This window comes from Mugil cephalus, chromosome 7 (assembly GCF_022458985.1).
Source record: "Mugil cephalus isolate CIBA_MC_2020 chromosome 7, CIBA_Mcephalus_1.1, whole genome shotgun sequence".
NCBI lineage: Eukaryota > Metazoa > Chordata > Actinopteri > Mugiliformes > Mugilidae > Mugil > Mugil cephalus.
Genome location: NC_061776.1, coordinates 22277154 through 22416886, shown reverse-complemented (window position 1 = coordinate 22416886; position 139733 = coordinate 22277154). Strand labels below are relative to the sequence as shown.

Below are 139733 nucleotides of genomic sequence, written 5' to 3'. Positions count from 1 at the left end.
CTCATTACACATTAACATGCGTCGTACGTTTACAGAGCCCTCCGTTCGAATCCTCACAGATTTAGAACAACACCAGGTAATTACACCCAGCCCTCAGGCAGAGTCAGGTTAAATCTTTCCTGGTGAGCTTTTTATAGACATGTGTGTTATTGCCCTAGAATCCACCCGCAGTTCTTTAATTCACAAGAAATATCGCTGGAGGCTTTCGGATTTACATATGAGACAGAAAAAAAGAAAAGAAAAGAAAAGAAAGCCATATATTGTATATTGCGCTCCTCTTTGTGGTTTTCTTTTTCCTTTGATAAAGGCAGTGATGTATCATTTGCCTGCAATTCCATGCAAGTCAGAGCAACCACTCCTTATAAAACCTTCAGAAAGATGGAATCTGTGGAGTGGAGTACGGTGGCCCCAAAGGATCAAACACATAAAACAGAGAAAGTCCATGTATTAAAGGGAACAAATGCAGAATGAGCACTAAAACACATACAGCAGCATCACAGATGCCCGTCAGGCTTAGCATGTCATCACGTGCAGTATACCTGTTACATCTGATAACAACAGACAGATATTGTTCTCCTTCAGATTTCCTGTCACCGTCATTGATTGGTTAATTTTCTCTTTCCATATTACCAGAGCATCCGTACATCTGGTCTCATTCTGCTGGAAGCCATCTTGTTTGGGGCGTTGCTGCTCTACTTCCCAGTAAGTCTCCATTTTCGATCTTACGTAGCACCCACAAAACACTCACCACATCCACGTTTTGCTCTCTTCACACTGGAGTCCTTATTTCTAAGAGCTGACTGTGTCACTGGTGAATCCTGGGGGCAAATATGCAGCATGGACAGAGCAGCCTCTGGTGTATCTCTTTACAGCACAGCATTGTTTTAATAAAGCAGTCCATCGATTGCTGCACTCCAGTATTCCACTAATCATGGCTCCGTCAGAATAAAAATGTCTCGTGTAACCACTTGACTCATCACAGACTGGTCCAATTGGAAGGAATTTTCAATCATATTTACTGATTGAAAATAATCAGATAACGTAAAATAAGATCGTTACAACGTTTGCAGCCTCCTTGATCTGAAGAGCCACTGTGGAGCAACGCAGTCATAGCGTTGCAGTAGGTTTGGAACAAATCAAAAAGCAGAGCTGTGTCGACGGTCCTGTAAATGTTCATTGCAGGTCACAAACACTCTGACACAGATGGTGGGGATCAAGTCAGGATTCTTCCTTCGGTTCATTTAGTACATTACAATGTCAATAAGGTGGTGAACCTGCCTGCTTCTCCAGCTACATTACAGACAATAACGGGTGGTTAGTCAGCTGGCTTAAAGGTACAGCATGACTGTGTATTGTCACGCCAGCCTTTGTGTTGTCTGTCTGCACGTTTGACAGGGTCCACGTGGGTGTGCACCAGTGCGCGGCGTATATGCGTGTGTTAACGCTCGTGCCCACAGCCCACAATGCACCTGGAGTGCCACGTCAGAAGCCCGTCTTCAGAAGGGAAACAGATGGAGCGAACCTGTGCGCCAGTTAACGGAGAGATCTGGTGCAGCCGGGGAATATGCGCTCTTCAAATACTTACACAGACAGCCAACAGTGAGCCATGTCTCTCGTGAGACGTGAGGCTCGGTGGCTGGATGGCAGCCATTGTTATGCAGGGAGAAAAAACACGAAATCTGATGAGAAGAAAGAGCTTCAGATTCCTGATATTGGTTTTGTTGCGGCAGATGAAAGGCTGCAGGTGTTGTCGCCTTGAACACATTATGTTTGACCATCCATCCATCCATCCATCCATCCATCCATCCATCCTCTTCCCATTTTACCCCAGGGATGTCTCCAGTGCCACAAATAGCTCTCCAAATATATCCAGCCATACGCTGGTGCTCACACACACTTGGATGCCCTCGAGGTCTCCTCCTCCCTTTGCGCCGTTGTTTGTCAGTCTTTGAGTGAATTTCTTTGCACCTTTCCCGTCCCCCGTCCTCACGTCAATCATTCCATTACCTCCTCTGCATGTTCTCTGTCTGTCTCGCCTTTCTGCGTGCCTCATTTCCAGCGCCCTTAGCCTTTGTTGCTTGTGCTGTTTTTTTTTTTTTTTTTTTGCTGCCACCCTAAGCCTGCTCTGCTGCAACTGCTGCTGCTCTGGAGCTCAATGCATTTTTAAACAGTCCATCAAGTTCTAGCACAACTCGCTTTAAAAATACTTCTGCTGATTAATTGATGGCGGAGGCATAGGAGGTTGAACGCCGACCAGGAGTGCCACCTTCTCTTCTGGGCGATGTTTTCTGTTGCAGTCCCCTGTGACTATAGGGTAACGCTGCAGAAAAAGGTGTGACGCTGTTTGTGTCTGCCTGTTTTCTGCCTGTTTCTGCCTGTTTCTGTGTGTTTCTGTGTGTTTCTGTGTAAGCTGAACGGTGGATTGTGAGCGTGATTAGACGGGGTTTTTAGCTCCACAGTTTCCTTTGATCCACACACAAACCTGTGTGCATGGATTTGCATTCGTGCGCTTATGTACAGTATGTGGGTGTCTGAGGCAGTGTGGCCTACTTTTACCTCTTATTTGCTGTGTTGCGTTATTGTTCCAGTCTATCGTTTAGACGAGAGAGACGGAAGACTGGAATTTTTCCTCAGGAGGTGACGAGGATGAGTGTGGCAGGAAGGATGCTAATCCTGAACACAGATCTTTAGGATTGCGTTGCACCTTCCTCTGGAGGACATAGAACAATTATATTTAATACCTGCAACTAGTAACAAACTGCAGGGCAGGAAAACACAGTTGCATGCAGCAGCCGCTCTGCCGACTAAAAGGTGTTATATTTGTTTCCAAGCCTGACATTTTTTTTTTTATTTCTGCTGCAAGTCAGAACAGACTGGATGTTCTGGCAGCTCATTACTACGTCTGTAGGCTGTGGTATAAAGACACAGGCCAGTAAGAGGGATCGAGTTTAGCTCGCAGACTTCAAATTTGTAAGTTCTTCCTAATTCTGTGTATTATTTTAGTAATTCTTTTTATTTTAAACGGAAAACTGGACGACCCTTTAAGGGTTTGGTCTGTCTGTTGTTTTCTGGCTGTGTCTGTTCCGTACAGTTTGATTTCTTTGTGTTTTCCTCTGCTCTGCATTAGAGCGATAATACGCCACGGGGATCCAGGCTTTATGCAAAGCTAATCAAAGTTTGATAAAGGCACATATTTTTGAATTATGTATTATTCTCAGTGGTGGATGTACTTTAAGAAAATCAATATAGCGCAGTGTAGAAATACTCTTAGTATTGGCATAAAAGTAAACTCAGTGCCACAAGTATCATAAATTAAAGTTATAATTAAGCACAGAGGCCAAATCCAGATAAATATGTTTTCTATCATTCACCCATTATAAACACAGATCAGCAACAAACATTAAAACATCTGAGGGGAGATTTGACAACAGTGTGTTACCAAGCACCACATGAGACCCTCAGAAGACCCATGTTCTCTGATGAGAACTATTTTGAAGGGACAAGTGAGACATACACAACATTAGGAAGGCAGTCTTAATTTTATGTTTGATCAATGTATAATTATTGTTGCAGTGAATTTTAACCTTTCGATATACCATATCGTAAAGCATTATATCATAACCTCTTGATCTTGTACTCAAGAATAGCAAATTTGTTTTAGTAAGGTGTAAGTAATTTTAACTCTTTCTTTTAAAATGTTAATGTCCGTCTTCTGCTGAATAATCACACCCTGACCTGCAGCATTAGGGACAAACAGCGGTAGTTGTCTCTTCTGGGTATAAAATGGACTTGGTGCCATGCTATCTCATGACCAGCATACCAATAACAGACTTTGGCACTGCATGGTAGTGATGATGAGTGGGCATAGAAGAAAACTGATGCTGTTGATGGTGCTGTGCTCCGTGCTTGGACTCTGTGTGTCACGGGAGGTTGGAGAAACGTCCGTATGCCAGAAGGCTGAAATCATGCACAATGTGACACGTCAACCGCACCACATTTTGACAGGGTTAGGGTTGTCTCTCCAGTTTTAGGACTGTATTAGGTTGAGCAACAAACATGACAAAATCCTCACGACAAGCGGGGAGAAATAAACTGTAATTACTTCGCCACTCATGTTCCTGTGATATATGCTATGAGTCATCTCCAGACAGCGTTCTCCTTGTAATTTCCTGAATAGCTGCATAAGATGTCCTCAGATATATATTTGTTGTACCAAGGTCTTTACTTTGCATCTCAGTGGGTAACATATAGTGCACACTGTGATGCGTATTCCCTATTATATGTTAGTCTCCCTTCATTTTGAACACATCTCAAAGCTAGACTGTTAGAGCCTCAGGGTCAGCTGGTTGCTTAATTGAGTCTGACACAGATGTTCTGCTTCTTTTCCCCAGAAAAGAGACTATAGGTGCTGCTCTTGCTTAAGTTTAATTACTCTGGGCAGCCACTGTCTGTTGAATCTCAAGGCGTCGTAAGAACAGGGATAAATCACTCACCGCATTCCACTGAAATGCATTCATGCTGCATCTATTATGTGTAAGCCAGACTCAATTCTTATCAGAACATGAGTCTGGCAGCACACCATTGTGACTTCACCTTGTTTGAACCGATACAGAGAAAGAAAATACCTGCAATTGGGTAGTCTTACAACCAATTAGAGCAAATTTATTCCAAACAAATTCAGCTCCAGATAATGTGTACAACTGTGTGACTATCACTCATCTGCGCCCCATCGGCTGGGCAAGGCAGTTTGATTGGCAGGGCAGGTCTTTGCTGGTGCATAATCAGCTCCAAGTCTTTCTGCAGTCGAGTTGGCTTCTAGGCTTGTGGTAAATATAAAGAGAGGTCAGCAACTGCATTCAAATTTTTCATATAGAAGTATATTACCCAGAATGCCCTTTTCATAATAGGACACAAAATCATATTTTGGTTGTCCCAATCCTGTGAATGTAATATACAATGTGGACATGGCATTAATGTTGATCCCCTCAACCCATAGGACCCAAAGACCCCCACTAACAACATTGTGTTTACAGACACCACAGGACACCCTCAGAAGACCCATGGTCATTCTCTGATGAGTCACAACTATTTTGGAGGCACAAGACCTACACAATATTAGGCAGGTGGTCGTAATGTTATGGTTGATGTTGTAACAGAGATGTTGCAACATCTCAAGCAGGAAAGGAGGTCTGATGTTGAGCTTCAGATGATTATTGTTGGACTGTGTCTGTACACAAAAACAACATGATTCTCACTGAAAGAGATTCACCACAATACACATGATGCCCTTCATGGATTCTCTAAGTCCACATATTCATATTATATGAGTATATATTATTTAAATCTAGGCACGCATGGATGTAAGCGGCAACTTGACTGGTTGGGCAGTTGAGGCAAAGGAGGTGATTCAGCCTTTTTTATTACACTGCTACTTCCCTCTGATGCTCTATATTATGACTTGTCAAAGTCCTGTGCAGATGAATAGGGATTTCATTCAACCACAGGCACATAAAGTAATAAAGACCAGTCAGAGCAGTAACATGTGAGATGAGACCAAGCAGGTAAATTGCGAAACACCCCACAGAGTGTTCTTTTAGGCAGACCATCACCTTTTCTTGCCGTTGCAACAAAAGCCTTCGTGCGTTGATTTGCTTAGTGTGTGAATGAAATAAGGCTTCACAGTTTGTGCTGAACAGACAACAAAGCGGTCTTTGGAGGCACTTTGTGTTTATTCCCTCAGACCACATTAAAATGCCAGTTTAGGCAAAACTCAGGAAGAAGTCACGCTTAAGTGGTGTGGATGCTAGGTATCCACTAAGTGGGTGATATGCAGGTTCTTTCAGTGGAAATGAGGATCCACAGAGCGGAATGTAGGACTCGGGTCACAGGATATTTGCTTCAAACTAACGAAATGCAACTGTAATAGAAGTGCAAATGGAAGCTCTGTGTCTGAGACTCGTCTCTTCAGTCTCTATCACAACCTCATCTCAGCAGTAATAGGTGCGAATAAACTTCCCATCAAGCACCAAGTGAAAGGCTGCAGCTTTATGAGCCACTGGCAAACTCCTGCCTTTACTACAAGCTACACACACAGCATGACTTATGAGGCCGTGCCCGAGCATGTCTGCACATACACACAAATAAAACAACACGCTAACTCCCATATGGAAGACAAAACCACTTACACGGGAACTGAGCCATCAAACTGTCACTTCAGTTGTGCCCTGGCAGCCGACGTAGGAGCAACGTACAGCTAGGAGACGTTAGCGGAGGAGGCGTGAGCTATCTCCGAGGCCAAATCTACCTCCGGCTTCACACCACGGGGGGAAGATTTACCTCATTTTCATTTCTGATGTATTTCTGGTGAATATGAGAGGGATGTTGTGTGGGTGCTTGCAAGGAAATAAAAAAAAAAAGCATAACCTAACCAGTGTGACTTCTTCGCCTCCTCGTAGGTGATGATCTTGTACTTCAATCCCAGCGTGTTCCGATGCATCCTCCTGAGGTGGGTCCGCCTGCTGGGGTTTGCCATCATGTACGGCACCGTCGTCCTCAAGCTGTACAGGTAGTGTAAACTAAAAGCATGACAATGAAACAGAGTGCTGTCCCCCGTCTCTTTGCCTCCCCCTCCCCCCTCCTCATACTAACCTGCCCATGTGTTAGCCTTTCTCACTTTCAATAATTCAGCCCTCTCTCCGTCGCGCGGCCTCGCCAATAAACGCATTTGAATTTCACATCAGGCCCCATCTCTCAGCGTCTTCCTGCTCAAGTGTCTCTTCACGCACACACTTGCCGGCTTCCCGCTCTTCAGCTAGCGATGCCGAGATGATGGAGGGAGGAGGTCAAAGGCCGCGTGGAGTGTTTCCCTTAGCAAAATTACCAATTTGATTTTTTTTTTTTTTTTCGGAGCTTGCCGAGTGGGAAGTGTGCCCCGGAGGCAAGCTCTTAAGACCAGTCCCAGTGAATATATCAGAGATAGGTTTGTGTGGTCAAGAGAAACCATCTGAGCACAGTGAATTGAGGAAAATGGACTACTTTCCTGTATGTCTAGACGGTGATATCTATACAATTACGTGATATCTCTGTCCCTGTATACCATAGCTCTACTTCTTTCCTTTCCTTATACTTCCTTCTACTGCAGCTATTCTGGACAGATTCCCGATATTTGACTTTCCTTTCCAGATAAACTAAATATATCCTGTGAATTATACCAGCTCTGCACGCATTCTGTCTAATATGCATAACCCACCAAATTATTAAAATTGACAGCTGGATTAAACGTCCTAGTGGTTAATATGTTATTTTTGTTACTGAAGCGCAAACCAAATCGAAGCGGACATGCTTTGCAAACATGAATGAAATGAAACCGCAGTCCCACTTCTCCCTTCTCCTTTTAATTCAAGTGGGCATGTTAATAAGAGCAACAGCCGTGGGCGGGAGTTGTCGCAGGCATGGAGAGCAGCACTTACTCCCCTCTGTTCCTCATCCTGATTCCATCCAGCAGTCTCTGGTATTGAGGATGCTACCTGCTGTCTTCCACTCCCCAATGCCCCCCTCCCAGGGTACTAAAGGTGTTCCTATCCCGCACGGCCCAGAGGATGCCTTACATGACTAGCTGGCGGGTCCTGCGGCTGCTGGCGGTGATCCTTCTGGTGGTGCTGTGGTTCCTGGTGGCGTGGACTTCAGCCGTATGCCAAAACCCCGAGCTGAGTCACGCTCTCATCACCGCAGGCCTCACCCCAGAGGGAATGCAGTTCAGCATGTGTCTGCTGGATCGATGGGATTACATGATGGCAGTTGGTGAGTGTTTGTATATGTGTGTATTTTTTTGTATTTCAGTGCTTACTGCCTATACATCCCATGTGATATTGATCTTCATTAGACATCCAAACAAGATATTTTCCAGATAGTTTGAGCAAAGTGCATGATTCCACAAGGGGCTACACCAGAAAAGCCCTATTACTAACTGATGGCAACTTTCATTCTCCTGCAAAGCTGGTTTAAGGGAATCCTGGGATTGTAGTTTGGGTTTAGGGAATTAAGGGAATATCCTTAAAATTCAATGAATCTTTAATTTTTGAAAATTAAAATATGAGGAAGTATTGCCTCGTACCACGAGCGACTAGGGTCATATACGATCATATACACTGGTCTTACATGTAATAATAATAATAATAACACCATATTCATATTGATTTTTCATTGAAACTTGGTAGTAAACAAAAAATATATATGTATAAATAAAAATACTCTGAAATAAAAGTTAGATATCATTAAACAGAAGTCCAGAATGAGTACCAAAAATAATAAATAATAGATAATAAATAATAGGCTATACAAGTTCACATGTTGCATCATGAGGCCTTCTGGGCTGGTAAATCTCTTATTTTTGGTGCACGACATATTCACACAAGTGAGCATACTATGAATTAACAATGCCAACGGTCTGCAGTGGTGGCTACACAATTAAACACCCAGCGAACATTTCTCCCTTTGTAACTAATGAAACTACACTCTAACCACTCTGTTTGGTTTCTTTTGATGCCAGCATGTAATTGAACGCTTGAAGAGAAGACTGGATTACCCAAGACAAAATAAGCATTATCTCTTCTTCTGTCCCCTCCGACAGCCCCGACACACTGAGTGCACACTCACATGCGCACACACACACACACATAGAGACTGGAGGTGTGTTTGGGGTCACACATTGAAAAAGAGATGATGGTTCCACTAAGTAAGCTCTAAAACAGGGGTCATCAACATTTCTCAGGCCAAGGACCCCCGAACTGATGAGAGGTTAAGTAGGGAAGCAGAAAATAAGACAAGGCAACCCATTTTGTCCTCAGTAGTCGGCTGATGGAAGCGAACTGCACTGATAGCTTCTCTTCTGCTAATATTGCAGCGTGCTTCTGGATTTCACCTGGAGACTGAATAGGCTCTCAGGCAATCTAGCTTCCTGTACACGGTGCGCTGTTCAGGCAGCTGCTGTATTGCTGAATGAGTGTTGACTGAAAGATAGCGTCTTCTGCCTCCATTTATCCCTTTACTACAATATTTTGGATTCATATTAGTGTGTATTTAAAGAAATTCAAATTTGTGAAGGAAAAATAATAAAAATATACATAAAAAATGTCTAATCAACCAAAGATTTTGAGACCCCCCCTGCAGCACCACCACGGACCCTCTAGGGGCCGCAGCCCCCCTGTTGAAGACCTCTTGCTCTAAAACCTTTTGTGTTGTCCTCCTCCTGGCGCTGGCATTTGCCTACATTCTACAATCCCTCAGCGCCTTCTCGTCTTTCAGTTCTCTCCAGCAAGAAAAATCCACTCCAGTGAAATTTCATGTGTACCCTCTCACCATGGATAGCTTCTCTTTTAGACTGTTTCTCCGCACCTACTCTGTCTCTGTCACCACAGTAGCTCTGCTCTTTAGTTCTGGCAAACCAGCCATTGCTAGCTCACATTTGACGCCTCGGTACCAGTGCGCCAGCGTAGCAGTCTCCCCACAGAAATGATTTGAAGCTAGTGCACTGTGAAATATGGTGAGGTTTACCTGACCCTGGTTGTCTTTTCTTTGGGGTCTCATTTTCTGGAATAGATGTCACAATCGGTGGTTTAAAATTTGAGAAACCTGGCATTTGTGAAAACAAGTAGAGATCAACAGCTTTGCGTCGGCTCAGGCGTGACTCGTACTGAGACTTTTATGCCACAGCTCAGAAAAGTTGGACACTTGCTCTCGACCTCAACAGTTTCAGTTTCCAAAAGCTTAACTGCACTGTTTCTGACTCATCTATTGTGGACATCAAGACACTTAATAGGAGCAGGTGGTACTGACAGCAACTGCACTGCACATAAGCAGAGAGGACTGTTCAACTGCATCTTGAAATTTCCAGGGAGTCTAAAGCACGATATATTGTTGTATTTTGACAAATGCTGTCAGACAGGCTTGAACAGGTACAGACCAGGATCTTGATGTAGTACAAATGTGATAAACGCCCCTGCTTTGATGTGTTTTATGTTGGAGATAAATTGTGCTGCTACCCTTTTAAGCAACACATAAAATGTTCCAAAACACCCTGCCTGCTTGCCACAAGTCATTATCATCCAGTAATACATCTGCTCATTCAACTGCCCGCCTGCAACGCGGCGTTATGAAAAGCTCTGCTCCTCAAGGCTAAATTGATGCATTTGTGAATTCTGATTATATAGTGGCGTCCATTGTTTTATTCACCTTTCTCCATAAAAGCAGCTTAATGAATGGTACGGCACAGCGGGATGTTCTGATAAACAAGATGAAGTACCACCCTATTAAGTGAACCGCCACCAGCAGTAAAGCAGCACACGCCAAGAATGCAGGAGGTATCACTATTCATTTTTGGAGCCATTTACCACAAGCCTGGATCTGGAGAGTTTCCAGAAGGAGAGCAATTCTAGACTAAAAAAGTATGAATCACAGAATAAAATGTAGAGGTGTTGCTTACCAAATCGTTTAATGTCTTTTAGTTATTGTCGCTGCTCAGCCCAACTCTGATTTCAGGCTTAATAATGAATCGTTTCTGTGCTAATTGCTCATTATGGTGGAATCAGCAATTGCACGTTTTGTTTCGTGGAAAAGCAAAACAAATGGTGCATCCTGTTTACCAAATGTTCAATCTGCTCTCTGTTATTATAACAACTGGCTCTGAATGTGTGAATGGGCAGAGGCGAGCAGCTCTGTGGTCAATGAGTGGCTTCAGGGGCGTAATAAATCTTTGTGATTGCTCTGACGCACTTCTGCTAGCATGCACAATAAAGTGAAGCTGTTCTCTGCAAGGCAAAAGGCTTAGCAAATGCAACTTGAAGAAAAAGACCCTCCTCTGCTCCAGCAAAACACCCATGATATATACCTTTGTCACAATAACAAAGTGTTGAACGAGCTTTCGCACCAAAGCTGTTGGCACATACACTGTATGTAGATGTAGGTAGAAATAACACACCATCGTCACGCCAGCCTTGTCAGTCATGTTAACACACCAACTCAGAAACTTTCATCTGTCATTAAGTTTTCTGAGATCATTCAATCCTTTTTTTCTTTTCTACATCTCTGAATATCTTTTTTGACCACTCAGAGCCACTGTAGATGCAAGCAACGTCATCTACTGTCATTGATTCTGTGTGTTTCTAACAAGCAACCTCCTGTGTTCATAAATGAAGCAAACCATATGTCAAAGTGCAGTTCATCAAATGGCCACTTGAGGCTGAGTCCAGAAGTGAGTCAATGATTTTAATGTTTACGCAGGTTTTGCATAATGACTTAAACAATTGATGTCAGAAAAGGTTCACCCATAATGATATACACTGATCAGCCACAACATTAAAACCACAGACAGGAAAAGTAAATAACATTGATCATCTTCTGACAATTCAGCGTTCTGCTGGGAAACTTTTGGACCCGACATTCATGTGGATGTTACTTAGACATGTACCACCCACCTAGACCAGACCAGACACCCCCACCCCATAGCAATGACACTCCTTGATGACAGCAGTTATCCCCAGCAGGATGCAGCCTGACACAGACACACACACAGAAACGGTTTAGGAACAACTAAAAAAACATGAAGAACAGCACAAGGTCTTAACCTGACCGCCACTAGATTTCAAACTGATCAAGTATCTGTTCCAGGACACCACAGGACACCCTCAAAAGGTCCATGTCCATTCTCTGATGAGTAGCAACAGTTTTGGAGGCACAAAGGGAGACCTACACAATATTAGGGAGGTGGTGATAATTGGTGTCCTACCACTTGTCATCTTATTTATGTAAAGTTTCAGGATTGATGGCATCACATCAGACCCGACCACATCCTGAAATAGATCTGGAGCCTTATAACAAAATTACAATATAATCTGGAAGGACCCAATATTTTCTTTTTGTCAGAAGACCACAAAACCTTCCTCACTGCTTCACATAATTACAGACTCCATGTGTAAACTACACAAGAGAGATTAAATCTCTAAGGAGTTGCAGTTCCTGTTCCTCATTCATCCCAGGGGGGCCCAGATGGCCCTGTACCTGCATAACAGCCGCCTCTTAATGACAGATTCTTGAAGCAGGAGTCACTGATGTGCACCTCACTGACGCCAGCCTGACAGCGAGGGAGACCGATCCAGTTGGAAAAGAGGGAGAGGACGGCTCTCCTCCCAGAGAAGCTTACTCTGCATCTGAAAACTGATAGACTGGCAGTGAAAAACAAGAAAGAAGCCTGTGAAGTATAAAGCTTGTAGGGATGTGGATGATGGTGCAAGAAGGGGAGGGGGGGTAATGAAAGTAGGAATGCTTAAGGACCCTCTAGAGACAGGACAGAGGGACATGGGGCGTCACGGACTATGTGTGAAGCAGTGAAATCTTCCAACACATGTATCCCTCTAAATAGAATAGAAAACACAAGAATCCCTTTGTTTGTGTTTTTGCAGCAGTGTGCGTTTGTGTGTTCGTAAGTGATTGGAGATGAGGGATCCCCGTTGTTCACTCTGACAGCCAGAGAGAACACGCTGGTGTGCTGAGGCTACACCGAAGGACAGGAAGCACCCCGCAGAGCTGCAGTTAGGAGGATTTTAACAGCGATGCACGCCGTGGTCTCGACTCCTTTTCTGTGTTTGTTCTGTCATAATGTTGATAAACACGTTTCCGTCCAAAAATTAGTCAATCGTTCTATTTTATTCTTTCAAAGCGAGACACTCGGGATAATGCCAACAATGACCAATTAATGTGAATGAGCTATTAATCTGCATTAGTTGGAATTGTTATCCGTTCAAATTTACATGCAGCTCTGCATGCACCCCAATTCAGAGGCTAAGTACCATGTAATTAGTCATAATTTATAGGCATATTCATGAATATTCATGGTGTGTAATCACTGTAGACTTTATGAACTCACACACAATCTTCTGATTATTCCCTGTATTGATTGTGTCGGAGGAAAACCACTGTCTTTGTGTTGTTCTTTTTGCAGTTTTCAAATGCAATGCATAAAAACTAATTTCTCTTTGAAAACCTATTTTATTTTCTGGATACATGATGTTTTTGTTCTACTCTGCAGAGCAGAACATGCACACAGTATAGATCGCTTTAGGACATCATTTCATACTGCCAAAAACGCAGCAATCCATGACAAAGTGCTCTTCTTCACGTTCCAAAATAATTACTATTGATTGTTTTGGCTGATGTTATTTAAAATTTCATTAGAGTGACGCTTAAAGGATAATGAGTTATCTGTATATGTCCTGAAATGCGTTGTTAACTGAAACACACAGCGTTTTAAATACATCCTCCCTGTAAATTGCTGTCAGGATGCGTGACCTTGGTGAGATTAGATTAGAGAGCGGAAACGTGTCAACACACTGTCGAAGGAACATCTGCCTCACAGGAGGGGAACACTGCAAACATGGTGAAGCCTCGTAGAATTAGAAACTTCAAAATATGTCATCAGGAGCAACTCAAAAAACATGAGGAACAGCACAGCACAGGACGCCCTCACGTCCATTCTCTGATGAGTCTCATAAGGGAAACCTAGACAATATTAGGAAGGTGGTCTTAACTGGTGTCCTTACTGCCCCTACCATAGGTGTAGTTCAGGATCTATTGATTGCTGAATTTACTGAGGATATGCCTCCTAACGCTTTCTGTTTGCTTTTGTACAGAATGTAGTGAAAAACAGCGATGCTGCATATCAGTGAATAGATTTTAACCAGGAAACCAAAGGAGTATTTCATAATTTTGAGAAATATTTTTCTCTGTAAGACTAAGATGCACCGAAACTATAGATGTAGAACACCAGGTAGGAACTATGCTCTCGCATCAGATCTCAGACGGGTTAAAGAATATACAGTATTTCAGAGAAAACGCTCCTGGGAATGTCCTTTAGCTGCAATTACCCTGCACGATAAGGTTTTACAATAAAAAGGTCACTTGTAGAAAGGAATGTTGATAAACTAGTCGGTCTAAAAGCTTTAAACCTAGCAGAGTAGCCTATGTAGAGTTGATTCCAAAATAATCTGTTAACCTTTCTCCAAACTTTGAGAGAACTGGATGTTGTGATTTCGATGCTCCAAAATCCCTCTGCTGTTTGTTTGTCTGTCTGTGTAAAGCAGATGACCACTGTCTTTGCGTTAAGTACAGCTTTGCTCTCATTTATCGTAGTTTAGGATAAATGGGGGCATTAACTACCCTGGAGACAGTCTTTCTAATCTATGCGCGAACAGCAAAATGTAAACTGTTTGGATCTTGGGGGAAGTTTTCTTATCACTGTCTAGTTGAAAGTTGTGGTGGCCCCACACAGACCGGCAGCATACTGTTATCTCTGCTCACACTGGTTCTTCTTCATTCATACTCATCACTAACTTTTTAATTAATGAGCCAGAAGGCAAGCTGTTTCACCCTGTTTTTTTTCCCAGGCTAAGCTAATATCCTCCTGCTCTTGAAATGCTGGACAATTACTGTAAAGGTTGATGATGAGATGAAATTATAGCTGCACAGGAGGCATTTTCCTTCCACTGTATTGTCTCCGTGTGGAAAAGGGAAGACAGAGATGTGTGGAATAATAAAGAAGTCATTGTCCGTATTGCCTTTATATCAGGTGAAGTCTTACAACCCTGCCTGTGTCTTTTGTGTCTCAGCTGAGTTCCTGTTCCTGCTGTGGGGCGTGTACCTGTGCTACGCCGTCCGCACCGTACCCTCGGCTTTCCACGAGCCACGTTACATGGCCGTGGCCATCTACAATGAGCTCCTCATATCAGCCATCTTCCACATCATCAGGTGAGTGAATTAAATAGGATGGACACTAATTGGCATGCTGAGGGAAATGATATCTTCTTGCATGTGCAGAGAGAAAGAGTAAAATGAGAAGATGTGGAGGGGAGGATATAATAGAGACGTGAATGTAGAACAGAGAAGTATAATGAAGTATCTTAGTGTGAGCTGATGAGGATCTCTGTCACAATAATTAGGAAGTGGCATAGCAAAGATAATGGCCTTAATGACATACAGCCCAATCTGAAGTTGTTTAATCACAATCATAGAGACGTTTGCCTGTTAGAGCGGGCATTACAAGTGCAGAACATGTCAGATGAAAGTCTGAAAGATCACCCGCCCCATTCATCAGGGAAATGAACAGTGTCTGCAGAGTGCAGAGTGAGGCGGCTGAAAGGAGGTGAATAAAAAATGTCTTCCCTAGGCACAGACTCAGCATAGATGTACTGTGCCAGAGCCTAAAATAAACTCTCAGTTCACTGCCACTGCCTGTCTGTCTCTGCACGTCTGTCTGTCTTTCTGTGTCTCATGGTAGTAGAAAGTAACTCAGTTTGGTAATTTTCTATTATTTACAATGCCTTTTTTTTAAGGCCTCAACTGTCATATTTTCTTAAACCTAATGGCAGAGTGACTTATTTACAGGGTTCTACACATGCACGGCTGTCCTTAAAGCTGCACTGATTAATATTTTCCTAGAAATAAAAGAGGTTGAGTGGTAAAGGAGTGTTTCCCTCTGGCTCTGGAGCCTTTTAGTAGCCTTTTAGCTCACTGTTTTTGTTTTCCAGCTTTATGGGTTTGACTCTCAACCCTCTTTAGACTAGAGTCGCAGCCGTCTAGACCAAGTACACTCTGCTGCGTACTTCTATGTGTTAGAGATAGAGGGTATGCACGTGACGCCACAGCAAGCAAAGTCTCCGTGGTTGCAGCCACTGAGTGGCAAAAAGTGATAGTTGAGCATGGAGATTAGCAGTCTTAGTTTGAGTCATAGTCTTTAATAGCATCTAAATTGTAAAATTAATTTAAAAAATGGGGAAGAGCTGTCATGCAGTTGACTTTACCAGATTTGAAAAGCAGTCAGGCATTATATTTTTATATTTTTACAGATATTTGCCAAAGAAAAGAGAAATAAATGGATCGGTAAATGGAACCCAGACACAGAAACCTGGTGTTGTACCTTAAGTTACTTCGTAAGTTACGTTCTGGAGTCTGGAGGGCTGTCAAATCAGTTTGTGGATGTTGTTTTGGTGTAGTTACGGTCAACAGTAACTATTTCAATTCCAACAATAAATAACAATAAATGGAATATTTGCAATTGCTCCTCGTCATCCTTTTAACATTTGGTCGGATGTTACAGTATTGTGTGGCTAGCTTCACTTGTCAGTAAAACTCTTAGCGTTAGCTTCTTTTATTTAGCTACATTTATCATAACTGAAACTGAGGCTAATCCATTTTTACTACTTACATGCTTTTGCCACTCGGGGGGGGGCAGGGTGCCAGTGGCGTCAATACATACCCTCTATAGGCTAATAAGCTAAACAAGCTAGTGGACAATTGTTTTTATGTGCCTGTGTTTGAACACAGATGCTTTGAAGACCTGAGCTGAAACAACAGCAATGCTTTAAAGTAGAAGTAATACCAAAACTTTTACAAGACTGCTGAAGCTAATAGTGTTTTGTCGCTCCTACAGTGAGCCTAAACCTGGTAAGATGGTTTTCGTGGAGCGACTGCAGGTGCCTCAGGCAAAAAAATCCATTTGTCACACACTCTCTGATAAAACTGTTCCTGATAGAATATTCTTTCATTTAGCCAGCGGCCTATTGTGCGCAGTGCGACAGGAAGGAAAAGATCACATCCTTTTAATCTGTTGAGAAACTGAAAGGTCTTCCAGGTACACCTTCATCAGTGGTGTGATTATTATAAATCTAAGCTGTTGTGGGGAATAAAACACTGTGAGCTCTGAATCTGTTGAAGGAGCGTGAACCGACACACTGAGTGCGTTTCTGCTGCAGCCTGAAGATAAGGCTGCGCGCGTGCAGTGGGATACACTTGTACTATTCTCTCTTAGGCCAATTTGATGAATCTTCAAACAATGCACATGGCCTCAAAAATGCTGGAGTATTTGGTGATTGAAACAGAGAAATGTCCTCATGCAACTCACACACTACCCACCTTCATTCTCCTCCCTAAATAATTGCATTGATTTATCTGTCATGGTGTCTGGCTTTGAATGCTTGTGGAAAATTGGTACCAAATTTCTGCTACTTGTTAGAGGCCTTTGTTGGGCTATTGTGTACTTTTCACAGTCTCCAGCAATAATTGAGGCGATTACTCGCACTTGTGCTCATGAATTCAACACTGACTATGACTTAAAAGAGGCGCAATAATAGCAATGATGACATGACATTTTTAAAACGAACCCCAAGCCGCGAAAATTGCTGCTCCGTGCTCTGACATGGATTCCGCTCATATCTGGGGGCTGATACGGGGGACACATCTCCTTTTTGTACAATTACTTGGTTTGGTGTTTTTTTCCTGATGGCTGCAAAAAACAATACCTCTCCTCTACTCTGCTGACTTTTCATAGCAAGGTGATAAATTGCTATACAGAACAACATCAACAACTGTTTTTTTTTTAATTCTTCAAAAACACAAATTAACTTGATGTCATAAAATTTAGGAAAGAATTAAAAGTGGACTCAAATATTCTACTGAGAATCTCGACTCGGAATCAGAACAAAACAGTAATGACATAATACAAATGTGGTATAAGCTCGACTAGACCATGTATTTGTGTGTATGCGGATGTCAGTCCAGTCGCTGTATACTGTATATTACACCGATCAGCCACAAGGTTAAAACCCCTGACAGAAGAAGTAAATACCATTGACTATCATGTGAAAATACCATGTTCTGTTGGGAAACTTTCAGACCTGGCATTCATGCTGATGTTACTTAGACATGTAGCACCCAGCTGGACCAGACCAGGCACCCCCACCCCATAATAATGACACTCCTTGATGGCAGCAGTCATCCCCAGCAGGATGCAGCCTGACACTGACACACGCAAAAGTTTTAGGAAGCACTCAAAAAGGACAGCACGAAGAACAGCACAAGGTGTTGACCTGGCCTCCAAATTCACTAGATCCCAAACTGATCAAGTATCTGTGGGATGATCCACAGAGGCCCCTCCCCTCCACCCATAGGACCCAAATAGGACCCACTAATAACCTCCTGGTTTGCAGACACCAGAGGACACCCTCAGAAGACCAATGACTATTCTCTGATGAGTCACAACTGTTTTGGAGGCACAAGAAGGTGGTCATTATGTTATGGATGATAAGTGTATCTTATAATACATGGAGACCATATAATAATCCAAGCAGAGTACAGCATGCATGCAGATGTTATTATTCTCAGTCACTGGGAGGGTTGTCCACACATACTGTACAGATGATACCGTGCATTCATATTATTTCCTCTATTTTCCTGTGATAACGAGTTCATTTCCTCTGTTTTCTCGAGATCTCCAGAAACATAATCGTTATCTAGCAAACATTAAAGCACAAGACAAACGGCTTCTCCCGAATTAAATATATTTCGTTTTCCTGAGATTATAAAATAAATAGCCTTAGATCTCGAGAAATTAGAGGAAATAATATGTGAAATATAACAATAATAATCATAATAATAATAATGAATCGCCATTAATCTGGGATCAAATTCCTGGAATTTTAATCCCTCCCAGTGATCACTGTAAATGTCCCAAAAGTGGACATTCACGTACAGTTGCCGTCCAGAGAGCTCTGCTGTGAGCGAAAAAGCCTGTCAGTCAACACAAATAAAGGCTTCTCTAGCGTGAACAACCAGGCCACTGGCACAGTTGACATTTCACAGCTCACCCACCTCATGTCTGGACCTGATGTTAATCTACACTTTAAACATAAAACTGAAACCATATATAGTGTCAGTGTCGGTGATTGCCAGACTTGAATGTCACATATCTGCTTCATACCCAAAGTGTAGTTCACACTGTGTTTCCTGCAGGAAGCTAAGCAGATTCCCATCAAAACTCACGTGTCTTCACCAGCTGGGGCTGTACGCAGCCACAGCTAAATGCTAACAGAAGCATGATAACGTGTTGATATGTTTGACATTTTAGCATGCATGTCCACAAGTGATAATTAACAATTAACAACACAAAGATAACGGCTTAAAACATCTTAAAACACCACCACTTACGTGCTCAGGTGTAGCGAAGCCTTCCAAGCAAGTTTAGATGAAGAACTGAATGACTCTTTCCAGATTGCTTTTCAAAAAGAGGCCATTGGTTCAAGTAAACAGCTTCTTCTGTAACACAGTTTTGCTTTCAACCCTGTGTTTGCAGTTAGCTTTTAAGGCGTGCAGGGATTGCCTCGGAGTTGCAGTGCCTTTAATTCTGTTGTCCGTGTCCAGAGGATCACTAACGGCTGCTTTTAATGTTTGTGTTTGCTTGTGCGTTGGAGCACATTTCACACACACACACACGCACACACACACACACACACACACACACACACACACACACACACACACACACACACACATTTCTAAAGGAAATGTTGATGTTTTCCTGCAGGTTCTCTCTGGTGCCGGGGCTGCACCCAGACTGGATGCTCATGTTGTTCTTTGCTCACACTCATCTGACTGTGACTGTGACTCTGGGCCTGCTGCTCATTCCTAAGGTAAATACTTCCATCCTGTATATCACCAAACTCACTTTTTTTTTTTTTTTTGCTCTGGTGATTTATAATCCACAAAAGGATAAGAGAAAAAAACTGTAATGAGCCGGATTTATCACAAATGACACATTACTTTAAAATTAAATGTGCATCGGGAATTTTGATCAGAGAAAATATAGTAGGCGCGTTAGCTGAATGTTAATGAGCAGCGTGTGAATAACTACGTACTCTGTGCCGTCCGTTCGGACCATTTCAAGGTGCTTTTGCATTTTCAGCTGAACTCCTCTTCACTGCATTTCTCTGATACTGGATGGTATGTTTTGCTCCAGGCGCCTTAACAATCTTCTCTTTTCATTGTGCCGCGCACAGATTCAAGACATAACACATCTGAACCTCCTCCATGTTTCACAGTGGGGGTGCTGCTCCTTGCTTTGTAAAATCTTAATATCTGTCTTCTGTGAGCGTTCTGTAGAGCTTCGGAAGATGGGACTTACAAAGAAGCTCTAATTTTTATTTTTTTTCATCCGTCTCAAGGAACTTTTTTGTAAATAATTTTGAAATATATATTTGTCTTTCAAAAGCGGATTGTTCTTTTTCCACTGAACTCACTTTTATTTTGAGGTCTGGTGGGCCCAGATGCTGCTGGACTCTGATCCTGCAGCTTGTTGGTGTTCTTTGGTTCTTTTGCAGCCATTTGAACTATTGTTCTTTTATTCTGCTCTGACTAAATGTATTATTAACAGTAACGGGCTCTTTGGTGAGCTCTTCTTTTTCATGTGTGTACATAAGACTTATCACATTCATATACACACGCATTCATTTGTCCTCTGTGTTTAATCAGTACGCAAGACAGTAGTGAGCACGCATGGAGCAGTAGGAGTGCATCCAAAGCTCCTACAGTCCTAAATCACCTCCGATACTCTGGATGTGAGGGTTATTATCAGGAGTTTCTATTTTTAGGGGTTATTGATCAAGCTTCTTTGGAAGATCTTTGTAAAATAGGTACGAAGTAAGTATATTTTATTGTATTGCAAACTAAAAACATACAGAGATGTCTACATACAAAGACTTTTAAAGATAGTGATCTGTTGATTTGTTGATTTAATGAATAACCTGTTTATGAATATCCATTAACTTGAACTGCTTATCCTGTAGTCGAGTGTCATTGAGGCAGAGGATATCCCAGCAGGCACTGGGCCAGAGGCAATTCACACCTCGGACAGTTTGCGATCCTACGCTGTATAAAAAAGTAACTATGCTCACCTAGATTATTCAATTCAGAAACTCAACGTCTCTCTTTCATTTTCCCCTTGAGCACACCGGGAGTGAGCGTCCATGTGTTGGGGAGTGAAGAGAGAGAACTTAAACTGATAATAGACTCTAACAACTTCATTGAGCACAGGGTAGATTTTAAGGTTGGCCAATTTAATTTCCCTTTTGTGTGATTCTGCTGTGAATAATTTGTCTGGGCTGAAAGCCATTTGCTGTGCTCCAAATGTGTTGCCCAGAATTTAAGTACAGGCTCTAACTTTGCTCTTGAAGGACTGCTTTGTATACATTACGCTCCATTAATCATCTTAAATTCAGCTGGATATTAGCAATCTGAGACACGCACAGATGTAGCCAGGCACGGTAACGCTACCATTACCTTAAACTCAATCAAACCGCATTAGTGGTTACTGTAATTTAGCTAAGCACTCCCGCGTGTGTCTTTATGTGCGAACTCTCAAGTCTGGTGGAAAGCATTTAATTCTCCTGCTGTGTGAGAAGTGCAACACACCATCAACACTGTCTGTTCTTTCAGTCTTTCTTAATTAGGCACCTCGGCGCAAGTCAGTCGAGTACTGAGGGATAATTAAGCACAATGGGAGGAAATCAATCTCGTGCAGCGTCTGTTCCTGAAACCGGGCTAAATATTTGGTCCTTCTATGTCCACAGACTTCTTGTTTAAACAAAGTTATAAATAATTTGACTATGTAGTCCTTGTTGCAATGACGCAACCTTAACTCATCCCTTGTTCTGTACTTCTCTCTGTACTTAAAAATCCAAATGAGGAGGGGACCGGTGCCTGCAAACACTGAACACCAAACATCAAAATGTGTTATACATGTCGCATGGAATTAAAGTAATAATCAACTGGAGGAAAAGTTGAATCTTAATTAATATAAAGTAGTACTGCAGTGCTCGCAGCTGTCGTAGCATTCTTTGCAAGCAGAAGATGAATTTTCTTGTGTGTGAAAACATGAAGCTTGTAAAGATTTTTCTGTCTGTCTGGTAGAGGAAACTTGCTGGAAGTTGGGAAAGTTAGACTTGTTGACATCACTGGATTTGACCTGCAGCAGTCAACACATAACGATCGATTTCACTAAAGAGAACTTGGATTGCAAATTGGACTAAGACACAATTTGGTGGTAATCATTGACTGCAGCCATCGATAACACTGAATTAATAACATAAATCTGTGTACATTTTTCCATATGCTACAGTTTATTATATATTTTTGGGCAGAATAAATCGATCATGAAAACAAATATGATGTGAGGCAATCTATAGGTCAGAGGAAAAAGTCCATATGTGCATGTTTTCTTCCTCTTCTTATGTACTTAGTGATGCGATTCTTTAACATTGCTCTCCATCTGTTTTAGTTTCTGTCCAAAGGGACTCAGGCCAGGGATGACATTGCCACTGAGGCCTATGAGGAGGAGCTGGATATGGGAAGATCTGGCTCCTACCTCAACAACAGCATCACCTCAGCCTGGAGCGAGCACAGCTTGGACCCTGAGGATATCCGGGTGAAGTAGCATTCAGAATTATGGCCAGATATAAATACTGCGTATTCCTGTTATTTCCTTAAGATAGTACCAGTAACACGACACAAGGGAAAATAACGTTTGGTTTAAAAGCGACTGTTTTCATGGTACACTTGCTCTACTTAAATACACATTCTAGCTGTATAACATGTCAAGAGTTTTGTCTAAGCCAAACAAGAGCATTATAATGTATGTTGGTGCTTTCTACTTGCAAGACATCTCTTGTAATAAAACATAAATACATCCCTATTTAAGGATGAGTTGAAGAAGCTGTACGCCCAGCTTGAGGTCTACAAACGAAAGAAGATGCTGGCCAACAACCCTCACCTTCAAAAGAAGCGCAACTCCAAGAAAGGCCTGGGTCGCTCCCTGATGAGACGGATAACAGAGATCCCAGAGACCATGCACCTGCACCGCCAGTGCAGCCGCGATGACGGCAGCGAACACGGCAGCAACCGAAGCACTTTGAGGAAAAACAACTTTGAGCCGAGCCACCACGGTAGGAGCCCCAGGTTCCAGCTCTCTCTCTGACTGTAGTCAGCGCTCAATCAATCACTCTAATCTGGTCAGCGTGGGGATGAAGACAGACTATCACTGAATTTCACTTTCTGAAGTGAAGCCCATTAGTCAGTCTCAGAGGGGAATATTTGTAGAGCCGACAAGTCTGTCAGTATAAAATGGTTACATTCCTGACTCTACATTTAAACGACGGATTGGTTTGGACAAAATGGGAATATCAGCTGTATACTACTGTAATATGAGGACTATAGGACTGATACGTAGACCCTGTTCCCAGCAGACATTTAGACTTGTCATGGCAGGGACATCACACATGCTAATAACATTAATAAACTCAGTCCTACTCAAGTGCCAAGTACACTACGGCAGTGTGGCATGCATTATGAAAGAGAGGCAGATAAAATGAATCTGCCATCAATGATTTAGTTATTTCCACCACATTCACTGTTTCTTTCTAACTTGTCAGTGACTATGAGTTAGATGCTGGATGTGACTCAGAACACCTCCAAATGTGGTCAGAGATGTAAATGCAAAGTCTAAACAGGGCTTTAGTGTAGAGTGTTAGCATGCTAGCATATCTTAATTATCACTACAACACTAGTTTTGTAGGTGTTTGGGCAAATTAATCTCTTGACTTTGTTGACTGTAATGCAAAGTCCTAAGTTTTTATAAATGAGTGCATAACAAAAATGTTATTCAAATTGTCAAGACATTTCACCCAAAACTACAAAAGTCAACCTCATGGTGAGGCTAGAAAAGTTGGAACATTGTCAAAATCATTAGGATTCATCTTCCAACGACTAAAAATGTGTGTTTCCTCTGAGCCGGTAATCCGTTCAATAGTTGATGAGACATTTCTGTCTGGAAAAAAAGTGGCAGACTAACTAAATGACAAACACAGCACTTGACTTGTGTTTAATTATGTCTGTCTCTAGCAATATTTTTAAATTTGTTCTACTTTGACACTAATCTCTTGATAAATATTCTCTCAGGAAAACCTCGAGACGACTCCCTGAAGAACAAAGTCATGGGCTTGAAGAAGTCGCTCAGCTATGATCATGTTTGTGACCAGGAAGAAGAAGCTGGAAGTCAACCTGGCTCAGCTACAGGGGACAAAATGACTCCTGTAGGAGGCGGTGGGGAAGGTTCTCTACTGGGATCTCTCATCGGCCGGAGACATGCCAAGAAACAGCTAGAACCCACAGCAACTCCACCGAGACTGGAACCGGCTGAATCCACTGAATCTGTGCCACTGTTTTGGAAATCAGCCAGCGCTCATAACTTAATGCACGAGAAGAAGCCTGTGCACCTCCGGACCTCCATCATGCAGAAGTCTCTGAGCGTGATTGCAAGTGCCAAGGAGAAGATGCCAGGACTTGCCAACAAGACTCAAAGTGTGGAGGACGCCAGTAAGAAGGGCCTGAAGGGACAGGAGGGGAGAATGCTGTCAGAGGTGGATGAGACACCAGAGCATTACCCCAAGATGATCATCAGCCAGTCAGTAGAGTACTCCAAGACACCCATGAAGATGGGGATAATGAAACAACAGGTACTCCTGTACATAATGACATCAGTAACACAAAGTGCCTGACACATTATTGTGGAAGTCAATGCTGAAATAACCCATTATTATATTTCCTTAATATATGTCTTTTACTACTCAGTATATAACATGTATCCAAGTATCTGCCCATATAATCACAAAGATAATATCTTAGAGTTACATATCCAAACTCGTTTTAGTGTGTGAGTGTGAGTAGATGTGTCATTTGGTTTTGAGAACCAATGAGCAGAAAAGGTTGGATCACCTTGCTAAATGAATTTCTCAATTCAATTGAGATACAACAGAAGAGGTATCTGAAAGTGACCAATGGAAAAACGTACAGCAGACACACAACAATAATAGGATTCCTTCACTGTCCTGTCTGTGGCTTTCAGATAAACATAAGTCCAGCATTCCCTTTTAGTCTGAGGGAAACAGCTGATTATTCTACACTATTTTATCAGCTAGTCAATAACTCTGCATGCAGTGTTTTATTTAGGACCCTTTGTTAAAAAAAATAATGAGAGTGGTGAAAGTGAAATAGTAATGACTGGAAAAATAAAATGTAAAGCCCTCCAAGGCCATAAAGAGAAACAGTCCAAAGTCAGGTGGTAATTCTGGGGCCTTGTTACCATTGACTGTGTTCACATAATTCTCAGTTCTTGATCCATTGCTAATATAACATTGTTGCTCAATACACGATTAAGTTACATACTACAAGTCATCTCCACCAGTGTGGCCTGAACACAGGATTTTTAGGGAATCTTTTTTAGGATTTCTTAATAGCTACCCTTTGTAGCTTATATAGTGATTAAGTGGTTTAAATATGTGTTTTGTTTGATTATTATAGGTGAGTGGCAGCCAGCCATCTATTTGCTCTGAGACTGGGAGGAATCTTTATGATGTATCTGAGGTTTGTCCCTGGGAGCTGGAAGAACCTCAGACTCCCTCTGAGTCGAAGACCCAGAAGCATGTTTCCATCGCTCCTGGAGAAACCACGACAGGCCGGAGAGGCAGCAGCAGCTCTGGAATCAGCAAAGGAAGTCGGTCCCAACAGAGGCAAAAAACAGGACAGTCACCTTCAAACAGACGCCGCTCCAAAGATAAGTCAGGAGAAAGGGATGATGGGAGGGAATCACGGAAATCTCGGCCGCCCAGGTCGCCTCTCCCTCTCAAGCCAGATGTGTGCCCCTGGGAGTTCGAAGAGCAGCCCATGCTGGGAGGAGATTCGGATTCCATCTCTCCAGACAGAATCAGGCGTAAGAAAAGTGTCACACCCACTGATGGGAAACCCAAAGGGCTCCACTCAGACCACTCCAAGTCCACAGGGAGCCTTTTACAGCCTCCGTCTCTAATGGTTGAAATCTGCCCATGGGACTACAACAGTCCCCCTTCACCCAAGGAGAAGAGCTGCAGCAGTCCCACCACGCACAAGAAGAAACGGAAAGGCTCCTGCTCGTCCAACCACAGAGCCGAGAAGGAGAAAGGGAGGGAGAAAAGCAGAGAAAGGCGGAGCTCCTCCAGCAAGCCGCCATCAGAGAGGAGGCGGGTCAGCCAGTCATCAGAATGCAGCGGGACGCATTCTGAGCGGCGGAGGAGCTCAACAAGAGACCCAGAGTTGATGGAGATCAGGAGGGCGGAGGTTTTCTCCCGGGAGACTGAGCACTCACACACCAGCTCGGCTCAGACTAGAAAATCACCAGAGAAGAAGAAAGAGGGCTCTTTGAGTGGTGGTTACAAACCTGTGGTCACGAGTGGGGCAAAGATGGTTGATGTTTGCCCCTGGGACTTTCCGGAGAAAGACTCTGGAGAGAGGGCATGATGACTGGTTTGCATTGTTTTGTATTCACAGACTGACTGCGCAGAGAACACAGCAAAGGAATGATAAAGATTTTTCGTTGCATTCAAAAAGAGTTTTCTCTGGGTCACCTTAGTTAGAGAGATATTGTGAGGGAAGGAACATTTGTCCACAGATGCAATCTGGATGTGACAATTTGCTAAACAGCAAACATCTCATCGTTACATTGCAGTGAACGCAACCTCTAAGTCATTTTTGTCAGCACTTTTGCTTGCATATTTGGCAGAGTTACATAATTTGTATGTTAATCACGTTCGAGTATGTGAAATACATTTTAAAAAGAGTCATACCTGTGTTTACCAGCAGATCTGACAATCATTCACTCAAAAACACAGTGAATTTTTAGGCATGCGATTTTACGCTGATGATAGCCTACGTTACGCAGCAAGCCAGTGGAGACTGCATCAGATGCTAAAAGAAATAAAAGACCTAAGGAAAAAAAAAACAGTGAGCTCTGAGAAGCAGGACCAAAGCCCCAGACACAACTGCGATGCCTTATCTTTAGGCCAAATACATAATTCATGACACGGAGATGATCTGTTATATTAGAGAAACATGGGAATAGTGAAAACTAATAAGGGAAAACTGTATGTTTTAGTAAAAGGTCTCCATATTCAGTATCATGTGTTTTACTAAAAACTAAAAAAAAAAAAAAAAAACTAAAAAAAAAAAGCCATTGCATGTGGCCGTCAAGCATCCAACAACTAAATGTTTATTGGTCAACTTTTACTCAAATATGACAGTGGAACTTTTGATGTTGTTGCCTGTGGTATTTGTTTCTTTATGTACCACATGATGATTCTGAAATGAGGTGCATTGCTATCAATAATGTACACACATATGTCAAATGTCTTGCAGTGGCAGTTGAGACGTACTGAAATATCCATGACATCTACATTCATCAACTGTTTCCATATTCCTTTCCCCTGTGGTTAAAAAGGACAGTCTTGCATCATGGGCTGTGGTATCTGCACATACATTGAAATTGTGATGAAGTCTTTCAAGGACCAAAACCGAGCCCCGAGAAGGGTGGATGATGTGAATAATCCACTGTTTCCCTCTCATACTTAGCTGCATTATACATCTGTATGCGCCTTCCTTCAAATCTTTGCACATTTTCAATTGCTCTAACCACAAGTATGCATGACCAAAGCTTTTTTTTTTTTTGCCTTTTTCTTGCTGACAGAATATGAGTAATTTAACATCTCAGCTTTCATCTCCAACAACAACAGTCAGCCTTTCTGTCCTGTGACCACCACTGACACCTAATGCAATGCAGTCACACACAATAGTCACTTCAGTTTTATTATGGTTGGTTGTGTGTGCACAGGGACCACTAAAATTCACCTTCAAGCATTGAAAAATCATTGCATATGTTATTAAAAGAATACGAAAGGTGGGATGGGACCATGTGGAAGGTTCCTAGGACTTTTAGTACCAGGAACTTCTATAAAGGAAGTAAAAGTTTTCTTCAGACTTGTCTGTGTTTCCACCTTGGTCTAAGCACCCAAGTATTTTCAGAAAAAAAAAAATTACGGCGTGTGAAAAAGTTACTACACTCCAGTCCTGCAGGTGGCGGTAATCCAGAAGACAATACAACAACAGTAAAGTCATGTAAAGAGGCAGACAGACATTTTTGTAAGACTGCAACAACAGTAAGCATGGATGAAATTTACTGCTTTGTATATGGGGTCATTTAGTAAAACTGCAATTTGATACTGACAAATGAAATAAAATGCTGACTGTCAAATAAAATGCTGCAAGCTCTTAACCAATCACAAATGTTCGGCACTGGTAACCACCAAATCTCTTGTATTATTGAAAAGTACCAATAGTGGGACATTTTAAAATAATTCTCCAGGGACTTAAATTAGAGTTTCTCCAAAGGTTCCTAGTCCCTGGAGAAAGTTCCTGCTGTGGTAATGCAGCTATCGATATATTCATTGTGCGTTATAGGACGGAACTTCCTGTGGGTATCCCTGGAAAGAACATCAAGAAAATGAAAGGCTTCATAAATAAACATGATTGCTTATGTTCACGAGCTTCTTTTTCTATCAGATGACACTGTTTGAAGTGGAATGTCATGTATTTTATGCTTGTTATACTCTGTAGTGCTGCTTCCGAAATGTTGCAAATTGCTGTAGCATCCACATGGGATTATTTATATCGTTCATATTGTGTTGCATGTACATAAAGTAAATACTCTGTTCTCAGTTCTGGATTAAATATTTATATAAAACCCCAAGTTTAATGATTTTCAGTTCATTTCAGCCTTTCAAACCATAGACAGATTCTGGATCGCCTGCCACAGCCTGTCAAAAATGAAAACAGCTTTTCTCCAGCATTGCTTAGATTGTAATGGATAATAAAATACACAACTCCAGCTCTAATTAAGTGAGTTATCAGCATAATATTTTTTTATTATTATTTTTCAGTACAAACTAAAATTTCTGTTTTCTATCCCTTGTCTGCTAGACTTCTACAGCAAGTGGATTCGTTTCAACTTTCTCTAAATTCTTTCCGGTTCAATTGGCACAACACTGCCACCATGTGGAGAATGAAAGTTGTTGATCATAGGAGTCACAGAGGTACACAAGTGCAATCACACAAATATATATATATATAAAATACATATCTACTACCTGGTGGTATATCTTGGTGACATTAGAATGTTAAAGGCCACAACATTAAAATTATTCTTAAAAGTTTATGCATCAATAATGATACTCATATAATGTAAATAATGCACGAACCGACTCTGATCCATCCTGCTGCTACTTCTACTACTACAGGTTGTCCTTTTTAGTTTTTTGTCCGTTATTGTTGCTGCATATTAGTGCATTAGGGTATAGCTACTGATGAAGGGTGCTGATGAAGTTAATTGTAGTGACTTTGCATTGTTTTAGGTGGACTTTAACTGCGCGATGATGCGTCATATTTAGGACAGGCAGGATGTCCTGTGCCTATGTCAGTTTGATAATTGATGCTGCGTGGAGCTGCAGTGTTTGCACACATGGATTAACTTACACGTTTGCTCAGAAGTAGAGCTAACACTTGGATGAAAGCGGTCTAACCGGTGACTACACCAGCACCTCCTCCAGCACCCAGTGAAATCAATGGGCGGCTGTGACGTCACCCCTGCAGCACCAGACAGGGTAGCGTCCCCGCAGGAAGAGTTCCTCCTGTTTGACAGCGTCGCATCAACTACACAGCAGCACAGCATCCACACACGGCCGCAATTCGTCACTTCATAGCTGGGAACAGCGGTGTGAAGAATATGGGCAACGTGCAGGTAAGTTAGATTCTAAAACTCCTGCGGGTAGAATAACATTAACTCCAAGAAAGTGCAATAAAGTAACTGCGTTCAATTAATCCGAGGGCGCAGATAAGGCGACGGGAAGTTTGCAGTGATGTTAGATGGAAGATTATTAAAAAATAACAGCAATGATGATAAATCAAAAGAAAAAAGGCTCATAGTGTGGTGTCAGTGACACAGGCAGAGTCCAAAGGAGGACTACAGCTTTATTATGAGAGATGAAAACAAGACTTGTTGTTGTGAGAGATGACGTGTGTCATACCAGGCCGAGGAGGCAACAGCAGCGAGAGGAAAAAATGTAAGAAATGAAATCAATAAGGCCGCATTGTGTTAAAATGGGGGTGGGCGAGGAGAGGAGGCTCAGGCTGACTGCTGCTGCTGCTGCTGCTGCCCCATGACTCAGCATCACACACAGGCTGCACCCTTTTCCTGCAGGAGACTGTGGCCTATGCACATGACAAATCCTTCCCAGGGGCTCGCCCTGTAATCTGTTACCGTGGAAAGCATCCTAATTGTAGCTTTGAAAATACATCATATTTAGTGAGCACATTGTAAATCCTTGCACTAGTTGAATTTCACATTGTTTTTAGTTGCCTCGCATGTACAGCAGTGTCATGTTGCATTAAGTTACTCTGACTCTTGTTTATCCTCCAGCCCACCATCGTCCCATACGAGGACTTTGATGTTACAGCCGATATCAAAGCCATTCGGAAAGCGTGCAAGGGTTTGGGTAAGTGACTACGTGGGACTTTAGTTTTCATACTCCTTGTGTTAAACATTCTCGTGAAATGATAGTTTAGCTTGTCAAACATTTGAGGTGCTGATAGCAGTGTTTTATGACAGTCTACACGCCTGTCTATTGTTTAATGTTATAAATACACTGGTCCATTATATAGATAACATTGACCAGTGTTATCAGAGTCAGAAATACTTTATTTAACCTTGGAGAGAAACTGGGTTTGTCACAGCTGCCTCAGTAAATAGAAATACAAAAAGAGATTTACATATAAAAAGAAACAAGAATAAAAGACCTTTATACAGTAATATAAATAAGACAGTATATACAATAAAATCTAAGTAAATCACAAGATACATGTCGCTGTAAGATATTGTGTATCGGTATTTATTTTAGATTATCAAAAAGTAGTATCAAAATGTGCACAGACTGTATTTGATAGATGTTGCGTTTGTATTGCTGCGTGTTGTCCAGGCACAGACGAGGACGCCATCATCCAAATCCTGGCCAATCGTTCGGCAGCTCAGCGCGTGGAAATCAAACGGGCCTACTTTGAAAAGTACGATGATGTGAGTATCTCTGTTCACCCTGACACACAGAAAGACAAAGAGAGAGGCCGTAACCATAGATGATGAGGGTTGCCCTTGTGTGTTGGTTAAGGAGCTGGAGGAGGTGTTGAAGAAGGAGCTGACAGGTAGCTTTGAGAATGCCACCGTGGCCATGCTGGACCCTCCTCATGTTTACTTTGCCAAGGAGCTGAGAAAGGCCATGAAGGGGGCGGGCACAGACGAAGCCGTGCTGGTCGAGATCTTGTGCACGGCTACGAATGAGGTCTGTGCCGTTCAGATTAACAGCTTTGAGCTCCAGTGCTTTTCTCTTTTCATCCTCTTTCAGAAAAAGATACTTAATTCAGATAATACAGACATAAGATTTGTTTGCTTGATTTGTTAGAATAACTTGTAATTAACAAAGTCAATAAAGGCAGTATGACATATTTATTTTAATAAGCTCTGTTAATGCAGTTCTGTGAAGAAAATGTTATATATTTTGTACCTTGCAACAAAAAACAGCTTTGAGTCCTTCCTGTGACAATTTCAATTGGATTAATTGTTTTTAACGTTGATAATGAAACCTAATAAGTAAAAAATGTCTCAGCTTGTGATTTGGAGCTAAAAAAGCGTCTTTACAGATTGAGCAATGATCACCTTTGATTCCCGATGTCACTCTGTTCCTCTGTTGTCACATGTTCAGCTGAACCTCCTCTTTATTCTACCAACAGGACATCTTGAGCTACAAGGAGGCTTATGCCCAGGGTAAGTTTCCTCTAAAGCTGAGTCACACCAGTCTGATGTTCCTCCTAAAATGGAAAGTGTGGCCTCTGAAACCAGCTCATGGAACAGTGAAATTATTGTAGTTATAAGGGTGAAGTGACTTGTATTTTCCTGTCTGATCTGATTTGGTCCTTATACAGTATTGCCTTGCACGAATGTCAACAGAGATATTGTACGTTGGTTTGTGGGAAGATTTTACAGTTGCCAGATTAGTAACCAACTGTAACTGTTGCTTTACAGTGCATGAGCGTGACCTGGAGACAGATATTGAGGGTGATACCAGTGGAGATGTGAGGAACCTGCTCATATCACTGCTGCAGGTGACAAAAACAACTGAAGAGACCGAAGTACAAGTGCACTTTCTGTCAGAGAAAAAGGCTTGCGAAGTTTTCTCTCTATACTCTGAATCGCCTACTAGGACATTCATCAGATTGTTTGGCACGCTATATCCTCGGCTCTCTGAGTGCCTCCACCCTTTTCTCCTTCCCTTCTCTTTTCCTTCCTTGACCCCAAATAATAAAAGTAAGGACAAACACAGAGTGACTCATGTTTTACAGCAGTGCCACTCCACTTTAAATATTACACTCTAATGTGGAGCAGATGATTGTTGTTCTATGAAATGCTTGATATTATTTTTTGTAATCCACCCTCTTTAGCCTTTCTCTGCTCACAAAGTCTCTTCCCTCACGTTCTGTCCTCTCCACTGTGTCCCACCCATATCTCTGTCCTGTATCTTTCTCTGCAGGCGGGCAGGGACGAGGGCTACGAGGTGGATGAGGCCTTAGCCGAACAAGATGCTACTTCTTTGTTTGAGGTGCGCTGAGGTCTCAGATAAGGCCTGTGCTGTGTACGGCATTAAAACCAAAGGCCTTGTTCCAGTTTGCCCTTTAAATGATACTGATGCAGTGTTATCCGATCCTAGATTTAGATGCTTAAGCATGTGAGAACAGGATTACATAGAAATCTGCTGGTTAGTCGGTCCATTGCTCAACACATTTTTATTTGTGTAATTTGTGTAATTAGCAAATGTCAGAATGCCAAGTCACTAAATGCAGACGGTGAACATGGTAAACAGCACTCCTTCTAGGAGTTAGGGCCCCACCAGCTCCACTGTTGCTTCTACTTAATAACAATTCCCCTCTAGATGTGTCCTTGCTACAGAGGACATTTCAGGGGCTGCTGTCACTGCATCCAAATAAATACTGGATCTGAAGTGACTACCTCCACATTCCCTGTCCTGGCAGCAGTGAGCCAACTCTCTTGAGTTATTTTTCATGCGACGGGTCCGTAGCCAGACTGCATGGAGTAAGCCTTTCTAGGGATGAGAGACTGGTCATAGAAATGTGTTCATATTACTGTGTTCATATTACTGATATTACTGATATTACAGTATATGTAAGTGTGTAGTGTTTTATGTGTATTAATTAATTTAGTGTGTGGGTTTTGTTTCCTCTGTGCGCGCTCATCAGGCAGGGGAAGGCAGGTTTGGCACGGATGAGTCGACCTTCACATACATCCTGACTCACAGGAACTACCTGCAGCTTCAGGCCACTTTTAAGATCTATGAGTCGGTATGTGTTGAATTGCACAGTACTTCTATTTTTTCTCTCTCTCTCTCTCAATTAAAACCCTCTAATTATTGATGTTTGAACCTGTTTTGTTGCAGCTCTCAGGAACCGACATTTTGGACACTATTGATGCCGAGGCAACAGGGACTCTGAAGGACTGCTACATTACTCTGGGTACAAACATTAGGAGTTCAAGTCAGTTAAATATCATATCTGTTGTGTGTTCTTTTGCCTAATTATAGTAAATGTAATAATCCTTCATTTTCAGTAAGGTGTGCTAAGAACCCACAGCTTTATTTTGCCCGGCGCCTCAACGCTGCTATGAAGGGAGTGGGCACCGATGAGGACACACTCATTCGCATCATCGTGGGCCGCTCTGAGGCAAGTGTGTGCGTGTGTGTGTGCGTGTGTGTGTGTGTGTGTGTGTGTGTGTGTGTGTGTGTGTGTGTGTGTGTGTGTGTGTGTATGCAGAGCCCAGGGAATAATTGTTCTCTTAAAAAACACCAGATGGAAGCAGGGATTTCCAAAGGTATTTTGCAGCATGTCAGTTTTAACACAAAAAATAAACAGGATGTTGTGGTGACACACCGCAGATTGACCTGGAGACGGTGAAGGACATGTACCTGGAGAAGTACGACGTGACCCTGAAAGAGGCTCTGGATTCCGAGTGCGGCGGAGACTTCAAACGCCTCCTCATCGAGATCCTGCACTGAAACATTTTACACATTCCTGCTACTGGCCTTACTTAAGGGTGACATAATATGACACAGCCTGTCCTCCCTTCTCATTCTTCCTTTTACCAGTTTCCCTCATTCACCGTCGTTCTACTTACATCCATTTCCTTCTCTTTCTTACTCTTAGAGACAGTCAGTTCTCTCTGCAGCATGGACCAAAACTCAATATTATACTGTTGGCACATGTTAAACTTTATAGTCTTTGGATACACACATTTACCAACAACTGGAACTTCCTCACAGTAATTGTCCAGTATACAGTGGTGGCATTATGGCAGCATTATATTGATCTTATATGGAACTCATGCAGCTGAGCATCGTGCTCACATATTTATCCAAACCGATACGACTAGCTACTTTGTAATCTTTTCATAGTTCGCCATTTGTTCAGTCTTCTTCCAAAACCGTTGCTCAGTGTAATAAACTCAGCTTCTTGTGATGTGTCTCATTCATCATCTGTCAACTCCAACACTATTTGCCTGAAAGATGCCTTTCATAAAATTAGAGTGATGCAATTTACTTTCTGCTGCAACACACAAGTGCCGAATTGTCACGTTTGACCTCTCACATCTGAATACATTAGGAAACCAGTAGCGTTCTTACCCTGGTACCAACGGTTCAAATGGTTTAAGTACACACTGCTTGCTTTTTTGTAGTCACATCCCTAACTGTGGGATTTTTAATTGTTCATGATCTCTCAACCACAGCACACAAACTGCCTTGTTCTCACCTATATTATTAGACAATATTCATCCTTTTTATTGTCAGGTGATTAACATTATACTGAGCAAGACCGGATTTTGTGGCGTGACCCCTGAAGTGCAATCATTAACAATGGCTAATCGGTGTGATACTGTGTCCAGACCATATTTATTGTAAAATGACATAATATGACATTAATATAAAGTATTACCATATACTGTTTACAGAGTAAATTGATTAGTTAGTTAATTAATTAAACACTAGATTATTGTTAACCTGATGTTATGCCTTTTAAAATGTGGTGGCCATGTTTATGATGTAATAAATTACCTGCACCAAAATGTGTTGTTATTCTCTTTATTTCCTTTAGAGGTCAGTGTTGCACCACCTCTAGATGCTGGTTTGTTTTTTGGTAAATCACATTTTAAATTTCATTTTCTAATGTCTAGAATAAAACTCAGAATATTATAATGCTTTAACAAGAAAACTTATAATAACTTATCGATGAGCAAATGTTACATTTTAAGACTTTCTATTTCATAATGCTTGCGTTGGCGATCGATGGTCTGAACTTTCACATAAACTGGCTTCTGCGGCATCTGCCCAAAAACATTTTGACACACTCTGGAGCACGGAAAGTGTGGGACGCCTGTGGGTGAGGTAAAAGTGGAGAGTAAAGAAGAAAATTTGTGAGAACTGCTTCCAGATGCACTGACACAAGAGCAGCCGTTATCGCTCTGTCTTTCCTTCAGTTTGGTTTCTTTCTCAAAACATTTTTCTTCCAGCTTATTATTCTCCAGCGTCTCCCCGCTTACTATTTCTCTCATTGCTCGGCGTTGGTGCACTGTGGAGGGGAGAGTTTAGAGTACACCTGCTTTCTGTACATTCTGGCTACCTGTTTGGCTGCAGTCTGTGCACCATATGGAGTCCACCTTATCATTCACCTCATACTACACTCTGAATCTCAGCCCCTCTGCTCCTCTGGCTGAGAGGTATGTGTGCACCACACATGGCTGCTACGTCTTAAGATTAAGACGGAGGTTCAGGTTCTGTGCATATGTGGACACGGGTTCTATATCAATGTAAGGATCTGTAAGTCTGTAAGGATCTGTAGATTGTACTGTAGGTGGTGCAGCAGCTCCACTGCAAGATAAGTCAAATAATCTCTTACTTAAGGCAAATAAACAGCTGTCAGGAACCTGGTGGTGGAGTGAGGCTGAATCTAAAATATAAATAAAAGGAACTTTGGTGTTGGTGTTAGTGACCTAAATAACAGTGAACAGGCGCTTTCAACAGTGTAACCCCCTATGTTTTACCTACACCGTCAATGTGATGCCCGACTATAAATTAACTTAATTAACTACAAAATCACAAAAGAAACATTATTTAATTTGACTGAATTCCATTTCAGGATGAAAAACGTATTTAATAATCTCTCCATGCAAACACACGTACCAGGCCATGACGTATCCATATCCATACACACTGACACATACTTGTTTTTCCTACATCTGCTCTGTATTACCCACCACTGCTAACGTGCTTGGTCAAACAGTCGTGGCAGACAGAGCACTGCTGTCTATACTGTGGGGCGCTGACCTTTTTCCTTAAGCATTTATCTTCCTTAGAACGCCATAACTCATTCAGCCAGCCCCCCATCCACCTAGAGGTGGTTTTAATTTGTCTCAAGACATGCTCTCTCCTTCTTATGCTAGTCAACTCACGTCTGGTTATTGTCTTTGGTCTCCTGTCAAGGCTTCTAACAAAGGCTGTGCATGGTATTGAGTTTACGTTCATGAACTGTGCTCCATGTGCTTTATGCGTATTCAGCTCAAGACATGTTGAGCGAGAGACTTAGAGGAGCTTGAAACTCCTTCAAGACACAAACCTGCATATTAAGAGCACTAATCCCCTCAGAGAGTCCTGATATACTGAATAATCTACACACTAACCTGGGGGTCATGACTTCAAAGACTGAAATAATAACATCAAATGGTCCACCGGTTTTCATAGAACATATGCCCAGGATCGTAATGTGCTTTTTGATCTTGTGCCAAAGCAGTGCAGCTCTCCGGGACTGAGGAGCCGTGGTGGAAGAGAGTAGGAAGGCCATTAAGAGGTTAACTACCCGGCTAATATAATTTAACCTGTTTAAATTTATGATAAAGTACCTCTGCTCTTTGATGTGTAATAGCAAACACCTGGCAGCCTCTACCAAGAGCAAGCATGATTCAGTCTGTGACTGAGGCCTACAGATTAGTTTGTGTAAGATTATCCCTAATCAATTCATGTATTAACGCTGTGGGGGATTTGGAAAGAGGGATGCCATGACAGAAGTGAGAGTTTGGTTAATGTGTAGTGATTCTTTTTAATTGTAAACAAGTAAGCTACTAACAGCTGTGTCCCAATAACTTTGGGTGTAAATGATAACACACTGTAATAACTGCGGTTGTTAAATTGGAATAGTAATAACAATTAAGATAATCCTTTAATTCATCCCACAGTGGGGATATAGCAGATAATAGTCTTAAAGATAGTAAAAATGACTCATTAACAGAGCAAAATCTCTCTGAATTTGTTTCCTAACATTAGCGAAGCTACTGGTTAGCACCAGCTTATGATACCTTTAAATTGGCTTGTTTTTACAATGTTCATGAGGAATACCCATGTCCATACGAACGTCCCCCTTTAAGTTGTTGATATTCCCAAACTTAAACTTTCATTGTAGCTTTACATTACCTTCATTAGCTTACCCAGTCGTTGTTAGTCGTTGCTAACTGTTAGTTCCCTTGGCAGCACCAGTTGCTTAGCTGCTGTGTTTTCTCACTTTCCACAGGCAACCAAGCATTATGTGTACACAACTTCCTAGTTGAGTTTAAATGCAGTATTGGAACTGACCCTTCAGCAAAATTTGTGCTTGTTTGCTAACATTAGCTAACATACACAACTACAAGTTGTGTGTCATTTTAAGATTTTTATTTGGTTGTACAACATCAATGTTACGCTGAGTCCTTATTCAGCAATTACAGCAAAATGTCTGGTAAAACAAATATATTTTTATTGCATTTACTAGAAAACATCAAATATACACTTTATTACAGTTTAATTGTGGTTACTATGTAAGATGTTAAAATAGCAGTTTAATTTCTACCAGCCCTCAAAAATTCTACACAATAAGATGCACAAAGTGGTCATTAAACAAGGCATGCAGTGGATACTCACATTAGAAATGGTGCCTAACATGAAACACATGCTCTTAAAAAACACTCTCAGGAATGAAAACCAGCAGCAGAAAACGCCGTAGTCACAACCAGAATGCTCCAAAAGTCTTTTGGTGTCAACAGAGGAACAGATTTACATAAATAAAACACCGAAAGGGAAAAAACATGGAATTTTGGAACATAAAGAGAGCAGAAACCTGATGTAAATACACCCATTAAGAACTGTCATCACCAATACTTGAATTACATATAATGACTTTTTAAATATGATTGCTGCATAATGCTACATTTTAAAATACTCCACAGTCAATATTTTAGCACCTAATAAAAATGAAAGAAAGAAAGAAAGAAAGAAAGAAAGAAAGAAAGAAAGAAAGAAAGAAAGAAAGAAAGAAAGAAAGAAAGAAAGAAAGAAAGTTAAGCAGCTCGCGGAGATATGTATTAAGGAGAACATTACTCTTATCTGCCAGTCAAAAATTAACATCAGAAGACTGTTAGCTTAGCACAAAGACTGGCAGCAGTGGCAAACAGCTTGCAGAAAATCTCACATTGCACACTTTATCTATAGATTACACAGAAAGACATATGTGTTAGTTTCTGTCTTTTATAGTTTTTAGTAAGCATATTTGGTAAATATAATTAGCGACAAGGTTAGGTTAAAATGTAGTTTCCAAAAGTTCAAACTATTCCTCTTTTAATCTTTTAAATGGCGTCATGGTCTTTACTCTGAAACACAGAAAGGCTCAACAAAGCTGAGGTTTCTTTTATCACGCTGCCACCCAGAGCACTGACACCCCACTTCCTGTTTGGTGGCTGATCTGGTTGACCCGTCCTCGAACACAGTCCAAAGTGAAGAAAACTGCAGTGCTGTTGTGAACCTGGAAAGACGCCCTCAGACTCACACTGGCCCAGTGGCTGCCTTCAGGCATCTGGCCAGCCACCTGCTGGGCCACGACAACAGGCCGAGGTCCCTGTACCTCACGGCCTCTTTCTGACCCCTCTGACTCACTTCGCCTGAGCAGAGTCACCTTGACCAAGCTGCAGGAGTGAATGAGTTTAAGGTCCAGAGCCAAACTGGCTGTGCCACTCTCCCTGAAGACAAAATCTCGTCTCTGGTCGGCGGACCCTTTGACCAGCAGTCCTATCTGGGACACCTGGGGGCTGGTCTGGTGGAAGAACAGCGGCTTGTTTCGAACTGCTCCTGACGGAAGGCCGGTGTGAGCCACAGAGGCAGAAAGAGAGGAAGAAATGGCAGCGGGGACCCAAACCAAACTGAGAATGCTGATGCCTGTTTCATCACCAAAGAAGCGGACATTGCATTGAGCAGGAGAGAGGATCTCAAATCCCAGTGTGTCCCCAGGACCAACTTTAGTTGCTCCAGACAGAGATATGGATGTGTCCCGATAGTGGACGCCTGGTTTGAATGCACGGAACAGCTCTGCGCTGGTTCCGTTGTGGTTGAGATACGCCAAAATCTGGAATCCATCACTCACACATGCCTGGCCCATAGAGTAGAGGGCCTGCTGGAACACAAAACGCACTGTGCCACTCTCCGCAAAACGGATCCCTCGGCCATCATGAGTCAGCCCCACAACATAAGGGTCAGAGGAGGACGTGGTGCGGAAGACCGGGCGATAGTTTGTGTGGTAGTGTGCGGAGACCATCGCCTGCGCTGTCATGGCAACTGCCCCAGTGTCATGAGAGATCCAGAGGAGGCTGAGCATAGGTGCAGCGGAGTCGTACAGCTGCAGGCCTTCACTGGTTTGGTTACAGTGATGACTGGCGCTCCGGAGGAAGAGGGACATGATGTGACCCGGGGCGACCTCCGCCACCGCACTGATGCTGACACTTTGAAGAGACCTCTCCTCCCGCTGTTCCACCCGAACGCCACTGAGGTCACGACTTTCAGAGCCATCTGTGTTGTTCATGCGCAGACACACCTGGATGAAGCTGCGGCAGCCGTGGCTCACCGCCAGATTCTCATCCAGCCACACCAGACCGTGCTGCCTCAGCACCAGGTGTCCATCCTCAGCGGACACCAGACCGCCATCACCTCTTCCTTGGATGTGTAGCTGCACACTGGGGAAGGCATGAGCCAAGATGTGGCCTTTTGACACCTGCAGGCTCACATCTCCAGCCCAGGACAGAGAGAGGACGCTGTCAGCAGCAGCAGCGGGGCCAGTGCAGACGGTGTCTGAGGTGAAGGTACAAGGCGAAGCCACGGGTTCTCCATCACACTCGTTGCAGGCCTGACACTCATCCATAACCGAGTTGTAGAAGTAGCTGTGCCCGCACATCCCTGACTTGACATCTCGCTCTGTCATATCTTGGCACCTGAATCCACCTGGTGATATAGCGGCAGAGTGGTTTCAAAATATTTATTATGTCTGGAAATATTCAGTAAGTCAAGAAGGAAACTTGTGATAAAAGCGGCAAAGCTTTATCACACAACAACGGTAAAAGTCGACAATAAGTAACAGTACCTGGAGTGTTGAGACACTTCTGCTGATCTCCACACAGATCGGATATTTCGAGACATTCATCTCTGTCCTGTGATGGCAAACAGGAAATTTATTTTAACCTTCAAGTTTTCAACCCACTGATTCTGTAATGCAAAGTGTCATGATTTGTTGTTTGTGGTATAATGAGAAATGAATACTTCCTCTGACCTGGCAGATCCTGTCTGCGTGGACTGAGCACTGGGCGACCAGGAAGAAACCCGCGGGACAAATGGTGCACTTCTCACAGCGAGGATGGCCGCTAGTGAAGCTACAGTACTCCTCAGCACCGCAGGTGCCACAGGCCAGCAGAGATCGGCCAACCTGATGGGAGCAAACACAACATTAACTCAACATAAACTGATTAGATTTCATTTTATCATCTCTGATCGAACTGCAGTGTCTTAAATTCACGTGACTGGTGGTTCAACGTGTGGCTCACCTCCATCACACTGGCCTCCATGTCCACCTTGTGCAAAGAGAGAGCCTGCTGTGCCTGGTGGGTTCTAACCTGCCCACTCAGGGTTTCCATGTGACTGTCCAGCTCCCCCTGGAGGTTCTGGAAAGATGTTTGTTTGACGCTGTCCATCAACATGGTGTACTGAGCTTTCACCTGGAAGAAGAAAAACAAAATATGTCATGGTACCAACAATTCTAATGCCAGCATAGTAACTATCACCATGACTTGTGATCTAAATACATTATATAAACTATATTAGTCAGCTCTGAATAAGTGCTATGATTTCATTTGTGGTGCAGACCACTCTCTTCCTCTGATCCACATATGGAATTGATTTCAGACAAGGTCGGCGGTCAGCAAAATATAACTTCTGCAGATAAGGAGATTTCCGTGTCTTTCAGTGTTTCTTGAATCAGAGGCCGAAATGCAAAATCCACGACCACTAACGTGTGAATATTCCCAGTTATCTGGGCCATGATATATCCTTTCTTTTAGCTTTCTGTGTTAAAAAGCTGTTTAAGTCTTCTTCCTCATCATCACAGCAGGCTTACCTGCTCCATCTGCTCATACATCCTGCTCTGCTGCTCCAGTATTTCTCTCTGCTGGTTGACCAGCGTCCTCTGCTGCTCACTGAGTAGCCTCTGCAGCTCCTTAACCTCGTTCTGCTGGCCCCTGAGGGCCTCAACTAGCCTGTCTTGGCTCTTGGACAGCTGTAGCTGCAGCACAAGAGCGTCCTCTGAGGGAACCTCATTAGTACCTGGAAAAGAAAGAAAGAAAGAAACTATTGCCACTGTTGTGGGTTATACAGCATTTATTGCTTGTGAAGTTTAGTTCAGCTATCTTTAAATATTCTAATCAGTGGCAGGTGATACCGACCTGGTTTCATGTCACATGTCAGCTGTATCGATGCTCCGCGTTCCGACCCAAAGTCTGGGAGCTCATCCAGAAATTGTGCTGCTCTGTCCGTCACATGAACTGGTGAAGAGTCTCCTCTCCCGTCGTCTCCTCCGTGTGTACCGCAGCCTTCTCCTACACAAGGTTTGTGCCTCTGGCGCATCCGAAGGGGCAGTTTACATCCAATGCCTTTGCAGTCCCGCGTTGCACTGTCATCATTCGTGGGGTGATGAGAGACTGTCGTCGGACAGCTCCCACCGGCGCAGCCGGGGTGAAACACCTCTGCCGTGATGGTCCTCGGGTTCGTCCTCCTGATGCCATCCGTGCCCGTGGATGGCTGCGTAAAGCCTGCGTGCTGGGACTGGAAAACGGTGAACGGTGCTAATGGTGAGCTCTTGGCTTGCTGCTGATTGAAATGAGCATCCTGCTGGTGGCTGTTATAGACGTGTCCCTGCCTGGAGTGCGCAGTGTTGTGGAACGGCCGCCGGGACGCGGGTGTCTCCGTGCGCCCCTGGCAGTGTGCGCCGACGCACTGTCTGTTCCAATCCTGGCCGGAGAAGCAGCGCGTCCCCCGGCAGACCTCAGATGCGCTGCCGAGTACAGTTGTGACAAAAATTAAAAGTATCGCAAAGAGCCGTGCCATGTTGCAAACCTCAACAGTAAAAATGTAAACAGGCCACGTATGAATGGAGGCCCCTTCGCGCATCGATTCAGTCTTGCGGAATCCTTTTGATCATTCCTTTGAGACAAAAAAATAAAAAATCCGCTTAGAAACTGCGCATACCTGTAACTTCCAATTGGACTTAGACAAGTGGTTGTACAGTCGCTCGACTTGTCTCCATTGCGCACATTGCGGTTTCTGCCCCCTTTGCCCCTTCTGGAGATAGCTACGTCTAGCCCACATGTGGCGCTCACTGCTCCTAATTGGCAACAGGTTTTGCTTCTAGTCTTAAATTAACCCGTAGCTTTCCCGGACATACCACTGCGCAGAGTCACTCCATTCCTACGTAGGGCATGTGGTAGATATTTGGACTATTCGAATGTTATTTTTATTCTCACACTCACAGGTCGATCATAACCACCAGTAGTGGCCTGGACTTCCTCCAGTGGAATTACAGAGTTTATAGAGGTTTTCACGTGCAACTACAGTATTTTCCCGAGCAACGGACTATCCTCTTGCTTTCTAGCTTTCTTTCCTTTTGCGTTCTCGCTGATGACAGGATTAGCCCTGTGGGTTTTTAACAAGCCCTGCAGAATAAAAACTCTTCTTTAAGTGCCATTAAAAAGCCTTGATCTCCCCTGTAGTGCTGGGTTAGAGTGCTGTGGTAGGGCTTGTAAAAAGCTGCTCTGCGATATTGTAAAGTTGGAGCAAAGAGCGTCTCTTCTGTAATATGCAACCTTTATTTCACTTTAAAGCCACTCTCATTTCCCTGCCCTGACCCTTTGATTAAAGCTTTAACCCACATCAGAAACACTTAAACATTCCCCTCTTTACTTATTTTCAAGGCAAAATGACACTTCTCGCACTTACACCGAACATAAGTTTCAACCCTGTCTCTAGCGTTAGTTTGTTACAAATCATTCGCAATGACCGGAGTTGTCAAGAACAGATGAATGACAAGCAGACGCAACAGGTGACGCCAGTGCCCTCGGACACTGCGACAAGCACATGAATCTGACTGTGACAGTGGAGTGTGAAGCACAGAGACTGTCAAACACCCCGCGGCAGCTGAGTGTCAGAACTTGACGAGCGCATCTGACTTTTTTAACCGCTGTTCTTGCACTGTTTTACCACATGTTTCTTATTCTGCCTGCACTCTTCGTAGTGCTGGTGTTATTATCGTCGGCGTCTGTCTGCCATCAGCATATAGCACACCATTCCGAGACCCATGTCACACTTAGGTTGATTTTTTTTTTCATGCATTTTGTATGATTGCGCTTCCATCACAATACGTTTATGTATTTATTCATGTGCAACAGAGCCTGGCATGCCAAGACAGTATATCTACACAGTGTGTGTATTAATATATTTAGAAGGAAGCACAATACGCACAGTAAGAATGGGCAGTGGAGAATCATAATATTTAACATTTGACCAGATGTATCAGTATCAGCCTATCAAAACCAGCTCACGTCACGGCCAAAGCTGCAAGCACCCATAACCAGCACGCTGTGAGAGGACTTCTAGATATAATGTGGCGTCCGGGAAAGGCTGCGGAGTGTCCAAGTCGTGGAAACGAGCAAGTATGCACAACAATGTCAATATGAAACAGCTGCATAAGATAAAGCGCAAATGAGGACCTCTGTCGCATGCGATAATCTTTTGATCATCCGCGTCTCTCCTCTGCTGCGACTTTTTTAATTCCTCGCGTGGTCAGTCACATACATACATGTGCAAAAGGTAGATTTTCTTGACGATGTTTTTACCACCCATCCAAGTATCTTCTTCAGTTCCTCACCAGCCTTTTAGAAATGAGGAACCTTCCCCGTTTCCGTTTCTGCTTGGATGTGACCGAGGACCGTCACAGGTAAACTCATCTCAAGTTTCAAGCGCACCTCACTACCCGTCCCTCTCATTTATCTTCCCTCTTTTATTGCAGGAACCGCGGGGATGAGAAACCCGAAGCGTCCTGAGAAGACCTCCCCTCCCTCCCCCACATCACGACTCACTTCTCTATATTTGGCCCTGTAAACCTTTGATGTATGTGTTGCATCATGTGAAGTGACACGTGCGTTCCAAGGCTCTCTACTGTACATCCACACATGTGTCTTTAGTTGTGCTAATTGAATTAACCTTGTCGAAGCAAGGCAGCTACACAAGACGACCCCATGTAAGATGATTTCAGGGAAGTACTAACTAAATAAGTAAGCAGCATATCATCAGTCAGTCTGAGTCATACGGACACAGCACAGCAACATCCCGAAAGCAAAACTTTCTCAGCTTTGGCAGAGAGCTCTCATCTACTTCCTGATTTCACAGGAAATTCAACTGATAGTGCAGAGGCAGTCTGTGGTTATATAGACTGACCCTTGAGGGTTTGATCATTTACGGTACACACACTCCATGGTGCTCTCATGTGTCAAAGAGAAAGAAAAGGTAAGAGCATTCAAGTTCAAGTTCAAGTTATGTGAGTGTCTATTAATATAATACAAAGTTGTCAGTCAAACAGTCAAAGTTAGATCTATTTTGTAAATATATATTTAGGATATATATGTAGGCATTGAAAGTACAGTGGGGCTGCATTAAATAAAAAAAAAAGTTAATAGCTTGTGTTTGTTGATTAACCTCATATGACGAGCAACAGAAGAAGAAGAAACCACATCGAAACAATATGTGCTGTGTGCATCCTTTGCTGTTTAAAACAGATCCAGCTCTCCACTTGGCACGCGATTGTTCCAAACATCTTGCCAGAGTTGTGCTGTGCGTTCAGGTAGTTTCTGGCCCTTCCTGTCGCCCCACAGTTAGATGACTTAGTTGTTGTTGTTGTTGTTGTTGTTGCTGATGTGTTCGCTCATTGTGACTCTAGCTGTGCATTTGTCACTGCGCTGCCACATTGGGACCTGTGCATATTTGTGCCTTTAACAGTTAAATACTTGAGCGGGCGTATCAGATTTTAGACTAACACATGTCCTCTCACGGCATCCAATGGGAGGTTGTGCAACTAATTACAAAACAGTAAGAAGCTCTGGACCACAAGAAGAGAGAAAACATGTCTGTTTACTGTCAGCGGGGCAATTCATTGTGATTGCTTTCATGCATACGAGTCTCAATAAATATTTTTATTTATTTATTTTTTTTTGTGCTAAAGCTTTGGCTCGGGAGCATGTTTGCCCGCCTCTTCATGGCTTGGTGTTTTGCCGGTACGTGAGGCCACAGTGGGGCGGCGGCAGCAATACGCCAAAATGTCTGATGAGAAGACTGAGTTTATAAACTATTGTGGCTTTGTAATGCGCGCTCTGATGAGCTCACAGGCAGAACTTCAAATAGAGAGTCACTGTAATACTGAAAATAGCTGCATTCATATCCACAGTGTTACATGAGATAAATGGGTTAAGACTGGCTTTCACATGTGTGAGGCAGAAGTCCTGCAAGGCCACAAAGGTAGAGTTCGCTTTGGCGATCCAACAATTTCACTTTCACATGGAAACAATACTCAGTCCACTAACACGCTCGCTACACTCTTCCCCTTTCACCTCATTACTCTGTAATGGATGGTGTGTTTACTGTTCGGCGTAAACACAAAATGAGACTGGACAGCCTATGTCTTTCCTCTGTTTGTGTATATGTACATTAGGCCGCGTGGACGTTTGCATCTGCACACGAAGATGAACAACTAATACAAGCAGCAATAAAGACAGAATTTATAAATGTTTAAGATACGACATGTGAGTTAGTGTACACAAGAAAGAATCTGTGAGTTACATACCTTCAGCTGCAGCTTTAGAGTATAGAATCTATAGGTGGTAAAGTTAAACACAGGCGAACAGATGTCCGCTGCTCTCTGTGTATTCAGACTGGCATTCTCTTCGGTCATATCATTCACTGCACCTCAGATGAGATATTCAGCTGTGTCACAAGGAAATCCAAGAGAAAAACATGCGCAAGGAAAAGATGGAAGCAGCATTAGGTTAAAAGTTAGACTTTTTAGTGCACGATAATAAAAGAAAACAGGCAAAAATATTATTAATAAGTCAGTGTTGTCAGTAGATCAGCTAAGGGAGACCCTCTTCTTAATGGCAAACCCCTCCCCCCATCCCACATGAATAGCACATACTTTACAAGAAAACCGGAAGTTAGGGTTACTTTCACACTAAATACCAACAGACGGGTTGACCACAGATTTATTTGTGTTTTAGCGCCACATGGGGCTGTTCTCAGCATTCACAGCGCAGTGAATCATGTGAACACCAAAACCAGCTAAACCTAATGAGATAAAGGAATGAAAACATATACAAAAATTATAGAGGTACTTCTAGAAAAGTATAAGAGCATGTCTTTAATATAGAATTAGTGGTACCATATACACAGGTGAGGATTAAAAGTGTCTTATTATATCAAATGTACAGAAACCAGTTACCATGATGATGAAAAGTCTTAAATGAACGCAACAACAAGCAAGTATTTCTTCGGTGACAGAAAGGCTGTGCGTGCATCGCTATATTTGTGTTGATCTGTGTATATATAGTTTCTAGCTACGCTACTGTGGCTTTTCAGTCTTCAGTTTGCTTTTCTAGCCCGTCCACATGCGAGAAGCATTCTTGGTCCTAAAGCTGGCAAGAAGCCGCCTCTGTATGGGTAAAAACCCAGACGCCCAGAGTTTCACAAAATTCCCGCCTGATAAAAAATCTTTGATCTCTCTGGGGCCTCTTCACTGGAATGATCAATAAAGTGCATCAGATGGAACGAGCTGTCGCCCTTCATTCACAGATTAATCACTGAATACATCTGATATGAGGCACGGTAGCTGTCATACTGAAATATTCCAAACTTCATGCTGCTCTCAATCACCTTGAATGTCTGTTAGAGTTCTGTTTTTAAAGGGCGAATGTCTTCATACTTGATTGATTGGTTTTTAAAATGTGACGTGGACCTCTACACAAAGAGGTCTTAAATTAGGTCCACAAAGACACTGTTTCCACCTCTTTAATTCGTAGTTTATTGATGATAATTGCTTTGTCACTCTGCAGTCACTGATATGACACTGCAGAGCACGACTGGTGACCTTGCACCTTTATCACACTTCTGTTTCTTTCTGTAGTGATTAAGCACAGGTTTTGCACATTGTTTATCTGTTCCTGCAGCTGTGACAGTGATCCAAACTGTATATGTGCCTGGGCACACAGTGTTTATACGCCCGTACCACAAAAGTGTCCATGTTCATGAGGCCCTTTCCAACTGAGCATGTCTCCCAGTGTTTTCCACTTACTGCAGAACAAACACAAAATTCAACCTCAGATGAACTGAAATCCTCTGAAAGTTTTCAATTCCTGAAACATGCTGTATTGTTTCCACTTTCTGCCTCAGCGTTTTCTTTACTTCCACATTATTCCCTGTGCTGCTGCTGAAACCGAAATGTTTTGCCCTTGTCTTTGCAGATGGACGACATAGATGCCATGTTCAGTCACCTGCTCGGAGAGATGGACCATCTCTCTCAGGTAAGCGAAAAACAAGGCAAAGGGTCTTCTGTTGTTAACAATACGGAAAATTGTTGGGAATATTTTAGTATTTTCCTTGGACATATTCTAATAATAAAAAATAAAATGTTCCACCACCGACATTTAAAATATCAGAAAACACTTCACCATTAATGAAACAACCCCATTTTAAGGGAACATTGGTCCACCATGGTCTTCATTTAGCATGTTAGGATGCTAATTAGTAAAAAATCCACAGATGCACATGGGATAATCTGCAGTTTTGTAGATTTTTCTGGCATTTTAGCCTTTATTGAAAGTGAAGAGTGACAGAAAACGGGAGGCAGAGAGGGGGGAGAGACACGCAGGAAAGGGCACCCAGTGCGGGACTCAAAACGGGGCTAAATATAAACTGGGCAACATCCTGTTGTCACAAGGCAATGCATAAGCAGAACGCAGATTCAGAGGTCTTGTATTGAGAAACAATTTATTATCTAATCCCTGCAGGTAAAGATGAGGCTGAGGGTGGTTGTGCACGCAGGCAACTAAGGTGAAGGCTTAAAAAAAAGCCAAGCAAGAGTACAAGAACAAAAAAATTTAATTCTCGGATGGTTGGTATCAGCGAATTACCACACAGACAAAAACTACAATCTGGCAAGGAGTGGATGACAGACCAGGGTGGATATACAGCAGGGCTTGAATGACTGACCCATGTCCAGAGACCCACACAGGAAAAACAAGGACAACAGATATGAGGGAGGGAAAACCCCAGAAATACAACAAATAGGGATGAGAACACACTAGAACCATAACAACTGAACGTAATGTTAATCAAACTGGTCATATTCTTTCTCAAAACATGACCAGCTGAGACTCTCTCTGCTAAATATTTACTTTTGAAGTAGGAACAGGTTACAATAAGCGAATCAGACAAATCATCCCATGTTTTCCTCGCTAATCTGAACATTATCCGATTACACCTGACAGTCTTTGTTTTGAAACCGATCGTCCCACAGAAATGTAAGGCGACCCTGTGATGTGAAGTCGTCACATCTGGATCGGACCCTGGGCAATCTCTGCAGATTCCCCTTAAGCACATATAAGCCGCTCATCATAAGACCACAGCCCGCCAAGAAATACATTACACACTTCTGACCGATGCAGACTGAGCCCGAGGCGCGGTTCATTATCGTCTGCTTCCAAACTCTGCATGTAAGCTGTAAACGAGTGCAGGCCTCAGAACTGGAGCAATCTATGTTCAGCATTACATCAGACATACCAGAAAGACGCTCCATGTCACTGTCACTGTGATGACTTTCCAATGGAGGACGCATGCCAAACGCCACTCCACAGGCTAATACCAGACTTTATAAGAAAATCATTTGATTAAAGCAGGGGTCCTCTGAGAAACCACATGAATTAGATGGTTTCATTTATTATCTTGCTTGGGTCCATTATCTCTGCATTAATGCCTTGGAGCCATAAGACAAAAGCCTCTGCTTAAAGGGGCTCCGAGGTGTTGTTTAAGCAGCCGCTCCAGCAGGAACCAACCGCCTGCTGGCAGCCATGATGTTGTGCGCAGGCTTTGGTGACTCACAACATGTTAATTATTAAAACGGTGCACTTTGGTTCTCTTCTTGATGACTTAAATGATTAAACTGGAACAGATACAAACGCTGGAGTCATTTCCTTGGTTCGGAAGTTCAGTTTGTTACATTACAACGTGATAAATCCATTTTTGTTAATGAGCTGACTTGTGATTTATTGTCTCTGCATATGCCGAGTGCAATGTGTTTTCGGTTACTGGTACAGATTGAAAACAGCAAGATAAAGTACAGGGGGGAGAAATAACAGTTCAGATCCTTTCAAGGACACATATGGCCTACTTTGATTACAAAGGTTATTTTAAACTATGAGCTGCAGCTTCTACCAGAAAAAAAAACAATCAAAAAAAAAAACATCGCAGCGTAACTGTCATTTATGGGTGGTGTGTGGAAGTAATAAGTGCTCTGATATTAATTTTACATCACATTTCTCCCTTGCAGAGTCTAGTTTCTGCACCCAATGAGCCAGAAGGAGATCCTGATTCACGTAGAGAGCGCACCATCTCCATTGGGTTCACAGACCTGAACGGTGAGAAATCTTTCAAATGACACACACAACTATACTGTTTACTTAGTATCTATATATTATAGTCACATTAGACCTGAGTGCATACGTTCATTCCGTTTCATGCTTCTGTACGGTTGTAGATAACAAAAAAAAAATCTTCGAATCAAAAGCAAAAAAAAAGGAGCAAATTAGAGCAAACCAAAAGTCACACTGCCCTGAAACCAGCTGTGATGTAGAGGGAGATATGAGAGGGAATCTTTCAAGAGATAAGATTCTTATTGGGAGGGTGGTTGCTTCCTCATGTGTCAGAAAGTCAGTGTGACCTCTAGAAACTGTGCAGATCATCAGTCAGGGAAATGGAGAACAGGAAGATGAGGATGAATAAAAACTCAAAACTAAGAACTGTAGAAACTCTGTAAGAAAAAATACACTTCTCCTTTTGCTTCGAAACTTGACATATACGGTGATTGACACACTTTCATATTATCTCATTTAAATATGAAGTTAAAGCCAGGATACCGTTAGCTTACCTTAGCATAAATACTCAGAGCAGAGTCAAGCTAAACAAGCTAGTCTACACTAAGGTTTGAGGTCAGCCTTCTTATTTGACATGTTCGACACAATGTTTTTGTACATTAACCTCCTGAGACCTGAGCGTTAGTTTAGTCTGCATTCTTAATTTCTCGAAGGTATTTTGGATGAGTAGGACCTAAGAAGTATTAAAACTAAGCATCGTCTTTCTACAGGAAGTAGCAGTTTTTGAAAAAAACAATGTCCTCATATATGGACACTGGGAGTATTTCATTATTTATATTATAATAAAGTCACCAATGTGTGACAAAATATTAGTCCCAACGTCCTCAAACAGGTACTTGTTATTAAGCGGCGCTGTAGCTCGTTGCAACTGGTAAAATTTGTTAAATTTGTGCGACTGGTCAAACTAGAAACGTTAATAAGCAAAGGAGGTTGAATTTGATGGGGTTTTGTTCCTCGTCCACTTTTGTGGACCCTTGCGGACTAAAGTGTCAACTAACGAGGACAACTGGTTTAAATGATGCAGAATAAGCTGCAATAAAACCTAAAACTTAATGTCCCCATATGAGGTTGCGGAGGTTGAATTAGACACGGTTAACCGATTAGCACGCTTCACGTCCACATTTAGATTAAAGCCTCCCCTAATTAATTTGAAGAATCTAATTTTAGTTTTACTGGACATCAAAATAAAACATCTCAAGTGGGTTCATAGTAAAGTTGTTGGTTTTTCAGAAGAAATTGAACATGGATGCATAAGAATCTGGTCTTGATTTGATGTTTGGAGATTTTTATTTATTTATTTTCCTTTTTTAAAAAAAAAGTTAGATTTTTACAGTTCAAACTAAAGCTGTTTAAATAATTTATTGTCAGTTACACTGTGAACATCATTTGAATCTTGATTTTCTGGAGAAGCAGTTTGATCCGCCAGTCGCAGTTTTACTATGGTAGTTTAGTTAAAGGCTTAGAGGAAATAATTTTTTATTTAGCCCATATAGATGTTTATCCTGCCAGTTCAGGGATTGAACCAGTGACCTTACATGCTTGGTTTTCTAGCTCTAACTCTCAAGACCACAACTGCCCCCTGTCCTCATTACAGAGTCTCTTAATCAACTGGAGGATCATGAACTGGACGCTCTGGTGGCTGACCTGGGTTCAAAGGCGACCTCACAGGAGCTCCTGACTCCTGACGAGTGCAGCACCCTTACAGATAATACACCAGCACCACCTGCCATGCCTCGGGAGCCGGAGCCGGAGCCGGAGCCAGCAGCTCATCTTTGTCCACCGAAACACACTGCTGGATCGTCCACGGTGTTGCAAACAGTAATCCAAACTTTTCACTTACCAGCAGGATAAAGTTGGAATTTTGTGGACATGAAGAGAAATTCATGCTTTCTTGTATTATGTTCTCAGAGCAAACCCCAGACGAAGGAAGACAAAATCAAACTGGCTCTTGAGAAGCTGAAGGAAGCCAAAGTGAGGAAGGTAAAGTCAGGTGTTCTTTGAATATTTGACTTTCCATCGCAGAATCAAAGCTGAAGTGACTAATCACACTGCCCGCCATAGTTAATAATAAAGGTGCTGTTGAGCGACGGCAGCTCAAAGACGATGATGGTGGATGAGAGACAGACAGTGCGAGAGGTTTTGGACACGCTGTTTGAGAAGACGCACTGCGACTGCAGCATCGACTGGAGCCTAAGCGAGACCAACCCCGAACTGCAGATTGGTGAGATAACTGGGACTGAAAGTCCACAGAGATGGGAGACATTTTTGCACATGCTAAAATAATGAATAATAAAGACTGATGCGCGCTTTCAAAGGGTGCAGTTTGATTTTTCTTATCATTTCAGAAAGAGGCTTTGAGGATCATGAATATTTAGTGGAGCCTCTCTCCGCTTGGACACGCCAGAGTGAAAATCAAATCCATTTTATGGTCAGACCCCAGAAGTATGTGATGTTCAAAGACCCTCAGGTGACCAAGAGAGTTTCATTAAAGTTTAATCGGAGGGTGTAACACTCAGCCAGTGAATTAAACTGTGCTTTTCTCACCCTAAAGGTATTTTACATGTGGAAGAAGAAGAAAGCATCTTTGAGTGAGATAAACCAACAGGCCAGAGAGCTCCTAATCAAGGTCAGTGCCATCACTGTGTGGATAAAAAAATGATTTAAAGATTCATGTTAGTTTCATTCTTTCATGTCATTTTTCTGCTCTGGCTGCAGGAACATTTTGGGGGCTGTACTGTGATTGTTCCTGATCTTGAGGGCACACTGTACCTAAAAGAAGATGGGAAGAAGGTGTGGAAACCTCGCTTCTTTGTGCTCAGGGCCTCAGGCATCTACTATGTACCCAAAGGAAAAACAAAGGTATGGCAGAGTAAAGACAGTTGCTATGTTTCTACTGCACCGTTGACACCAATGTGTTGTTGCTCTACGTGCAGCAACCTGAGTGGGTTAAGGTAATTTCCTTCACACCCACAGTACCACCACATTTTTGTCATGGCCCGTTGCCATGACAGTGAGAGTGACAAACACTGAGCTATGGTTATGCTCCCTAGGATGATATTTGCTGCTAGATACAAAAGGGCAAACTAACCCACTTCATGTGTTTCTTTTCCATAGCTCTACTATTAGTTGACATTGACTTTTGGTTAAATGTGAACTATAACAGCCACTGAAGAAGTTAGAAATGTTAGCAAATAGGTGTTAGTGTACAGAACAGCTTATCTGATGCTAGGTTTCCCCAGTGTGGTAAGGGTGGTTTTGGGTTGGCTTCCAGGCTTGATCAGCAATGTGCAAAATGTACACAAACTTTACAAAGTTCATAAATACAGTTTATAAATTTAATAATAAACTGCACTTAATAGTCTATCTTATTTCAGCAAACTCTTTGCTTGGCATTTTTATTAATGTGCATATTCAATTTCTTGCTGAGAGTGAGATAAGATAGTACTCTCTAGACTGTATGCTAAGTAGGAAGCTGCAGCGGTCTGTCAGCATAGACTGTATAAGAAGGCTTGATGTAGCCACTGAGTCTGACATTTGGAGCCAATGCAGAAGTGGCTTAAGGTTCAGTACAGCCGATGGTCACCAAGTGGAAACAATTTCTGGCTCCAGTAGACTTATCAGTCAATAGGTCAGTATGGTGTCATTAGTTAAATTCATTTATTCTAGTCAGTGTGTTGATGAGCTGTTCCATAATTAAATACATACTAGCGGTTATATAACATTATGTGGTGGCTTTACTGTCGAGTCTTGTCTGGAGATTGATAAAAAATAACCCCTTGTTACATCACCCATTTCACCCATCGAACTTACTGACTGTAAGTGATGAGAAGACCACTGCTAGGCAAAGGTCTGGAGGCGAGCACTGAGGCGAGCAGTGAGCAAGTTAACGAAGGGAATATCAGTGTTTACTAAAACATTACTAAAGATCACAAAGATAAACAACTAAATTACATACATTTTTGTGTGAGGCCACCTCGGATCAAATTATTTTAAACATTTCGACTTGTGACAAGCCCATTTGAAGGCTAGGCGAGAATCATTTGCTATATCTGGTGTCACAAAGACATTATGACACCAGAAGGAAAGGCTGGTGACTATCTGCAGGCCCCAATGGGAGAAGTGAACAATTCCACAGATTCCAATTGATTATTTCGCTCCATAGCCACCAAAAAACTAAATGCTGGGCCTTATTTGACAAAGCCACACATCTTCTGACAGATATCTCTTCAAAAATCATAGCAATAGCAATACATTTCTTCTGTAGCTACTCTTGAATGGTAACAAAAAAGTTATAAATTACAGCAGCAGGCTGTAACTGGAACAACATCAGTAGTTTCTGCTCCGAAGGATGCAGACAGGTAATAAATTATTAGTCGCATTTCATACCAGATGATTAGCCCTCAATGAGCTGTGAGCTACCTCGTGCCATTTTGTAAATCTTCTGCTAAATCTACGGTGCTGTGTTCACACACAGGACAACTAGAAAACGAGAAATGCAAAGGTCTGCCAGTTCATAGCATGAGCGCAGCTTGCAATTGGTCATCTTTTGGTTTTAGACGAGCTTAACAAAATGTGGGAAAGGGCCAGCTACATCCAGACATAAAATAAAACAACCCCTAAATCTTATTATGTGGTGAGTTCACTCAACGGTTTAAGCTAGCTGTTTTCTGCTGCTCTCATTCTTTAAGCTAAGCTAAGATAAGCTAACCAATAAACAGTCTTACACATTGGAGACACAACAACTTGCTACACAATTATAACCTGTTGCTTTTCCACTTTGTGAATGTTTTAAACAAGAGACCATGGATAGTGGACATTTTTGTGTTTTTTTTTTTTCTTCTTTTTGTTTGTTTTTTTTGGCACAGCTAGCTATTCTTTGTGAGATGCTAAGCTAACCAGCTGTTGAATACAGTTGCATTCTGAAAACCTGGACAAGGCGACTTTGACGGCAGGCCGTAGACAAAGAGGCCAGAAAGAGTTTAATGACAATGTGAAGACCCTGACAGCTAACATCTGAGCAGCCGATCGCACAGCTATTCAGAGGGGGAGCCACACAAATGAAGATCGACAGTATAAATTGAGGCCTCAGCGCTGTTAAAGAGAAACATGTCGTCCTGTCACTGATACAGAGCAGAATAACCAGGCAGGCTGACTCCAAAAAATAAAAAAAACGAAAAAAGAAAAAAATCCAAGAGGCAGAGATAGATGGAGGGGAAACTGTGCGAGGCAGATGTGCGGATCGCAAACATAACAGAGCTGCAGGAATCCTGGGGCCAAGACACACGGGTGAAGCACACACAAGTTATTACCTGAGGTTTTACAGTGGTTAAAAATAGTCTTGCTTATAAACAACATGACTCCGAGACCCTAAAGCTGATGTCATGTGGAGAGGAGAGAATCATAAAGCAGACAGAGATAGAGAAAGGGCTATAGATGGACTAAATGGAAGAAAAAACTACTGAAGAAGAAACCATATAAAGATTAAAAAAAAAAAAAAGAAAGAAAAGACAGCAGTCAACTCTATTTTGTAGTCCCTATTGATATCATCTTTGTCAGTGAGTTTCAATATGTGAACACAATGTGTTGCAGCTCAAAATGGACAAAGGAATGCTTTGGAGATGGATAGGACATATTTTCTCTCAGATGGAACTTGAATGTGGAAATGATGTGAAAACAAATGGCCTTTTTTATTTTAAATTATTATTCTCAGTTGCATTCACTGGGAAAATATGAAATATTATCCTTTGCCATAAATAAAATTGTTCTGGATTGATTGCCTCAATCTGGATGTAAATGACATTTACAGACATGCATCTTCTGCTGATATGTGAATTTTAAAGTATTCCTGTTCACCAGACATCCCCAACAAATATTCAGCTACGGACACATTCCACATTTTTGTCTGTCTGTGCAATACCATCTTTCGTTTTCCTTTCTTCCAGTCTTCCAGTGATCTCGTCTGCTTTGTCCGTTTTGAAAATGTCAACGTCTACAACACGGACAACTACAAGCAGAGATACAAAGCTCCCACCAACTTCTGCTTCATACTTAAGGTCAGCTCAGTAACTTTAATCCTTTTCTTTGTCAAAATGTCAATAAAACATTTAATCATCATTATTTTGAAGATGTGGTCATATTAAAGAGCAAACATCTTTTTCTATTAATAGGCTGGTATGGTAGTCCGTATTACTACGGACTACAAACCCCACATAGGCCTAAAATTGGCATTGTGCTCATACAAATACTTTTTTGTTGCTTACTTTCTTTCTGCACATCTAGACTCAAACCATGTCCTCCTCAGACATTTGAGAAGCTTTATTCCAAATACATTCATGTCTAAAGTCTGCTAATACTTTCAACACCCCTCATTTAGAATTTTTGTTTCAGGCTGCGCCCATAACTTTTCTGTGATTTGCAACATCTGTGATTCTCGGAGGAGACTACACAGCAGCTATTCAGTGAAAACCGGTGCTGTACTATTTGGCCAGAAACAAAAACAGTTCTGCCATGCGAGGAATTGTGCAGTATCAGGAAACTTGATTTCTTTTGAGGTATCACCTGAATCACCATAAAAGGTTTAATTGCAGACCTGTGAAGTCAGAGACGCTTCCGTTCACAAATGTTTAGGTAAATGCATTCAAAGAAACCCCTTGAAAGTACATGATAAAAAAACTGAAAAAGAGAAGGAAATGATGGACCGAAAGGGGTGAAAGAAAAGAACTCAAGTCAGTAAACGGAGTATAAAAAGATGACCACCACTGAAGTGCAATGACATGTTTTAATTCAGACTCGGGGCAGGCCTGAACAGAGAGCGTATCAAAGGGCAGGCAGGTGGTGGAGCTATTTGGAGGCCACACAGGCTCAAGGTTGATAAATGTGTGCTGAAGATGTGACTCGTGTTCTGCAGCAGGATGCAACTGGTATTTTCTATATTTTAGGCAAAGAATAAAAAACGTTGACCGTGGACACTATAAAATGACTCTCCCTTTATGTGAGGATCTTGTTTCTGCCTCGGTAGAGTAGAGCAGGGGATTTAAAGTGGTTGATCAAGGCCATACATAAAGATCATATTTATCAGAAGTCAAATGTAATAAGAAGTCAAATGACACCTAAGTCGTGTTGAGAGGAAGTAAAACAAGTTTTATCTGGGTGTTCACCCTTTGGCTTGTGGCTGTAATGTGTGCGTGTTCTTTTCATTGACTTTTTTTTTTTAGTTTATAACATAACTAACCAACTTCTCCTCAGCTGTGACACTGTGAATGGAGAAACAAACCCACAAAATAAATAAATAGAAAATCTGTCACATGAAATATTTCCAATTCATGTCTGTTTTTAAGGAAGATGCAGTGACACGGTGGCTGTCAAATGCTCAGTTCTTGTCATATTTGATCAATTATACTTATGCATGGAGGGCCGTGCTGGAGTCACATGTTAGTATGGTCTGCCCTCTATTGGCTTTTGCCTGTACTACAAACGTGAAAAAAAAAAAGATCCAAGACCACACATTTGTACTTAAATGATGAGAACTTTTATCCAGCAAAAATAGATGCCTTCTTCTTTAAAAGGGACGAGCCTGTCTTAGAAATGACGGCATCGTGATGCCTTGCGGTTATCCTAGCTTGACCCTTGGGGTGGAGAATTTGGAAGTTGTGCCTTTAAAGGGGAGTCATCTGGGAAGCATTAGCGTAGGGTGCAATGTTATTAACACTTGACCTTTACTGGGAACTAAAACTCACATTATCTTCACACCAGCCACCTCTGTTTGGACCTCCCTTTCTCAACTCACCGAACTGTGACACTAAATTAGTTGCATGCTCCTTTTGACGGCACTTTTTTTTACGTTTTGTCTTGTCCCAGCATCCCTGCATCCAGAGGGAGTGTCACTACATCAAGTTCCTGTGCTGTGATGACAAACACACTCTGATGCTTTGGATCAACTCCATCAGAATAGCCAAGGTGAGACTCAACACTGTCTGTTACACACATATACAGTTAAAGGCGGTTAATCGGTGGGAGCTAGTTACACAGAGTGCGTCTTCTGTTGCTTGTGTTCAGTATGGGGCCACTCTCTATGAGAACTACCAGGCTGCACTGAAGAGAACGTCCACTCTGCAGACTCTCCACTGCGCCGCACAGAAAGGTAAGCAATGGTAGCGTGGCTAAAATAAGAACCACAGCAGACACAACACACTTCTAAACGTGTGATCGAGTTGTATATGCGTACTTCTGCCACAGTCGATATAAATAAACTCGAAGCACTTCAGCCGTAGGTGGTGAAACGGACGTGAACATCTGAAGGCCAAAACCAACGTTTCTTGATTGAATTCTCGTAGATAGAGCCAATGGCCACGCCCCTCAGACCAGCCAACAGCCGGCGGGCGCAGATGATGATGACTTCCCAGACGAGCCTCCTCCTGACTTCATCCCTCCTCCCCCTCCTGGACAGACACCCATTTGAGGCTGCCTCCTCCTGCACACATCAGCTGGCCTGGGTGTAGCCTAACAGGAGGCTAACAGTGCCACACAAACGCGTACTGTAGCAGCACAGTTACGCGATTCAAAATAGCTTTTTATTTGTAATTTATTTTCACAGCTATAATGGTATTTATTTTGTATTTTGGACAAACGTACAATTGGGAATGTCGCAGAAAAAAGGACACCGGTGTCATTTGTTTCAATGAGCTGTTTATTACAAAAAGACTGTACATAAATTTCAATGAACACATCCTTATGTACAAACTGAGAGGAGAAGACAAATATCAGGTTCTGTTCCCATGAACATTTAAGTTACAGGTGTCTTTTTTTTTTTTTTAACTTCCACATTTGATCATAAGAAAACACACATCAAAGAAAGGCGCCTTGACCTGTGATGCCCTGAAATGCTAGACGTTGAGTGGCAAACATTACAAAGTTCTGCACGTCAGTGGTTGTCTCATGATTTCTCTATGAAAAAAAAAAAAAAAGTATAAATAAATCCTTTACGAACAAACCGCTGGTCGGGCCTCCCTCAGCAGTCCTGGACATAAAAAGAATGCAAAGCTAGAAATAAGTTAGGTAGAAAAAGTTTCTCACAAAAACGATGGAAAAAATACAATCGAGAATGGGATGTAGTGGGAGATCATTCACTGTAAGAACATTTAGATACTTTTCATGCACAGACGCTGAATACTGTTCGTACGAATCTTTCCTAGCCTAGAAACCTAAAATATTTTACCTCCGGATCCCTTTCAAAATAAGAGTTCGACTTGAATGCCCATGATTTCTGAAATGCACATTTATGTGACTTGTTACAAACATATATTCCGAGATAGGCATTAGCTTCAATGACAGTTTTACTTGCACCAACAATCACTTTGTAAGAGCAGGCATCTTATTTTGTAGGATTTGTAGGATACATTTGCTTTTAAGACCTCAGGATTAGAAGTCGTTCCTTCACTGCAGTCAGCAGGTGTCATTCATGTGTAGCACAGACTATGGAAAAAAACAACAACAGGTAGCTAATCGGTTCTAGCTGTAGTACATTACTGTTGAGTCGCCTACATTCACTACAATGCAGAGATGATTGAAGAAGATTACAATCAAAATGATCAATGTCCACCTTCTGGAATGAAATAACCAACATTTGTGTGCAGAGCAGTCCTATACTTGAGGTTGTTTGGGTTGGTGATTATGGTAATTGAGCACCGATGTAAAGCACCACACCAGCAAACCACTGAAGGAATAAAGGTTAGTTGATATTTCTGAGACAGCAACTCTGGTGTTGCATTCAGAGCCACGCCGGAAACGATAAAATTCATCACAGTTGGTAACTAATCAGTGCAGCTACAACACAATGGAGTACGACGTGAAAACATACTGGTTAGTCCTTCCTCTGCTCCACACTTCGAAGCACACCTCGGAGCTCTGCTACAGTAGCTGGACAGCATCACTTGATATAGCGACAATGAAATGATACAGTTGTGCCTCAACCTAGAAAAATAAACGTTTATGCACTTTGCCTAGATAAAGTTAAAATGGCACGGTGAGTCATGAATAAAATTAATGTTCAAGCCAAAAAAAAACAAACAAACTAAAATGTAAAAACAGAACACATCCATTCTTGGCACCTCCTCCACTGACGCCGATGGAAACACTGGTGAATCACACAAATGTACAGTAACTGGCAGCGTCTCACGTTACGGTTTATATACAAGTTAGAGAACAGAAAAAAAAACTCCACCAGAAAGAATAAACTGTTTCTTTTTTTTGTTGTTGTTGTTGATGATGTTGTTGTAAATGCATTCTATACACTGGCTTCACCCTTTTTAACAGCGTCTCCACCGACACAGAGTGAACACACGGTTGACTTTTGAACACCCCGTGATTCTGACACAGACATCGTGGAACATTCAGTCGTGTCCTGATGCACTTTTCAGTTCTTTTAGATGTTTTGTGAAAGCGGGGAAGAGTTGGTCTGATGGTCTACAGTGCAAATAAATGGGTCGGAGCATCTGCCTCACGTCTTCTGTGACTATTCACCGTCTGAATGTACTGCATACTGGAAATAACTGTTTTGGTCCACATACACAAATTAACACTACATTTACTTACGTACTCTTTGAAACAAATCTGATTCATATAATTTCTCGAGAGGCAAAATGTGATTGCTGCGTTCCAAAGATGTGACAGTGCTAGAAAAAAAAGGCCTTTATCTCCTCCCTTTTGTCCCCAGTGTAAACTAACAGACCCTGGCTTTGTAAAAGCTTCAGCAACTCTCCGTTTTTTTTCTTTTTTTTTTTGCAAGCACAAGCCACACTCACCCCTAAATTAAAAAAAAAAAAACATTTAGTAATTCACCATGGCACTTCATTAAAAACGGGAGCTGTATGAACTGCTGTCTCCTCACCGCACACCCCTGTGTGACGTCTGTACGCTTCCATCTCTGCTCAAACTGCAGTGCCATCATCTGTTGTTTTCTAGTCAGCATAGTGCATGATTGACTCCACGTAGTTTCCGGGGAAGAGCCCGGTGACGCCGTTGCAGACGCCCTCGAACCAGCCGTCATCGTTCTTCTTGATTATGTAGATGATGGCGCCTTCCATGAAGGACAGCTCGTCCTCCTTGTCCTTGCTGTAGTCGTAGATGGCCACGACTGAGACAAACAGTAAAGAGAAAAGTGTCATCCCAGACAAGTGAAGACGAACTAATATCCTGCTTTGTGTTCCCAGTCACTAACCTTTCTCTAAATAAGCCTTGGGGGCCCAGTTGGGGTCTCCGTCAGCGTATGGGTCACTGTAGTGAACCACAGCAGCATCCTCTTCCTCGTAGTCCACAGGTGGAGGAGGGGGCGGGGGAGCGGGCTCTTCAAACACACCCATGTCTTCTGGGGGAGGTGGAGGAGGTGGGGCAGGGCTGTCTGTTACTGAGGAGAGAATCACGTGAGAAAAGGAAGGAGTGGGAAGATGTTGATGTTTCATATGACACCTTCTAATTCAACATACAAACCACTATACTTTAACTAATACAAATATCATCGGTTTAATTCAGCAGTGATTAAACTGCTCACTAGAGGGCAGCTTAGGCTCCTCTTAGTCTTTAGTCAGACGCCCTACAGTATCAGCCGGGCTGCTAGTGCCGCAACCCTCCACGTTCATTCAGTCATTAAGTTACTGGTTTGTTGGTATCTTCTACAAACATTTCACAGGATGACGCTCTGAATGCTGTTCCAACTATTTTAAAACGCTGACTTGTTTATTGTCCTGAATGTAGCGACTTGAATATACGGAAAACTCATATGGTCATACTTTCGTTATGCTACAAATCTCATTTTTAAAATGATAACAATAATGACATGTAGTCAAGCCTCAAAACCAGACTTTAGAGTAAATGACTAAACATGTCTGGGAGTAGTTTACAGACCTCAGAGCTGAGATCTCTGTTGTCTGGTTTCAGAGTGTTAGTTCAGTATTTGTTGTGGGAGTGAATGCTCAAGCTAAACCGAACGCCACTATTTTTTGCGATAAGAGCTGATATATATTTAGAAGTAGGGATTTTCTTGTGTTAGTGCACTGCAAGTTATTCACCTTTCAAGTTTACAGACCTAGATTGGATTTGTTAATACAGTTGCACACATGTTCTAGGAGAATACATGTAAGATAAGAAAAGCCCTTTTTTACCTTAAAACACATGAATATGAAAATAATAATTGTTTGATCTGCACTGGAATCAGTCAGCACTCTGTGTTAAATTCCTTCTGATCATGGACAAAAAACTTAGGAAAAAAACCTGACCTCACTGAACTCAATGACAATTAACCTTCAGTTTCATTTTCTTCATCCAACAGAGACTTAAAGGAAAAGCTTCAGGAATTTTTTAATAACATTTTTCAAAAGACATTTTTTTTTTCAAAAGCCAGCATTATTTATAGTTATCATTCATCATGTTTCATAATCACAAGCGTGAGGTGGTAAAATGGGTGGAGAAGTGTGATTTTCTTTTAAAGCCCGTCTTTGCCCTGACGCTCTTCTAACCAAACATGTTGTAACAAGTGTCCCTGCAGCCTTGTAGGCTTAGGTCCACTAATTAATGAAAAACTGCACGTCTTATCTAACTAATTCATAAGCCTGCTCTTGAATTAAAGAACGGGCGATAATGCACCAGGGAACTGAAATTAATGCAACTCTTCCATTTCAATGTGCTTACATGACTTTTTTTTTTTAACAACTCACTCTGGGGCTGTTTTAGCCCCAACAGCTGCAAACGCTTCACTAAAACAATAGCTGCCTCTGGTTTTATTAGACTTATTTAGAAGATTTAGTTAAAGTCAAATTTTACTTCCATTAAGAGGTATTTCTTCTGGTCCTGAGCATAGTGGTAAAGTATCCTCTGGTTTATTGTGGTGGTATTTTCTCATGGGAGAGAACATCTAGAGAAAAAGACTTAAGCTTAGAATAGAAGCAGTAGATCTGCTTTACATTTCTTCATGTAAAATAGTGCTGATGGTTTATTTAAGGCCTGCGTGAGTGGACACTACACACATTAACCTTATAATTTGGTGGAGTGACTGTGATAACGCTGCGTTTAACCAGACACATACATCAGGATGTCTACATCTTGGCAGACAGTGGGTGAATAAGAGCACGGTGTCAGGTCACATTTTGTCTCCTCTGCGGACGGAGAGTACAGGACGAGAGCTTTCAGCGATCCATCACCATGGCAACAGACAGACATCTGAGGGTGCTCCCCTCTCAACCACGCGCGCTGAGCAGGAAAAGGTATTCTGAGTGTAGCTGAGTGAAGCAAGCCACAGAGACGAGTGTGAGGCAGTGTGTGGATTAATGTTAGAGCGTTGTAAAGAGGTTCGAGAAGGGATGTGTTCATATTTGGAGCATATGCTTTATTTATAAATATATTGTAAGAATATCATTGTTAGGGCTTAATTTTTCAGAGATGAGTCTTTGGAACTGAGAAGCATGTGTGTGTGCATGAGTGAGTTCCTTATACATGTGCAGTGTAAAGAATTTAGGTATTATTTTAAGTAAGTGTCTGTGCACGGTTTAGTCTGCATTTCTACTTACTGCTCTCCTGCATTCTGGCCACAAAGCCGGTCAGAGGGATCTGTGGGGTCAGCTGGACCATGGGAGGAGGAGGCGGAGGAGCCACAGACACTGGAGCAGCAACACCCAGAAAAGCAGAGAGAGAGCGGCAGAAAGACGGAGAGCAATGGAGGTGGTGGACAGGGAGGATGGCGGGAAGGAGGGCGTCACAGTGAAAGAGAAAATTCAGCATGTGGAAAAGGAGAGGGGGAAAAAGAGACAACAAAGAAGCTTGTGAGCGAGCAAAAATAGTGCAGGAAGCATTGCTGAGCGACTGATTTACACATTTCCAATCAGCGTTCTTTTGTGCTCCTTTTTTCAAGCTGGGCCAAACAGGCGTTCATCTAATCTCAGCTCGAGAATCCACCTCATCAGCATCTGTTTTGATTCAAAAGCAAGGGCTCTGGCTAGCAATCAGTTCCTGATCAGCTGAAAGCACTACACAGGCTCACAAAAAACACCACAGTGGCAAGATGAAAGTTCAGTAGCAGAGAGGGGAAAAAAAATAATAGACGAAGCTGAAGCATCTCTATCTGATCCTGGTGATTTCATTAAATACCCTTCAGAGTGGCGCATTTAGATAAAATAAAACAGTTTACTTCAGTTACATCCTTTCCTGAGCCGAGCTGTATCAGTGAAATCTCCATCATCTCTTCCTAAAATGAGGCTATTTGTTGCATTACCTTAAAACGGGAAATAAATGGGCCGACACAGCGAAACGCAGCTGTCCTCACTCAAACACATGATGTCAGGTCTGACTCATTAGTCACATGTAATGGAAGGGCGTCTGTAGTCTCACTGGGCAGTAATGTCTGATTATTCCGCTCTGGCCTCACCGCTGAGCCACATCCATCCGCAGCTACACCCTGTGAGATCAATAAGCTCGACGCTATTCGTGCTGCAAAAGTTCCATTACAGACGCCGCAAACTCAAAGGGATCTTTAGCATTCGCCAAATTACAAGTACAGAGCAGACACAATAGACAATGTACGACGTCCTAGTTTGAGCCTGCGGTTGAAGAAACTCGTCATTGTCGTCTTGCTCTTCTCAGGCGAGACAGACGGCCTCCTCGTTGGTTTTGCGCCAAGGAGGATGTTTGTCTTTTGAGAAATGAGCCATTAGAGGAGAATGGATCAGAGTGACGACTGCCAAAATAAATTCTACTCTTTGAGCCGAACATATGCACACATCCCGGTTTCCACTTGTCTTGCAGCTGTTTGTGTTTTCCACCCTGCAGTGCCTCCTGCTGCTCCGTCTCTCCTGAACAAGAAGCTCCCCCCGGCTGACTGAAGTGATAATATCATAACTCAATTAGAAATGCTAATGAAACACTCTGTACAGCAGTGCCGAGGTGCGGAGGTTTCAATAAGGCTGACTTCAGTAATTACGGCTCATCATTCATTTTTATTAGCCTCTGAAAAGGCTAGCACATGCTCACATCGCAGACTCGGGGGACACTTTGTAGCGGTTCAGAAGCAGGAGGAGGAAGAGTGGCCAGCGTCTGAATGCATTTTTCATTTCGTGAGGTAAGGCTTCGCAGGAAATTTGAAATGTCAGCGAGGATAAAATTAAAGTACAGTAAATTCTCCGTATCACCAGTAGTCAGTACCCGCTTCCCAAAACCTGATATTTCAAATATGTAATAAACTGCCTGGCAAACTAAATTAAAGCCGGCTTACCTGAGTTCTGTTGGTATGTGGGGCCCCCGTTGATGTGGGGCTGCTGGGAGGAGACGGAGGGTGCACGGCGGTAGGTGCCGGTGGCCGAAACCATAGAGGCCGAGGAGGTGGTGGAGTTGTGGCGGGAGATCTGGCGGGAGATGGTGCCAAACTGGGACATGGGGATGGGGCCCAGGCCGGGGCCCTGGGGCACGGAGGCTGCAGAAGTCGCCACTGCAGGAGAAAAGAGAAGAAAAAACTTGCTTCATTTTGAGTAGAAAAATAACATATTAGTAATTCCATGGAGAATGTGAGAAATGAGAATTGGGACTTTGTCCTACTACAGGCAGAACAGGTGACAAAGTAACTGGTTACAAGTCATTTTCACCAGAAATGAAGCTACAAACTGATGCCTGCCTCTTATTTGCTGCTGCAAGATTCTGGAAAAAATGTGAATCACGATTTTTTTGCTTAGAACTGAGATCACGATTCTTTGGCACGATTTTTTTTTTTACAAAATGTTTATTGTGCTGATGAACTTTAGCAAAACAAAACAAAACAAAAAAAACATTTAAATGATCATTCAAGTTGCCTTGCGGTGCTGCAACGAGGGCAGAACACACTTTGCAATGCACCTCAGACTGTTTGTCATCGTCTGGCTTAAATCCACACCGTTGAACCTTTTTAAGGCACGGGTTCGGTTCGGGTCTGTGGGTGACTCTCACCACCACCACCTGGGGTTTCATCGCCATCCATTTAACTCTCTTTACCATTGACTTCTCTCTGCTTCTCTCCCTCACTGTTTCCACACACTCAGCTGCAGGCGAGCTTCCTCCACTGACGGAATCATGTGTTGTAAAGACGCTTCACCATACTAGGTTGAGGGAGGAGACAGCGGCAGTGCTGCCTTTAGGGGCGCTTGAAAAAATCCGGAAAGAAATGCGAGCATTTGTTTGTGATGCCGCTCGTGAAATAAAATGCTTGAGAATCGTTGTGTTTCAAAATGAGATTGCGTGTATGTGTAAATCGAGATCGCGATTTTTTAACGATTTATCGTTCAGCCCTAGTTTGCAGTGTATAAAACGTGACAAAAAAAAGAACTAAATATAAAGTTAAATATATGCAAACAAAGAATGAATCAGAATCAGCTTTCGTCTTTAATCTAAAACTGTATTACAACAGTAGCTTAGAGCATTTTATTAATCTCCTCTTTTCAGCCAGATGCAAAGCAACATTTTACTCTGTTTGAGTGGGAGAAGATGTGTGTGGGTTGAGTTGAGTGAAACACAGAAGAGGCCACAAAGCAGCAGAAAGGAGAGCTGCTGTAGTCTGACTGGGACTCACCTTGGCCCATACTGGGAGGAGAGGGGGTGGGAACTGCTAGAGGGACACCAACTCCACTGCCTCCGCTGTTCTCCCTGCCGCCGCTGCCACCACTGCTGCCACTGCAGAGACAGGACAAAACCTTTGGTGATAAAATGACAGCGCTTGACATCCCATCTTTATTCTCTCGTGCGTCGTTCTGTCATAACAATATTCCCGTTGCTGTGGCAACAGATTCACCGCTCGGCGAATGTGCTGTGTGAAGTGGCACATCTTCAGCCGTGATAACAAAAACACAAAGAGGCCCAAAGCTAGTTTGAAAACCAAAATCCTAATTGTTAACTTGAGCGTGAATAAATGATTTTTAGACATATTGTGTGCCAGAAGGAAAAGCACAGACGGAAATAAAATGAGATCTGGTTCTGTGGGACACTTCTCTACAATTAAAAGATAAAGTCTGAGCTAAGATAATGATCTGCTACAGCTAAAAATGTTAGACTTTCTTTATTACACGTTTAAGTGTTTAAGCTAGTTATGGATCTACCTGCTTATGTATATTTTACATTGCCCCCACCCCACCCCCACTGATGTGGTTAAAATGATCTGTATTATAGTCACACCTGAGCCTGCATGCGGCTGAGCTTTATCAGACAACACAACCGTCCAAACATAGTTTATATGTTAATTACGGACATAAGGAGAAAGGGTCCGTGTGTACCTGTGTGTCCTGGGCCTCTGGTTGAGGGAAGCTGTGCGTGCAGGGCTGTGCTGGCTGCCCAGTCGGGCCGGGCTAGTCATGTAGTCATTGGGCACCACTGGAGGCTTCACAGGCTCTAGTGTCTTGTAGGGAGTGTTGCGCCTGGAGTTTAATGAGCACAGGGAGAAAGAGAGAGCAGAAATTATTATCATGAGAAGGGAGAGGAAATACAAGCCAAAACTAACGTTGTGTGTGAATCCAACCAAAGTCAGTTAGTCCCGGGGGCGTTCATTATCAACAGTCTCAAATGCATTACGGATATTTAATCTTTGGCTTTGGCTTTGGCTCTGCGTCTAACAGGTCTGGCAAGAAGTTAAAGTGTGACTTCTTACCCCAGGGTGCCACGACCAGCCATGGGGGGGCTCGGAGGTTTTTGCGTGGGCGGGTTGGTTCTGGAAATGGTCCCTCCTCTTCCCGCTGCATTGTTTCCATGTTGCTGGAAGAGAAAAGTCAAGTTGAAGCGCTGTTTTTGTATAATCTATAAACTTTTGCCAATGATTAACCTAACAATGATAAAGCAAAACTCCAATCTTTTTTTGTGGAGAAACAGAAAAAAAGGCATAAATACAAAGAATAGGAGACAATAAGGGAACAGAAAGCACCATAAGGAGTCGACAGGTGCCTCATCTTCAGTCTGACATGTAAGGTTTCATTTCTCTAGACATCAGTTTTCTACATTTGCGGTTACATACACTACTTATTGGGCTGAACCTGTTACATATACAGTCCATGGTAGAATTTCACGCCAGGTTCATCCAGGCAAAAATTGGATTATAGTCAACTTCTAAATACATGTGAGGTAAAGATACAACAATGATCGGTTGTATTATCCTACCATGTTGGATTTGCCTGGAATCAAATGTTATACTCTTGTATGTACGTTTTACATGAGGCAGTTATAACATGTTTGTGGAAATGTTGATACTGTAGCCCTGAATCAGATAAACATACACACAAAAAGAAGAGAAAGACAACCATCTCTTACCTTGGCCTTAAGCCACTGAGTGCAAGCAGGCAAAAAGGGAAGATAGAACAAACATACGCCCATTGGTTAATGGTTACGAAAGTGAATCGCTTTTTTTACGAGTGAACAATACATCTGCTTTGAAAGAGATGTTTGTGTACATGAAGGTGAAAGAAAAGCAGGAGCGTGAGGAGGAAAAGGTTTGTTGTTGTGGCCACATGAAAGTAAGTCTCTATAAGGGATGTCAAAACCAAACTTGAACATGTCTGCTGTGTCGACATTTAGTGTCACTGTGTTAAGCGGCCTTGCGTGTAACGCATAAGTTACGTAACACACTGAGTAGTTGGTTAACAGTGGTGAGAGCTAATACTGATGAAAGCTGGCCACACGAAACCGACACTGCTGTTGGGTAACGTTTACGTGAAAAGGAAAAGTGGCAACATTGCTACTGAGCTGTTGTTAGTGAGCTACTGAACAAAAGGCAGCGCACTAACCAGGTGGTTTATGAGGGAAACACGCATCTGCACATTATGAACTCATATCATACGACATTATAAACCATTATCATCACTTGCCTCATGAAGTGTTGAATAGTATTCAATAAGAGGATTAACATTTCAGGTGGATGGCAGCCATAATATCCACTGGTGATTAATGTGGTTGCTGTACAAAATATGAGCAACTAAAAGACCAAATGCTTACTCAGCTGACAGTGGGATAATCAAATTGCCTGAGTTGCTTGGCTAACAAATTATTACAAGTAGAAATGTTGACATTTAACATTCTAAAAACTGTTAGTCAGTTTTTTTCCCACTTCACGCCCTTTGAACTCCATTTCGTTTGCAGAGAAAACCACACCAAACAACCCAAAGTTGGTTTTACACCACAAAGTGGAAGAGGTTACTTCCCTTTCTTCCACTTTACAACCAAACAGTAGAAAAAAAAACATACAGTATAGTGTATGCCAAAGAACCACTGTAGTACAGTTCAAACAAACACACTGAAGTTAAACATTGTTTGATTGTACTGTATATGAAGCATTTATACGTGTATGAACGTCAGCTTCTAGCCTCGTGTCAGTCACTTGAACCTTTTGCCTCTAAAGAAATTATGAGTAATGGTTGAGCTGGAAGCAGCTACGCAGATGTTTCACATGTTTCACTAAGAAAGAAATAATGGCAGCAAAGCACAGTGAGGTCATAATCACCAGCAGACAGTTGCAGCGGATGTAATGTGAAACTATGTCGCCCTAGTAACCGCCAAAAATGCCAATAAAGGGGTGTCATCCACATGTGCGAGGGCCTCGGTTTCACGGTCGAGCCTGACTTCACATCTCTCTACGGATCAGTTCCCCCGCACATGTGGATAAAACGCTGAGGGGCGAGGATCTCGGCTCCAACGCTCGAGGGAATCCGCCACAGCCAAGAGGAAACAGGCTGTTAGGATGGAGCAGCTAATAAGCTGCTAATCAGATTTCCCACATAGCGCGAACACACTGGAAATGTACAAAAACCAGATTACAAACATGCCCACACACACGCAGGAGGACACCTTTTATAATACCGTGTATTTCTGCGCAGCAGCTGCTGCTGTAGTGAGTATCAATCCTTCTGAATTATTCACCGATATGTGAAAGAAAGAGAGACAGAGAGCGTACGGGGGTGGGGGGGGGTGGAATGCGATATGCATATATGTCTGCGCTCACGCTGACAAATGCACATCCATCATATACACGGAGCCAGACTCAGCAACGCTCCACCAATCAGCGCGTCTTCAATCCAAATTTAAATCCACGTTAAATTCACTTGATTAAATGAACGGTTCTGTTTTGCAGACGTCTGCATTAAAGCTGCACGAACTCCCGTCTACGCAGGTATGTTAGCAAAAGAAAAGAAAAGGTTGCACGTTTACTGCACTGATTTGCCCTGATTTCTACAGAGACCCATGATTTCCAGCGTCCGACAACGATGCTCAATTTGCATAGTGGGCCGTGCCAAGTCAGTCCGTGTGAGCCAGCTCTCAAAGGAGGAAACACTAAGCTTTTGAATTTGAATCAACGGATGTTTGAAGATCTCCAGGCAGCCAATATCTCAACAGAGACAGACCGGGGGGCGGGGGGTTGAAAGGGACGCGGGGACGACTCTAACGTCCCGTGGAAATGAATGACACTAGCAATCAACGCATTTGTGAAGTCTAGTACACAAAGTTAAAAGGGCAGAGGGAGAGGAGAGGATGGATCATGCGGAGAGAGAATAAAAAATTGAAGAATGAAGCGGAAAAGAGTTGAAAGATCCCCCCCCTCCACACACACACACACACACACACACACACACACACACACAATTCAGAGAACGTGATGGTGTGAGTAACACTTGGACAAGATGTCTCCTTCTTGCTCTTATACACAAACACCCACAGTACTAATAACTTCCAGCTCAGGAAGTTGTTACTGGGCACAAAAAAAATAGTTTTTAGCCACAGTCTGCTACCATTTAGCATCTCATTTGTGAATGGGTGTTGCACTTTTTACATGTTTCTATCTTTAATTAACTAAAAGGCTAGTGTATCGATCAGCTTGCAGCTTCGGTGGACGTGTGAGACTGAATTATGGATGCAGACATTTAGCTTGTTCAAATGAAAGTGTGAACCCGACTAAGTATGTGTTTTCCTGTCTAGTGAAATTGATTTACGCTGGAAAACAAGACGATATATCAAAGTAATGACTTTAGCCTGAGTGTAACAGTCTGGTTGCGGTGACGGTAAAAGAGCGTGGAAGTGCTTTCTGCGAAACCAGCAGCAAACAGACGGGGCCAGAGCCCTCGTTACCTTGACGCCGTGTCCCACATCATCCAGCAGCGTGTAGTCGATGGGCTTTCGAATGTAGCGCACCGGCCGCTCCATGTTGCCCGGGGCGATGATCTTGTGAGTGCGAGAAGTGTTCTTATTCGTGGTCAGGATGCCAATTTCTCGACGCGCCACCTTCTCCTTATGAATGTCCACCGTCTGTAGGAGACCAATACAGGATTAAGAGACTGGTAGAGGACATTTAGCTTTCTGATTTATTTGACATTATTACTTCATTAGCTCCATCGGTTGTGGTGAGAATCTGACCTGGCAACAGGCGTACACTCTGATTATTTACCACTATCTAATCTCAGTCCCTTCACCTGTTAATTTGCTTTTGATGCAAACCCACTTCCTTCACCTGTTTCCTCAACCTGACCAAAGAAGCTCAGGAAACATATTATATCCGCTTTCCTTCCTTAGAGAGATTATTATTATAACATACTTTGCATGATGGGTTGAACTGTAAAAGTTCAGATGGACGTGAATAAATTATTCGTGATCGTGAATGGTACTTTTCTTCATTGGACTTACCTCTTAGGAGCATGTCTGTGAGTCTGTCCTTGCTCAGCGGTGCTACTAACTGAATGCTAACTTTCAACACGCTGACAGAAGATAATGTTCAACATTTCACTGTCTCAGTTTACCGTGTTAGCACGTTGACATGTGCTCACAAGCAGTTCGTTGTGCGGACAACATCCCTGGTTTGATTCCAGAAAACTGTCTCTTCATGAACCCATCTTAAAGTGGATCCATAAGCCCTCATCATCTGGAGATCACAAATACTCCCACCGGTCAGTTAATAAGAACTCAACTTTTTCTAAACTTCCACCATTTATTTGAGGCCAGCCTCATTAGTGAGAGAAGAACTAATGTTTATAATCAGCCCATATCTGTGATATTGTGTAAATCTATTCCTAACTATTCAAAAAGCTACTAAAAGAATCTTTGCATTTGTCCAAAAATAGACGGAAGCGGCTTGTGAATTTCATCGCACTGGTCTTCAGTTTATGAATGACAGATGAAACTGGAAGGAGTGAGTGATACAGGGAGGGACAGAAAGCTGAAGAAGACTGACAGCACGTCACAGAAATATATACAGACTGATGAGTGTCGCAGAGGTGGCACTGAAGTAAATATAATGTGCAGATTTGTGTGTATGTAGATGGGAGTGAATGCTTTGTGCTGAGACATGTGTGCGCAAGACCCGCGAAGAAACAAGGTCACCGCTCAAACATGTCACCAAGTCGAGCCGACAGCTCCACTGCTGCGCCCACCTGAGAGATGAGACGACCGACCGAGGCTCTGAAAACCTGACGGGCGTCACCATGACCCCAAACTGCCTCTCCCGCCGCTCCCTCGCTCTCTGTTATGCGAAGACTGCGCGTGAGATATGTATAGTGAACATGCTTGACTTTTTTTTAGGAGAGGAAACTGAAGCGGCACGCCCAGCTTCAGCTGGGAAGTAAAAAAAAAAAAAAAAAAAAAAGGACCGCCTATTTCCTGCCAGTAACGGGAGGTGAGGTGCAGTGCAGATTAGAGAAATTGAGAAAGACAGAACGGAAGGACAGAGACGCAAAGGCAGAGAAACGGAAAGAGGCAAAAAACATTAGAAAGTGGAAGCTGACTGTGGTGCCATCGTGATCAAGACACAGAAAAGTGGTAATGGGGTAGATGACATTTTATCCAGATTGAAGCCCAGACCATTTAAACTGTTCACACATTATAGAACCAATATTATGACTTCATTCTGTGCCTTTGACAAATGAAGAAATATTGATAATGGGGCAAATCTGAAGCAGCAACACGGCAAGAATGTTACACATGCAGGGGACGGCTGCACCCTGCCAGCTACATTTCAGCATTTCCTCAGAATGGACATCGCTAACGGTAGTAATGTACGCGGTAATCTTTGTGAAACATCGAGACGTGATAACACTTACCTAATCACGGACAGACCTCTTTCTGCCCTTCCTGCACTCTCTCTCAATCTCATTTTCTCTTGTAATCTGTTCACTCTAATAAACATCTGGACGTCTGCTCAAGCTCCGCAGTGTGCTTCTGCGAACAGATGGCACAACTGTAACGTTCACTGACGGATCCATACAGTAGTATCTGTCCAAATCTAATACCCATAAATCTGCGTTTCAGACAAGGATTATTCAAATAAGTAAAAACATCATTGGTGAGGAAAACCGGCCTCTGTAGCAAGTGTGTCAACTGACGCGATTTCAAATGCGAGTGATCTGATCTTTGGGTTGGTAACATGTAAATTCAAACAATCCTCAATGAGGAGACAATATTCTAGTTTTGAATTGCTCAGACCGGGGACGTCCCACTACCACATTGAGTCAGATCAAGCACAGAGACGCACATTCGTGTGTTATCTACCCACACAGCACACAGGAGAGTAACGTTGCCCTCACATTAAGCTATGGGCGTGATACCACTTTACAGCAACGCATCGACATACTAGAGTGTTATATCACACCATCTGGATACTAATAATGGTGATGGGGCATCCGTAGCTACGTCAGTTCTGTAATTGAGTGGACTTGGGCAACCAAAATGGAGCAGACAGAGGTACAAGCTGAATCATTTCTGAGAAAACCGAAAACTATCTAGACCAGAATCGAAACGAAACGTGTCCGTGTTTGTCAACTAAACGCTCACACGTGTTTTCGGGCGTATGTGCGAGCACACTTTTAGCTCGTCGTGTCTTCATGTATAATTTTGTCACCCGTCTCCTCCGGTGATGCTTTTAAATGAGACTTGGAGTTGGCTGAGGTGTTTGAATACCTTCTCTCCCTAATCCTGTTTCAACTCTTTTCAAGTCAGCTGAGCCAGAAAGATAGCTGGCGCCACCAAGCACGTAAAAATTTAATTTCATGGACACATAACTGCTAGAATAATTAATCAAAGCCAGAGGGAAATACCTGCACGAGGTGCCTGATAGAGGGAAGGAATTTGGGGCAATTGTTACAAGAACGCGTGTGACTAGCGACAGCGCTAGTTTTTATGCTGTGGTCCATGATGTGCACTGGTGAAAACAAATGCATTCTAATATAACAGTCTTGCACTAAATCTTAGCATCATGAAAGTTGTGGTATTACACAAAATAACAGAGAGCTCTTGTTGAACTTTGTAGTACGGTTGAATTGTACTGACACACGTCTCTATTATTCTGACAGTGAGCTGAGTCACGGTTAATGTCATTAGTTACAGCTGTACTTTTCCTACTCAAGTCAAAATGGCTGCTGTGAAAACTCATTATTTTAAACATCCTGGACGTAAGCTGGCAGTTTCTCCCTCGATGAGCCCCTCACGCACCGGACAAAACCCCTCCAACACCCGCTAGCATCTGCCTTTTTGTCTCCAGAGAGAAAAGGTGCAATCTGCTTTCATCCCTGAGTCGAATGCCTCTGCAGTAGCCATGGTTATTTATCGGCTACGACTCTGAACAGCAGCTACCCCGCGACCCTCGGTGGCTCTTCAATCTCCACTGCCGCCTCAGCCAGAAATTCCATCTGTCGCCCATTCCAGGCAGCACCTGAACATCAGTCAAACGACGCTGGGTTCGAAAAGACCGAAATAAAGGATATAAAAAGTAACAGCAGTAAAGTGACAGTCCCCGCTATACTGTTTTCTACCACATGCCAACTACTATTTTCTAGCAAGTTTGTGATGTAAAACAGAAAGTCAAACTCAATTACTGGAAAATTAAAGTTTTGTTTTAGCAGGTTTTTGCAGGTTTACCAGTGTTTTAAAGAAAACCGTCTACATTCATGTTAATTTCAATGTGAAAGGGCCCTCAGACACAAATGCTCTCTGCTGCCCCAGCAATTAAGCGAACATGCTGACTCAACAGTTTCTGTACCACATCAGTGTGGTTACCCAAGTGGACAATTAAATCTGAAGCAGAAATATAAAGTGAAGCTACGCTGACCACTTTCAGAGGATCAATAAAAAGGGCTTGGTTGGTCATCGCCATGTGACTGCACCTACGGGGGAAGCAGAATAAAAAGGGAGTCGGAAATGCTAACCAGGCAAGACTGCTGCTGTCAGGATTTCACTTCATCCCTGACAGGCTTAATGAAGCACACAGGGAGGGGACGGGTCATTCACAGGCTGACAGGCGGCGTGGCCGCATGAAGCGCACAGAGAGGAGAGAAGAGGGAGGCAGATAGAGAGAGGACTGCTGATGAAGCAAGTGGCACTGAAGAGGGGCATGCGGAGGATTGGCAGCTCCGGCGTGATCCATTGCCCCCGCCATATCTGCCAGTCTTCATACTGTAAAGCGTGAATGTGTCATTGTGCACTCCGGTGCTATGATGCTGAATAGCATCAGACGGTGAAGCAGTTTGCTGCGCGTGCATACGTTTCACAAAGGGAGAAAAGTCCCTGATGCATGATTTGGCAATTCTTCTGCACGCGAAATGCACAGAAATCGGCATCATAGCCATTAACAAGATAACTGAGACAAAATTAAAACTGCATAAAAGCAAAACTGATTTCTTGTTTCTATAACGGAGGACTAATTTCTCATAGTTCAATTACCAGCGTTCAGTTTAGTCGACAACACTAAAATTCAACACTAGAATTGTTGCATTGTGTAAGGATACGGCTCATATCCACATATGTGCGTACCTGAGAGATGTGGTTGATAGAGGACTCCATGCGGCGCAGCTGCGAGGCCTGAATATCCAGCAACTGCAGCACATTGTTTGCTAAGGCATTGATCTGGTAAGCCACACTGGCCAGAGACTGGGTGGTGTAGGCTTTGGTCTCCTCCAAGGCCTTCTTCTTGTCTTGAGCCTAGCAGGGACAGGAAGGGAAAACAAAGTCAGAAAAATCAGTGGAAGGATGCGTGGGTGGAAACAACTGATGGCAAAGTTATCAGAGGCTGCTAAGGTATGCAGGCTCAAAAAGCCGAGAAGACTTTCGTTATTACTATCCTGTCAGCAGATGAGAGTGAGAGGGCAGTTTTCCGCGGGGAGCAGCATCTGACAGGATCGTTCTTTATCTGCTGTGTTTAAACTGCAAAGCTCTGTTAAGATCTGAAGAGAAGTAAAAGAAGGGTCTGTGACTCTCTGGAGAAATGACTGCGTGGAACACAACGCAGCCTGGCCTGGACAACAATAACTTCCGAATAACTCAGACGGGCGACGTGGGACAGGTGCATGGTGGGAGTTGAGCACGATCCCAGAGCAGGAACGCCAGGACATTTCATAGGTTCCCAAATCTCCAACCGGCTGTGCAAACCATCTGTTTCTGGATGTCTTTAAATAGCAATGGGACTGAATGGACATATTTATAGTTTGGAAAAAGGGATAAACGCTGCCACACACAGAAGGTCTCCAACCATCGACTGCTGGTCTCTGTCATGGAGCACAGCTACTTTTCAATTACAAAAAAAAATACTATTTAAAATGTCAAAATTGTTAAGTTCCTTTAACGCATAATAATAACAAAAAGCTTTTTGTTTTATCAAATAGCAAGCAACGTCAACTTAAAATAATCATGCCAATAAACAACATTTTGTCTTCATATGCCACAGTACTTAACGTTTTTCTACAAAGAAACTACGCCACTGATACATTTCCCTGTGTGAACTAAGACGCAGTTGCAGCAGCCAACCTCAGAACTGGCACTGAGCTGATTAGAAAGACACAGTCCTTGTTGCACCACTGTTTTTGGAATTGTTTTGTGTTCAGAAGTGTACAAGAAATGAATGATAATATCTTGTAGCTCCTTTGTGCTAATACAGAATTAAAACTTCTTCCACAAAACAATAAACAATATAATACACAATTATGTTTGTACCTAATTGCCCCAGTTAGCTCCTCGATGGGGAAGATTTCATGCCAACATGCTGGACATGAAGCAGCTCAGTCACTAGAACTGTTGCGATTGTGTTACAAATTTTAAAATCATGTAAATGCAGTTAGAGTATAATGATGTTTAAGCCATTAAAGGGCAACAATTTAATGTGTATGTGGTGACAGGGGCAGGAGGGTAACAGCTTGAACCACGACAGCACCACCTGCAGCTACAATATCTGTTGCAGATGTGAGGTGTGACCTGCAGGTGCCGTGCACGTAGACTCCTGACGACCAGCCTGTCTGAAAGCAAACACTGCCGGCTTAGCCAGCATTATCACAGAGACTGGAACAGGTTTTTACCTTAGCTTACCTTAGCACACGGTGATTTGCACGGCGATAAAGCTGACGTGGTGCTTAGACTTCTACAGACGCACAAATACACACAGACATAAAGCTTAGCCGACAGCTATATTCGTTGTAGTGCGTGCATGCAGCATAAAGGGGATACAAACAGGAATTTAAAGATACAATACAATTTGCAATACATGTAAAGAACTAACTATATATGTCACATTGAAAAGCCCTGGTATTAATGCCCTACATCTCCCTAATACACACAGTGCACTCTCCACTGCTCTGAGATATTATGTTTCATATTAAGCTTACAAAAGGCTTTTTGTAGATACTCCACTTTGAATTCTTTTTGTGTTGTAAAATACCACGCGCACTAAAATAAAGCAATTTCAGAGCTGCATGTTCTACTAAAGACCAGCACTGATACCTGAATCTCATTAGCCTCAGGAGTCATGAAAGGAAAAGCCATGAGTCAGAGGGTTATCACGTGATATAAAGGAGCTTCCATCTTGCACCCTATTCTTATACATAAATAGATATATATTCGCATATAATAGTCCTTCAGTTGAATATACTGTTTTGCATATTGTGGTTTATATGCGATAACTGCAGAGTTATTTTTAAGAAGCAGCATTAGGTCAGCAGCTCGTTTCACTGAGAGAGGTAATATTTAGTTTAGAGATCCAAAGATCTTCAGAAAGATACTAACAAGTCGAGTTCCGCTTTCATGTCACCATATGTGTGGTTGACAGTTTGTCAGGTTTTCAAATGACAATTATCTGATCTAAGAATAAAACTCCGGTATCACACAGTGGATTTACATATCACAACATGCATTTTGTGTTTGTGTCATTTTACTATTCCGGTTGATAGTGTGAGTATATAAATACATCTTAAATGCTGTCATGCAGAATAATGAAAGACTTTTCTACATAAAGACAAGCTGGTATCATATGCCGAGATAAGAGTTCGTGACAAAAACATGGCTTAATGACTGGAAGCAAAAGGCTTATTTATTCAGAATACTATTTCCATGTCTAACTGTTACTGTGCACAACATGAACATAAGCTACAGTATACGGTCCTATATAACACACAGGTTAATCATCATTCCCTGCTATATTTGTCAAGTGTGTTCATATGCTTTCGGCTTCCTAGCGAATGTTTTTATTGTCCCTAAAGAAATCATCTCTTTCAGGCATCTTCATATTTCAGACGATGACAATCCTGATGTAATAAATGGATCCAGAATTCTAAATGTTACAGTTGTGCAGGGAGGGATCCCAAAATCTGCAGTAAATGGGATGAAAGTCAGCAGGCGCTCCATTTCTCAGAAATGTCAAACGAATCTATGTTTTTTATAGATTTATCAAAATTAAACGATACGAAAAACTTCCGTGTGCTTATAATTAAGTTTTTTCGGGCACTTAAACGTGTGACGCCTTCCATGACATAAAATCTAGTCCAAATCTGTTGGTCCAACGTGCACAAAACTTATCATCATTGTCCTCGTCTCATCATAACGTCAGTGAACGTAGTAAATCCTACCTGAATGATGCCAGCTGTCTCCAAAGGAACAATGACAGTGCATTCTGAACATAACCCACAATATAATTATGTGGTATGATTGTTAGTTTCGCACCATGCAGTATTACAGACAGAAGTAGTATAATAACAACATGCTGTTTGTGGTGAGGCGGCTACGGTCGAAAGCCATCCAGTTGTTTTTACCAAACATTTCCCCTCACGGACCACTTTATCTATTTTCACCACATCCGTTCATTTGCAAAAACATGTCAGATTTGTTTCCTTGTTCAACAGATGTGTGTGAAGGATGCACCACTCACAAACACGTCTCAGATTATCTGCTGTCAACTTTTAACACCATGCTGCACAGTTACCTCATTTCCTTTAGCTGTCATATAATTTAATTATCATCTTTCAGATGTTTCTTTGTCATCAACTGAAGAATATAAGCTTCATGTAGCTAAGATTCAGTGAGGAGCTGTTACATTATAATATATTCTTTTCGATGGTGTACCTAATAAACTGTATAAATTAGCTACTAACATTGTAGTAATCATCATTCTAGGTTTTTTTTTCCAGCCTGCTAGCCACCCATGATAGTGAATTTGGCATTCATAAGAATCTTTTGTTGTTCACACAATATTCCAAATTACTGACATCTAAACTATGTCCGACTATGATTAATCAACCTAAAATGAAGACTGTCCTCAAACCCTGTGGTGTTTACAATAGAAAACAGCAAAAGCATGACATTTCCTGCAAAAATGAACACATCCATGTGAAAAAAAAGAAGTTATGTTGGTGAAACCTTAAAAAAAGATTTAGTAACAGCGCGACCTGTGCCAGATAACAGTACTTCTGCACAATGGTCAAAGTTTGAATTCACTGCAGTACGTCTGTAAACTGTAACCTACATTGCATTTCTGATGATTACCAGTTAAAAGTGATCCACTTTCCTAACAGTACAGTCAAAAAACGACCCTGGTCAGCTCACACCATCACCCCCACACCCACTGAACACGTTCTCTATGGGAGGGCGACAGGACGATGAGGTTTACTGTGAATAACTGAGCAGAACGAGACAGAAAAGATGATATTTAAAAAATATTTGTGAAGCTGCGAAGTGTTTTATAAATGTTAAGAGGTCCACAAGCCGTGGTTTGGCCCCAATCTGTTCTATTCGCACATGCAATTTCCTGACCCGGGTTTAACATTCAGCCGGGGTAAGCAAAAACAAGCGGGCTCACATATTAATGTGCACCATGCATCTGATTACAAGCAAATGATCCAGACATGCTCTGGAGGCTGTTATCGGCGCTGTAGTAGACACATGATATCTGCATCACTACACATTTATAATCTCATATGACTGGCTTTTTACTCTGAATGGCTTTAAATATAATAGTCATAAGAAAGATCATACCTCTTAAGCCTGTGTTAATGTTAACATGCCACCATTGTAGTGAGTTTATAGTGATTTAGTGGGCTTATTGGCGCATTTAAATATTTTTTCCTGTCACAATTCAAACTAAATGTATATCGTGAAGATGCCATTATGTTATCTTTTACATTTCAGAAGTAAAATATTTCAAAATGTTACACGTAAAACGTACAATTAAATTGGCCATGTATGTGATTTAACTCGGCATTTCCCTCTCACTAAGTAAATGTGGCCTCAGAGTGTCACGCTCGTTTTGCCCAAGTCATAGAAAAGTGACGATTCGTGTCAAAATGTGTGAAATAAAAATGGGCTCTGTCACAGGTACCTATCGGAGAATGCAGTCGGTGACAAACCACTTATTAGTCATAACAACGACACACCCTCTAAAAGCCCCCAGCAGCTTTCAGCCCACCGAGAAAATCCTCCAAACGCGAAGCTCTAACGGGAAAATACCGAAATACAAAATACGTCCGACACGACACCGAGCCGCTAAAGAACCCGTGCACCGGGAGGAAAGGCCACTGGCTCGGTGAAGCTAGCGGTTTGAGGGTCGCTTTCGTTGCGACCAGCATTTCCTGTCCCTGTGGTTTCACTCAACCCCTACTACGGCACCGCAGACACGACGGAGATAGCTGACAAATTCTCCCAATTCACCGGCCTCCGGGCGTCTCTTACCTGAACATAATTGTTTTCACAGTATTCCGCCACCCGGGACAGATTCTGGTAGCTTTCCACGAGCGCTCTTTTACCGGCAGGGATTTCCTCCTCTAATAGCATTTGTAGCTCTGCCATCTTACATCCCTTTGCATTTCTCTCCTGTCTGGCCTTTTTCAGCGAGGCGCGGCGGTGATGCTGTGGTGTGTTGCTGAGAAAGGGGCTCCCCCGCCTGGCATTGTGGGGCCGCTGGCCTCCGATTCACAACAGCCCGTCACTAATCGCCGTTACGTTTTCAACGTACGGCGCTGATTGGCTGAGAGGCCGAGGAAGAGGAGCTGTGGACCAATCACATTGCACTGCGATGGCGGAGTTAATAACACACGTATAGACAACATCTAGCAATATAACACCGGCATGAATCACTATCATGTTCCGCTTTATTTCACTCATCACCATAATAACACAATGAATAATACCATTAACGTAGGTCAAGCTGATATTAGGCCAATATGTTAAAGATAAATGTAATCTCTGTTTCTATTTATATTTTATTAATGCAGGTCACATTTGCATATACAACAAAACACCGTTTTCGCAACCAAAAATAAATCATTTGGCAAATGAGATAAAATGCAAATAAATAAAATGCATACATATGGCAAAAATACATTTTACTGTCTCAGAAAAATATAATAAACATATTAATCACACTCTAACCTTTAAACGTAATGGGAGGGCAGAGATAGGTAGGCATATTTTCGTGTAACGTAAATTTTATTTAATGGTTTAAATAACCATTATAGATATAATAATACATAAAAGGTTAAAATACGGCAATCTGAGAATGAACCCAAGCAACAAACCGTAATTTAACCTAACGTACAGAGAGACTATGAAATAACAACACGGATATGCAAAACTTATTATTAATTTTCCAAAACGTACAACTGCCTGCGTGGGGATGTCATGTCATAGTAAAGGAGAGAACAAATACTGCCTCAACGTTGCTGTTTGCTAAATAGATACAACCACAGACATATATACACATGGTATATGTGTCTATAAAAATCCAAAACGCGAAACAACTTGCCTACATTTCCCATACAACACCGCAGTTTAAATCCCCCCGCAGGCGGGTTTGTGGGATTTGAAGTAAACATTGTGTTCGAAGCTCGTAATACAGTATCTGCTTTCTCGGGGGTTTTGCTTAATAAAAACTACATTTCCCAGAGATGTTTAATTTAGACGCTGACTGGCTCATCTTTAACCGGAGTCTGCAGACAGACACCGGGCTAATAAAATAAAAACAGCAGCTGGCGATTATGAACTTTATGGTGAGTTTAGCAAATTAACCAAATAGGAAATCATTTATGCTAACGATTCTCGTCTGATGTTATTGCTAAAACCGACACAGTTATATACTGTAGCCCAATTTCATTTTAAAATCTCCTGGATTAATGATAGGCACTCTACCACCTTTAAATAGACGACTGGCAACTAGATGTAGAGGTGACCTCTTGTATCCGTTATTAAATACTTTCTGAACTGTCTTGATTTTGATATTAACCGCTTCACATTTGTTAAAGATGTGAGGACTCCTTCGTGTCATCCTGGTCTGCACTCAGCATGGCGCTGGAGGAGGACGAACACAGCCTGGAGGCGAAATTTGCTGCCGCAGTTAAAGTGATCCGGAGTTTGCCCGAAGAAGGTGATGACTTGTTCCAATCTGTGCATATGGACTGAGGAGAGGGGTTGCACTCAAGTGTTCAGTTATGTGTAACAGAGCGTGAAACGTGTTTATGGGTGTGTAAACACTCCAGGTAACTGACCTACATGCAGAGCTGTCACTCTTGGCTAACCCTTTTATTTATAAAGCTGCTGCAGGGATAAGAGCTGATTAACTTAATCAGTGGTCTCTCGAGCCTAATAGCTACCCTGGGAGCACTAGATTTTTGTTTCTTTCCAGCACATGTTGTACAGTTGATGCTGTCTCAGGTATAATTTTTTTCTTCTTCTGTCTTTTCATGATTCCTCAGGTCCTTTCCAGCCGTCTGATGAAATGATGCTGATGTTCTATAGTTACTACAAGCAGGCCACCATGGGACCCTGCAACATCCCCAGACCAGCCGGCTTCTGGGACACCCGTGGCAAAGCTAAATGGTTTGCATTTACATTATACTCTCACAATGCTCCACTCCTAACAATTGGCCACATGCGATACATCGCCATGGTAGTTGTGTGTTTCACACTTATAACCATAAAATTCATAATAAAGTACTTAGGATTATAAGAATCTGGGGGTGCACATAGACATTAAACTAGACTGGTCAAAGAACACAGAGGCACTCTACAGGAGGATCCAGAGCAAAAAATCCTCCCATCCACTCCACAACACACTAGCCAGTCTGAGGAGTGCCTTTATCAACAGATTTATTGGACCAAAATGCTAACATTGTGTTTTTACGCAGCTTGCATTTTTATTTATTTATTTATTATTATTATTTTTACATATTTTATATTATTCTAATCGTATTTAATTCTTTCTCCTTCAAACTGTCACCTAATTTCTTTGAATGCTTCACAAACTATTCTATTTATGATTCAGACCCACAGTTTATTTTAATAATAACCAAATATGTGCTATTGTGAATACCCCTGCAGTAATACAGGGGTATTTGGGGAGATTTTGCTTAATACTACTAGTACTTTAACGGCACAGCTTCTGTCTTTATTATGAACTACGGTATGTTGTTGTGTTGTTGACAGGGATGCATGGAGCTCTTTGGGAAATATGTCAAAGGAGGAAGCCATGAAGAATTATATAGAGGACATCCAGCTCGTGAGTTCTCTCAGAGAAATTTGAAGCTGAATAGAAGCTGCAGCGTACAGAATAATAAACAGTTACTTTGTACTGTTTGAATCAGTGTTTTGGCTTGGTACAAAAAGTGTTTGACCAATATTGCGAACCACTAGTTAGGTTGACCACATTTGATTCTGGGGACCCTTCAGTGAGGGACAGACACAAAGAGAAATGCAACACAAATTCAATGTAAACATGTTTGAGGCTCTAGACAATTTTGAAATTGTTTCAAAGTTTGGGTGTGACACATTGTTAGGTCTCAAAAAGAGGACATGTCTGGGAAAAAGAGGAAGTCTGGTCACCCTACAATATTACCATCAAAATTAGCTCATAGCCTTGTTGCTGTCATAAGTTAGCTTGCATTATTTTAGATTTGTGTGGTTACGATCATTAGCTGAATAATGATTTTACATTTTTACATTTTATTTAACCAAAGACTACCCTAGTTTAGCCTCTTAGCAAGCTAATGTTAACACAGAAGACAGCTGATTGCTAGTAAAGAAATGTTAGCATGCTAATAGGCTAAACAACAACAGCAAATGTGATAAACCTACTGAGCATTAATGTACTATGTATGACTTATTCACTACCAGTCAAGTCTGGCCTGCTAGCATTGCCTTAGACTCATTGTTTTGTAAAAAAAAAAAAAAAAAAAGCATCAACATGACAGGACATGTTTAATAAGCACAAATGGAACCATTTATCTTAACCACACAGCAGTATCTGGCACTGAGTCCGTCTTATTCCCAATTAATCTTAGCTGGACCATAACTGCCTTTGTAACATTTATGTACTGTTTGTTCAAATAGTGTTGCCTTGTTGCAGACTTTATAGAGCTACACACATGCTCACACTAGTTTTCAGCCTAAAACTCTTTTGCACGTGTGCCGTCAGATTTTGGAGACGATCCCAGTCTCAGAAGAAGTGTCCGACCTGGTACAGAAGCTTGGGAACTTCTACACGGAGGCAGAGGGAGACGGGGAAGAGGCTGAAGAAAACGAAGTGGACAGGAGACCCTTCACCAGGCCTTTTGCAGGACATAATGGTAATGTTCATTCTCTCTACTAAACACAGATTTTTTTTTTCCTGACTTTGAGCCCGTCTTACATTTTTATCACTAGATCAACTGCTCAAAGCTGTGAAGAAACCAATAATGGAAGGCAAGTCTTTGGTGATCGATTAGTGTATTATTCAACACAATTCATTCGCTTTAAATGCTTCTCATTTGACTAACGATGAGCATATGTTGTCATTGGCTTTGTTAGAAAAATAGATCAGATTTTTTTGTGCGGTCTGTCACGTGCTGTAGTACAGTGTGTTCGTTTGTTAGTGGCTTGCATCGTAGTGTGCGTTAGGTGATGTAGATGTAGCGTCCGGAATCTGTGAGTCCCGATGTCAGATGCTTCGCTTTGTGTAGGTTTGTACTGTGCAGCTCATGAGTTAATCAAGAGTCTTTCCCTCACTGTTCAGGCTATGGGGATCTGTGGGCTGATATACAAAACCTCCAAGAACATGGTAAAGACAGCAGTGTTCATGGCTTAAGTAGCGAGAAGGCAGAGGGAAGCAAGGAAAATAGTGAAATTGAGAGAAAAGAGGAAAGTAGTGATTGGAGGAGAAGTGAGGACGAGGACAATGGGGATGAAGAAGACAATACAGACGATGAAGACAAGAAGGAGGAAAGAGGTACAACATAGCTCTAGTCGGTAGTTGTTTCGTGTTGTGTTATTTGCTGTGTTGTTGTAGAGGAGATACTCACACTAAGCTAACTGACTTTTCTTGTTTGTGTGGGGTGGTTTGAGTCACTAAATTAACTATAGTTATCAGTCTAGTTTGTAATAACAGAGAGAATGACCGAAACAGGATCTAAAAAATAAACTGCCATTCACAGGGTCAACTTAAAACAAAGTCCAAAAAAAAATGTGCTGAATAGTATCACAATCTTTTGAAACGGGGAACTGAAACCGCTTCACTTCAAAGCCACAAGACTCGACCAGAAAGTGCTGTCAGAGAAGTGTGATTTCACACAATGGTATCATGTAACAGTTACAGTTGCATAGGTTTTTGTGAATGCACTACTTTAACAGCAGGCATTTGTTTTGTTTTTTTCTTGGAGAAAAAAAATCCACTCAAATATCTGGACACACTTACGTTTTATTCAAAATGAGTGATTGTAAACTATTTTTTTTTAGTCAATGTATTAAAAAAAAAAATTAAAAACAACAGCATGTCTACAAGATCAAAAGTACATCCACTGCACTTGCACATAAAAAAAAAATAAAAACACCTTTTAATACTTTCTTGTTTGCTCTGTCTCATTGATACTATCTCAGATTGGAGTCCTGACCCAAGGTTCTTAATGGTGGGGGACAAGAGGTGGAGGTCTGACACCAAAGGCTCCAGCAGCAGTGTGGAGCCCAGCATCTCCTCCATCACCAACGGGACGCACAGCTCCCTCAACAGCGAGGTGGAGGAGGAGGAACTGGCCTGTTCCATAGAGTCTAGTGTACAGTATAACCCATACATGCACTTTAATGGACACATGAGTGGTAAGATTACATGTGAATATAAAACTATTGATTTTGGAACAAGGAAAAACTACAATAGCTGAAACATCACCTTTATATGAATGAAGAATTATGTGAAACATCCTTTATGAATCAAGCAGATTCACAAAAAAGTGTAAAGAAATGTCAGAATATATACTTAGTCATGCATATACGATACATGTTGTACTATATAATGACAGTGTAGCCCTGAAGATGAAGCAAATAATAAGACGCCAATATGTATATATTTTGTGTTGTCACTTTTCAGATCATGGTGATACTGTTCCTGAGAAGAACCATCGATCCACAGACTCAGATAATGAAGAATTCTGTGACTCAATGGAGCATCTAGCCATGGACGAGGTATGGTGTCCCTCCTCCAAAGACTCAGATATACCTACATGATAAAAGTCAACCCATTAACAGATACGGCTAATTATTTCCAACCTGTTTGCTTCCATTCAAACTGTCTCTTTTTTTTTCCTGTTAAGCGGCTGTCGACATCAAAAGGCCGTTCGCCCGGATCAGGAGACGTCTCTGTGAGGCAGAAGGATCGGTGGTTTGAGAGCAGCGCCACCATGAAAGAAGGAGAAGATCAAGTGGGAGATTCCTGCCTCAGAGTGGGGATCAGTCCGTACAAACACAGCTCCTTGTCAAGAAGAGGGAGAAGTGAGACTACGCTATTTGATTTATGCGTACAATCTTAACATGAATTCAATTCCCTAACAAAGAGCACGGTTTTCCCAAATGGGAAACGCTCTGACTCGCGTTCCAGGTTCCCAGTCACCGAGGGCTACTTGCAGCCCTCAGCCCCGTGTCAGTGTGGATGAGACCTGCTGTTGTGTGTCACGGAGCAGACATGCTGTCAGTCCTGCCAGGGGTAACGTCAACGAGCAAATAGCCACCACTCTGCTGAGGCTCCAGCATGACATGGCCAATGTGCTGCACAGGCTGCGCTCACTGGAGGTGCTGACCAGATCACAGGTAGAAAAACAGTGGAGTTAGCCCCATTATTTAGCCTGCAGTGATCATGACAGTTCCTTTTGCCTCAGTATTTTTAATATGCATGCACGTGTGTACTAAAATTTCATTCTTTTAGTCAAGATCATCTTCACCAAGACAGGGGGACATTGTACCTGTTGAACGAAAGGTTCTATTACAGCTTTATATTTTGCTCCATTACAAGTTAACACCCCATCGAGAAACAAAGTACCTTTATCTCTGTTTTCTGCTTTTTATAGTTCCTGAGACCATCTTGGTGGCCTTTTGGATTTTCTCCACTCACAGTGATGCTGACTGCACTCTGGCCTCTGATTGCCCATTGGCTTATCCAGATTTACATACAACGTAGGAGACGGTGAGAAAACGTCTGATTAAACATTTGGTATCTCTGAGTACATTTTCTATTTTACTGTACCTGAGATGACTAAAATTCATATCTGCTCACTGCTTCTCTCGTCACAGGAAAATCCCATGAGCCAGACGACCGTCACACAAAAAACATGAACTCTGGATGAAATTGGTGCTCACTGGCTGCTTTGTGAAGCCACTGCCACAGATGCAGTGGAGTGAGGCATCAGTAGGAATGGAAAGGCTACATTAGATCCATGGATGGTCAAAAAAGAGCCATGGAAACATGTAGAAATTTGACTTGAAGGTGACTTTTGAGTGTTAGAAAGGGATGATTTCCACTTTATGCTGGAACAATTTCTTTCATACGTATCTTAGCATTAGGTTGTGATCTGTCATCTGACGTGCAACATGCACATAAACCACAGAATTCGTAAGTGAAATAAACTCATGAGTCATTATCATACATTGGCTGTGGAGTTCAACTTCAAACTGTTAATTTATTTTTTGTATTATTTAATTAGGTTTCTTTTCATATTATTTGTCAAACTTCTTCTTTTTTTTTCTTTTTTACTTAAAGATATGAGATTATTTTGAGATTGAGATAAGCCTTTACCTGACCTGTATTATCTGACATATAGAACTATTACAGGGACATTTTTTCTTTTAAGACCAAATAGATATTTAAAGTTAAAAATATGGGTGTTTGTGTGTAAAAGTATGTATTTATTTTATTTATTCAATGCAATGCAAAAATAGAATAAGAGTCTGGACAATCCATATAGCTATATATAACACATATACTGTATAATCATTGTTGTTTCTTGTTAGTTTTACAGTAAACATTAGGGCGTTTGACCTATTTAAGCAATGGTACAGTGCTTACAGTTTTACATCAGTATGTTAAACTAATTAAAAAATGCAATAAACGCATCCTTGGAACAAACATTTTTTTTGTTTGTTTATTGTGGAGATTAACACCTGAAGTACTGGGTGCTTGTGAAAAAGGATGTTGATGTGCAGTAAATGATGAGGGCAGAAGATTGTGTTTCTCATGTAATACCTCTCATGTAACTCTCCCAACAATGAAAGCACACCGTGTTTGAAGGAAATTAGTTATAGTTTCTGTACTAAAATGAATTGTAAAGGTATTTGTTTGTTTGTTTTTTAAGAAAAGATCTGAAATTCATGCTGTTGCCTTGTCACATGAGGGATGCATGCATCCCTACCTGAGACAAGATCTATAGTCCACCAACAGTTGAAACAACCGGATCACCTTGGACGCTGTCTTTCCCACTATTTTTGTAAATTTGGAAAATATTATTTTATTCTTTTTTTACTTGTTTTTTTTAAATACGTTTTTTTTTTATGCGTAATAAAGCTACTGCTAACATTTATTACCATTTTATATTTTGTAGCGGAACCTTTATAGCGGCCTGACGACGAGAACAGAGTTCAGATTTCCACACGGACACGAATATTTGCCACAACTTGATTGAGGTCATATCCGGTTTGGTTTGCGCTGCCAGTGGGACTAGCACTGAAGTTCGAAGCCGGACTTGCTATGCCAGTTGCAGAAGGACAAAGTGAAACCAACACAGCCTTTTAAGTCTCGGGGACACTGGTATAGCGTTCACAAGTCGACGGTCCAAAACAAGTGACAGCTAAACATGTTTTCCTTGTCTCTGACGGTCCAGCCGCAGGTAAGAGGCTGAAACCCTGAGGCCGAGCTAACCTTAGCGTTGTTGTTGTTTTGGCTTTAGCACCCTGCGGTCCAGTTCAGCCTGCTAGTAGCTAGGTTAACCTTTGCTTGTTTTCTTACGTTTCAGACTGGTGTCCTTCCTTTTAGTTTAAGAAGTCACGACATTCGTCATTTATCCTCTACTGTCAGTTTGCTATTTAGCCGCAGTGAAACTAAAATCAAGAGTTTGGGACGTTGAGGGAAGTTTCCATTCGCCATCTATAAACCACTCTCCTGCTATTTGTCTGCCACATAGTCCAATGATAATCACCTACACGTGGGTCTGTTATTATTTAGTAGTAGATTTAGACCTTTCACCGTTATCAGTGTCAATATAAAATACCTTAAGATTACAAAGGGGGTTTGTTCATCACAATTATTTATTGTTAATGTGCAGAACATTTTACTCACTCGCTGTTTGATCACATGTGGTCGCAGGTCACTGTACCTCTGAGTCACCTCATCAACGTTCTCCACTCTCTGAAGAGCTCAGTGGGAAGCAGCAGCACTGTCACCTGCAAATCAAGAAAACACACGGAGCATGTGTCGGACTCAGAGCAACATTGTACAGAGGTACAGGGAATAATCATAGTCATGGGTTTTAACACATCCAGTCCCTGTGATGGTCTTTCTGACCAAAGCGTTGTGTCATATGTGTGTATGTGGGAAGAGCAGGTTATACTGCACCTCTGTTGCAAATCTGTAATGTAATGTTTGTGTGTGCACATGCATTTATGCAGTCCATGTGGAACCTACGGGAGCTGGGTTTATCAGAGCTGGGAACTCAGCAGCTGGATGAGCTTGTGAAGTGTGTGATACCGCGCTTGAGTCCACACGAGACGCCACTTCCTTACGGTGGTCAGACACCCTGGAGGACCTCGCATCTCTCCACGCACTCCTTTTTCCATAATAAACATGGTGAGAATGAGCATCTTTGGCCTCAAAGAGACCTCTCATACTGTTCCCTTAACCACTTAAGATAGGTGTTCCTGAAACTGGTGCTTATGTTACTGTGACCTCCGGTAACGCCTCTTATACAAACCATCGTCATTTATAAAATAATCTTTTTAAGCACGTTGGCTTTCCCTTGTTCTCTGTTGTCAGGCTTCACTCCCATGTTGACCCCAGTTTTTTCAAGGCAGCGCCCTTCACCTCTTCAGTCTGTCTGTTCGGACCTACAATACTGGCCAGGTAACCAGCAACATTTACTAGTAAACTTAAGATTTGTTTACTGATAGGAAAGCTTACTAAGGTTTTGTTTGCTTTGTTTGATAAATACTGTTAAACAACAAGTATTACTGTTGAATATTTGTGCATGTCTAATGTAAACTCACTTGTAACAACAAGTACATTTACTCTGTTTGTGCTAATGTAGGGTGTGGATACAGGGATTAGTTTGCTTATCCGCTTTGTCTGTTTCAAGTGTTGGTTCAGAGCAGAGGCTTTAAAACTTTAAGGACCAAAACCAGACGACTGCAGTCAGCATTCGACCGCCCCGTGGATTCTGAAGGATTCACACCATCTTTTATGAAGGTAGGCATTTAAACATGCCTGGCATGCTCTACCAAATACTGAAGTTAAGGACTTGCGTAATCCTGCTTATTATTTACAATCTAACGCCCTTCATGCAGTTAGTGGTGTTGTTTGAACTTTGTGCTGCCGTCAAGCTTTTAATTTTGTGACTGATAAAAAATAAGTTGCCCAGCAACATTATATGAAACTTGTTCTACCTGTGAGATGGGCCTGGAGTTTTTAAGATATGTCAATCTATTATTTTCATGCCAGATACAGGATGAAAGTATGTCACTTATATTATTAAATCGCCTTGTCTTGTACCTCAGGGTTTTCTTACTCGAGACAAGGGCATTGAAGTTGAAAGTCTGGATACCCTGCTGAAGAACAAGAACATACCCGACGGACATCAGGATGCTTTCAAGAGGGGCTTCGCTGAAGGTTTCCTGAAAGCTCAAGCACTGACTCAACGCACTCAAGGCAAATTTTATTACTCACACACTCATTTCAAACAGACAGGTATTCTATTGTCACGCTTTAAGCAGTACTGATGTTTATTTTTTCTGGCTCTTCAGACTCTCTGAGGAGGACTCGCCTGATCCTGCTGGTGCTGCTTCTTGTTGGGCTCTATGGTATCTCCAAGACACCTTTTATATCGGGTAAAGGTTCCTTCTTCTCTCCTGTTTTTGCTTAGTTCATTCATATAATATTGCTTCCAAAATTGCTAATATTTTAATATATTAAGTTAAGAATAGAGCTTAACATTTGCCAGCTAACTAACTTTGTTATAACCGTAACCATTCGTAGTTCTGTGTAGGCAGCAACAGCTAACTCCGACTTGCTGTGCTGACACACTAATCTATGCCATTAAATGTCACTATTAAGTAACTCAGCCATGTGCCGTGTGTGCTTGTTTGTGTGACTTCATTAACATTGCCATGCAGTGTGATTTCGAACTTTAATCTAACCATTTTGGACAGTGCGGTTCCGAACCACATCAGGCCTTGACTCAGCAGTGGACCCCGTGCAAATGAAAAATGTGACCTTTGAGCATGTCAAAGGGGTGGAGGAAGCTAAGAATGAGCTGCAGGAAGTGGTGGAGTTCCTGAAAAACCCGCAGAAGTTCACAGTGCTGGGGGGAAAGCTGCCAAAAGGTACGTTGTTTTTCCATGTTGCACAATTCTGTTCGGGGCTCTGTTTTGCAAGCACTTTTCTTTCTCACACCGTCTCCTCCGCGCCTCTCTCTACTCCAGGCGTTCTACTTGTTGGCCCCCCGGGGACTGGAAAAACCCTCCTCGCCAGAGCGGTGGCAGGAGAAGCAGACGTGCCATTTTACTACGCCTCTGGATCAGAGTTTGATGAGATGTTTGTTGGAGTGGGAGCCAGCCGCATCAGGAACCTGTTCAGTACGTTTCTGTTCAGTTGATTTGATGATGGCGGCAACTATTGTAATTGATTTATTTGCACATTATAGTGTGTATGTTTATTCTTACGATTGTCTCTCTGCTTGTTTTTCAGGGGAGGCTAAAGCCAATGCTCCCTGTGTGATCTTCATTGATGAACTGGACAGTGTGGGTGGGAAAAGGATAGAGTCTCCCATGCACCCTTACTCCAGACAGACTATCAACCAGTTGCTTGCTGAGATGGATGGGTAATCTCTAACTTTTTCATCAGTTACATTTTTATATTACAGTTATTATTTTATACTCATGTGTGCCTTATTTGAATTTATATTAAGGTAAATTAATCATGTTGATGGATTTGTGGTCAAAAATCCATTTGAACAACATAATCGTCTTTTGTTATGATACAGTACAGTTGGAAGCTGGACGTGTAATGAATGCATTACTTTTTCATGGCTCAGATTGTGCACTGAAAGTGTTCTGAAGTCTCTTCTGAGCGTTGAGGGAACACAGACAGATGAACTGACCTACATGAACATTATCATGTTGTAGGTTTAAACCAAATGAAGGTGTGATCATCATTGGAGCAACCAACTTCCCAGAGGCTTTGGACAAGTATGTTTTACCTCTTCTTTGTCTTTTTCAATTAACAGTACAATGAACAGAGCTCATATTTAGAAAGGTCAGGGTCTTCAGGGAATCTTCTAACTAACCGATCTTGTCTTGCAGTGCCCTGGTCCGCCCGGGACGTTTTGACATGCAGGTGACTGTACCCAAACCAGATGTGAAAGGACGCACAGAGATTCTCAACTGGTACCTTAAGAAGATTAAAGTGGATCCAGGTATGAAATCAGCACCAGCAAATCCTGAACGTGTTTATGTCCTTTCTTTCCTTTCCATCATCCAGTAGATATTTTGCTATGTTTGTATGTCTGCAGCTATTGAGGCCAATATTATTGCCCGTGGCACAGTGGGCTTCTCTGGCGCTGACCTGGAAAATCTGGTCAACCAAGCAGCACTGAAGGCAGCAGTTGATGGGAAAGACATGGTCACTTTGAAAGAGCTGGAGTTCGCTAAAGACAAAATCCTAATGGGTGAGTTATCAAAAAACACCCCATTATTGTAAAGATGTGGTACGCATCATCTTCCTACTAAACCTTTATCTAGTGTCCACTCGATTGGCTGTACATTGTCATTCATCATGGCATCACTGGCATTTAAATCTTGCGTTTACTTTTTTCCTGTTTTTTCTGTCCTTTCCTCAAGGCCCTGAGAGAAGGAGTGCAGAGATAGACAAGAAGAACAAGCTCATCACAGCGTACCATGAATCAGGCCATGCTATTGTAGCGTACTACACCAAAGATGCCATGCCTATCAACAAGGCTACCATCATGCCCAGAGGCCCCAGTCTGGGACATGTAAGGAAGCCTAGAGCTAGTTATAATCTGCATATCCATCAGTAATATCAGAGCTAATCAATTGTATATTCTCTATTTTCTATCTTCACCACTTCTTCCAGGTGTCCATGCTCCCAGAGAATGATAGGTGGAGTGAGACTCGCTCTCAGCTTCTGGCCCAGATGGACGTCAGCATGGGCGGTCGTGTAGCAGAGGAGATTATATTCGGCCATGAGTACATCACAACTGGTAAGAAGGTTCCTAAACAGCCGACAGTTTTCAATGGCTGAATTCCTACTGAAGTTGTTTTCACCTTATTACAGAACAGAACAGAATTCGGATTTTATAACCATAACGTCCTTGTTCAAAATCACTATACACACATTAAAGACAACGGCTGTGCTGTGATTTCAGCTGTATTTACATGTAAAATCCCATAGAGACGAAGGTAGAAGCTGTGCTTTTAGTTTTTGTCTCGCACAACACATAGTCTGTGGCCTGGCAGTACATTAAAAAGTACTATTGCTATTACTGCATTATCGCACAAGAAAAATAAAATAAAACAAAAAAAAATCAAATCATGAACAGTCTGGATTGCCTTGTCTGTCGGCCCTCATTCTATCGTTGAAGAGTATATATAATCCATTTACCCATGTCTCTTGCCATTGGTCCTCTTGAATTGCTATCTTTTGAGTCAGCTGCATTTCACTCACTACTTTCATCCATTCATATTGTATTGGTCTGTTGCTGCTAGTTTTAATATCTGTCGTATGTTCGCTAACATTAGCCTAGATGACTGAAATGTTTACTGATGCTTGACAACACCATCAGCAAACATGCAACGCCCTAAGTTTGCAGTACGTCTTTAAGAAGGTATATGTCATTACTTCTCTTCCAGGAGCATCAAGTGACTTTGATAGCGCAACCAAGATCGCTAAGATGATGGTGACCAGGTTTGGAATGTGTGAAAAGGTAGGCTCTCCTAAAAGCGACATCTGATTAAGCTTCATTCGGTTTTCTGCCTTTATTTACACATTGACTCCTTGTCTCACAGCTGGGTGTGATGACCTACACTGACATGACAGCCCAAAGCCCAGAGACACAAGCTGCTGTGGAGCACGAAATCAGGGTGTTGCTGAAGGTGTGTGTGATCTGTTAGACAGATTAAATCTCTGAACTAACTCCCGTAATCCTTATCCTAATATGTTTTCTGTTGCTTTCCTCAGGAGTCGTACGAGCGTGCCAAAGCCCTGTTGAAGTCTCATGCCAAGGAGCACAAGAACTTGGCTGACGCTCTGCTCATGTACGAGACGCTGGACGCCAAAGAGATCCAGCTGGTTCTAGAGGGAAAAACCCTCGAGACCAGATGAAACCAACAGAAACGGAGACAATCACTGGCACCAAAATGGATGGGGTCAGATTTTCAGAGGGCACAGAAGAAAGCTTAAACTCAGAGGTCTACGTTCTCATTGACAATATGAACAATGTCTTATCTTCATGCTGTCACCTTCATGGAATCTCCTCCGTATCTCCAGATAAGTTGAGCTGTAATTTTAAACCCATACATGACATGGCTGTGTTCAGATTTAAGCAGGTGTTTATTTTGCACAAGTTTCCTGGATGTGATGAAGGTTGAAAGTTTAAGTGCTTAAGGTTAAGGAGGATGCTCAGGTCACGTTGTTAGTTGGCGAGCGGAAATAAGAAAACATGAATGTAAATATGTACCTCAAACATAAAAAAGTAGTATCTGGAGAGGATGTTTTAAAGTGAAGGAGTAGATTCTGTTCAGCCAGGTCAGCACATATTCACATTCTCAGCGACATGTGACCCAAAGAGCTACTTTGCAATCATAGCGACCAGAATTGAACTCATTTAACTTTAACCCAGCTTGTGTTTTAGATGTCTGCCACCCTTTGTGTTCATGTCTGGTGTCAGGATATACTTTCTTCTTCAGTTTTTTTTTCTTTTCCTAGTGAGTACATAGAGCTGTCACATCTGTCTTTCCATCTGATTCTTTGAGCCCACAATGATTGGAAATATCATGCTGTGTCCCTGTTGTTTCTTTTTCAAGGTGGCCTTTTGGGAATGTAACATTATTTGTTCTTCCTTTAGAAGTAGCAAGTGTATATAGTAGGACTACGTTGTGTCAGCACTACAGAGACATCCTTGTGTAACTTATTTCATTTCTGCTGTCTGTACAGATGAAACAAAAGCTGTTGCTCACCATCAAGAAGCATCAAACACATAGAATCTGTGTTTATGTAGTGACAGAGCACCGGACACTTTAGGATTTTAAAGTTGTGACGTCAACCTATGTTTGGCTTCTGAAAAGCCTGTCTGTGAAATGTGTTACTTCAAATGGGTGGAATAAATGATGCTTCTTAGATTATTCATACCAACCACAGGGGCAGTTCTGCCAGTTATTGTTCATTTCAGTGCAGAGAGATCCATCATCCTATCACCCACATCTTGTGCTCCATGCCTGTGTGTTTTGTGAGCAGTACAGTGGATGAAGGATGCTGGTCTTACCTTTTTCAAGGCTGATTGTAAGTAGAAATAAACATTTAGGCACATGTTAAAATGTGGAATGTGATCAGCTGTGTATGTAATCCATATTCAGAAAGCTCATTTCTTTATGTGTTCATCACCACCTTGTTGTGATTCATAGATTCCTTTTCCCTGCTTGAGTTCAGACCCAATATATTCAGTTTGTTGGTCTTTTAACCATGATTAGCTGTGTATATATATGTATATGACTGGGATGCAATAGGAACATTGTATATAGGTGTATAGTAATGCTTTGATGCGGTGTACACTCTGAATGGCTCTCTGCTGTAGATCTCCCCGCAGTGTGACAGAAATGGTTAATCAATATTTGTGCAGCTGAAATAAAGAACCCCAAAATTAAAAGGTATTGTGTGTTTGTCAGCACATGGCAACACATTTATTTCACACTTAAAATTGTTAAAAATTAGAAATCTCACACAAACATCTAACATGTAACCCAGAACACGTGTTGAATCCTTAAATACTTGCTTTATTTACTTTATTTTGCTTCAACAGAAAATAATAAAAAGAAATACATTTGCTTGGGCAACAAATAACAAAGATATGTGTGCCCAAAGCTATGACTTGGGATCTCCACATGCAACTTCCTCTAATCCCTCTTAATTTTAATGCAGTGTTGCAGGACTACGCTTTATATTCTTTATTTAGGCAAATTAGGCTAAATTTGAGTTGTGTGACTGTGGCACACACAGTCCCATAGGTCATCCATCTCCTCTTTACTTCCCACAAACCCCAAACACCGTCAGAAAGACTGGAATAAACACCAAGCCATGGAGTATCCCAAACACAATCACAAGAAACACAATCCTGAAGAACGTCCTGAAGATGTAGCTTCCAGACATGGACAGTACCACCACACCTAAAACGGTGGACAGTGCTCCTTGCAGGATCGGATATCCCAAATGGGCCAAGGCATCCATGGCCTTGTCATTGACGTCAGTTTTGGCGCTTGAGACAAAAGCGTACGAGATGTGTGCTGAGAAATCAACCGAGAAGCCAATACACATGACCAGGTTGATCATAGAAATAGAGTCTAGACTGATCCCCCACAGCGACATGAATCCTGTCACGCCAACCATGACCGAACAGACCGCGAAAGCCACCCATATGGAGCAGAGAGGGTTGGGTATCAATATGAGCGAGACAACAAGCATCACAGTCACAGCCACCAGGACGGTTTGAATGGTGTTGTCTGCAATGATGGTGTACTGGTCAAAATAGATGAAAGCAGGGTGGTACACCAGAAGCTCCACTGGGCATTCCTCCGCTGTCTTCCTGAGTGCAACCATCATAGCCTTCATGGTGGTTTTGTTCAGCGTCTGAATGAAAAAGCGAGAAGCCTGAATGTTGTCGGCTTCAGTCAGACTGATGTCTTCTTTGAACATGGGGTAGAGTTCTAAGAAATGAGGCAGATGTGCTTGGAAAGCTTCCTGAGAGCTTATGTTGAGGTTAGAGGCGTTGGCATGGTTTTTATACGAAATGAACCAAGCCAGTGTGCTATTGACAAAATCCAAACTTTCAAAATTTGAAATGCATGACTGCAGACGCCTCTGTTCGTCTTCATCCCCGTAAGAGAAGGGCTGCTTGACTGCCACCATCACATTGCAGCTGTATTCAGAGAAGTGCTGCCTCTGATGGTTGTAGTAACCGATAATGTAGGAATCATCCAAGGCCAGATTCTTGATGTCGAGTCCTTCATCTAAGGTAAAGATGCCATAGACGCTAACAGCCACATAGCACATGTAAACAACAAATACACATGTTTTTGTCAGTTTGTGGGTCAGAAACGGACCGTAGAAGCGCTCAAAAAAGTAGCTCAAGGCCTCAGTTTCTTCCTTTTCTGTGATTCGATTGTAGCGACCCCCAATGCAGCACACGCTGAAGGCCTTTGACTTTATGGATGGCAGGTCCTCTGGTATTTTAGCACAGGTGAGCCAGTGCTTGTTCTCTGCTTCCCTCTGTCCGTTCAAAGCCATGCACGCCCCCAGGAAAGTGATGCTGTATAAATAGCAAAAGCAAACTGAAATTCCTGCATAGAGGCAGAAGGACTGGACGGAGCCAAACGGAGAGCTGTAGCCCAGGAAGAGAGCCAGGGCGTCGGTCAGGGAGGTGACGGTGATGGAGATGGCAGCTTCTCTGTAAGTTTCAGCAAGCCGGTCGGGAACGCTGTCCAAAACACGCGTCTTCTGCCAGCAGGAGATCATGATGAACATGTCATCGAGTCCAATACCTTCACAAATGAAAGTCAAGACAAGAAGAGAAATAAAATAAAAATGGTAAATGATACTTCAGGCCCAAGATCACTAGACATCTCAAAAGCCACTGTCAGTGCAGTGACCTGCATGGACTATTAATGGTTTTACTTCGGGTGGTGTTGTTTCTATAGCAAGTTATTAGGTTTCTTCCACCCCTTTGTGTATAAACTGCACATCTCATTGTTTGCAATCTAGTTACCAGATTGTCTCTGTACTTCTCAGTCCAACATGCTACAGTTCCTCATGCTTGATTCAGGCTTGTTTCTTGCTGTCGAACTTTAGCAGTGATCCTTGATAAGTTTTCCCATTGTGTATTTTTGTGTACTTTCTTGACAGGAGGGTCTATCTTACAAACGCTGTATGGAACCTTTCTGCACCTGATTCATTGTCAGTTGCCTTGAGAATTTGTTAGAAAGCCTTGAAGCGTCTAATGATGTTGGTGGCTTGGTCCTAATTTAAAATGCCAACACACTGTTTGCAAGTTAAAATGTACAACGCTTCTAATAGGTCATGGAGAGTAGTGCTGCTTGTGAAAGGTGAACAATTGTATGAAGTCATCTATAGATTCAGACAAAATTGTATGAAATGACAAATTGCACCAATTCTTCTCGACTGTGTCAGTGGCTATGTTTACATGGATGGGCCCACCCCACAGCAGTGACACTCCTTGATGGCAGCGCCTACACAAAATCAGGCAGGTGATCGCCTGATCGCCTTTTCGCCTGATCGGTCTATGTGTTTACATTCCCAAACAAATTAACCAGAACAGAGCCTTCCCTAAAACGTATCACCTTACCTGATGGAGGCATCAGGTAAGGTGATATGGTGAAAATACACAATGGGGCAGACAGGGTGGATGCAAGAAGAATGGATGTATTACTGGAGAGAGAGACTAGAGAGAAACAATCAGATCTAATGTTCATGTTGTTATTAGGAGTTAATATTTTCCTGTTGAATGGATTATGAATGCTCCCTCTAAATCCCACGGAAAATGTTTTCCAATCAGACTAGTCTGTCCCAAATTAGCTAATTACATAAGGCACCTTTGTTCTGTTTTTTTTTTTTTCAGATTAGTAGCTGAGTACTAGTGTAAAGAAGCCAGTGTTAGTTGGGGTAGAAAACTACAAGTTTAAAATGGAAAAATAAATAAATAAATATGTCTGGAGATAGACTGAAGTGGGGAAGGAATGTTTATCCATCCAGCCTTGTGTAGTGGGACTTTGCAGACCCGTTGGTTCAGCAGGACCTACCTAATATCATGAACGGACAGGAGGCAGCAGTCATAACAAAAGGTTGGCCCAGCAACAGCAGCACACCAAAACCACTCAGGACTGCTAGACCTGTGGAGAGAACACCACAGAGCGCCACCCACACCTTCGTCCTCACATTATCCAACCTGGAGACAAAACAGAAATTAAAATAATCCACGCATCCAAAATTCAATTCGTAACATGTCTGGCTTGATGTTATACTGACCTCCAACAAGTTACAAGTGAAAATACGATGGAGATAGCGTAGGTGATGGAAAATAAATAGATGACGGAAGTTGAAGATTTCTCAAATTCCCACTGCATTGACATTGAGGTGGAGTATGAGACCTAGAAAGAGACACTTAATGAAACAAACATGGTGGTTTAAAGACACTCTGATACATTGAGTTTTGCTTACCTGAATCGATGCTGACGATTCATTTGACACCAAATATATGAAGTTTTCCAGCCAGAGGTCAGTTTTAGGTTTGTTGTCCTCCACTAAATAATAACGGAGCTGTATGGCTTCAGCACCTTCAACAACTGAACTCTCTGGATTCAGTTTGACACTTCCCAGACTTAAATACAAGGGAATGCTCCTAAAATCAGTGTTATACCACGGATATGTCAGATTGACGGTGTCTATGCTGGTGCCATTGTTTCCAGTAATATCTACAATATCATTAGAGAAGCAGGATCCAAACACCTCAGCACATACGTCCACATATTTAAACGTCTGGTTGTCAAGCTGCACAGACATATTCCTAATTTTAGAGTCCAAATTTAGGACGTCATGAAGGCACTCAACAGTGAGAATATTTGTGTCGTTGGTAGCTATGAGAGTAGCATAATCGCCATCTGTGCTCAGCCTCACACTTGAAAACACTGAATCGTTTCTTGGAAAAGTTTCCTCCATGTATTTCCTCTCCGTCTTGGCTGGTCCATCGACAGGTGTGAACTGCTCTTCGATTATATTAGACATTCTGTCCTTGAGGAAATAAAAGCCGCTCCCCAGGCTGGTTGAGACGATAAGGGGGGTGATCAGGAACCACCAGGGATGGGATCCAATAAAATGACCCATCATTTCAAAGCAGATCCGCAGGGGTCTCTCTATGCAGTCTCTTTGGCATCTGGCCATGGCTGTAAAAACTTGGATTTCTGGTCAGGAGTTGTAGAAAGTGATACACACACACACACACACACACACACACACACACAAAAACTGCTCCTTTCAGAAGTTTCAGAGAGCAGTGAGTGTTCACAGCCAGCTGTATTTATTGTGCTCTTCTCAGCTCTTTCATGAGATGGGATTTGCATAATAATAGGGTTGGTCTTCTCTGAAATAATCACAGGCAGATGTGCATTGAGAAAAGGCTCAATCAATGAGTCTATTTAGGAAGAGCAGGTGTAGTATGGCTCAGTGGTTCCACCATTCCTCCTGTTAGAGTTTCTAATTGCTTAACCCTCAGGTGATTCTTCTTCATACTTAGAGCAGCATAAAAGGTTTTTAAATAGAGGCCTTTGAGAATTGAAGTGTAGCAGAGTAACAAAACAAAGAGTTGTTGTGCTGTACAGCACTGGCTCTTTAGTTAAAATATTCAAAGCAATTACGACATGTGGGCAGCCGTTTTCTGTGGTGGATTTGCCTGCAACTATTTCAGTTCAGCCTAAAGGATAACATGCATCAGAGGAAGAACATACTGATGTTTTTAAATGATATATTGTTAAGTGAAAACTGACTGGAGAAGAAAGAAAATCTACAGCTGTATCAAACCCAAGCAAAACTCTCTTTTACATTTAACACTCTCAGCATTAACACCAACAATGATCACTAGTTTCAGAAAACAGGATTCGCGGTCCATCACTTTACCCTTCTGAAGATGAGGAGATCCCCTCGTGCTCTGTGAATGCTCACATGAAATTGAAACAAATATTTAAACATATTTGTGGACATTTAGTGGATCTAACTTGTTGAATAAATTTCCATTAATTACGTGAATTAGGTGAGTATGTGCATCTGTCTATGCAGGGTTCAATTAGCGAACTTAAGTTAAGTTAATGGTAGTTTAAAATAGTCCTCAAATGACTTATTATGTTCTATATTATATTATTAATTTTCCACATTCCCGTCATTTTAATATTACAATGTATTATATTGGTACAAAAATATCGAACAACGTAAATTACCGTTAGAATATAATAATAATGTGTTTAAATGTTGTATGAGCCTCGTGACCCCCCCGGTGACGTCAGGTGTCGCAGATTGGGCGGAAGTTGGGCAAACAGCGGGCTGTGTGTCATCGGAGCCGATAGCCGCCTGCTAATCTAAAACTAGTCAAACACGTACAGCTCGTAGCGCTTTCTGTTGAAAATACAACTAGCTCCTGTGGAACATGGACGAAGACGTGCTGACGACACTGAAACTGCTGATAATTGGCGAAAGCGGCGTCGGGAAGTCTAGGTTTGTGTGTGTTTGTAGCGAGCCCCTTAGCTAGCTTTGGTGTGAGTGTTGACATTCTTCTCGTTACGTAAGTGTAGCGTTACCAGCAGCAGCAGCTGCTATGGCTAGCTGGTAAATGTTGTTGCTGTCTTCTACCACTGTGGTTCAAGTGGCATTTTTGGTGCCTTACTAAAGCCAGCATTAAATGCACAGCTGTAAAAACTTTTTACTGTTGTTTTTTATTTGCTCTACAATATCTTAACGTGAAAGTGTGCTCCACTTCACAGTCATCACCATTTCATTAGAAGTGTACACTTGTTGTGATCCTCTGGGCAGGAAACTGGTTTTAAAGCCAGCCAGCTAGCTCACAATAGCCTTTTGTACTGTATGCCCTGCTCATTTCCATGCTATCTTTATTTCCCCTGCCAGTCTCCTCCTGAGGTTCACAGAGGACACTTTTGATCCAGAGCAGTCAGCCACAATAGGTTTGACACTCACGTACACGCACACACACACACACACTTATGAACAGACGTACGGAAACTGTTTTTAAGTTCAAACATGTTACTGAAACTAAATCTCTCACTTTCTGTCTCCCATTAATGATTAGGTGTGGATTTCAAAGTAAAGACACTCGCAATTGATGGCAATAACGCAAAGCTCGCCATATGGGTAAGAGTAAAGTATTTTTGTCTTTGTTTACGGTATATCTTTCTGGAAAAAACATGGTGGAGTGAAGGCTTTGTCCACAAGATGGCGACATTGGACAGCCAAAAATGCAGGGCATAGCTAAAAAAATAAACACACATCATGTCATGAAGGAAAAAGTGTATCACTCTCCAGTGAAATCCTGCCATACACAATGAGTACGTCAGTTAAACACTAAACCTTTAGAGTTGATATGGTTTATCTTTGATCTCAACAAGAATATGTTGCAAATACGCAAAAAAGTTCACAAGGAATAGGAAAGTATCTGTGAGGCTGATATTGCTTCTGTGTTTACCTGTTTGGAATAAAATAATTATATATTACTTATCGATATATATATATATATATATACTTATTGGCAATGCATTTCTATTCTAGCTTGATTTTTCAGGCCACTTCAGTGTGGCGTAGTCCTTGCAAACTCATTAAGAACAAACTGTGGACTCTGTAATGTTGGATGCCGTGAGTTGGCGTCAGCGACGTCTGGCCTTAAAAGTTTGGCATCACAGAATCTTTCGCTGTCTTTATTTTCATAGGACACAGCTGGACAGGAACGGTTTCGTACCCTGACGCCCAGCTACTACCGCGGTGCACAGGGAGTCATACTTGGTAAAGAGTTGATAGACAGAGATGCATAATTCATCTGGTCCTGTGTTCATTTTTCTGTCTGCATTCACAACCTGCCTTTAAATAATGTGTCTTCCTACTGAACACTGCAGCTTAATGTAATGTGTGATTCTACGAGTTAATTTTGGATAAAGACACAAGCTGAATATCTAAAACTTTAAGTCCACATCTACTAAACAACAGCATTTATATTTCTATCAGCGTTCAGAGGATGTTGTTATTCTCTCTAACTCCTTCTCTCTTCTTTTTTTCAGTATATGATGTCACAAAGCGTGACACATTTACGAAGCTCGAAAACTGGCTGAACGAACTGGAAACCTACACAACACGCAACGACATTGTAAAAATGCTGGTTGGGAATAAAATTGATAAGGTGAGTCACTGCAGAAGTCACTTTTCAAAATCTTTTTGCTGGCTGCAAGACTTCGTCATTTTATTGTGAACCCTGGCTCCCATGCTGTTTGTGCTTTTCTTTGTTCCAGAAAATAGTTTTACCAGTGTTATGCTGTGCATTCATCTCGCTTAAACACTTAATCCTTTACCACGTGTATTCCACATGGAGCAAATTGCATTGAATATTCCTTTGTTCCTCAGGACGACCGTGAAGTGGACAGAAATGAGGGACTGAAATTCGCTAGGAAACACTCAATGCTTTTTATTGGTAAGTATCTGTGTAAGTGCAAAATCAGATTTGCTCGGTCATGGTCATTTATAGCAACAGAGCCATAAAATGGAACTTTAAGCCATTAAGACTCACCGTGCTCTACTCAAAAGTCACTTCTGTGATTGCCTAGTTGGAGACATCATTGAGTAAGTCATACATTGAGTTTAGATTAGTCGCAATGTTTATACTGCCCTGGCATTTTTCAGTGTCTACTGTCAAAGCTGCACTGGAAGACGTGGCCCCTCCAGAGGCGATTAAAATCTAGCAGGCTTTCATTTATCGAATCCATGTCAGCACGTGTTCCTGATTCTCATGTCCAATCTGCCACTCGCTGGGAAATTAGGTTAGCGTTTCTGTGGAGTTTCCATTTTAGAAAGGCTAATTTAAGGGCTTTTGGAAAGGGCTGGGCAAGAAAATGTTGTAGATTTAATCCTCCGTGAGGATGTCTTCATCCCACTGGATGTCTCCTGCAACTTCACTGAAGTCATTTCATTCTTAATGTAATTTTTCTTAATTCGTAGATATTTTTAAAATAGTTATCAGTATTGTAAAACAATGTTTAACATTGTGCCGTTGGAGTTGTTTCTTTTCGAATAGTGCTCATTTAGTTATTTACTGATCTCATTTCATACAGAGGCCAGTGCAAAAACCAAAGATGGTGTCCAGTGTGCCTTTGAGGAACTAGTGGAGAAGATCCTCCAGACTCCAGGCCTTTGGGAGAGTGAAAACCAGGGTCAGAAGCTCCGGCTTGGGGAACAGGAGCAGGCCAGGGCCGGGGCGTGCGGAGGATACTGCTCCATACCCTGAAAAATGGACAAAACGAAAAGGCACCAACCAGATACGAATGACCCTGGACCAGATACTTAGAAGATGAGAGAGAAAAAAGAGCAAGAAGGCGATGAGTACTTTTAGAAAAACTCCGTTGTTGGGGTAGTACTGTCGGTAAAGCTGACATTGCTGTTTGCACATTTCCTTTTCAACCATCAGCTATCACATGTCACTACTTTCTGGTTAAAACGTAGAGAAAAAATCAGAGCCTCCTGTCTAAGGAAATGTTGTGTTTTAAATCAATGTAACCATGCCGTATGTCATGTGAGCACATGTATGGTTTGCATTTATGGTGTTGGCAACGGTGGTTCGGCCGTGCATTAAGACATCAGGTTACTAGCGTAGCACTTACAACTTTAACCAATTTGTAGGTTATAGTAGACAGACTGTCGAATTTGACTCGAAAAATTTGTGTGAGTGATATTGAAGTCTCCTCAATCAGTGTCTCATAGGCAAAAGCATGTCCCTGTGCTTTCACTGGCTGTAAACGTCAATTCCTACGTAGTACAAAACATTCAACTATACACAGCAGTCTTTATTAAATACATACCATCGAGGCAGAAGGAACTTTGTGTGCAATAGCTTCCATCTCATACCAAGTTTAATGCAGGTTGTGTTTGCATTGCACACCACAACACTGTGAGTTCTCCCAAAGAAGACAATTGACAGTGAATCGTTACTGATGGCTCTTTCTTTTCACTGTTCTAACCCAGCTGATGTTCATTTGATTGTCATTTCCATCTAATTCTGTCTTCATGATGATACGGATGCTTTCAAATGAACTAATACGCCGCGTTCATCCCTCTGAACACACTTCATTGTTGTCTTTAAGAATTTCTGCAACCGAACCTAACTTAGTCTTTGCATGTGTGATCTGGGCCGTAACTTCCAGAGCGACAAGTATAAGGTTTACAGTATCGAGAGCTCTTGCAGTAAAATATGCTGTTTTACTCTTTTACTCTTTTCTTCTACTCTGGTGAAGTGACAATTAGTGGCAAGTAAGTAGCCTCAGCCTGATCCTGTAATCTCCTTTCTCCCATTTATTTAGCAAGTTTCTGTCTAGTGTGCTCCATTTCATGTTTCCTTGGATTCCTGAAGGCATTTCTGGCACATTACAGTATAAGAACATTCCCAAAGGTGTCATCCTTTCCCATCTTCAGTATATTACGGATTTGGTGTTTTGTTGCTGTTTGTTGCTGTTTTCATCTTTAAAACCATGTCCCCCTTCCCCCTCTGATCTTTTTTCCTGTTGCTTTTTGCTGTGCGTATGTTTCATCCATACACAATAATATGTTAATCTGATATCTGCCTTAATATCGAAAAGACATTTGCCAGAGTAATGGTCAATTCATGTTTGAATTGTTTCAAACTGAAATAAATGACAACCTCAAGATCACGGAGTCAGATTGTCATTTGAGAGCTGTCACGTAAAAAGCCGACCTAATCAAAAGCAGGTCTGCAGTTGGTGACGCGATCTTTCCGAAATACTTGGTTAATGACTAGCCTGTTGTACACGCAAGACTGAAAATATTCTCTGCGCACAAAAAAAATTAAATAATTAAAAAAATAAAACAAGAAAACAGACCAAACCAGGGCTTGGTCATTTTTTTCTGCTGGTTGTTAAATATATGTATGATGCTGTCTTCAAATGTGGTTGTGTTTATGGTTTTCAAATGTGCCTTAAGGGCCCCGTCCATTGTATTCACATCTTGGGAGTGGATAGTGTGTTAATATATTATAATTTAGTCATATAGAGTGTTCTTTGCAATATTTTAATACTTTAAATACAAGGAAACTGGTGACATTTCCCACAGCCTCATCCTCCCATCATGCCCCTGCATTTCCCGTGTTAAGTTACTCGTTGGCATGCTAAGCTGAACTGTTAGCCTCTGCGGCATCTGTACGCCCACCGTTGCCTGGCAGCGATGTTGTCACCTCTTGCAGCTGATGTTGACACACACACACACACGCTCACGAGGTCCATCTGGAAGGCAGCGACGGTCACTCTCCTTCTAGCTCACTTTGGGTCTCCACCAAGCTGGCTCTCATAGCAAAAACAGGGCTGCTTTATTTTGGAATAAGAAACAGCACCTTGTGGTCAAAAACAACACCATGAGAGTGGTGAAACTGAATAACATTGTTAAAGCTGCGCACCATAAAGACAAAAACAGTGAGTTAAAGAGTACTTTGAAGTGCCAAAAAGCACGGGGCAGCCTCCAAGATGTTAGATTAGTATCTGTTGGTTCACTGCAATTGCAACTACTTCACTCACATTACATACAGTTATTTCATCCATTGTCATTATGGAAGTTTTTATTATAGCTGCTTTAAATTTGTATCAGGAAACTGGGATGTGGTCGGGTAAAATATTAAAAAACCGCTCACGTTGAACTGTCACTGAATCCTTTAACTGGCTGACGCTTCCTATAATCTTTGCGCTCGGTTCAACACGCCACGCTTCTGCCCGCATTACAACCTTTTAAAATGCCATTTGAAAAGGATCTAATGAAACTGCATGACCTACGTCTGCACACATGAAAACTACCACTAAATGCAGTCTAGGCCGCGGCAGAGCAGTGATTTAAAGCAATGGCTGGTCACAAGGTTTCACATTGGGTTTTATTCAAATAGCTGCTGTCAGATTTTAGCATTGGATGACGATCCAGTCTCTTGGAAGTTAATATAACTTACTGCATCAGAGAGCAATAGGAAAACATTCGAAAAAATAGCAGACAATTTTCAACTGTGTTAGGTTAGTGTTTCCATTTTACAAAGTAAAAAAAAAAAAAAAAAAGATGGACAACGTTTAAGTTTATCGACATTAAAAAAAAAACAATGGTCTTGGAGGCTGTACATGGTGTATATTACGAGGCACTTAGGCATCTGGTATTCCTATATGGAACAATGTGTTTAATGCCTACACGCTGTTTGCCAGGGCGACTTTGACAGTCTGGACCTCAGAGATATGCGAGGATTTCTGGATAATGCGGCTAGTCAGAGCGGGCCCCGTGGCGCAGCTCGGCCGCAGGCCTGCAGCACACACACTGTCTGTATACGCGGCCCTCATTACGGAGAAGGGCTCTCTGGGGCAGCTCTGCCCTGTGGCACCACCGGGCACCGTTGCACTGCTCTGCCCTGAGGCGCAGCTCTGCCCCTGGGCCAAGTTGGTCAGAGCCACAGCGGCGTGGATCTCCCTCCAGCCCTGGACGTCTCGCCTCTGCGGACCTCGGATCTGCTGTCGGCCCCTGTGAATATATGAATGAAAAAGAAAAAGCTCTGTCAGAGACGGGTCACTGAATATCCTCGTGCCTATGAAACTCAGAGCCGTATTTTAATGGACGTCCCCTCTTGATGTGAAGCCAGAATGATATGGATGACTTAGAGGCGATGGTTCAATTTCAGTAACAACTACCACGAGAGATTCTAAGAAGTGTATCACTTTTCAAGTTGAAAAGTGCAAACAGCTGGTTTGATTGTGGGTTGACGAATAATTATCACCTACCTGTCACATTTCGTCGAAGTGTAGTCCACCGTATCTGCAAAAGAGAAGAAGACGACTTAATGAAGTATGCCGTGACGGTGTTTAAATGACAGCAGCCAAATTGCAAACAGGATCTTCACGAGACAGTCGGTGTTTGGACGAGGCCACGTCATCGTGTGCTGGCGATAAATATCTTTCTCGTCCAGATGATTTTAATTTGCCGCATGTGTGTGAGCAATTACCTGTGGACTCATGAGTGATTGTACAGAATATAAGCACGCGTTGCGTTTGTGCATTTCTGTGCGGACTTGTCCAGCACGTCTCTGGATGTGCCTTAATGCGCCGAGACGTTGGACTCTGTGAGACGCATCAGTCTGCCTGCGCCAAAACAAATGCAACACAGAGCCTGTCTTGAGCTTCTCAGAGGGAAAAGTTTGATATCTGTATTCCGTCATGAAGACAGGCGCTGTGTTTTTCAGATTTCCAAAGCTTTGCTGGCACTTGCATAAAATATTCTTCTTGATGAATCCCTGAGTGCTGCTTTCAGCCACCAACAGGCAGGGAAGAGTCTGATGAATGAATACTTTAGTCCCCTGCTATATTCCAGGGTAGCAAGGGTCAGTTGTGCTCACAATCCCGTGAATAATAGCTGAACTGTCTGGGTATTTCGGGAGCAGGAATATTAAAAAAAAAAAAACCTTGGAGTAATATTATATTGCTTGCACAATTTCAGTTTGTGGCCTGTGCATAAGCGTGCATTGTACGTAGAACATATTTTCCACTTCAGCTTTGGAATATGGCCTCTTTTTTTTTCATTGGAGCTGATAGAAGCTGGTCAAAATCGATTTTTTTTCCAAGAGCAATAGACAGGGAAATTAGAGGCCTGCTGTGAAACACAGGCTTTGAATGCTAACAGTCTGAAACATCCCCGTCTCTGATTTCTTTATGCATGCTGCAGCCAAAGGCAACTACTTGTTGATAGTAAATCATTTCGCTGTTTTATGCTTTTTTTGCTACCGAACGTCCCTCAGCATTTCTCTTTAGTCTTGGCTCGCCGAGAAACTACTTCGGTACTTCTGATGTATTTATTACCAAGAGAAAGCTTTGTTTTACCTCTGGTGAGTCTCAAGTGTGCAGCAGAGATAATTTTCAGCTACATTTTACAAGCAGTAATTTGACACTGCTTTCTTAATTTTTATTATTACAGTTTGCTCCAGTGTACTTCTAATTTCATGTTCAGTATTTCCAAACAAGGAACAGTTTGTCATATTGAGAAGCACAATTATTTGCTTTGCTGCAGAGTTAGAGGAAGAGAACCATGACTCTCTCATGTCTGTACATCACATAATGAGCTAAAGCATGCTAAAGGCTAGCTTAACTAAGCATTTAATGTGGTGTCTGCACTGACTAAACAAAATAGATATAGCCTATTCATTCATGATTTTTTTGAAATCTTATAGGTATTTTAGTGAGCACATCCCCCCTTGACAGTAAAAAAAAAAAAAAATGTCAACATTGTAATTTAAATCTTTGACGCTCTCCCATATTATCATGCTCCAAGTCAGCATTTCTGAGTTGACCTTACTGGTGAGCCACTGGGATCTATACTGGTACTCATACATCTTTTTCTTCAGTGCGGATGTATGTGCGAACACTAGACTCCCCTCGCTGCATGCATGTTTTCATTTGAAGTCAAATGGTTGGAAAATGCAATGAGGCGTTTTGTCTAGATATGTTTTTTTGAGCGCTCTGTGTCCAATAAAACATGATTCCCGTCACATTTACAGCTCTCCAGTCTTTGTAAGGGAAATATTGGACTTGATGCGAGTACCACTTTATATAATGTAAACATTCCTGTACAGTAATGTGTAACATGACTGTTTAATTCTCCTCCATTAGACTTTAACTGCCTGTGGGAAATGATTTTAGGTTTCTGTGTAAGACACTGTGTAGTGGCATCATTTACAGGTAAATCTCTTGAACCTCAGTGACTGTTATAGATGTCTCCAAGGTATAGATGTGTTAACGGTGTTAGTGCCTGTCATGAATCTGGCAGCTTGAATTTCCACTTCACCTTCACAGAGGAGCCGTAGTGGGTCACAAACACTCTTAATGTATCCAACAGGGATCTTTTAAAGGTTCATACCGACATCTCAATAGAACCGCCCTTATTGGCTTTATGAAAGACCCAAAATTTCAATAAAAAATGTGATCTCAAGTAACAGTAACATTTTGGGAAATAAAAATCAAGAAAACTGACACTTCTCTTATGCCTGTACAGTAAACATGAAGTGAATATGAATCTCTCCCAGTGGGTTAGCTTAGCTTAGCATTAAGACTGGGAATGGAGGGGAACAGCTAGTCTGGCATGTTTGACTCTCACTGTGTCACTTGTTTTATTTGAGGATAAGAGGAAAAACTCATTGAAAAAAAAAATAAATACACCGTTTTTGTTGTTGTTGTTGTTTGTAGTAGTTATAAGTTGCAAGAAATAAGTGTTAACTAGCTAACTTTAAAAGTGTGGGTTGGTGCATTTTGTCAAATTTATACAAACCAGGCCAGCTAGGCTAAGTGGCTCCTGATGCTAGCTTGATGTTTAGCGCAAAAACAAGTAAGTGGTCAGACCATTCCTATATAAAAGAACTGAGGTAAACGAGAACCCTGGAGTTGTTGAATTCATGTTGCCACTAATTAAAATATGTCTAAAATTATGTCTTTAATGGAAGCGGGCCTGTAAAGTTTTGTGGGGGAAAGTTGGTCTGGAGTGTCTCCATTAGGAACGCATTATGTTCTGGCAAAGGTCTGCTAGGCCATCATTTTTGGGTGGGCTTTGTGAGGCGATAGGCACTCTCCAATTACGTACGGGGGGATTTTTTTTTTCTCTATATGTGTTGAAACACTAGGTCAACACAATAATGTAGGTATACAATATGAAGTGTGCTCCAAACGCAGTAGTTACCAATTAAATTTCTTGCATGAAGATTATGATTTTAAATATATCCTTTAAAAAACTTCACTTCAGACTAGAACCAGGACTTATTACCTGCCAGGAAACAAGTTTCAAAAGACCAAAGCAGGAACTTGAAGTATGTCTTGTTTAATTCAGGAGTGCTAAAGAGTAGAACTCGATTCAAAAATCTTTTCACAACTCTTATAATTAATATAATTTGAATATGGATTGGTTCTGAGTAGGAACTTGAGAGAAGCCAAAGCACACACGAGTAGATGGAGCAAAGCTACAGTGACTGGAAAAGCCACATGAATATTTGTGATCTTGCTCTGTGTTGTCTCATACTGAGTGGCAGCTCGGACAGTCACTCTACGAGAGGTCCTCTTTTACTGACAGACTGCTCCACTTCTACATTTGGCTGAGGTTTCCACTTCTCACCCTGGGAAGAATAAAGTCTCAGACATTCTGTAATTGTCCTTGAGACTGGACTGGACATTTCCACCGTGGAAGCTGAAGCGGAACAAATGGCACATGCTAGTATATGGAAATGATATTTGCGGTGTGCAGTGGCAGCCAGCGCGAGCTCCGTCCAATTTTAAGGGATTTCAATGTCTGCATGAGTCTTTATTAGTAATGTTTGTAGAGGCTTTGGCTCCTGTGCCTTAGCGGATTTGAGGCTTGTCGGTGCGCTGTGCTCCCTATAGGTCTGGAAGGGCACCCAGGTGTCAAACTCCCTCCCAGTTTTGCTGTAACTTCATAATTGAATCTTACAGAGCTTCTGACTTTCGGTGGAATGCCAGAGATTTATTAACGTCGGGGAGCTCTGAGGAGCCATGTGGAAGTTTCTGTCTGTTCTGTTTTTATTTTACTATACACTGTGGTCTGTTAAAAGCGAACTGAGGGGAAACAGGGTAGTTAAACTGTCATTTTGCCTCACATTCAGCATAAATCTACAATTAACAAGGAAGACACTTTAATGATTCCTCTACACAGGGGGTGTCATCATTTGTCTTTGTTTACTTCCTACATCATATTTGATTGCCTCAGTTATCAAAGGTTTGGAAGGAATGATAAGATTATATTATGTTAGTACTATTATACTGTCCCTGATTGCCTGTTTATTGACATGAGTGGCAGATTCCTCTAAAATAAGAATTGCTTCAGACAAAACCTAACATCTCTCACCCATGCGGTAGACAAAGTTGGCCTCAGTTTCATAGGACGATGCCGGAGAAACTGCATCTCGATCGCATTCGTTGGAGCTGAACGACTCGGAGTGGCTCCTCCTCTTGCAGGCGGGGGCAACGCCATCGGCCTTTGCCGCCATCATGTGCCGGAGGGTGTCGTTCAGGTAGCGATTCAGCAAGCTGCTCTTGTACTTGGACGGAGGGGAGGCACTGTCGTCACTGTTGGCGCAGTCGGCCATGGCGAGGACACTGCCCTGTTTCTTGAGGGAGGACGACCTGCCAAAGTTTGACTGGCTGACATGTGTCTGAGAGGGACACTCCTCGTCTGGAAGAATGGAAACAGAACAGTGACTAAGAACAGATGAGATGTTCACAAAGCATGATTGATAAGGCAGTTTCAATGCGCAGGGAAGCAGATCTAAATCCAAGCTTTGGGCTTTTGCTGACAAAGAGGGAGATGAATGATAGGCAGCTACCATCTGAGTCGGCGTCATCACTGCACACGCTCAGCCTCTCAGCGTTTCCCTGGATGTATTTGTTGTACAGCTTGATCCTCAGGGCCCAGCTCAGGTCTGGTTGCCTCACTGTGTTCTTCAGCCTTCGCCTGGCATTCGCGAACCAGTTGGAAACCTGTGCAGATGCAGACTGGGGTTGAGGACAACACTGCCTGTCTCGAGACTCAAATTCAACGTGAACAGGTTTTTGTTCTGTCTCGCGTGACCTCATCTCACCTGCACTAGCGTCATGTGCGAGCCCAGGGCCAGCAGGACCTTCTCAGTCTTGGTGGGGTAGGGGTTGTCCCGGTGTTTGTACAGCCAGTGCTTCAGTGGCCGGGCCATGTCCTGCAGCACCTGTCTCTTGTGACGAACTTTGACACCCGTCAGGCGAGACCTGAAGGAGTCAGAACCAGTGTGTTCACCACGTTCACCTAAACTCTGCTCTGCTCAGTCTGTACTTTTGATACATCAAGCAGGACATCCAGTAGTTTCTGTCAGCCACTTCTGCATGTCTCTAATCAGAACGTTTGAGCTTACTCAATGTCACGCATAGCCTCTATGTCTAGACATGATACAATAATCTGGCTACAGCATTATGTTGCATACATGTTGATGATTTAGCTGCGATCCATTACATATTTCCAACACAGACAACAAAAAGTCATACCCGTATCTTCTGTACTTCACGGCGGAGCTGTTTTCCGAGGTCTCCTGGCATCGCAACAGGTCTGTGTTGTGTCCGTCTGTTAAACTCGTCTGAGGTAAGTCTGCAAAGTTCAGTCTGCTCCTCTCGTCTGCTCTCCTGCAGTCGTCCAAATGAAGCAGAGTATCAGACTTCATCACGGCAACTTTGTTCATTCTTAAACACGTAGAATTTCCCTCAGTCAACAGGTGCATTAGTAAAGTCCCAGATGTAAATGCGAGTAGTAGATTCCCATTCTTAAGAGACTCGACGTACAAGTTAAAAAAAAAGGGGTTAAAAGGTGTCCCTTGCTCTTCTTGTTGGGTACCCACGGTAACGGACGATGACAGACTTTCTTAAGAGAGAATAATGTTTGAAAACTCAGATGATGTAGTCTGGTTAAGCCGAGCTGTGTGAGGAGAGTTCAAATAACCTGTTGCTGCACCGCCTATTGGCTCTCCCGCCGTCCAATCACCTCCCTCTGGAGAGCCCAGTGAGAAAAAACCTTGGAAAGCAGCAGCGGCAGCAGCAGTAGCAGCACTCCATGATATGAAAAAATATTGCACACGAAAGACTATCAGCAAAAGTGGTCATTAGATTTACAAGTGAAATTTTGTCTGGTGCATTAAGCCGTTCAGCGTGCTCTCATATTTCCTACATGAGGCACACGATTCTTGCGGTTTTTAGCAAAAATCGTGTCAGCAAATAATAAAAAATGTTTGACCAAAGGATTATGGAAATTTATGGGTGAAATTACATGTTTGCTAATAATCGGCAAAACCGCTGAACTGTGCCTCGTCCTGAGCAGAAAATCACGCTGTTTTAGGACAGATTTCAATACAAATTGGCCCACCACGAGGACAACACAAACACAAGAAAATGGCATTAATCCTTACCTTTCTAATCCTATATCATGTCATAACTGTGAATTGCCTGCCTAGTGAGCAGCAGCAGCAGCGGCAATGCACATACGTGTCACTGTTTTTGTCTCTATTTTGGAGTAACAGAGACTGCGAACAATTATAAAAACTCGGTCTGACTGAAGCTTAGCATCATCATTAGTGTAACTAGATGACAACATGCGGGCTCTGAGCCCAGAATTCCAAGTGGTTCAATTTTAGCTGTCATCCACGTACGTTTTTCCTCTTGACATCCAAACACTCTTATGTAAGTCTGTTTGGATGTGCAGTAATGACTTTGCCATGCAGAATAATAAGTTAATTTTCCTTAAGAAAACATTTGTGATAAAAATCGTTTTGCGCTGGCTGCAATCTCAGCTCAAATTAGAGCCGAGATCCAAGTAGCACTTGTTCGATGTATTAAAAGGCTCATTCGGCGCTATCAGCGAGGAGGTTGGGTTTCAGTGGCTTCGAAGCTGAAAAACACATGGACCAGAGGCATCTCCGCTAGGTGCAGTAAATTCCTCGCTCACATTCCTCGGCGGCGGTCGGAGAGCACTACATGCTATCACACACCATTTACTCCTGTTCCTCGGTGATATGTTCAGCAGCTAGACTGTTGATATTAGCCAGGAACACACCTACCTTCTGCAGCCAGGAGACCCGTAAAAAAAAACACAGCGGTGGGACATATATCTTGGTTTGTTTGGATAGTTTGCCACTCCTGTCTGCGTGTATGTGTCTTGCAAGTTCACAAACTCCAGGCCAACGTGTGCGCTGGAGGAACTGATCTTCAGATGTTATTTTTAGCATTATTATTTGGTGTAAGCGAATTCATAACACCACTGTCACATGATTCTGCTAAACACAAGACACTTTTAATTAGGTAACAATTACATACGCACAAGGGCTTTTCAGATAACGTCAGCATTGTTGCATGTTGGGCTCATAGGTTTGGATTTACCGTAACCATTTCACGTCGATTTAAGACAATTCCATGTGTCTCATTTCTGTATTCAGTCTACTATTTATAGAAACCCAAACAGCAAAATGACAAAGTAGGATCTAGCTTGTAAACGCAGAGGAGCATTTAGCAGGTAGGAGATGAAAGCTTGGTTAAAAGGACTCATTATGATGCTTTTTTATCACTAATGAATTAACCTTTCTATTTGCAAGTGGAAACTTTCTGTCTCGGCAGTTGAAGGGTCTGGCTTTAATGTGTCAGTATCAGCAAACGCGAGTCAGCGGATGGCTCCTCCAATTTATAGCACTCGGTAATGAACTACAAACCCCTTCTCCCTTCCTTCCTCAGGTTTGTATAATTAACTCCCATATACTTTCAGCATGTGCTTTACCGTGTTGGTTGTTTAAAAGTTATGAATGTCGTATTTATTTTCGCATACTTCAAAAAGACAGTCACACGGTCGAGCCAAATTGTCCGGGACCAATTGACATCATGCTTCTGCGTAATGTTTGAAGTGGGGAGCATAAAACGGTGGGTTTTCATTGGATCGCTCCAGTGTCTTTAATGGCATCGTTATGATCTCAGAGGGTGCCTGCAGATTCTCTTTGGTGTGATGAAATTATACTGCCACGCTTGGGCAGAGTTCGGGCTTCAAGTCTGGCACTAGCGCCACTTGTTAACCTGACAGTCTGTGTTTGGACATTTTTTGGTCACCAAAACACATGCGGACATGTCAGCGGACGCACCCCTGCCCTTGCGATGTGTACCATCACCTTTCTTGTCGATAATCTCACCACACTAAAATAAATGCCTGCGCTCCTGGGACCTTTTCAGCCCAATCCACTGCTGCAAACCTCTCTGTGCTTTTACAGTAAGCCTTTATGTGCGGTCATAACTTCTCTCCGTACGTCTGCGAGGGCCCAGGTCCCTTGAAAGCCATTACTGTTTCCCTACATCATGCTGCTCCCTCTTCCTCCCAAACACGACATGACAGACACATTAACACTCCTTCACACCCAATTGAGCACAGCGCCCAAAAAGAGGAAGGAAACCCGGTGGATGTGGAGGATTACAGCCATTAAAAACGATTAGAAAAAAAAAAAAAGAGTCTGCACCCAACAAACAGCTGTGATGCTCAAACGGGAGTATTTGTTAATGGAGCGTCACTAATAGCGAGTTATTTTTTAATTGTCTCAATATGTTTTTGTGTGACAAAGATGTATCTGTGATTAATGCTGTGTAATGAAGAGGATTTTCAACGTTTCAAGCTCTGAAAATCAGCCGCGATGCTATGGTGCGTAGGATAGTTACTGGAAACAGCACTAGCTTACAGTCATAAGAAGGGTTTTATTCTGCTTCATCCACAGTCTATTATTGTTATCATGTTTGTCTATCTGTTTCTTTCAGCGCGTTGTTGGCGAAAACGTCTCCCCGACTGCTGCTAATAATATTTTCCTGGTGTACATTACAGTTAATTGAAGTGCAGCAGCTGTCAGAATAATTACATGCTGATGTTTGCGACTTGGCAGGGAAGGATTACGCTCAGCCGCAAACTCTGCAGAGTTTCCTTTTCTTTTTTATTTTTTCTTCTTCTTCTTCGTCTTCTTCGTCCCAAAGTTGTTTCAGCCAAATGCCAACAGAAACGCTGGCTCTGGGACAAATGCAGACAGAGAAAGACATAGAGAGAGAGATGGATTCTACCTAATTAAATACACACTACGGAGCGCTGTGGAAAACTTTAGCAATCACCGGGCTTGTTTACACATGGAAAAGTATTTAAAATATGACAGAAATCCAGTGCTTAAAGTTATACCTTAACATAAAATTAACGTGCTATTAATGCCGTTTTATTCTTTGTTCTAAAAGACATCTAAAAAAATGTCATGATTCAAATCCAGCCGGTTAAATTACTACAGCTTCTATGGGCTTTTGCCGGTAAGGTGCAGGCCCACTCTGCGGGGACCCACTGGACCTCTGTCCCCTGGAGCTGCTGGAGGTCGGCCTTCAGCTCCCTGAATGCCGTAGCGATGTCCCCGTTGACGATCACCCTGTCGAACATGTGACCGTACTGGCTCTCCATGGTCCCAGCCTGCTCGATCATGTCCTCGAAATCCTCCTCCTGTGAAGCAAGAATGCCGTGTTTGGTCTGGTTTGAGGATAATTGGATTTTGTAGAAAGACGTTTTGTAGATGTTATGTCTTCACACTCATTTTTCTTCTGCTAGCAACATATCTAAAGCCATGGCATGTGGTGACTAAGACATCCACAAAGAGGCTGCTTTATGATAATCTGCAAATACTGTAACGCAAGACGATACGGAACTTTGACTGACTGTGCGTAACGCATCGTTACATCGCCACTGAGCAGACTACCAACCAAACACATGCTGCAGCACAGGTGTGTGACCTCGTGGGTTTAATAAGGGGAACCTGGGCAAGAGAGGTCAAAGAGTGAATGTGAAGCCAGATGGACATCAGGAAAGTGGCTCATCGTTTTTTTTTTTTTGTTTTTTGTTTGTTCTGCCAAAAACATCTGGAAGATCAAAAAAGCATACTCTTGTTTTGAGGGGGACACAAACCCAACAAAGCAATCTGGGAGAATTAAGAGAACGATCCTCTCTCATTGTACATGTAACCCTTCATCTTTTTGGCAAAATGTGCTAACCTAAATATTAAGAAGCCACCCACCAAGCAGCTTTGTAACCCCCTCTGCCTCTTAAATGTCTCCTAAATGCAAACCACAAGGACAAGCCATATGTACAGCAAGGTGTGTGCAGGTGGTAGTTTGAAGGTGAGTGACCGGAGGGTGTGAATGTCTGTGTGGTTGGGTGTTTGACCTCACACCGCCCTGCATGTTACAAGACGATGGAGCAAACACCTGACTTCACATGTGCACCAGGTGGAATGTGTTTCGTGTGCTAATGTTCTTTTTTTCTTCTTCTTACTGAAAAGACCCGGACTGCGTTGGCTTCCTCTTCATCGCAGGCAAATTTAGCCCTCCGCCTGGTGAGGCGCAGCTCCTCTATGCGAGGGGGCTTCATAAACACCACGTATGGTTTGAATTCAGACGTGTACACATGTTTTATTTTCTGTAGTAGAGACAGAGACAGAACGAGGAGGAGGTTAGATCGAGGCCAGGGAGTTATAGCGTGTGCACACGCTTCATTCCCGAGGTGGGAAGTCATTTTTCCGACTGCAGTGTGTTCAAGTGCAGTGGGGAAACAACATGGACGCTACGAACAAAATTCATTAAATGCATCAGCTATGGTCCTTTAGCTGCACACACTTAAACACACCAGTAGGTGTTTTGAACATGTGTGTGACCACCATAAGCATAGGTTTGCAGGTTAAAGTTGTTCAGTTTTTATAGTCGGGAACTCGATGTTGAATTAGCATTAGCTATTAGCATTATGTCAAATTTAGCAAAGTGACAACAGACAAGAACGACAATTTTAGAGGACTGACAATTACAGCGGACTAACAACGTGATGCAATCCCTTCTTTCCCAGGTTTGGACTGTCCTCATGTAACACCGCTGACCTGGACCAGCGTATTATGTGTGTAGTAAGTACATGCTTCCCCCCATCAGCACAGAGTCATCAGTCTCAACAAGAGAAGTATATTTTTTGACAGCTAACGCTTACACTGGGGTGTACGTCCAGGAGGCACACCTTGCCCTCAGCCATCACTCTGTGCACAGAGTCTAGACTTGTTCCATAGTAGTGACCTCTATAACTCCCATATTCAATAAACCTAGAGGCAGAAACAACAAAAGCAGAAACAGACAGATTAAATAGTTACACAGCTGCGGAAGAAATGCTGGACATGCCTGAAAATAAAAGAGAGTTTTTTTTTATATAACCACAGGACCACCTGCTTATATCGTACCTATTGTTCAGAATGAGCTCTTCAAACGTGTGAACGGATACGAAGTGATAATCCACCCCTTCGCTTTCCTGCCTCCTCTTCTCACGTGTGGTGTCTGAAAGACAAGAGGACGGGAGGATGAGGAAAGTGTTCGTGCGCAAGGACGGAGCGGTGACGGCCATGAAACCCGAAGACGTCGGACTTACACGGTACGGTGACGCCGTAGAGGTCGGGGTCAGAGATCAGCAGCCTCCTCTTCAGTTCATTAACGCCAACGCCGCTGGGCCCTCGAGACAGACATCAAAACACAGCGTTGGGTTTTTTTCGTTCCCAATATCACTGCGTACTAATGTTTTCCCCAAGACAAGCCCAACATCAAATGACACATGTGTCTTTGTCATCAGAGAAAGAGCAGGGGGAGCGAGAGAAAGTCAGACAGACCGAGCTCTGATTTCACCCTGATTTCACTCAGTTCTCCCACCAGCCCCGTCTGCATCTCTTTATCGAACATTTAATGCTCTTATGCCCTCTGGAAAATCCATAGCATCAGACCTTAAAGTGACATCTGCGAAGACGCACAGTATCGGTGTCGTTACAGTGTAGGATGCACAGGATCAAGCACACACACACGCACACACACACACATACTGTAGCATCTGGGATTTTCTTCTGGTGCAAGTTTCTGCAGCTCCGGATTGCATCAGCCTCTAATGGAGCGGCGTCTGAAAGTGGGATTCCTGACATACCTGCCTTTTCCATCACTGGGTTGCATGAGCTCGATGCATTACAAAATATCAGGTTTATGGACCCTCCACTCTTACACTGCTAATGTGTTTCGCAGCTGCTCCACTGGCCTGGAGAGGAGCATCATCGGGCTCTCTGGATACTTTCCTCTGACCTTTTTATTCTCAAGAGTTACACGATCTGTAGCACTCAAAGTGGCTGGCAGTCACTTTCATCAACTTTCCTGGGGCATAAACGGTTTATTGTTTCATTCAAAGTGCGTACGCGATGCAAACAGAGAAGATACGTTTCCAACCTGGTCAAACATTATCCAGCTGGTTCTGGTTTAGCGATGCAGGTTTTGGTTTTCCTGTCTATAACTTCCATTGCCAATAAGCTATATATTCTTAATGATGACCTCCGGTCAATGAAGAGCCTTCACAGCAGACAGTAAAATGTAAGCCAGAGTCAGGGTAAGCTCCAACTCAATTAAAGAGAACTAAATCTAATTCCAAGCTGTCTTAACTGTTCCAGTTTGAAGATGGAGCATTTGGCCGACGTTGGGAGGGATTCTATTCACAATCTGCTCATCTCTTTCCCTCCATTCATTCATCATGTATCTCTATCTGGTTTTGTTTTGATTCTCGCCTTTCTGCCTTTCACGTTCAACTTTCTTTTCGTCTTCTTCTTCCGCCTCTCCGCGCCTGTCTCCTGTTTCCCTCAGTCACAGATGACCTGCGGTTGTATCGTAATATGACATTAAAAAGACCTTCGGCGTGGCTCAGTGTGAAATGCCCCGGGGAGAGATAATGCTCAAAAATACACAGAGCAGGCCTGCAGGATTGGCAGGGAAGTGAATCTGGGGTGGGCCGCTAGGTAACTCAAGAGAACACAATATATTCTGACTTGGAGCTTTCTGACAGTGTTTACGTGTTTCTGATGGGAAAGGATTGTTCCTGCACTCGAGAGTGGGAACATAAATCTTCATCAGTGTATTTCTTTTTCTTTTGATCAACAACAGCTTCAAAAATATTGTACTTTTAGTGAATGGGATGACGGTAGTTTGAATTTTTGTATGGCCCAAAAAAAAAAAAAAACAGATGGATAATATAAAACAGAATAAAACTGACCATGTAACAACCTGACTATTTGTGAATAGTAATATTATTATTTACAGTAAATCATGGGAAGCTATTATACAAGGTTCTTTAAAACACAAGATTGGAAGCAGCTTGTTTCTTTGTGTGGCTGTATTTTAGCTCATACATACCAACAAGCACTACCAGACGGTGTCTGTCCCCTGGGTGTCTGTGGTATGGGATCACCTCTATGTAGGTAGGTGGGTGAATTGAGCCATGTAGGCCAGCGCTCCATCTCCTTGACCGAGCAGCCTCTCTGGCCAAGCTGCTCTTTCTGCCGAGTCGGAAACTCCTTCTTAAACCAGCTGGGAAAGAGACACAGGGACTTTAGACCTTCAGGTTGTATTACTGAAAACATAGCATCAGAATATAATAATAATATAGTCATAAAACAAATTATTTTTTGTCCACTTATAGTGCATTCTAGTAAATGTGTTAGAAAACAAACAAATGACTGATTTATTCCAGATGATTCAGAGCAACATCAGCACCGAGTCACTTTTTGTTCTTTCAACATTCTTTCAAGGAAATATTCTGCTCTTTAGCGTCAACGTTACACAAATACACCAGTTCAGAACTAACAGTCCATCTTCCCTTTGATATTGGATAGCCAGTTTTATACAAAAGGATTTATGAGCTTTATGGCTGATGTTGCTGGAAAAGAGGCTCACGAGGGAGCGACTGGGATCCAAAACAGTAAAGCAAACAAAATGCTTAAAAGAGCTAAAATCTTTCTAGAGCTACGTGGAACGGCAGTGTGATGTTAGTAGACCATGCTTTATTCACCATGCGACATCAATGTAATGTTGCACACACTGTAATCATTACACCATAGGTCTTTAACAGGGGGTCCGTGACCCATAGGGGGTATGCGGAGGCACTGCGGAAAATTTTCCATTTTCCAAAATATGTGTATTGAATTTCTTTCAATACACATATTTTAGTAAAGCTTAATATTAGATGCAAAATGGTAATAATAATGTATATTTATAAATAGCACTGGGCTGAGTTTAATATAGAGTACATATATTTCATTTAATCCTGTTTTATTTTGACCACGATTTGAGCGAACCTGCTTATCTTCACACATTAATGAACATCCCAAGTAGGTGAGGCTTTATTTGAAGACTTACACCCAAACAACCACTTTAAAACGTTTGTCGGTGCATCCCGTGGGCACTGTTTGATTGAAAAACTAAACACTACGAGTCAACAAGTGTTTTACTCGGTGACAGAAAGTCAAGCGAGGCAGACAGAATCCCATTTAAGGAACCGTCACCACCCAAACTCTGCTGTCAAGCAGTATCCTGAACAACACACATCTCAGTGTGGAGACAACAACTCGGTCTGTCACGCACCGCTGCTAGTCTGTCCGACATCCAGCTTCTGCCATGCGACTGTGGTCTGGCCTGGCTTGCCCGGCTTGCTCTCTGTCTTGATGTTAACTGCTACTAAGTGATGGTGCCAGGCTTTCTTTGACGTCACCCGCAATTTCACTTTATAAGCATATCTATCCATTTCCTCTCTGGGCTTCTCTCTCTCTCTCTGGGAGATTTCAAATGTTTGTTTACACAGGATTCAGACCCATGAGTTCCCTTAAAAATGTGAATGGGTAATGAGTACATATGAAAGCAGCTTAATAGAGCGGAGGAGAAATGAGAGAAAGGAGAAAACATCTTATAAATGTTGTCTGGCTGTGAAGTTTTACGACTGGAAATGCTCTAAGCTGTAGATTTTTTTGGAAATGCTACATGACAGAGTATTTGTGCTTTACTGGGCAGCATGAAGTAAGGCTGAAAGCTGAGTTAAGACAGAGGACCGGCCTAACACTCAACACGTCACAAGCTCAGCCTGAGTCCCTCATGTTAAAACGATGGGATATGAGTCTTATTATAAAGTGCAAATGAGTGGAAACCGGCTCCGAGTATGAAGCATTGCAGCCCTCCATGAATACAGTTTAGGGAACCTAAGTGGTTGTGAATGATTCCCATTTGAAGAAATAGTTTGACAAGCCATGCAACAGAATTGATACCACTATCATATCTATACACCAACTTCCTTGTGTGTTTGTAGTTAAATGAGGATTTGTGATATATCTTATATGTAATGGACTGAATGAGAGAATGACAATGACAATGACAATAAATGTAAATAACATTTTGGCTTAGCCAAAATATCATTCTTGCTACTTTAGCCCCCAAGCTAAAGGTGGGCTAACAGTGCCTCTGGATATGCTGTATATTCTAAGTGTGTGTTTCTCAGCTAGTAGTTACAAAGTCTACTCTTGACTTTCAATTTGAAGAGATACTGAAATAACTAACATTCAGAGATGAAGGATTACAAAATATGAAGCTTGAGGTGGTTAGCTTAGCATAAAAAAACTGGCATCAGGAAATACAGCTGCCCTTGTTTTGATTGGTAAGAAAAAAAAATAAAAAGAAATATCAGGTAACAAATAACTTCCTATAAACATGTTGCATTAACTATTCTACTCATCTAGTTCTCCACAACAAAGTAAGCAAGAGTACTTCCCAGAATATATTTGTCACGATATTGTGTTTTTGTATCTTTTGGTGTCCATTTTTTTCAGTTTTATCTTGTTACAAGTTTTCTCCTTGAGCTAATGTTAGTTTTACCTCCTGTCTTTGTCCTTTCCCTTAGCTATCCCTTAGCTTAGTGTATATATATTCCCGTCTTTGCATTTGTCTCTTGTCAGTTTGTCTGATCACTCACCCTAGAAGTTTTCCCTGCATGTTCCCTCATTCTATGTGTTTTGACTTCTTGGTTTTTGGAGTACTACAGCCCTGCCTTGATTCTGCTCTGTGACTATATCCACTGCCAGCTTACAGGCCCATCAACAGCGTCCCCATTCCATCTATGTGCCTTTTAAATCACTGCGGGACGTGCCTGGATTCTACACATGCATTCATACATAATACCCCAGCACATCCTGCCTTTCACTGACTCTCCTTCTGATTACATTACATGGGCTCATTTGGTTTTGCAACATCAATAACGTTTAGATGCCAAAAAAACAGAACACCGTCCTCAGGTGGATCTGGCCCGAGATAAGTTGGAATGCGTATTATTAAATGCACATGACGCTTAGGACGGATATAATGCAACATCTGTAATTACCTCGCCTAGTACAGATGTGAGCAGCCTTTTTGCAATCAGACACGAGCACACGTCCCTATATGCATGTCACGTCAAATCCATGGGATAAAGATAAATGGGATAAATAGGACAGCTAAAACCACAGTCCATCCCCCTAAATCTCCAAAGGACTAAACTGCACCATCGTCTGAACAGTACTCTAAATACAACCAGGGTCTAGTTGCTGGCTTGTCTTCATCTATTAGTTCAGATACAGTGAGATGTCATGTTTAGTATTATCTTGTATCAAACGGATTCCTTCAGCGGCATTAGTGAAATTTGAACGGGACAGGTCAAACTTCTCACCGATGTGGATCCCAGTTATAGCTCCATAGTCTACGTCCTCCGTGACTGGAAAAACAAAAAAAAAAAAAAAGAGGGGGAAGAGAATTGAGGAAAGAGTGAGGAAATAACGGATAAAAACCACAAAAGGATGACATGAGTTGCCCTGAAATTTACTGTTCAGAGTATTAGCATATGTTTGGACCCTAACATTTTTCTTTGAAATTCTAATAATAGTTTTTATTTAGAAATTATATCTGACATTTGGAAACATCCATTACTGTCTCTTACAAGATGAGTGCAAGAAAAAAAAAAGCCCCTTTTAAGAGGAAGGGCCAGTTTTTAGATTCCTTAAAGTTTGTAGAATCATCTCCTCTTCTCATGGAAATATGGATCAGTGGAAATTACATGGCTATTATATTTGGACAACTCGACCCTTTAAATCTTTTATAACCTCAAACCAAAACCTTAAAGATACCTGACCATTAAATTATGTCAATTATTATAAAGGTAAAATTCCAAAAGCAAATGGAGTCTGGCAGTACCTTCCCTCTCAGCTGTGGAGCATGTGGAGAGAAGAAAAAAGAGAACTTAGTCAAAGAGGGAGGGAGGAGGGGGTGGGAGCTGAGCTCACCCATGACCCTGACCTTCACCGTGACACTCAGACATGCCCTCTCACCTCCCGGCTTAGCACTAAAGGAGCTTTAATATGTTTATTGGAAAGTGTTTTATGCTTTTCAGGTGTGGTGCGTTTATGGACAGCGGTGGCTCGTCACCTGGTGCTTTGACTCGGCGAGGCTTGAACAGAGCTTTGGGTCGCTGTAGTGCAACTCTTCTGCAGAAAGCCAAATAAAACCAGGTAGAATCAAAACGAGTGTGACACAGAGTGTTGGTCTCAAAGTGCCTTAGTAAAGGAACACCTTTCGTGCAGCTGCTGCGAGGGGATGAGCCCGGCCCGACTGTGTCCCTCTCCGAGGTGACACGCCTGCCACCAGGTGTCGTCCTCCACGCTGACGATCTGGAGGATGTCGCCCCTTTTAAAAGCTACCGCTGCGTCCTTGCACGGGACGGTGGGATCCTCGACGGGATCATAGTCAAACAGAGCCCGCACAAACACCTGAAGAATGAAACCCATATGACCTTCAAACAGACAAAGTGGTGGCAGAGAAAAATACATATTCGTTTGTGTTTATTTACCCGTGCATTTCTTTTTCCACTGCAGTTTCATGCATTCATTTCAACTTCTCTATCCTGGCAGGGGATCTAGCTTTTTCTTTTTTTTTACTTCTGATTTGTTGGTGTCATTTTTTTGAGAAATGACCATAATCGCTGAAAATAATTCATCTTAATTCATTGCAAATGTTCCCTGCTCTAACAGTTTCCAGCTCTGACATCTACTCCTACTATGTAGTGGTCTGAAACTGTCTAAACAAAAAAAATCTGGAACCATGGATTCATTGTTAATTTTAAATGGAATTTATACAGCTCAAACGCCGTAAATTGTAATGAAGTGAGTCAGTGTCTTATCCTTGACTGTCTGATCTGAAGTTACTTCTGAAGAACCACACTCCGCTAGTGACAGTGCTATGGCAAAACCACAAAACACACAAGATACCGCAGATTGCGCCTCTTTTCATTGAAGCCAGGCAGGCAGCTTTCCCTGGGCAGCCTCATTGCATGTGGAAAACATGTGACACTTAATATTTACTTCACCTTGTTCTTATTTGATGACATTTCCTCTCTGGAGGACGCAGGGATGATTTTAAATTTAAGCTCTCCCTGAGAGCGAGCCTGCAAAGAAACAAAGCAGAGATTGTTTGATATTTTTGGTCTCGTGCTTGCATTTGAAATAAGAAGTTTGTTAGATTATTTTTCGCCTAGAAGTGGCGAGCGGCTAATCTGGTACATATTTGATGAACACGTAACAACACAAACGTGTATTTAGCAAAATGTTTCCAGTCGTAAGCTAAGCTACACTAGGTCTAACTGACGTTCCAGCGGTGTTCAGTGTACTGGTGATTGTTCACAGTCTGACTAAGAATTAAAGACACAAGATTGAAACTGGAAGCCATTCAAGAGTCTGTTGGATCACAGTGGACCTGGTCACAGTCTGTTGTCTGTTGGACACACTGCTCTGCTTGCTGACAAGATCAAACAAAATAACGTGATGCTAGTGTAAGTTATTTTATTGGGCTAGACAAGCATAATTCAGTTGTCTATTATTATTATTAATCGCCTTCATCGCCGTCTTGCTTCCTTTTCTCTTCTTACTCTTTTTTTTCCCTTTTCACCCCCAGAAGGAGAACTCCTCTAGCTGCCACACTTTCCTACTTTAAAGAGTCCTGAACGTGATCTGTAATGAGATTAACTGTGCGGAGATGTGTCAGGTGGCATTGAAAACACAGCACATTTCCACTGCTGTACTTTATAGTGTAATCAGCCCTCGTGGCCCCCCCCCTCGCTGCCATGTGGGCCCCAGCCAGTTGCTTGCTTTGCCTGTTGACAAGCTGCACATCAGTTATGAGGTTAAAAACACTATGACAGCTTAGTTTATTGTACTTGCCTGACAAATGCCCTCTACACGGACTGTTTACCCACATGTATACAAAATCTGCTCACGCATGGCTGGTTAATAACACTTGGACTACAAACAGAAAACTGAAGGCTTGAGGCATCAAAATCTTGTGACTTGCCTACAGACACTACATATTCATATGCATGTGTTCCTAGAGATAAGCTAAGCTGCCTCCTGTCTCCATTACTTTGAAGGATAAGGCTGAATATTCAGTATTTTTTAATACAAAAATTACACAAACTGAAGACACTAAGTATTTGACTACAAAGCTAACTTCTCATCTGGTTTATTTGTGTCTGTCCCAAATACCTGACTTGAAATATAAATGAAATATAAATGTTGCTGCTGTGGCTAGCCAGTCAGTGGCACACTAAAAGTGTAACAATCCCCAGAAGGAAATGGTCCTAAACACTTGTGGTATCCACTCCTGACTGAGGAGCGCAAAACCACAGAGGTTCTCCTTGTTCTCCCTGTGCTTGTGTGGAGTTTTCTATTTGTGCTCTGACTTCCTTCCACAATCCAGAGACATGCATATTAGGTTAAGTGGTGATTCCAAATTGGCCATAGTTGTGCATTAGAGTGTGAATGGTTGGCTGTGTCTCTGTGTTGGCCTTGCGATGGACCGGAGACCAGCAGAGACAGACTCCAGCAACAGATAATGGATATTGGACCTTCATTAGCTTATCCTTTGAGAAAAATGGGATAACCACCACCACCACCTCCACTACCACCTAGTTGTTTTTCTACACTTAACCCCTTGAATTGAAATACTTGGAAATTCTAAATTTCAACCCTAGAATGTTAATGTCGTACATAAGAAGACAACTACTTACTTTCTTACCTGTGACTCTTTCATTTTTTTTAATTTAATGGAGAAAATTAACATTAATGGATTTACCATATATGGTTCCTTGCCCTTAAGTGGTAAACAAATATATACACGTATTTAGACCATTAGAACAAAAGTGTTGATTCAGGCATGTGTCAACATATACATTATCACACTAGACAACATTAGGCCTCTTCTTTGTGGTATTTAATAAAGCAGTTAATGCTCAGTGTTCATGAAAAGGTGCATCTTGTAAACTAGGGGTGTCAAACTCATTTTAGTTTCGGGGCTACATTCAGCCCAGTTTGATCTAAAAAAAAAGCGCACATTTCTGTCTGCTGTTTAGTCCTGGCTTTCAGTGTTTTATTCTGTCCACTTCTCTCACTAAAACAGTGGACAAATACAGGATTAGCAGTTATTTTCACTGAAAAGTTGCTTTCTTCTATGTAATTTTCACACTTTGCAAATTCCTGCTGCGGGCCATATTTGACCCTCTGGCGGATGGCTTATGGCCCGCGGGCCGTATGTTTGACACATACGTTGAAGACCATATTCAGCTGGAGAACGTTTCCTTGACCTGATCTGATTGGCTGAATGAAAACCACATGTTTCTATGCCTCACTGAGAGGCGCAGGGACACAATTAACGTGTGTGCCGAAGTGACCATATATGGTTCCTTACCCCATAAAGGGTCAACACGGCCTTACCTTCTACCCTTCAAAACCTATGATGTCTTTATTGTGTCTAACCGCAAAAGACTTTTTTTCAGTTGTGCAGTTATTGATTAAAGTATTTGTTGTTCTCTCTCTGGATTGAATAGTAGAGTGAGACTAACCAGTAGAGGAAGGATTTCCTTCGGCTTCCTGTGCTTCAGTGAGACTCCATTCAGTTCTTTCAGCTCGTCTCCTTCATGTATCAGGCCTTCAACGAATCAGAAACACATATGGAAATCACATGTTTACATTTACTTGCACCATGACAAATTTCCTACATTGCATACAAATGAGAAGCAAGCATAGTATAACTGATCTTACCACTTTTATCAGCCGCCCCTCCTCTCATGATCCTCGCTACAACAATAGCCCCAGTGGATTTATCCTTCTTAATTGTCGCCCCCTTCGAGATGGTGAATTGTGGATGAATGGACAGAGACACAAGCACATTCAGAGAAGCAAAAGAGTTCAAACTATGGACACTGAAAATAACATGTTGGTTTTATTACAGCTCAGACAAGCTTCATATTCAGAGTCCCTTCCAGCGAGGGTTATTTGTATCAAGACGGGACCATTTAGCCGGCTGCCTTCATGTAACACACAGAGCGCTGTAAAAGGTTATCCAAATCAGCATTATCTTCAACAGATGTTACTGATGTGGAGCAAATCGCGATGGAAAGAGCATTTTGTGTAGTTGAGCACAATCAGCTCATGCTGGGGTGTAACCCTGTTGTCTGGAAAACGGCAACATGCTGGATCGATCAGAGAGGCCGTGTCAGAGAAAGGTCAGTCCCCTTTCCAATCTAGTTTTGGGATCAATACAAAAGTATGTTCTCCATTATTGGTCTAAAGTGCTTTTTGGAAGCTCAACCACGAACACACAAGCACAAACACACACACCGCAGAAACGCCCATTAAGGATATTATTATCCTATTAACCCTTAAAAAGATTAAACACATCCTCATCGTGGCGGTTATGTTTCTGGCACAGTTTATGTTTTAGTTCCAAGGATATATTAATTAAAACCTTGTCAAGAGATTTCATAGCTGCAAAGTAAGGCCACAGGTTGAAAAACAAACTCTTATGTGGAGCCAGGAATTTTATCTTATATTTTTAGGGCATTTTGAACATTTCCTGCTATTTTCTAATTAACTACTGGGCCTATTTGTGCGGATGGGGAAAATCTGGCGCATGTACACCACTGCCATCAATCACTATTTTATTTTTATGGACAAGATGGACTAAAAACGCTCTCTAAATCGTTAAAGTAACAAATTTAGTGGAGTCGCGGTGTTGGCGTAGTTCAGCACCCTTTTGTAGTTTTATGGGTTTCCTGTCCAGTTGCACTTGATCCAGGAAATTTTCAGAAATAAGTGACAATGGTTTGGAACAAGGTGGGATGAGGCAGATCGTTCCGGTAGCGTTGGGACAAGATTAAAGACTTTAAAACCCCCACATCTAAATCAGAAAAAGAAAAGAAATCCCATCTATTCAAATGTGCCGAGGCTCTGTTGAGAGGCATATTTTTTCTGTGACATGCACACACATATATATATATATATATAAACAACAATGCTGGAACTATTTTAGTTGTGCGTCACAGCAGATGCATGTCTGCAGATCTGGAAGAAAATATGCAGTTGAAGAAAGATCCAGGTTGCTTCAGGAAACTTTGCTAAGGTATCCTCTCATGTTTCCTGTCAAAGTCTTTTGATTTTGCTACACTTTGGCGCACACGGATGTAGCAGTCACGTCATTCAAACATGACATAACTTCATTCCTCTGGAAAATTCAGTCTCTTGGATGTGTTTATTATGTCGGTTACTGTGGATGGACACATTGCACATTTTTAAGTTGCCCTGTTACATGGTTGTCTTCACAAGAACTGGTACAAAGAATTAGAAACAGACGGACATGTAGACATAGATGGGATTAAAACAATGTTTTTGTTGAACGTTTGTTTCTGGGAGCTTAAGCATTTATCAAACATGCTCCATTCACTTTCCTGCTGAGACTTTAATGGAAAGATTGGCATAACCCATCTGTCTGCCTATAGCTCCTTTGAGATTTGACCTTTTGATAAACAGATACTGACCAGTGGCTCTTTGGTTTTGACCAAACTGACAATTTTGACCGAATCCTCCTCATCGTCCAGGGCGTCATCAGGTATGGGCGGCAGAGCTGGTTCGAAGTCTCTCTGAGCCACAGCGTCGTGGACAAACAGGAGACTCTGTGAAGGAAATACAGCGGAGATTGCAATCTGCACTTAGTTAGGTCCCTTTGACTGGTGGGATCCTAAAACCAAACACTGATAAAAAAAAATTCACATCTGAAAGTGTCTCAGGACAGTATCAGTGGTGTCGACTGTCAAGCTGCTGCCACATTCCCCGTTGTGGACAAATTTGTAATTAGTGCAGAACTGTACATTTAATGGAGTCTGTGCAAAAACTTCAGCAAGTTTGGACAGCCTTCCTGCATTCAGTACAGTGACTAATTCCAAAAGCAGCACTTTCTTCACAGTCAGAAAATTCACTGCCAATACGCAGAATTGGATTTAGTCTGGAATGCAGTACCAGCCTGTAGGCCACCTGAAAGCAACCCCCCACACGACTTACACTAAGTCTGCCAGTCCCCTGGCCCAGCTCAAACATCACACATGCCTTAGTGTGACTCCCTCTCCAGCACAGGACTGTGAATTGATCTATGACTCACTATCAATTCCCAGACAGTCTATTTAAGTTAATTTTTTTCTGTTAACTTTGGCAGAGTCAAAGCCCCAGTTTTGTTTGCAGAATAGCAATATTTATAAATATTAATACCTCACTGTGAGCCTGCACGGAGTTCATTTCCACCAACAGAAAAAAAGGGAGTTTACTGTAATAAGAAAGGGCACATCTGCACATCAACTTAATTTTAACAATCAGCCAATCCATCTGTCAGTTAGTCTACTTGTTATCCACGTGTCCATCGACAGTCGCGCTGCTCAGAAGCTGCCAGCGCGTGAGCAATGTGTCTCTGGCCACTTTCAGAGGCGGGTTTTCAAAAAAACAAACATTCATTTAAGAACATTATAGCCGGTGTCTCTCATAAGTATGTGTGAGCTCCTGCGCTGTGGCCAAGAACAAACAGGTCATTAGAACTGTTTAAACAAACCTGTTAGTTGTCTGCTGGCTTCGGCTCCTCATTAAGAAAAAACACGACGTATGCAGTTCACTGGAAAACTGTGTGTAGTTTGAGCCCGTACACGAGTGCTCACTAATAAACATAACTCGGGAGTAGATTAGCTTTGATGCCAGTGTGGTTAATAGATGTCAGCACCTCTCGGTGTGCAGAGTGATGAGGTGAAATCAACTTAAATGAAATTTACAGTTGGATTAATTTGTCACTTTGGGTGAGTCATGTAAGAGTGGATTATAGGAAACAAAAAGCTGTAAGCCTTTGGAGGTGAGTATGTGGGTTTAGGTCTCCTGAACAGTTTCAGAGTAGCTCAGATGATGCATGACTGAAAGGAAATGAGCCTCTTAAATTACAGTTGTAGTGTCAGCTATGTGAAGAAAAATGGGATGAAGACGTAACACTATTTAGAAGTAAGGTTTATTTTAGTGGCAATAATCCTTTCATATTGATGAACTGGAACTGAACATTGAAGGAACATCATTGTCTGTGTAAATTGCAATCATCAGATGTGATTCAATCATAAAACTGAAAAGGGGAATTTGTTGTTGTATGATATCTTTTCTTCAGTGGTTTTTGATCTATACTAGCATAAGCAACCTGGATGGTCAAAGTATTAAACACAATATGTGCGTGTGTGTGCGTTTTGGCATTTTCTTTAACAGTTTTTGGGCGGGAAACAATCACCTGTATCTGGAAACACTCAGTATGTTAACATGCACGTGAAAACAAACAAATTATTGTATTAATCTAACTTTAACTGGACGACGCATGTGCGCTTGCTCCATAACCACGGTGCTGGTGTATAACCCCGGAACAAAAACATCCAAGAAAGCTGGTCGCAGAAAAAGAAGGTAAACAGGGTCGGTAGAGGAACCACGTGAGGGATAGCGCACACATTATGTACAAGATTAAAAAAATTGTACTATTATCCATCTTGCTGCTTGAAATGCCAGTCTGCCACATGAACGGCTCTTGTTTTATTATTTGATGTAATAGGTCAACCAAAATGGGGGACGTAGTAACCTCCTGACAAGACACAAATTGCAACCTAGTGTGGAAGAGGAGGACATGTTCATGTCGATTCGTTTTTCGCAATTGCACGTAAACTGGGACAGGGGCCGCATTCACAAAGTCGAATTTCAAGAATAGCTCGATTATGCTGTGAATGTAAACACACTGACTGTAGCCTCATGCCTGCCTGGTGAATTCAAAGCTACGGTTTGCTGTCAGTTAATTAACATATAAACTTACAGCAGTAGCTCAGGAGGTAGAGCGGTCGTCCAATAACCGAAAGGTTGGCGATATGATTCTGCCCTATCCCTAGTCTGTCAGTCTGCTACTACTGAGGTAGTTTACCACTACCAGGGTGTGACTGTGTGAGCGAATGAATAATATATAATATCCAATGTAAAGTGCTATATAAAACAGATGCATTAAACAGCTAGCCTGGTTTGGTCAAGCAGTAAAATAAATAAGTAAATCCTCATACTGGACTACCTAAACTTCCCTAAATAACATTTGTACAATTGTTTTAATATTCATTTATTTTTTGATAATAAACATAGAGAAAACAGCACCCGTGACTTGTGAACATTTAGGTTACCGGTATTTGTAATTTTTCTTTTTCTAGCATGTTCCAAGGGTTTAAAAAACTGCCTGCTGAGTGACTAAATCTGCCTACTGATACCCCTACAGATCCCTTGTCAAGTTGTGGTTTCTGTTGTTTGGTTTAGTTATACTTCTGGAGCCAAACTAGCTGTAATCCACTAGCAAAACTATGCTAAATGCCACCTTGCTGTAGTTTTCTCATATATAAATTACAGTCTTCCATTTGGTAAATGAATGCCTCTTGATGAGGCCAAGCACAAAATATACTGAATTACTTCTCATATCTTATTTCAATACAAAGAGCCTCCCAATAAGCTAGCCTAGTAATTCTGTAAAAGTTTTGATAACGCTGTTTATTTTACTCTAAACTTTTATTTTAACTTTTTTTGTGTTTACTTTTATATGCAATGAAGCTACGGTGAATAAGTATTTTCCCTCATGGATCATTAAAGTCTGTCTAAGTCTAAGTCTGAGTCTTTCTAGCCTTTATGCTAAGCTAAGCTACGTTGCTGGTTTTAACTATCCTCTCTGCTCTCTTGAGAGGAAAGCGAAATATTGAACTATTTATATTAAGTTGGTTTGTTTATTTGTCCTTTTTCCTTTAGCAAAATTATGTAATTCGACCGAAACAAGGACTTAGGGAAACTTGAAACTGATCACTATGGAATACTATTCACCTTAAAGTGGGGTTTGGAAAAAAGTGCAAACAGCTCTTGGACTTCATCTCTCCAGCCTTGGTATATCAGCTCCTGTGCCAACTAGAAGGGAAAAGGGACAGAATGTATTATTATTATTTTTTTTAATAATTTGTAGTTTACATTTATATCATGGCCTGAGAGAGGTTTGTTCTATGATAGCCAATAGAGACAGCGAAACAAGCAGAGAAACAAAATGGGTCGGGGAATTCATCTTATAACTGCAGTTACACAACATCAGATTAATCATTGCTCCTTATGACCTACACTTTCATATAGTGCTGTTAACCTCATTGGGAACTTTTGATGTCTGCGTTCTTGTTTTGTTTTTTGCGTCTCTAGCCACTGTCGGAAAAATAAAACTCCCTAATGTTCAAGGCTACACGACAGCTGTGGGGACAGCAAAAACAGAGCAGCCTTGACTGTCAGCAGCGAGTCGGGAGTCTGTGAGTGACTGTGTGCAGTCACCCGTCTTGTCAAGCATATTACTGTAATGATTCTACTGCTTCAAGATGTCGAGGCACACTCCAGAGACACAATGCATGAAGGTCATTAGTTTCCACTCTGAGCAAACAGAAGCCTCTCTGAGGGGAAGCAGAACCACAGTTTGGCCCTTCCAGTAGGTCCTGATGATTTAAGCCAGGCGGAGGGTGGCTGTCGAACTGAATCTGAGGCAAAGGGACCAAAGGGAAGGAGCTTTGAGATGAGTGCAGGGAGGAAGATGGGTAGATAGAGATTATGAAAACATGGTATGAATTGCCATATGTAAGGTGTATGAAAAAGATAAAGGAAAGCGAATACAGAGAAAGATGAACAGGAAAGAGGAAAGATAAACATTAAGGAGGGAAAGTATGGCTTGGGGAAGAGAGATGAACAGATGAAAGTAAGGGGAAAGCGTAAGAAAAAACATCTCATTGACAAGGGGGAAAATCAAGGAATAAAAGTGTGAAATAATTATAAACGGAACAAATTATTAACAGTATGAAAGGTTAGGAACAGGAATGCAGAGGACTGGTATATAACATACACGACTATATGAAAAGAACAGAGTCAAAGTCATAGTGCTCTGTCACTTCATCTTAAATCTGAAATTAATTGTGCTCCTCTAATTCGAAACCTTAAACTACACAGAAAATGATTCTAGCAGCCTGTTGCTCAGCAGCGTCCTCGGTGACCTAACTCCTGGCACAGAGCTGAGAAACGATATCTGCTTTAAAACAGACTTTCAAAGGATTATATCCGAGGCGAAGGAACCTTTATGATAACATTTCATAATTCAGCACACACAAGATGAAGAAATGCACGTTCCACTCGTGCTTCTGTGTGACAGCAGAGCCATCTGAGAAAATCATTTGAAATCTCCTGTGTGCCTTCTGATCTTAAGCTGTCGCCCTCTGCATTGTGTCTTTTCTGTGAAAGATGTTTGGAGAGAGTCACTTACATCTGAGGCCAGGGTCGCTGCTTGTTCCTGGACGGGGACAGGGCTTCGCTTCTCAAAACGCTTCAGCCGCTCGTGGATCTATCAAATCAGTAAAGTATCTTAATGAAGGATTTGTCAGCAGTAAAAAAAAATAAATAAAAAAGTCAGTCACCACAACTTACTGTTACTACTTACCAAACGACTTCTAGTCAAGCTGCAATTACTAGTAATAGCGTGAATACAAACAAGCAAAATAAACAGGAAGTAGTTTTTGTAATCATGGAAGCAAATGAATTTAAGATTAATACGATTTTACTTTAAATAAATGCCCTTTCTGTTATTATGTGAGGAAACGCAACTATGACTGACAAAAGTATATGAAAGTCGTTGATTTTTACAGTTTCATGAACTGGGTGTCTGTGGAGAACATTTGCACACAAAATCACAAGCCAGAGAGAATAGGCGGGGCTGACACAACAGACTCGCTCCTCAACTCTGTGCTGTTTTTTCCTCTGCTAGAGTCTCAATTAAGTGTTACCATGGCTGAACAATGACAGAGGTCTGTTATCCAGGAACAATACTTAAAAACACGCCTGCAGTTACCACTTGTCGCCATAGGTGCCGCCAAAGACCTTCAAGACTGCAGCTTTACGTACATTTACTCAAGCAGTTTAATACATCATTGTAGATTCAACTATACAACACATGACAAAGTATTAAAAATTTGCTCCATGTTACTCCATCATCTATTGGTAACATTGAAGTAATTATTCATATTTATTATTTGTTTATATAATAGCGTAACCTTTTCAGGGGTGTAAAAAGTGCCAGTGAATGCATACAATCACAGTTCACTGTACCACTTCACCTTAAAGAGCAGGTGAAGCTTCTTCTCCATCAACATGCTGTGGAGGAACCTGTAGTCCTCCTCTCTGTCAGCGTGAGACTCAGTTCCAGACATCACTGATGAGAGCAGCCTGCACACGCCTGGAGAATGAGGGGCAGGATATGCCTGAGCACATACTGCACACAAATGCAGCCACAACAATAATGACTCTGCCTGTAACTGTGCTCAATTCACAAGTGTGGTAAAGAAGCACAAGAGAAAGGTAAAAGGTTAAATGCGGGGTATATTTAAAAAAAAAAAAAAAAAAAACTAACTCCCACTAGAACTTTGCTGTTACAGTGCTCATTGTGTAGTGTTTATTCTGCAGGTACTTCATTCCAAAAATATCAATGTGCTCAGGCTTCTTACATATTTAATATCATTTACATCATTCATAACCTCCATTTCCTGGACATACCTCTGTGCTCATTTCGACTCAGCATCCTCCTCTCTCTGACAAAAGAAAAGAAAACTAATAATGACACCCAGACAGAGTAAAATTAGTTATTTGAGTTTTATTTTGATCTCATGGGTGAAGGGGATATAGGCTACGGAGCTTGAGATAGAATGAAAAAAGGGGAAAATCTGTTTTTCACATGCACAAGATGCCTCTTCTGAGATATTACTGCCCCCTATTGCTGGTATGAAATATTTCTATTGTAAGGCTTCTGGTGCACTAGTCACAGAATCACATTGATCATTAAATCAATCAGTGGTCATAATGTGTTATGCTACAGCCACAGTTCTTTCTCTTTACCTCAAAAATAAAAATAAAAATAAATAAATGCTAATGTGGCGCATTTTCAACAGTTACACTTATTACACTTCACACAAAGCAGCGAAAGATAAAGACATTTAAAAAATATTTTTTAACATTATTAACAGACTTCCAGGTTTCAAAACATTCGCTGTAGTTTGATGAGTGAATATACAATTTGAACTCAAGTCCATTAGTCCATTTCAACAACATAAAAGTACAATATTAGGCTTCGGATATAAGGGCAACTAAAAACATTATGGATGATCACCAAGTATGCAGCACTTTTTCAATTCAGCCCTGTTAAAGAAGAAGGAAAAAAAATCATCACTAAGGAAAACAACTCCAAACTACACTCACCAGAGAGTGCGTCCATTCCATTAGTACCAGTTCAAGCCGGCCACGTCTCCTAATATCCAAGTACGAGCCGCATTAGAACAACCCCTTTGTAGTGAGAGGTTGTAGAGTGTTCAACTGGCCAGATTGTAAAAGGGATTGTCTCTTATACGGTCAATATGTGTCAGGTCTGGCCTAAATCAAGCCAGAGGGCAATCAATACGGCAATCGTAGCATGGAGATTGCAGAGCGCGGGCCGTAATGCCGACCTATAACACTTCACTTTCCGCATATGACTGCTGACAAACCATCACACAGATTTAATTGAATCTTAGATCAGATTGTGCTGTTTTTAAAAATGATTCTTCTTAATAGACCTTATACTATTTAGTAACATGGGTGGAACACATATGGGTGGAGTTTTTTATGAAAGATGGACCTCAAGAGATTAGATAGTAGGTGGCTCATTTAGTTGATGCAGATAAGGAATAATGAATACTGGGCTCAGGTGTTGTGAGGAGCAGGCTTGGGGAGTAAGGGATTACATGTACCGTGTTATGTAATCAGGATACAAAAGACGGTAACTGTAATCTGTTACAGCACCGGGAAAAAACATGTAATCAGATTACCAGTACATTTTAAACAAATGGGGGTTACTGGGCAGGATTACATTTTTCAATCATGCTTGGAACTGATGAAAATAAGTTTCAGCAGATGATCATGTTTAGCACAGCTGGAATTAAAGCCAGCAGCTATGCATTTCATGTCACAGGCAATTCAGTGACATGTAGGTATATCTTAAACACCACTTTCAGGTGATTCTTTTTATATCTAATTCTAACAATAATAATAATTATTATTAAAAGAATCATTTTTATTCTTATCATTATAGATATTGTTGTTACATCCTATAGCTTAGTTTGATTTATGATAATTTTGCACTGTTTGTTTTCAAGAGGAAACACTGAAGCCACTTAGTTAGTTTACATTTAATTTTCTTTTTTTCATTAAAAAAACAAACAAACAAAAAGAGTGTAAAAGGAGATTTTATTTTCGCTGACCAATTTTATCTTTATTTATTTTCTCTAATAAATTCACAGAGTCGATGTACATTTTCTGTACACTTTTGTCTTTTTTGCATGTTTGGGATTGAAGTAATCCAAAAGTAACTAAAAGTAATCAGGTGCAATACTTTTAGAAGGTGATACTTACCTTCCCAACCCTGGTGAGGAATAATGGGGAGGTGCAGATATGAGAAACTTCTATAGAGACATCACGGCTGAACGAGGCTCATATTAGACTGCTGTAACCTGTTCGTGCAAATTTTTATGTACAAAGAGAACAGAGCAGACTAGGCCGTAGGTGTGTCCCAGAAAATTGTCAACCACCGAAGAGGAGGAGTCTACAGCACAAACTAGCTGCGTCACGTTATCCAGATACACCGAGGCCGAGGCCGGAAATTAGGGTACTTATTTCAAAATAAAGGGGAAAAAAATGTTCGCCATGGTTTGTCGCTGTATTAGATATTAGTTTGCTTAAAGCTGTTCAGATATATATATTTTTTATTTTTCTCTAGTCATTTGCCACTCTGACGAAAACATAATACTAATAATACGCAGGCAAACACACGATTTGACACAGATGACGTAATTTTTCTCGAAGTATAGTTTGCATTTTTTGCCACTCTTTTCTGTTTTGTGTTGAATTTACTAACTCTATCCGGAAAGGGTGACATGTTTAATGACTGCGCTTTTAATTTCACAGAGACAACCGGAACTCCACCTCCCTAGCTAAACATTGCCGTTCGGTCCGTCTCCTCCGGTTCCTCCCGCATCTGCTGCTTTCTGATCAGCTACGTC

The 139733-nt window shown here is 42.0% G+C and overlaps 12 protein-coding genes across 25 annotated transcripts in view; 7 read left to right on the top strand and 5 right to left on the bottom strand.

Moving 5' to 3' along the window:
* The window catches only part of LOC125011389 (probable G-protein coupled receptor 158), a 59981-nt gene extending 31492 nt beyond the window's left edge, over nt 1–28489 (top strand). Inside the window, exons 5-13 of the mRNA XM_047590584.1 lie at nt 634–702; nt 6456–6565; nt 7562–7800; nt 14658–14796; nt 19406–19511; nt 22154–22300; nt 22574–22817; nt 23830–24386; nt 25231–28489. Coding sequence (XP_047446540.1) covers nt 634–702; nt 6456–6565; nt 7562–7800; nt 14658–14796; nt 19406–19511; nt 22154–22300; nt 22574–22817; nt 23830–24386; nt 25231–26202 — 2583 coding nt within the window. The 3' untranslated portion in view covers nt 26203–28489. The remainder of the gene's footprint in view (nt 1–633; nt 703–6455; nt 6566–7561; nt 7801–14657; nt 14797–19405; nt 19512–22153; nt 22301–22573; nt 22818–23829; nt 24387–25230) is intronic.
* An 880-nt stretch (nt 28490–29369) lies between these two features.
* Nucleotides 29370–34966, top strand: anxa13l (annexin A13, like). Of its 2 annotated transcripts, none has more exons than XM_047590480.1 (11): nt 29370–29530; nt 30209–30284; nt 30765–30859; nt 30954–31121; nt 31570–31603; nt 31862–31941; nt 32367–32435; nt 33091–33192; nt 33288–33363; nt 33458–33570; nt 33783–34966. In XM_047590480.1, exons 1-11 carry the CDS (start codon nt 29516–29518, stop codon nt 33900–33902), a joined length of 948 nt encoding a protein of 315 aa, XP_047446436.1. In that variant the 5' UTR covers nt 29370–29515; the 3' UTR covers nt 33903–34966. The 2 variants fall into 2 exon arrangements, with proteins under 2 accessions (XP_047446436.1, XP_047446435.1); XM_047590479.1 differs by having other exon boundaries at nt 30951–31121.
* Nucleotides 34967–37666: 2700 nt separating this feature from the next.
* On the bottom strand, nt 37667–42597 carry si:ch211-252f13.5. Its single transcript, XM_047590674.1, has 6 exons — nt 41681–42597; nt 41356–41561; nt 40787–40957; nt 40516–40668; nt 40330–40396; nt 37667–40190 (listed from the first exon to the last, which is right to left on the bottom strand). Exons 1-6 carry the CDS (start codon nt 42402–42404, stop codon nt 38614–38616), a joined length of 2898 nt encoding a protein of 965 aa, XP_047446630.1. The 5' UTR covers nt 42405–42597; the 3' UTR covers nt 37667–38613.
* A 2105-nt stretch (nt 42598–44702) lies between these two features.
* On the top strand, nt 44703–58806 carry LOC125010387 (amyloid beta A4 precursor protein-binding family B member 1-interacting protein-like). Of its 2 annotated transcripts, none has more exons than XM_047588975.1 (13): nt 44703–44795; nt 47795–47854; nt 49879–49966; nt 51576–51799; nt 51890–51961; nt 52043–52202; nt 52327–52448; nt 52533–52607; nt 52697–52840; nt 55924–56034; nt 57839–57937; nt 58037–58121; nt 58315–58806. In XM_047588975.1, exons 1-13 carry the CDS (start codon nt 44763–44765, stop codon nt 58437–58439), a joined length of 1398 nt encoding a protein of 465 aa, XP_047444931.1. In that variant the 5' UTR covers nt 44703–44762; the 3' UTR covers nt 58440–58806. The 2 variants fall into 2 exon arrangements, with proteins under 2 accessions (XP_047444931.1, XP_047444932.1); XM_047588976.1 differs by having other exon boundaries at nt 58246–58450.
* LOC125010385 (abl interactor 1-like) lies at nt 58647–81145 on the bottom strand. Of its 4 annotated transcripts, XM_047588971.1 has the most exons (11): nt 80921–81145; nt 75749–75916; nt 71084–71260; nt 68279–68293; nt 67626–67729; nt 67255–67395; nt 66558–66658; nt 65235–65447; nt 63538–63627; nt 61197–61382; nt 58647–61112 (listed from the first exon to the last, which is right to left on the bottom strand). In XM_047588971.1, exons 1-11 carry the CDS (start codon nt 81035–81037, stop codon nt 60937–60939), a joined length of 1488 nt encoding a protein of 495 aa, XP_047444927.1. In that variant the 5' UTR covers nt 81038–81145; the 3' UTR covers nt 58647–60936. The 4 variants fall into 4 exon arrangements, with proteins under 4 accessions (XP_047444927.1, XP_047444929.1, XP_047444928.1 ...); XM_047588973.1 differs by lacking the exon at nt 63538–63627; XM_047588972.1 differs by lacking the exon at nt 68279–68293.
* A 1005-nt stretch (nt 81146–82150) lies between these two features.
* Nucleotides 82151–88604, top strand: LOC125010384 (acyl-CoA-binding domain-containing protein 5A-like). Of its 6 annotated transcripts, XM_047588968.1 has the most exons (14): nt 82151–82236; nt 82489–82610; nt 82939–83062; nt 83669–83741; nt 84657–84807; nt 84884–84922; nt 85233–85445; nt 86093–86308; nt 86577–86671; nt 86800–86977; nt 87084–87292; nt 87408–87458; nt 87550–87665; nt 87773–88604. In XM_047588968.1, the coding sequence occupies exons 2-14, from the start codon at nt 82529–82531 to the stop codon at nt 87783–87785; spliced, it is 1560 nt and encodes a 519-aa protein (XP_047444924.1). In that variant the 5' UTR covers nt 82151–82236; nt 82489–82528; the 3' UTR covers nt 87786–88604. The 6 variants fall into 6 exon arrangements, with proteins under 6 accessions (XP_047444924.1, XP_047444925.1, XP_047444921.1 ...); XM_047588969.1 differs by lacking the exon at nt 87408–87458; XM_047588965.1 differs by having other exon boundaries at nt 87408–87665.
* Nucleotides 88605–89153: 549 nt separating this feature from the next.
* Nucleotides 89154–96621, top strand: yme1l1b (YME1-like 1b). 2 transcript variants are annotated; one of them, XM_047590309.1, is made up of 18 exons: nt 89154–89361; nt 89838–89972; nt 90140–90317; nt 90504–90590; nt 90823–90932; nt 91241–91391; nt 91487–91570; nt 91913–92065; nt 92165–92317; nt 92430–92562; nt 92867–92929; nt 93044–93156; nt 93253–93408; nt 93581–93732; nt 93834–93960; nt 94610–94683; nt 94766–94852; nt 94938–96621. In XM_047590309.1, the coding sequence occupies exons 1-18, from the start codon at nt 89329–89331 to the stop codon at nt 95079–95081; spliced, it is 2133 nt and encodes a 710-aa protein (XP_047446265.1). In that variant the 5' UTR covers nt 89154–89328; the 3' UTR covers nt 95082–96621. The 2 variants fall into 2 exon arrangements, with proteins under 2 accessions (XP_047446265.1, XP_047446264.1); XM_047590308.1 differs by having other exon boundaries at nt 91892–92065.
* Nucleotides 96622–96888: 267 nt separating this feature from the next.
* Nucleotides 96889–100922, bottom strand: LOC125011188 (patched domain-containing protein 3). The gene is made up of 4 exons (XM_047590275.1): nt 100203–100922; nt 100011–100132; nt 99785–99930; nt 96889–98509 (listed from the first exon to the last, which is right to left on the bottom strand). Exons 1-4 carry the CDS (start codon nt 100920–100922, stop codon nt 96996–96998), a joined length of 2502 nt encoding a protein of 833 aa, XP_047446231.1. The 3' UTR covers nt 96889–96995.
* A 1113-nt stretch (nt 100923–102035) lies between these two features.
* On the top strand, nt 102036–106444 carry LOC125010697 (ras-related protein Rab-18-B). The gene is made up of 7 exons (XM_047589452.1): nt 102036–102245; nt 102654–102709; nt 102835–102896; nt 103469–103541; nt 103814–103932; nt 104154–104220; nt 104858–106444. Exons 1-7 carry the CDS (start codon nt 102178–102180, stop codon nt 105028–105030), a joined length of 618 nt encoding a protein of 205 aa, XP_047445408.1. The 5' UTR covers nt 102036–102177; the 3' UTR covers nt 105031–106444.
* On the bottom strand, nt 106299–114302 carry LOC125010696 (homeobox protein Mohawk-like). The gene is made up of 6 exons (XM_047589451.1): nt 113834–114302; nt 113401–113560; nt 113146–113299; nt 112668–112994; nt 108554–108587; nt 106299–108296 (listed from the first exon to the last, which is right to left on the bottom strand). Exons 1-6 carry the CDS (start codon nt 114061–114063, stop codon nt 107969–107971), a joined length of 1233 nt encoding a protein of 410 aa, XP_047445407.1. The 5' UTR covers nt 114064–114302; the 3' UTR covers nt 106299–107968.
* A 2627-nt stretch (nt 114303–116929) lies between these two features.
* On the bottom strand, nt 116930–137987 carry LOC125010816 (MAGUK p55 subfamily member 7-like). The gene is made up of 19 exons (XM_047589654.1): nt 137899–137987; nt 137200–137234; nt 136764–136882; nt 135917–135994; nt 134458–134538; nt 131091–131225; nt 129316–129397; nt 129117–129202; nt 126591–126668; nt 125798–125994; nt 125654–125712; nt 125423–125434; nt 124902–124946; nt 121571–121744; nt 119784–119864; nt 119599–119692; nt 119355–119463; nt 118656–118799; nt 116930–117830 (listed from the first exon to the last, which is right to left on the bottom strand). Exons 2-19 carry the CDS (start codon nt 137222–137224, stop codon nt 117600–117602), a joined length of 1830 nt encoding a protein of 609 aa, XP_047445610.1. The 5' UTR covers nt 137225–137234; nt 137899–137987; the 3' UTR covers nt 116930–117599.
* Nucleotides 137988–139661: 1674 nt separating this feature from the next.
* Nucleotides 139662–139733, top strand: part of LOC125010847 (WW domain-containing adapter protein with coiled-coil-like) — an 11601-nt gene continuing 11529 nt past the window's right edge. For 2 of the 3 annotated variants that reach the window (XM_047589720.1, XM_047589717.1), the window contains exon 1: nt 139663–139733. This exon is cut by the window's right edge and continues 286 nt beyond it. The gene's annotated coding sequence lies outside the window, so the exon portion shown is untranslated. The other variant, XM_047589721.1, reaches the window with a different exon arrangement.

What these genes read in the sequence shown, in the direction of transcription:
- anxa13l (XM_047590479.1), top strand. An exon ending in GGACTGCTACATTACTCTGG is followed by an intron (nt 33,364 to 33,457) that starts GTACAAACATTA and finishes CTTCATTTTCAG; the next exon opens with TAAGGTGTGCTAAGAACCCA. An exon ending in TCATCGTGGGCCGCTCTGAG is followed by an intron (nt 33,571 to 33,782) that starts GCAAGTGTGTGC and finishes GACACACCGCAG; the next exon opens with ATTGACCTGGAGACGGTGAA.
- si:ch211-252f13.5 (XM_047590674.1), bottom strand. Translation starts at nt 42,404, where the DNA reads ATGCGCGAAGGGGCCTCCATTCATACGTGGCCTGTTTACATTTTTACT. An exon ending in TGTATGAGCAGATGGAGCAG is followed by an intron (nt 40,958 to 41,355) that starts GTAAGCCTGCTG and finishes TTCTTCTTCCAG; the next exon opens with GTGAAAGCTCAGTACACCAT. An exon ending in TGGAGGCCAGTGTGATGGAG is followed by an intron (nt 40,669 to 40,786) that starts GTGAGCCACACG and finishes TGCTCCCATCAG; the next exon opens with GTTGGCCGATCTCTGCTGGC.
- LOC125010387 (XM_047588975.1), top strand. Translation starts at nt 44,763, where the DNA reads ATGGTGCTCTCATGTGTCAAAGAGAAAGAAAAG. An exon ending in TGATGTTCAAAGACCCTCAG is followed by an intron (nt 52,449 to 52,532) that starts GTGACCAAGAGA and finishes CTCACCCTAAAG; the next exon opens with GTATTTTACATGTGGAAGAA. An exon ending in CCAGAGAGCTCCTAATCAAG is followed by an intron (nt 52,608 to 52,696) that starts GTCAGTGCCATC and finishes CTCTGGCTGCAG; the next exon opens with GAACATTTTGGGGGCTGTAC.
- LOC125010385 (XM_047588971.1), bottom strand. Translation starts at nt 81,037, where the DNA reads ATGGCAGAGCTACAAATGCTATTAGAGGAGGAAATCCCTGCCGGTAAA. An exon ending in GCTGGTCGTGGCACCCTGGG is followed by an intron (nt 67,396 to 67,625) that starts GTAAGAAGTCAC and finishes ATTAAACTCCAG; the next exon opens with GCGCAACACTCCCTACAAGA. An exon ending in TCCTCCCAGTATGGGCCAAG is followed by an intron (nt 65,448 to 66,557) that starts GTGAGTCCCAGT and finishes TTTCTCCTGCAG; the next exon opens with TGGCGACTTCTGCAGCCTCC.
- LOC125010384 (XM_047588965.1), top strand. Translation starts at nt 82,529, where the DNA reads ATGGCGCTGGAGGAGGACGAACACAGCCTGGAGGCGAAATTTGCTGCC. An exon ending in CCGGAGTTTGCCCGAAGAAG is followed by an intron (nt 82,611 to 82,938) that starts GTGATGACTTGT and finishes ATGATTCCTCAG; the next exon opens with GTCCTTTCCAGCCGTCTGAT. An exon ending in CTTGTCAAGAAGAGGGAGAA is followed by an intron (nt 86,978 to 87,083) that starts GTGAGACTACGC and finishes CTCGCGTTCCAG; the next exon opens with GTTCCCAGTCACCGAGGGCT.
- yme1l1b (XM_047590308.1), top strand. Translation starts at nt 89,329, where the DNA reads ATGTTTTCCTTGTCTCTGACGGTCCAGCCGCAG. An exon ending in GAGGCCCCAGTCTGGGACAT is followed by an intron (nt 93,733 to 93,833) that starts GTAAGGAAGCCT and finishes CACTTCTTCCAG; the next exon opens with GTGTCCATGCTCCCAGAGAA. An exon ending in GGTTTGGAATGTGTGAAAAG is followed by an intron (nt 94,684 to 94,765) that starts GTAGGCTCTCCT and finishes CTTGTCTCACAG; the next exon opens with CTGGGTGTGATGACCTACAC.
- LOC125011188 (XM_047590275.1), bottom strand. Translation starts at nt 100,922, where the DNA reads ATGGCCAGATGCCAAAGAGACTGCATAGAGAGACCCCTGCGGATCTGC. An exon ending in TCACTTGTAACTTGTTGGAG is followed by an intron (nt 99,931 to 100,010) that starts GTCAGTATAACA and finishes TTTTGTCTCCAG; the next exon opens with GTTGGATAATGTGAGGACGA. An exon ending in CTGTCCGTTCATGATATTAG is followed by an intron (nt 98,510 to 99,784) that starts GTAGGTCCTGCT and finishes TCATTTGTGAAG; the next exon opens with GTATTGGACTCGATGACATG.
- LOC125010697 (XM_047589452.1), top strand. Translation starts at nt 102,178, where the DNA reads ATGGACGAAGACGTGCTGACGACACTGAAACTGCTGATAATTGGCGAA. An exon ending in TGCACAGGGAGTCATACTTG is followed by an intron (nt 103,542 to 103,813) that starts GTAAAGAGTTGA and finishes TCTTTTTTTCAG; the next exon opens with TATATGATGTCACAAAGCGT. An exon ending in ACACTCAATGCTTTTTATTG is followed by an intron (nt 104,221 to 104,857) that starts GTAAGTATCTGT and finishes CATTTCATACAG; the next exon opens with AGGCCAGTGCAAAAACCAAA.
- LOC125010696 (XM_047589451.1), bottom strand. Translation starts at nt 114,063, where the DNA reads ATGCACCTGTTGACTGAGGGAAATTCTACGTGTTTAAGAATGAACAAA. An exon ending in GTGAAGTACAGAAGATACGG is followed by an intron (nt 113,561 to 113,833) that starts GTATGACTTTTT and finishes TGACTCCTTCAG; the next exon opens with GTCTCGCCTGACGGGTGTCA. An exon ending in TGATGACGCCGACTCAGATG is followed by an intron (nt 112,995 to 113,145) that starts GTAGCTGCCTAT and finishes CCATTCTTCCAG; the next exon opens with ACGAGGAGTGTCCCTCTCAG.
- LOC125010816 (XM_047589654.1), bottom strand. Translation starts at nt 137,224, where the DNA reads ATGCTGAGTCGAAATGAGCACAGAG. An exon ending in CCGTCTGGTAGTGCTTGTTG is followed by an intron (nt 119,865 to 121,570) that starts GTATGTATGAGC and finishes GTCTGTCTCGAG; the next exon opens with GGCCCAGCGGCGTTGGCGTT. An exon ending in ACGCAGTCCGGGTCTTTTCA is followed by an intron (nt 117,831 to 118,655) that starts GTAAGAAGAAGA and finishes CTTGCTTCACAG; the next exon opens with GAGGAGGATTTCGAGGACAT.